Source organism: Melanerpes formicivorus, unplaced genomic scaffold (assembly GCF_026170545.1).
Source record: "Melanerpes formicivorus ecotype bairdi unplaced genomic scaffold, bMelFor1.0.p_v2 SCAF_7, whole genome shotgun sequence".
Lineage (NCBI taxonomy): Eukaryota > Metazoa > Chordata > Aves > Piciformes > Picidae > Melanerpes > Melanerpes formicivorus.
The window spans coordinates 17247003-17368570 of record NW_027142359.1 but is presented as its reverse complement, the minus strand read 5'-3'; the positions used below and the strand labels follow the sequence as shown (position 1 = coordinate 17368570).

The 121568-nt window shown below is 43.5% G+C and overlaps 3 protein-coding genes across 8 annotated transcripts; 1 reads left to right on the top strand and 2 right to left on the bottom strand.

The window, feature by feature from the left end:
* Nucleotides 1-11554: 11554 nt before the first annotated feature.
* On the bottom strand, nucleotides 11555-62741 carry LRRC8D (leucine rich repeat containing 8 VRAC subunit D). 3 transcript variants are annotated; one of them, XM_068141219.1, is made up of 3 exons: nucleotides 62558-62741; nucleotides 50518-50655; nucleotides 11555-16765 (listed from the first exon to the last, which is right to left on the bottom strand). In XM_068141219.1, the coding sequence occupies exon 3, from the start codon at nucleotides 16761-16763 to the stop codon at nucleotides 14193-14195; it is 2571 nt and encodes an 856-aa protein (XP_067997320.1). In that variant the 5' UTR covers nucleotides 16764-16765; nucleotides 50518-50655; nucleotides 62558-62741; the 3' UTR covers nucleotides 11555-14192. The 3 variants fall into 3 exon arrangements, with proteins under 3 accessions (XP_067997320.1, XP_067997321.1, XP_067997322.1); XM_068141220.1 differs by lacking the exon at nucleotides 62558-62741 and adding an exon at nucleotides 58314-58427; XM_068141221.1 differs by lacking the exons at nucleotides 50518-50655; nucleotides 62558-62741 and adding an exon at nucleotides 18400-18420.
* Nucleotides 61666-84788, top strand: LOC137442449 (uncharacterized). Of its 4 annotated transcripts, XR_010987686.1 has the most exons (3): nucleotides 61666-62465; nucleotides 71480-71594; nucleotides 83891-83902. XR_010987686.1 is itself a non-coding variant. In XM_068141223.1 (2 exons), exons 1-2 carry the CDS (start codon nucleotides 62108-62110, stop codon nucleotides 84139-84141), a joined length of 609 nt encoding a protein of 202 aa, XP_067997324.1. In that variant the 5' UTR covers nucleotides 61666-62107; the 3' UTR covers nucleotides 84142-84788. The 4 variants fall into 4 exon arrangements, 1 of the variants encoding a protein (XP_067997324.1); XM_068141223.1 differs by lacking the exon at nucleotides 71480-71594 and having other exon boundaries at nucleotides 83891-84788; XR_010987687.1 differs by lacking the exons at nucleotides 71480-71594; nucleotides 83891-83902 and adding an exon at nucleotides 65186-67016 and having other exon boundaries at nucleotides 62453-62465.
* Nucleotides 84789-93908: 9120 nt separating this feature from the next.
* On the bottom strand, nucleotides 93909-118792 carry LRRC8C (leucine rich repeat containing 8 VRAC subunit C). The gene is made up of 3 exons (XM_068141222.1): nucleotides 118640-118792; nucleotides 102549-102690; nucleotides 93909-100092 (listed from the first exon to the last, which is right to left on the bottom strand). Exons 2-3 carry the CDS (start codon nucleotides 102684-102686, stop codon nucleotides 97822-97824), a joined length of 2409 nt encoding a protein of 802 aa, XP_067997323.1. The 5' UTR covers nucleotides 102687-102690; nucleotides 118640-118792; the 3' UTR covers nucleotides 93909-97821.
* Between the last annotated feature and the right edge of the window lie 2776 nt (nucleotides 118793-121568).

Genomic DNA, 121568 nt, shown 5'->3' with positions numbered 1-121568 from the left:
TCCTTGTGGTTCAGAGCTCCAGGGACTCATGCAGGCTAGACCAGCTTTAGCTTTCTCCTTGTATTATGTATAAGAAATTTTGCCTGTGTTGTGTTTGTTCAGTGGAATTTTGATGCAGAGCCAAGACTGCTCCACAACCACCTCAGAAAAGTGTGATTCATCAGATGGCATTTGCAAGGGGCCACCCCAGTGTCTGTTCCCTGAAAAAAACCTAGCTACACCAGTGGAATGCTAGTGGCAGTGTTTGTAGAGGTGGGTGTCCCACACAGGTAGGTGTTCCTAGCAGGCGCTGATACAATTTTAATTTATTCATCTAGAACAGGCTTTTAGTAGTACAGGAAATAGAAAGGGTTTCCATGTTATTTCTGAAAGCTTATATGATTTCTTTTCACTTTTTCCTTTCCTCTGGGCAATGCACCCCCTTTGCATAATTTCATTAAGATGTAGAAGGTGGAGTAGAATAGAATAGAATAGAATAGAATAGAATAGAATAGAATAGAATAGAATAGAATAGAATAGAATAGAATAGAATAGAATAGAATAGAATAGAATAGAATAGAATAGAACGGAAAAGAGCTTTGAGATCATCAAGTCCAACCTATCACCCAACACTATCTAATCAACTAAACATGGCACTAAATGCATCATCCAGTCTCTTCCTAAACACCTCCAGTGATGGTGACTCCACCACCCCGCTGGGCAGCCCATTCCAATGGCCAAACACTCCTTCTGTGAAGAATTTCTTCCTAACATCCAGCCTAAACCTCCCCTGGCTCAGCTTGAGACTGTGTCCTCTTGTTCTGTTGGTGGTTACCTGAGAGAAGAGACCAACCTCCCTTCAGGTAGTTGTAGACAGCAATAAGGTCTCTCCTGAGCCTCCCCCAGGCAAGAGGTCTCCAAGATAGATACCAGGGGAAGAAAAGCAAAAGCAGCAGTCAAAGGGGAAAACAAACAAACACACACCACACCAAAACCAAACCAAAACCACCAACCAAACAAAAAACCCACCACCAACCAAAACCAAACACACACACCCCAAACAAACAAAAAACTCCAAACAAACACAGAATAGTACTTTCTGTCCACATTACACCAAAAAAGAGCAAAATTCCTTGGCACCAGAAGCATAGGAAATCAAAGCCACCTACCTGCAGGTGAAGGTGGGGCTCCTGTATGAGTAGTCAGGGTCATGCCAGCAACATTTAGAACAGTGTTTTCTGCATACATTTGATATATAATTTCAACATCCCTTGCTGACATCCATGCCACTGCTAGTCACATCAGCCAAAATAAAGGCAGCACTAGAACATGATGCTGCACTATGATCACACCCTCCCTTGGCATATTTGTTTACCTCCAGTGAAAAGGTCAGAGATCCCCATGTATTTATTTAAAACACAGAAACTAGATTGCTATTAAATGTGGGACAGGGTCACCTGGAATGTAAGCTGTAGAATGTGGGAGTTTGAATCAGAGCTTCACATCTCCTCAGGTTATGTTCACCTGAGGATCCGAGTAAGGACAAAGAAAATGACAGTTGTTTATGAAGTTCTATAGCCCTGTCAGGCCCGATTCCTTCTGCAAGTTAAAGAAATTTATCAGCTGACCACAGCAATCAAAGTAATGTCCCATCTGCCCAGGGTGCATCCAGCCTAGCAAGGGCTGTGCCAGAGCTACTGTCTCTCCGTGGACCTTCTCCGTTTCTCTCCTCAAAGAAAACACACAAGTCATCTATTTAATGCCACATACCAAACACTCTAAGTCACAAGAAAAGGGGAGCTATATATCAGCAACTGTGGATATGGCTTTGTCAATTCTAGGTCTCAGATTAAAGCAATACTCTCATCACCTAATCAATGCATAGAAAATGAAAATGAATTTACAGTCTTGGATCTTTTCCAAGCAGGCTGGTGTCTATTTAACAGCATCACAAATATCACCAGCTGGCCCTCCTCTTCAGGCTTCAGAGTGACATGCAGAGCAGATAGAAGGAACAACCTCCCTTTTCAGTCTTAAACCTCCTCCCTGCCTAGTTCTGGATCCAGGCACAACAGCAGGACTGACTGGTCAGGAGTTTACTACTATTTCCCTGGCTGAATGACATCACCCAAGATAGGGACAACAAAGCTTGGAAAATTTTTGGCCACAAGCACATTTTTTTTGCCTGTTACTTATGTCCTTGTAAATATTTATCCCGGAATATAATTTGAAGATCCACATTCTGTATTGTATTTGTATTTGCTCTTGGCATGCTTTGAACAGTAAAAATCAATAAAGGTAGTTTCACCTGCAGGAGCTTGAAATCCTGGTATTTGTCCAGTAAACATCCCATACACACAGTCCTTCATTGCTTAAAAGAATTGCACCAAAGACAGACTATTGAAGTTACTTCTCTGATCTTAGAGTTTGTAAAAGGATATTCTTACAGAAGCTGAAGGGCTGGATTGTGCAACCCTTACAGCACTGAACATTTACCTGCACAAGCAGCCCATTGAGAAGGTCTGGCACAGAAATGTTCCCCACAAGTATGTGGTTTCAGTAAACCAGCAAATCAGTTAATGAAGGACAGCAGCATCTCCAAAATGACTGAGGTCTCTGCTCTATAAATTTTAGAGGGTGCCTTTTTCTGTTAAAGCCAACATAAAGGTACAATAAAATCCTTTCAGGAAGAGAAGTGCCCCTACATACTGTTAGGGTGCTGCTGCAGTACAATTCCTTTGAACAAGTGCAAGTTTTGCACCAGATTTTATTAGGGAGGAAGGATTTAGCCAGACTTTTTACTGTTTCAAATTGGCAGCAAAAAAAGAAGAAAGCAGCATCCACCCAAATGATTCACTTCAGTAGCTCCAGGACAGCCTGTAGTTTCTTACAGGGAAATAATTAGGATTCAGAAACATACAAAAGACCACTCCAAATACCACATGTCTTTTAATCCAGCAAAAATGTTGTAGGCCACTGTCAGCCTGACTGTGACAAAGAAATTTCTGCCAGAAAAAACAATCAAACAAACAAACAAAACCCAAAACCCACACCACACTCACAACCCAAATAAAACTCAAGCCACAGAGAAGAGAAAATAGAGACTGCAGAGATTGTTGTCAAACTTTTTTTAGGTTGAAATCAAAGCTGCCATGCACAATGGCTTGAGTGTGTAGTTTTCAAAAGAGGTATCTGGAAAAAAAGCAAGCTTTGAATCGTTTTGAATGTGATGGCTGGGAACAGAAAGAAGTCTACTAAGAGTGGTCAGGGCAGAAGGAGTGCACCTTTACCCCAGTTAGTGATCAAGCTCTGAGTAGCACCCCAGGTTTTTTAGAGGATGATTTCACTGCAGTTCATTTAACCCTACCCTTTATATGAGAGAGTTCTGGATGTTGAGAGATGAAAAGGCAGAACAGCCCTGCACACAGTCAGCACACTGAACTGCAGGATTTGTTTGCTTTTTGTGATGTGTTCAGACCAATTCCAAATTCCTTACAATCACCACGTTAAGTGCACCAGCTATGCCTGACTTCAGCTTCACAACACTAGAAACAAATTTCCACCATCCTGGCCCTTGACAGCCACTTAGCTTCTGCCTTTGTGGAAGAACTCATAAAAGTAAACGAGTTGCATCTCCAAATGTGACAACTACTTCAGGAGACTACTACCGTGCAAGGCTGGAAATACCTTTGCATTTGAAAGTCAGCTTCAAAGAGCTCCAAAATGCTTCGTTCATGCTGCTCCAAAATGCAGCAGGAACCCCATCACGTAGGTGAGGTGGGGGAGCCCCACCTGGGTCATTTTGTGCACAGTGCACTGGAGACACAAAATCAGCAAAAGCCAAACACCAGCCATTTGTGCCTCCCTCTCCTCTGGGTATCTTTGGCACAAGTCAGGGAGGACAAAGGCAGTGCCTCAAGGCCCTGTGCAAGCAGGTGTGGGACTCAAGTAACTTCTGCCAGCAGTGCCTGAAACTCCTTTCTTGTCTTCTGTACAGGAACCCAGCCTGTAGCTAGCCTCTGAAGGGCTGTACAAGCTCAGACTGCTCAGGAACTAGCAAATGATGTGGCACTTTGCAGGAGGCAGAAAAGAGAGAGGCTGCTGCCACCCCTCAGCAGATGGGGTACACACTGCAGTCTGGGCCTATTTGTGACACAACCAGAGAAGTATCTGTCAAAAGCTGTAGCTTTACACAAGGACTAATATCTCTTCTTTTCAAGGAGATGTTCCATCCATCTCCAAACACCACCACAGGCAGGTCTAGAAAAAGCCAAGTGACTATGTGCTATGGAAGACAGACAAAAGTCAAGCAGAGATGTAGAGGAAAATTAGTTTTTCTACCACAGAAAGCTATCCCAAGCAGGCCACAATAAAGCTGTCATGATGGAGGAACTGAAACCATTGCCACGATTAGCAGTCACACTGCCATGCTCTGGGGACTGAGCATATACCATAGGTGAGGTGCATCTCAAGGGCAGGAAGGAGAATTGCACAGCAGCCATTTACTCTCCACCAAAGTACTATGTCTGAGAGCTGCTCATTCTGACAGCAGCCAAAAGAGGTGTTGCAGATAATAGGAAAATTAGGGCAAAAGCCAGGGCCATGCCGTGGCAGAGGTGGTTTCCATGTATTCACTAACCCTCCTTGGAGCTCTCTCCCATGAACTTCCTTCATATTCTCTTGAGACTGTGAAAACTCATAGCATCCCTAATATCCTGTAGCAAGGAGTTTCTCAGCTACAAACCTCAAAAACAGCACCACACCAAAATACTTTTGTACCAAACAAGTATTTAGGGTTGTTTTTCTTTTCCAAGATCTTTAATTCACAGCTATTGACAGGAACAGAGCCAGCCCTGGAGGCAGTGGGGCTGCTGAGGGCCAATGGCCTTGGGCTTCAGGGCATTTTTATGCCAAGTCCTTGTAAACCTGCCCAGCCCTGCTGAACATGCCAGCACAGAGAATCTGTCCCAGTTGCCCCAGCCTGCTCCACTCTTATACAGCAAAGAGCAGTAATTCACACAGAGGCCCAGTAGCTGCTAAGAACTGGAAGTGCAGTGGCCAGCACTATTACAAGTGAGCCAGCATCTGCACACCTTTTTTCACGTTGCAGAAGACTGACATAGTTTTATAACCAAGTGCCTAAGTCCAGTCTGTGTTTGTCTGTTCAACCTTTAAACTCCTTCGAACTCAAGCCTTCCACAGAGCTAATAGCACTGCCAACATTTTACTAATAATAGCAGCAACCCTTCAGGCTTTCAAGGAGCACTGATTACAGCCTAACAAAACTGCAGCAATGCTGGATCTGAGGTCTCCTCAAAACCAACCCTTTCTCAGTCTGGTGGGGAGAAAGCAGCAGATTGTAAAGCTAAAACACACATTTTGGGACCCTCTGAGTCCCACCAAGGCTGTTCACCCGTGTTTCACACTGTCTGCTGCTGAGCTGCTCTGAGGGAGTCAGCAATTAGCAGCCCCATAATGAATGTTTAAAGCATTTAATTAAACTAATATATTCAGAGTTAAACATGTTGCTAAGGCTGATCAATGAAAGCACAAAGATAAACAAAGCCCCACAGGCACAAGGAACTTGTCTAGGTGGGATGGTAACCTGGAATACCTTCCTCTTAAGCTGCATTTACCTGGCACTGTGCGTGTAATTTTTCAGTGGGGTGACTCCTGCAGCAACACCCCAATTGGGAGTGTACCTTCCTCTCTTTTGCTGGGGAAGAGATAGCCAAGAGTAGCTTGGCTGCTTGGCAGGGAGAAGAAAAGCAGGTTTCAAACTGTGGTGCAGCACTGCTGTCTACACAATCATTTTGCAGTCTTTTAATTACTTCAGAAAAAACACTTAATTAAGGTCTCTCGGTACAATTCTAGTTCAAAACTGCAGCCCATCAGCTTTACCGGTCCCAAACCGAAAGAGAAGATATACTAAGGCTTCTTATGCAATGCCTATTTGGACTCCTGGAGTTGACCTCTCTGTAGCAGAGATGGCACTGGATCACTGTGGTTTCAGAAGACCAGGACCTGAGGAAAACACCATGCTCTGTGTGAAGGCTGAAACTTGCAGTGAGAGGGACATACACTCAGACATAAACAGCTTTGAAGATTTGGGGAACTTTCCCAGGGAATAAGTGTGCGAATTCTTCACCCACACTACTGCTGGCTTGCAGGGACAGTGCCACTTCACACCTAATACACTCGGTTTTTAATACAAGTATGTCTAGAAACATCTCTCATTCTCCTGGGTCAGACCATGCTAGCTGGCTCTGGCTTTCTGCAGAGCCAGTTGCTCAGGAGAAGCAAGCACGAGGTTTGAGCAACTCAGATGCATAGTACAGCACTTGCTCCTGGGGAATCTCATTCTGGCTGCTTGTCCCCAGGGTCAGCAGCTCTACACTGATTTCATCCCAGGGCACACATCCCATTACAGACACCATTAAATTTATTGGACTTGATAAACTGAGAGGACTGAGAGAGGAACAGGAGTTACAAAACAAACACACAGAAGCAATGCACAAAGAAGTGCTGATGGAAGAGGTTTAATCTGAGGCAGAGAAGAAAAAAAAAGGGTAACAAAGAAGCAGAGGGAGCTGCAACAATTGTCAGGTGTTCACTGCATCCTTTAGTAACAGGGTAAGAAACGCACAACCTTATTTCCAACAAAGATGGGAGAAGCCATCAGGACATACAACAGCAGGAACTGTGGAGATGTCCATCAAAATCACGACTTAAGCATGTTATGAAAATCCTTTCCTTGGAGAGCTGCAGGAAGCACGCAGTTCTCTCAGGCTGTGTGTGAGCTGGAGGTAGACAGGACCTCTCCAGCCTCAGCATGCATCACCTGCTATGCAGCACTTTCATGCAGCAAACCTGGAGCTAGGAGGGCTCTACGCAACTTGGGTATTGCCTGCCAGCTGAAGGGAGAATCCCTTCATGAGATGAAGCTGCAGCTCCAAGATTAGACTCTGGCTCATGATAGTACCAGGGCTTTCCCTGCAGAGCACTCCGAGCATGCGGCCAGGACAGGACAGCCTGGGTATGGTCACACTCGGATAAGCGTTAACGATTATGCAGGGACCAGCTTATCACAGATGTTTGCTTGGGAGCAGGAGGGGAGGGACAGAGCACAAGCAGCAGCTGCTCAGGTATCCTAAGGCCTTGTCTGAGATAGAGGGGACAGAAGTAAAGAATCAGCGGGGAGGCAGAGCCTTAGGGTGCCCTGAAAGTTTGAGCTTGGCTCTAGGCAGGAGCAGCTGTAATTTTCACTCCAGATTCTACACTGGCTTTCTAAAGCTTCTGAAGTTTCAAGCTGGAGGTGGTGGCTCTACTGCCTCTCAGGACTACCTATTCTGGGGTTTTTTTGCCTTTATTCTGCATTTCCTCTTACTATCATGATCACCATCCTGCAAGCATATTGTTTGGCTCTGGGTCACATGCAATAGCATTCCCTTTATTTTGTAGTTAAGGACAATCTCACATGGCATCTCCCATAGATGTTGCTTTATAGAATCATAGAATGGTTTGGGTTGGAAGGCACCTCCAAAGGTCATATAGTCCAAACCCCTCTACAGTAAACAGGAGCATCAACTAGATCAGGTTGACCCGAGTCTTGTCAAGCCTCACTCTGAACATCCATTTCAACACCCAGCCTGACAGGGTGCTGGGCCGTTCCATTTAAACTATACTCTTACCCTGAAAGGTTGGACTAGATGATCCTCAAGTTCCCTTCCAACCTGGTATTCTATGATTCTCCTGGGATGGGACCACAACTACCTCCCTGGGCAACCTGTTCCAGTGTTCCACTACCCTCATGGTAAAGAACTTTTTCCTAACATCCAATCAAAGTCTACTCTTCCCTAGTTTGAAACCATTGCCTCTTGTTCTATCACTACAGGCTTTTGTAAACTGTCTCCATCCTTCCACTACCTGAAAGGGGACTACATGAAGATCATTACTAGGTCTCTCCAGAGCCTTCTCTTCCCCAGGCTGAACCCCAGCTGCCTCAGCCTGTCTTCATAGAAGAGATGTTCCAACTTCCTCATAATTTTCATGGCCCTCCTCTGGACCCGCTCCATCCATGCTTTAGGAAAGACAAGATAAATCCAACCGCCCCAGAGAGAAGCCTGCACAAGGTGCTGGCAGCAGCTGCAATACTCAGGCCTTCTCTTACCTTAATCCTGCCAGGACAGCTCCAGCAACACCCTCCAGGGCAAGCCAGTGTGCTCCAGCCCAGCAACATTGGCTCGAGACACTGCAAGACTGTGTGAGGGAAAAGGTCTTAAAATCCACTTTTACAAACTGCCTGAAGCATCAGAACTACCCAGAACTGGTTAGCAGAACAGCAGCGTGTTCATGAATTTATTTCCAGTGGCCTATGCAACCAAGTCCCAACTCAAGATTTTATTGTTTATGGGCACAACATGTTCATTTTATGGGAACAGACCTGCTCTGTGCTGAAGGACTTCCTGCAAGCAACTGTGGTGTTAATTTAGAAGATGGCATTCTTCCCAAACAGTCATTATTAAACCAATAACCCCACATTACCTCCAGCATCAAGGGGCAATGTGGCTGGAGTAACTGCAAAAGAGCTTAGGGGCTGTTCTCTTCAGGGAGGGGAGAGAGATGCAGCCTGGCCAAAATCCAGTGCATGTGGTTTTAAAGATCCTCACTTGAGTTGTATTGTGTTGATGAGCATTAAAGAGCTGCCACTTCTGCACCCATGCCTGGCTGAACTACAGGAACTATTTTCAGCATCTCTCTGCAAGAAATGGTATCTCTCATGACTTTTATCGTGGAATGGGTTCATGTTTGTAATCAGTTTGGAAAATGTGTTTCTGAGCTTAGTTCTAAAGCCTCATCTTCACTACAGAAACAACTGCACTCAATAACATAGCTTTCCCTCCCTTTAGTAGCATGAGGAATAATTTGCTGCCCTGGGTAATTCGTCACAGCATAAGCCTGCAGGGCTTTGTAACATCAATGTTTGATGCTTTGGGTTTAAGTGCTGAACACACTGTACAAGCACAAGTAGACAGCCTGAATCAGAAGCTCTTATGTAGTGCCGCAATTGCCAATCATTTAGAGAAACCCTACATGCCAACCAGTAGTTTGCACAGCAATTTTATCAATTCAGCAGGAGACAAGGGGTTAATGCCAAGGTTAAGAACACTATAGAACTTGTCTTAATTCTTTTAATTTTTAAGGATTGCCTTGCAGGTTTTAAAGCAACATTTTATTTAAATGCCTTCACAAAATGTCTTTCTGAACAGACCACACTGGCTTTGCAAGGGTAAGGATGCTATCCAGGAGCTTAAGATGAGGCACTGCACCATGGTTGTGGAGAGCCTTGCCCTCACTGGAGGATGCCACTTTTTGCACTGTATCTGTACCCAAACCAATGGTAGCCGTTTGGGATGCAGTGTGTCCATGCAGAAATCAATCTGTACTTCTTCAAGCAAAGAGATGAACACATTTCTTAATCATTTGGCTTGGCCTAAATGGTGCATCAGCAGTTGCTGTCTGGCAAAGGTTCCAGTTGTGTTTCTTCAGAGAGAAGATGATTAAAGAAACAGCTTGCTTAAAGAGGCTGGAATCTCCCATCACTGTGTAGCCCATTCCTACATCTTGCCAAACATCTGGCAAGAATGAATTAGAACCTTTTTTGGTGCATGAGGCAGGGTGGCAGACTTAAAGACATCTTGAAACACATTCTAGCCCCAGCTGTGAGTTTGCTCTGATAGGTTGCAGTTTCATTTTTTTCTGGAGGAATCACACATTAGAAACGCATTGATAGGGCTCTGCCATGCAGCAAATGATGAGACTGCCTGTGCCTCTTGAATCTTTCTACATGACCTCATTTCCACAGCATTTGTGTTTTTCATAAATCATTAATGTATTTTATCTCCATTAAAGAATCCCCAACTGACAGGCAAGATATCATAGTATCAGTCAGGGTTGGAAGGGACCACAAGGATCATCTAGTTCCAACCCCCCTGCCATGGGCAGGGACACCCCACACTAGATCAGGCTGGCCAGAGCCTCATCCAGCCTGGGCTTAAACACCTCCAGGGATGGGGCCTCAACCACCTCCCTGGACAACCCATTCCAGGGCTTCACCACTTTCATGGTGAAGAACCTCCTCCTCACATCCAGCCTGAATCTCCCCACCTCCAGCTTCATTCCATTCCCCCTAGTCCTATCATTACCTGAGATCCTGAAAAGTCCCTCCCCAGCCTTCCTGTAGGCCCCCTTCAGATACTGGAAGGCCACAATTAGGTCACCTCAGAGCCTTCTCTTCTCCAGACTGAACAGCCCCAACTCCTTCAGTCTGTCCTCATAGGAGAAGTGCTCCAGCCCTCTGATCATCCTCATGGCCCTTCTCTGGACACATCCCAGCACATCCATATCCCTCTTGTATCTTTTCAATGTCCTTTTTCCTAGGTGTAAAGGTTGTGCCAAAACCAAAGTAGCCTCAAATTACAGATTTTAGCCTCCCTCCTTGCTTTGACATGAAGAGCAGTGCTGTGCTCCATGTTAGGTTCATGGCTAGTTGCACAGGCAATGATCCCATCACATGGGACAAAAACAGCCCAGACAGGCCACCCTCAGGCCACTGCCACTGTGCACTCTGGCTCTGCTATCAACACTGGGGTGCTGCAGCACATTCGAGGCTTTCACTCTAATCTTTAGCACCCTCACAGGTTCACATCCCACAGGCTTGACAGAAGCATCATTTTTTTTTTTTTATGTTCACAAGTTGTAGAGAAGAGTTCCACCCAGGACTGTCAGGTTGCTGCATAGTAACCTGTCTTGAGAACATAGAAGCCTGAAGGCTAAAATCTGCTCCCACAATAAATCAAAATGACAGTCAACACAGGAGCACCTCAATTGTTTATCTTGACTAAGTAAAGGAATCACGGTCTAGCCCATTGCCTTTACATAACTGCACACCACTATTTCTGTGACCATCCATAGAAACAATGTAAAAAACCCCAAGCTATTTCTGTAAGATTTTATTTTTATTTAAAAGAAAAGCTCATGACTTAGTGTCCAAGGTTCCCTGCTTGCTACCAGAGAGGGCAACTCAGGACTGCAAAGCCATTTATTCAGTAGCAGAGAGCATTTCGCACATGTCAGCATGCTCCCTTACACCCAGAGGCCTGATTCCAGCTTTGGACATCCATAGCTCTGTTTGCATCACAGGAAGCATCTTCCAAAAGCCTATTAAGAAACTGAAGGATCTTCATAGTGTTACAGTGGAAGGGGAAATCTCCTACTTCTTTTAATTTGAATGAACACACTGTTTTTTTTCTTTAAGGGCCATACATATATTCTGTGAAACTCCATCAGCCAAACAAAAGCAGTCATAGGTCATTTAGATTATGTATATGAAAAAACCAAAACACCACCATCCTGAGGTACTGTATTCTAATTAGAAACCATATTTATAGGATGTAGTAGGAGCAGCAACTCATACCTCCTCTGAGATTACAGATTTAACAAGTTTAGAGTAAATTACTCAAAATCACTATGCAAACACACATTTACCCCATAAAAAAAAAAGATTAGAGGAAGATATAAACAACTTATTTATTAAATCAAATAGAAATGCAAAATATATTTCACATGCCTTACACAGAAGAGATGAACTTTGAAGAAATTAAAGCAAGACTGTGTCAGCTGACACAGGAAATAGGAACATTATGAACAGTCACAAAGAAAAGGAAGGACTAGGGGGAGGTGACATGGGGCTGATGGGCAGTTCCACCCCACTGTAAGAAAGCTCTTCTAAAAACAATCAAGTTTATGCTGAGCAAGCATCACAAGCCTGAAATTAACTTTAACACATACTTATTTTGGAGAAGTTGTCTAAAGAAGTACAACTGGCTAATAAACAGTCAAAACAGTGGTCTAAATTATGTATACCATACTCACATGAAGTGGACATGGGTTTATTCTTAAACATCAGTAGGGACAGTAGCAGAAACACCAAAAAAAATAATAAAAGCCTTTAAAAGATGGATCAATCCATGGTAGCCTTTTGTGTGACTCTGCTATTAAACTAAGACAAAAAGATGAAACCCCCCCTAATTTTCTAGATACTTTAATTACTTTGTCATCCTCCACTCTTCTCCTCCCTCCTACACACAACTTCTTGGAAGTTGAAATGACACTCAACAGCAAATACAAAGCATACATCAATAGTATATTCCACAGTTCTTCTGAAGAGTCAATAGTCCAGCAATTGTAAAGTGATCTATGTGCAAATAACAAACACATGAAACAGTTTCTTAAAAAAAAGGTAATCCACTGCAGCCTCAACTGCTACTTAAAAAATTTTCTGAGGATTAGCACTACATTTCCCAGTGGAGGACACATCAGTAACTGCAAGTATTCTCCCAAACCTGTGATTTGCTCTTGCAGGACTGTCAACATCCCAAGTTTACTACCTGCTGGCAAGTAGAAAACACCGTGTCCTCAACAGAAGGGGGAAACCCACTGTTCATAAACTGGCCTTCTGATAAACTTACCACACAGGTATGTGTTCAGAGACTGCTACCTACAGCTGAGAACAGTCCTCCCAGCATGACTAACAGTAAATGATTAACAATATAATGCGCAAGATTCGGAAGAGCAGTATTTGAATTGTTCCCGACTGCTCAATGCCCCTAGGCTTAAACTATCCCATCATGAATAGTGGTATAAGTCAGGGCAGCTCTGGTGAAGTTACAGTAGAAATCACTGTGCATGAGGATTTCTGTGTGAGAACAACAGTCCCTTGAACTACAGACTAGTTCAGTCCTGACTGCACTACAATAGGGAATTGTGTTCAAACCATGAGTAATCATGTAATCATCTCCCAGCATAGTACTTCTTTTCTGCACACATGGAATGTAAATGGCCAAGATTTACAACTGATGATACTGCAGATTTAATGGATTATATTTCTTTAATAGTTCTGGCAATGCAAACACAGTTAAAAAGAAATACCAGCAGGAAAAAAAAAAAAGGTAAAAAAAAACCCCAAACAACCACCCCCCCCATACCCCCATGCTTACTGCTCTCTGCTTTCTTCTTTATTTGTTTGATAACTTCTCTGGCACACAGTTAGGGTTCTCTAACAGTGCATAAGTATTCAAAACCATCAAACTACTTGGGCTGGGGTGGGGGAAGCAGAGTGGTTCTGTGGTTTAAGACCAGGTGTGGAAGCCACATTGCAATAGGTGATAAAGCCAAATCCTGTTTGGGTAAATCGTACCTCTTATGTCTCTGTGATTAGTCCAGTAAATGGAGCAGATGCACCAGTTCTTAAGCAAGGGCTGTGAAATAATACAATCACCAACTCATAAAATGCCTTAAGATTTACCAGATGAAAACTCAGAAGAGGGGCAAAACATGAGCAGCAAAGTCACTTGGTGTTTAATGGCTTTCAAAGTCACCTTGAAAACAGTTCAAAACTATCCCCAACTAGAAAGCCAAGTGCCAGTATTCTCCCTTTTACCACCCACTGCTGTGTGGGACAGAGGGACATTACAGAAGCTGAAGGGAAGACCAGCTGCAGAAGTGAGACCAGTCTTTGCAGGTGTGAAGGAATAGCACACTAAACCACAGAAGGAATCTCATCCAACAACATGAGGCCTTGAGAATGAGGAATGAAGGCAAACACACTGGGCCTGATGCAAACCACATACCTTAATGCAGGAAAACCGTTGATCTGGTGCAGTTCAAGAGCACAGCCAAACTGGTTTCATTTGCTGAGAATGGCTAAACGCTAACAACACACGTTATCATGTGTTCCAAGTGCTGTTAGAACCATACCACATACAACATTTGTCCTTGTTTCCCCCCCCCATAATGCACTAAAGTAAATCCAGACCTTAAGGAATAACTTGCATAGTAAGAAAAGGTCAATTTAATCATTTACTTTAAGCAGGCAAGCAAATTTGTAAACATTCAAAAGCGGCAGCATCCAAGTTACAAACAATTTAAGGAAAAAATAATTGAGATTATTAAGGTTCTTTATCCTTTCAAAAATTTTGGAAAGAATCTTTTAAAACACTGCAAACATTGAACACTCGGTTACACCTCTTCTAATTCTGCTAGTAGCCCTGCCTCCCAAGGAATTTTGCTTTCTAAAATGCATGGTCTCAACAACTGCCATGCTTCTCAGCATTTGCCATTTGGAAGTCTGCTACCAAGCGTTTCACCTCAGCCTAAATCCCATTAGCAAAAGGAATGCTTGTGTCTTGATTCAACATCTCTTTAACTTTTGAGGGCAAAGTGTCAAAAAGGTGATCTTCCACCACGAGCCCGCTTTTCCTGAGAAGCTGACACTGCCCCAGAGTGGCTGGCAGATACTCCAAGCAGTTTCCCTTCAGTTCCAGATGAGTCAGCTGCAACAGTTGACTAACTTTATCTGGGATTGAGGTAATACAGTTTTGTCCCAGACACAAAGTCCTCAATTTAACACATTTAAACAACTGTTTTGGCAAAGTGTCGATTTTATTTCCCGTGATGTAGAAATGCTGCAGATTTTGAAGCAAACCTATTTCCGCCGGAATCAACGCGATTGAGTTGTAGCTTACATCTAAACACCTAAGTTTCTGTAAACTGAACACTGCAGCTGGTAAGGATTCGAGTTTGTTATTGGAGAGATAGAGAGACTCTAAATTCCTTATGTGAGTAATGGAGGAAGGAATGTTAACTATTTTATTGTGCCACAGCTTTAAACAAGTCAATCTTTTTAAGTGCTGGAAACTAATGATTTCTTCAATTGTGCGTATGCTATTTGACTTTAAATCCAGTTCCTGTAAGTTAGAGAGGCTGAAGATGGCATGGGGGATTCTCTCCAGTTCACAGTTCTGCAGTTCCAACTCCGCAACATTAGTCATCTTCTTAAGGCTATTGAGTACCACGAGCTTAGTGCCGTCATTCAGAATGACTAGCTTGGTCAGATGCGGTGCCACATCTGTGATATTTGGGGGAATTTTGGTCAAATTGCTCTTCACATAGAGAATTTTAAGGTGTCTCAATTCTCTGAGAGATTCAAGCCCTATCATTTTGTTGTTTTCAGAGTTCAAGTTGCCTATCAAGTACAATTCACGGAGGTTTTTGAGCAAGTACACCCACGCGGGAATTTCTGCAACATCTGTGAATTTCACATGAAGGCATCTCAAGTGGTCCCGGAGGAAGCTGAAAGCAGTCTGCTCGACCTTCGCAGGGCAGTGGCACAGATGAAGCTCTTGAAGATTTGTCATCTGAGAAATTTTTGCTGGTATCTTTGCTTCAGGAATCAGCTCGAGCTTCAAAACATCCAGGTCCGTCAGGTCGAACACTGCATCGGGGACCCCCGACAGCATGAAGAGATGCAGCTCCTGCTTGTCTTGGGCGTTGCGGGAAACGTGCTGCCGCAGCTTTTCAAAAGTCCATTCGTGGTTTAAACTGATTTCCCGGAGCTTGTTCTCACTCACCTCTGACAAAAAGACACCGAATCGCTTAGAATACAGCTGGTCGTACTGATCTACCATATGCAAGAGAAACGCAAAGTCATTTTTGACGTCGGGAATATCACTGAAGCTACTCTCTTCTCTGACCTTTTCAAAGGAGTATTCTTTCAGAGGTATTCGGAACAGCCAGAAGAGCGTGTAGAGACAGATAAAACCATACACACAAATGAGGGAAATATAGCTGATAAGCAACTTCTTCAACATGTAAGCCATGTTGTGCGTACATTCAAACTGTGTGTAGCCAATCAAGTGCTCCACTTTTGGGTTGCATATGTGTTCAAAGCTAATAGTGTTGACAAAGTTTGCAGTATAGCAGAGAATAAATATGAACTTGACAGTCTTGATGATGGTCTGGCCAACATAGAGCTTGTAGATCAGATCGCTGTCTTCCACGTGAGCACGGAACTTGCGGACTTTCTCAAACAGCGCTTTGGCTTGCTCTCCATCTTTCTTATCTAAAATAGTGACACTGGGAACCTCAATCATTGGCTTGTCTGCTGAAAATTTGAAGCCAGACTTTGTAATCATGGGAGTGTTGGCACTTGGGCTTCCTTCATCGCTGCTAGTGGAGACGTACTTGGGCAGGGACTGGGCACCAGTTAACCTCTGTTTGTTCTCCTCCGAGTCTTCACATGCTGTTTCAGACAATGCTTTTGTAGTCCATGGGGACTCAAAACACTTCCCTAATATAGACACAAAATGCTCAATTTTTGAGCAAGTCTTGGGATACTTGAACCAAAAATTGCTACTGACTATTAAAATGATAGTATGGATGAGAACCAGATAGGGAAAGTACTTCGAATACCACGGAAGAGCCAAATGGTAGCACATCTGATTAATAAATACGTATTGCTGAAAATCCAAATTTGTTTTACGGCCTGAAGAATCTTTCTGCTCCTTCTTCAGCTGCTGGCCCGACTCAGGGGGTTGAAACTGATCTGAGGCAGGTCTGCTCAGATGTACACTAGGTGTTACCGTAGATGCACTTTCAAAGGAAACCGTTCTCATTGACATGTCTTCTCCTTGACCAGTGGTTGTTTCAACAGTGGTAAAGTCAGCCTTCCCTGACATGCCAGGTTGTGCTTTTGAATTTACAGTAGACTGCAAAACAGGCAAGCAGACCACCTGGTCTTTGGTCAGCTGCATGGTTCCAGCAAAAATGGCAACCATTAACATAACGACTGCTAGATAATCCATAAACACATCCCACCATGGTTTCAAGATACGATAGGTTGGCTGGATGTCATTGAGCGATGCAACTTCTGCAAGGGTGAACATTCCTACAAGAGAACAAAGACAAAATCAGTATTGTTGATCAGTAAGCAGGGTATTCTATTTAATATCAATCACACCATAACATACAGATCCTCAGAAGGTTCCAGCTTCCATTGTGTTGGTGCCTGTTACAGACTGTCCATCATTCCATTCATCACTTTTTGCTCAAAGGACATGTACTTAAATGATGCATTACTTCAGCAAGAAAATAAAAGTCTTCTCATTTCAGGACACATGATATTTACAAATACTTGTCACTTCATGATACAAGCACTAAAGGCTTGGTCTGGACAACTGAAATACCTGAAAGATAAAGTGCTGTTGCTGATATGTATTAATAATAGGAATAACAACTGATCACACAAAATAAATTCAGTCACAATGACTGCTTGAGTCTGAATGTGTGAAATCCATTATTTTGTGTTTAAATAAAACAGCATTTTTTTAACATGCTTTGCACCATGCTCCTACCTAGCACAGCACATTTCAGATCTCTTATTGCATTATGAGTAAGGTCTCTCATTTGTTTTCATCTAACAACAACAGTCAATATCTCCCACTCCTTGCTACTGAGCATCCACATTGCTTACCAGATTGATTGGGTCCTTTCCCTCAAGTAGCACTGCACGAGTTAAAGTCTTGCAGTTACAATGTGAACATTTGCCACAATATTTTTAAATATGCCTGGATGCTTTACAGTGATAAACAGTTGTCACTTACTCTTTGGACCAAATTGTACTGTACACACTTTTTAAATTAAGAAATAATCCTCTCTCAGAAAAATCCAACCCAGATAATAAAGGAAAAACTCTTATAACTCTCTTAGTATAATGAGGAAAATTATTATTATATTTTTCTTGACTCTCATCACAGGTTGGGAGTGTAAGAAGCTGTTTTTTTCTGGGCCAGGAGAAGGTTGAAAGCCTTTCATTTTAAATTAAACATACGCACTGTGAGACAAAGTAGCAAAGTGATGATGTGAGACTATAAACCTCTTTGGAGCTTTAAATAGCTTGCTTTGCTTTTTGTTTTGACAAAATCGAGGACTCAACTTATCATCATTTTTAAAAATAAGCTTCCTGCGCAAGGAGGATGTGGTAAAATCATCATTTTAACTGCTGAACTTGTGACCCAAATTTGCCATTTCTGAAGTAAAATATGCAGCTTGTGTGCACACAGAGTAGGGAGGCAGGCAGGATATACATTATCACAGTCTGGCTCCCCTTGGTTCAGAGAAGAAAGGCTTAGCAGAGCACAAGGAGATCAAAACAGATGGTATAAAGATGCATGAGATTTATTAACTTGTAACATATCAGTTAGTATAGACCTGCACCTTACAGACTGTAAGGGACAATGAACACATAACATGATAATTATTTCTAGCCTACACAACAGAGATGTTTTAGCAGAACTCAAGTATCAGCCACTGTTTACATGGTCAAAGACATGTATTAGCCCCTCTCCTTCCCCACACCAGCCCAAGCAACTCCCATGACCTTAGTCTCTGGGAAAAGCCAGTGGTCACTGTTACCAAGGTCAGCACGGAGCTGATGAAAGTGCCTCCTCCACCACAAGGAGGAATACAGCCCCTGGCCTCCCACACACCCTATTCCCAGGAGCTTTTACCAGTTCTGCATACCTAGACAGCATTTGATGAAGGCAGCCAGACAGGAGAGGGTTTTATCTCACTGCAGCACTCCTCTCAGTAGCTGCTCTTGGCACAGCTGCCAAAATACAAAAATTTACAGCTCAGCTTCTCTGAGAATGGACATAAAGAACTTCCATCTCTATTTTCCAGTGGACAAATGAATTTCAAATACTCATCTCTTATTAGTAACACAAGTTTGTCGGGGTGTTAGATTTCTCCTAGCTCCACAAGAGCTTCGTTCTAGCAGCACGGTTCCTGAGCTTCACCCCAGGTACCTTCCCAGGGCTGTAGTTGCTACAAGGAAATGCCGAAGGATACAGACCAGTAACACACCCCACAGCTATCAAAGCCTCACAGTGCTCGACTTAAAGTTAGCTACCAACTCCCCTTTTCTTTAATGTCTCCCAGTGCTTACCTAGATTGAGTCACAGCATGACTGCTTGCCCTAGAATTGCTACCTTTGACATTTAAATAACAATCGTGTGCAAAACAATAGCATTAGTCATGTGTACTCATGAGAGTAGATAGATTTAAAAGAACCCTCCTTAATCCCAAGGCACAACTACCACCTGCACAGGACAAGAGAACCACAAAACAGCAACAGAGGTGTCAGGATTTTTTCCTGCATGGACTTTCCTTTCTTGGAAGCTGTTTGGATGGGATGCTCTTGCAGATCTCTAGACAATCTTCACTGTGGTCTTGATTACCTTGGCAGCCACAAGAACTTCTCAGTCACGAAGTAGTGCAATAGTTCAGCAGAAAAGCACAGCCAAATGCTTAGCAAGGACAAATGGTCCACAACTAGTAAAGCCATGCCTTTGCACATATTGCTGGGCACCGTGCAAAGAGGAGGCAAGCAGGTAGGAGGAATGAGATGACTGCTGTAAGAACATGGATAGCTGCTACTGCTTGTGCCTCTGGGGCTAGTCTTTCCCTCCACTCTGTACTAACTAATCACATGGGAAGTTACTTCATTGTGGTTTGGGGCACAACACGGAGAATTCCTTGCACAGAAAGAAGGTGATTTTTTTTCCCCCTTTTAATTACTTGTTCTTACAGAACACATGAGTAACACACTGAAACCCTGCACTGCAGATGGGGCTGCTCTAAGGAACTGAAATAATGGGAAAGAAATGAGAGCACAAAGTGGTTCAGACAGACACTTAGAAAGAACGATAATAAAAGCCAAAGCTAAAAATCACTTCTACCAGACCTCTGTCTTGCCCACATGCCAAATGATTTCAAAAAAGGTTAGGAGACACAACAGAGCCTGTGTAATCATCTTTGTGAGGCTGTAGGCAGCATAGTGTAATAGGAGCTTTACAGCGAGAAGCACCACATTCAACGCTCTGAACATGTCTTTTCTTTCAAGTTACTGATACTCACAGAGAGCTGCTGTTTTCACAGAGATTAGCAGTTATAAAACAAAAAATCCCTCTGTGGCATTGCTGTCTAATGCTGCCTCTCATGGAAAAACAAAAGAGGCAGACCATTTTCTAGGTAGTAAAAAATCAATTTCAGGAGCTGAAAATCTGTCATTGCAGTTATTTAACTGCTTTAAACAACAACAAAGTGAAAAGTATAAAACCTATATGCAGTGTAAGACAAATTCTGACTGACAACGCAAATAAATTTGATATTTTGTCTCTTAAGTGCATCATTATATGTGATGGTGTTTGATTAAACTGAAGTTGACATTTCTGCAGATACAAGGAAATCAAACTATTAAGAGGTACTCCAAACAAGTCTCCTACAGTATTGTAATGTTTTGGGGTTTTCTTTATTCCACAGTTAAATATAAACTATTCAAAGCCTTTAAAACCTATTTTACAACCTACTATCCAGACCATTCCCTGGGAGCAGGTAGACAGCATTTCACCACTAATTTTCACCTTCTTGTAAAGGTGCTGGATTAGGGACAGGGGTTCACAAGCAACAGTGATGAGACAGACCAAAGGAACCCACCAGTCTGTGTCTGGCAGGCACAGCCTGCAACTCCCTGCCATAGGTACCCTCCACTCAAGACCCATACAGATGTAAGCAAAAAGTCTGTAAGCAGGTAGCTGGAGATGGAGAGCAAAGTACTTTGCAGCTGAAAAGCCAAACTGTAGAAAACTGGCTCGTGAAGAATTTTTAATTCCCAATACAGAATTTCAAGACAGTCTCCTTTATAAAATACCATATTTCAGTTTAGTTTTAATAAGCACAGATTTTAACTCTGTAACACTGCAGTATGATCTTTAGGGCTAGACAGCTACACAAAACAAGGAAGATCCTTAATTTTACAAATAATCCTTTTCATCCCACACCCATTGTCTCCAGTTATGTAACTTGGATGACACTTTGCTATGACATTGACCTCTTCCAGCTCCATCTATGACCTCTAGCTATCTACTGGGTGCATTCTCTCTCCTGGAGGGAAAAGAGAACAGTTGCATTTGTTTAAGCTGAAGAATTTCCTAAAGCACAACTCTTTCTTGCTACTGTCTAATGAAAAACTTGGTAAGTTCTGAAAGCATAGTACTGCCTCCCTTTTCACTGTTAATGTGATTTGGAACTCTAGAACTAAACCCACTTTGTTTTGCAGAGAAAATAGAATATAAAAAGAAAAAAAAAGGAGTGACAATAGAGTTGTTCTAGGTTACAGGCCCATATTAAATCATCAAGGGTAGCAACTAACTTAATAAATCATAATTCCTACCCAGTTATAATCCTTTCATTGAAGAAAAGCTGTAACAGAAAAAGCTCAGAATGTGATTAACCTGCTGACTTTTTTTCTGACATATTTCAGACTGTAAGTGCTGAAATACAAAGTAGATATACTGTTGGTTTATTTTTTCCTAAGAAACTGTTCTAGCTTAAATACAGAAGTTTGAGGAACAGGAAGAAGCGGATTGCTATGTCACTAATGTTTATTTTCATCCTACTTCTTCCTGTACTTCATGATAAAAACGTCATCCATCTGCCCCCTATAATTCACTGACCCTCCTGTTTTAAAAGCATATTCAAACTTAAAGCAAATCCAAAGTTAGAACAAACAAATAGCATTGTAACACATGAACCCCTCATTTTGCTTTCAGGTTCCCAAGACTCTGAACAAGCCCACTTTGTTTCAGGAAACAAAAAGAGTCTTGAATTAACCTTGTACCACAACTGGTCAAGAATTTCCTAAAGAAAAAAAACAACCATTTCTAGTTGAAAAGAAAAAGTGCTACCATGAACAAAACTGTTTTCTCCCTTCCCACAGGAAATCAGGGAGAAGAGACGTTTTCCCATAACTAAAAGGCTTTGCTAGTTTGCTTTTGATCAGGAGACCATAAGTTTAAATTTATTTCCGCTGTATATTTTACTCTCTCTTTCCACCAACTATTTCTACTTCCTTTGTTTTTCTATTGCCATAATATCCTATTAAGACAGACAATTAGACCTTAATGTGATAAGAATGGATTATGAGATTCCTCTTAGCCAGGAGCTGAGAATATCAATTGTTTCACAGAAAATCTGCAAAGATCATTTTCTTTTCCCCCCCCCCCCCGTTTCTTTCCCCACAGAACAAAGCAGCAGCCCATTTGAAAGAGAGAAATGAACTATCTGCTGCTTTATTCTACAGAGAATTATTGTGCTTTGCTCAGACCCAACTGAAGTTACAAAACCAGTTTTAGGTACAACTGTGACTGCAGCTTCTCCTCTCAAGCATTGTGCAAATCAAATCCCCAGATTCAGCTAAGCATAGATTTTGATGTTGAGTGCCTCTATTGCCTCAAAAACCCAGGAAACATTCCACAATAAAATACATCATAGGTAATTTTATAGTGTTTCTTTATATGTTTTGCTACTACTTCAGCAACAGAAGTTATCAGCAGAACATTAACACCAAATACTTTCTGATTAGTGCTTTTGTTTGGGGAAGACTAGAAACAGATTTAACCTAAAACAACCTGCATGGAAACAGATTTCTGTTTTTCTTTCCCCGCCAAATTAGAATGAGAAGTTCCCGCTTGCTATTTCTTCCCTTAACATCCAATAGTAACCAAATCTACCTTGTTTAGATCAATCTGCAAGATCTGGGTTCATTCAGTTTTGTTTGGCTACCTCTTGACCAAACAAATAGTTATTTGTTTGGCCTATCTGATGTTCCAGCCTAAAGGCAAAATTCTGTGGGATAGGATATTTAACTGCATGGTTTGACTTTCTTAAAATCAATTGCCTATCATCCTTAGAGATGGTGTACCACAAGATGTGAATGAAATGGATAACTGAATAAGGAGAAAGAAAAACACAAAGCTGAAAGGTTTCCTAAAGAGAAAACCACTCCAAATAACTAAATTTCATTACATGAATATATATGAGAAAACACAATGCTGTTATTTGATAACATACTTATGATTAAGGAGGGTTAATTAGCACCAGTCATGCACTCGTAACTTGAGACGCAAACAAAACCCAAACCCTGTAACTAGCCCATATTCCCAACTCCCCCATCCCACAACCCAAATTTTGGAATTTCCCTGAAAGGGAAAACAATCTCTGATATAGAATGTAAATAAATTCCCCAACTAAGGTATCATCTTTATGAACAACAGTAACCTGACTCCGAGTAATTTAGTAATCAAAAACTCATCAAAATCTAATTTCTCTCAGACTGCAGATGTGTTAGGCTTCAGTACACCAGTGACAAAAATAAGATTCTTGCTTTATATAACCAATGTAAAATTAGTGCTCATTTACAAAAATTAAATCTACAACACCCTTTCTTTGTTTTCTAAAAATCTTAATTCTGCCCTTCAAAACTGGGCTTTTCCAGCCTGTGTAACACCATAACCTACTTTCAGATACAGCTATTTCAGTGTTTACACTGAATTTTCCTTGTTTACCAGCTCTTTGAAGGTCTACAACTATACACCACTCCCACACAAATGGTTTTGTAAATCAATGTGATATTTAAAAAGCAGTATTAATTTGTCTAACAATAAACTCTTGACTCATACTTCATTCTTGCCTTGCTGTAAATGACTGGAGAGGTCTGTTTTAGGATGACTTTTGCAACAGAAGCCAAATGTACTTCTTACTAGCTCTCCATAGCACCCTAAGATTATTAACACAATTAACTCTCCATTGACCACATGTGAGGTGTGTTCAGAACTCAGAAAATCGGTAACTTCCCATTTTTGCCTGCTGCAGTCCTCACACGCTTACAAAATGGCTGCTTTGACCAAAAGTGTAAACTTCAGTTTTTATTCACATTTATCCCCAGGCTTCAGATTTCAGTGCAGGAGGGTCAGTATCTTTCAGAATATGACTTTTCAGTTTGTGACCTCGAAAAGCTTGGAGAGATCTGAACATTCAGGAAAACTGCTCCATCCTTACTTTGCACAGGTAGCATCAGAGACCATAATGGGCATGAGATGGGAGAAGGAAAGTGTGGAGTGCAGCCCTTGAGCATCCCTCTGCATGGGTCTCTGCAGCTGACAGTGCTCAGCATTGTCATTATCTGTGTTACAGTTCAAGTCAGTTAACCACATGTTATTTTAGTTATAAAGCAAGCTACCAAGCAAGGCAACATCCAAGAAATTGAGAGATGACTAATGAGGTTAGATCCCAGCAAGGGTAAATACTGAACTTAAGTTTTCATATCTGTAACAGTCCATGAGTGCACTGACATTTGACAGGCAATTTCTCTTGGGAAGAACATGAATCTTGCGTAGTTCAACTGCCTAAATCCTACAGCAGAGCAACAAGAAGTTTGCAGACAAAGGCAAAGTACGTAGTTTGGTGTAGCTCAGAAGGTGCACACCAAACCTTACATTGCTGTTACAACTATCATTATTTACAACAACAGCATTTCACCCATCTTTTATCTGAGGCAGCACATCACCACTGATCGTGAAGGCTGAGCAATCCATATTTCCAACAGCATTTTCTGTTTTACCTCGCCAAGCTAGGGCAAAAACAATGAGCCAACAGCCTGTATCTCATTTCACAATTTCCTAAGCATGTCAAAGATTAACCAGCCCAACTTGTGTGTGCAAAACCCTCAGTTTAACACCAAGTGCTTATATTCAAGTACAAACACAGCTGAAAGTTACTGCAGTTGATTTAACTTGTGCCTACATGGAGGAACACACAATGCAATTAAAAGTTACACCATCCAGCAAAAGCCTAACAGCTGCTTGCACTCAAGTGTTAAACATTTAATCCTTTTGCCATTTCAAAAATCTGCTGTTCCCCTATCTTTTAGCTAGTGATGTTTCTTCACTGTTTCCATGTCTGCTATCAGAAGTACAGAACACATAGTAAACATCTGGCACTTCTACTGACCAGAGTACTTTGGGAATTTAATCAAGATGCAGAAGCAAGCTGCACCAAAATAAAAGCACATCTGGTAACCGTAGTCCCTAGAGGCTGCCTTTTATCTCTAATAAAGCCTAAAACACAGTGATATGATTTTTTAAAAAAAAAGTAATTGTAAGGACTGGAAGAGGAAAAGGAAGAAACTTGTAATAAAATTGTATTTCCTTTTTTGTTCTGAAATCTGAAAACAGAACACTTAATGGCTTAGACCCTAAGATGTCATTTAAATTTGCTGTTATATAAATAAGTCCACATGGCTATAAAGTTTGTTACATGCAATAGTTTGATCTCAGGTAGAGATGGCATTGAGCAACTCATGCAATTACTCCGAAAATTACTCATTTCTCATCTACAGCCACAGGCTGTCTCATCTTGTTCTGGATTCAACTTGGAACTGGAGCAACTTCAAAAACAGTAAGAAATTGAACTGAGCTGCTAGTTTGATGATTTTAAGCCACAGAATACAAAGATACAAATCTCACTACAGAATGTATTACTACCTTTACCTACACATCCTAAGCATACCTAAACAATAAGAAGGAGAGTCTACCAAACAGAAATGTGTTGCTGAAGTTCACATTGTTGTAGGCTTTAATAGCCCCTCTTAAGAGCAAAATGACCTTTCCACATTAAGTCATGGTACTAAAGTGTAGGTGTACTTAATTTCTAGACTGTATTCCCATCAGAACGGTAGCAGGTTTACTGAGTAACTAAAGTTATTTTCAGTCAACAGTTTCTTTTTAATAGACATGAGAGCAACCTTACACTGGAGCATTTACAGAATCCTGATGGAGATCCACAGACAAAAGTAGAAAAAAAAGAGTTCCTTTAAAGAACAGGCTCAGTTGTTCCCTGCCTGAGCTGGTTCATCTCTTCAGACAAAACAGCAAATATAGTGAGTGACTCTCACTAGGTTACATATATATGAAACTTCTGTTTAGTAAGATTTACACACATATAAGCTACTGTATTTTAAAGTAGCTGCAGTGACACTTTCATTACAACCATTCAGTAAGTGATCTAGGACAGATCACACTTAAATTTTATAAAATAAAACAACAAAGGCAAATTAAACACATTCAACACCCCACATCACCAAAAAGCACCCAGCAGCACAAGCTACAAGTAAACACTAGCCTCCTACTTGCACATCAGAGTTCATCTCTTTCTGCTAACATCTTTCGTGCGGCAAAATGCAGCAGAGAATCTGGATATGAAAAAGCAGACTAATTCCTGCTTTGGTTTACTCACTATGCCAACATAGTGGCTTGACTGGGGGGAAAAAAAGGGGCAACTTTACAACTCAACAAATTGGCTGCACCCTTGGTTTTCAAATACACAGTCTCTTCAACTCTTTAAGGGACAATAGTCAAAACTGCGCTCCTACTTAAGTGTCATACACCTTATTTTCTTCCCAGGGAGATGGGAAGATTTCCTCATTCAAGCCAAGGTCTAGCTGTAAAGCCATGTCACAGAAACCGCTCAAGGTTAACTGCTATGCTGCCTCCAACACCGCCTCCAACACCACCTCTCCCCACCATCCTGTCTCCCCCCACCCTGGGTAGTCTCCACACAATGAAGAGCTTGCTCCCAACCCTACCTGCTCTTTATCAAGTGAAGAGGTCTTCTATGCTTTGAATATCCTGACAGAAGGATAACAATGAAGACTTCTCATAAGACTCTGATCAACAGAAGATGAAGGATGACTTATTAATGTTACTGCATTCCTGCTAAGTTTCAAAATAGCTGAATCTCCAGTGGTTTCATGCCAGGAAAAATGCCTGCAGCTGAAGCATTTATCCTCAAAGGGATTTAAGTTTACTATATTTCTTTTTCCTCCTCTAAAGTTAAGCTGCTTTCTGTAAGAGGTAAGCTATTTATGTAGTCCATCTAGGCCCCTAATTGTTTTTTTCAGGGTGTGTACTTCAATCTCAGTACTTAAGCATAAAAAGAAATTATGCTACAACACATATTTTAGAGGCTGTAATTCTGAAATTTTGCTGACAAGTTCATACCACCTCCTTGCTTTTTATGCTTTATTTTCTCAAAACCCCCATTCAAAATCTTGCCTTAAGAACAGCAAGTTCCAAAAGGCTTGCTGTCTTCCCTGACACTGCAGCTACCAAACAAGCTTCTAGCTCTGCAAAAAGGTTCATTAAGGCTCAGTTGTGTTACTTGCTGCCATTCACCAGCACAAACAGATCCATACAGCCCCCAATTTAAATATTTACTATTGCTAATTTTATATTATGATTTGATCTAGATGCTCCAGCTGGAATTGTAACCTCTGCACTGAGGCCTCTCCAGCAGGGAGTGGGCAGACAACCCTTGCCCCTGCAGGCTTATAATCTAGCAGTGATTATTTGTTAGGCAATGACAAGCATGTCTGTGGTTGTAAAATTCAAAGCAAAAAACCAAACCCCATCAGGCTTCCAGAAAAGCATAGGAAATGTGGGATAGCAGCATGATTAGAAGCATAATCAAACTTAACATTTTTTAATGTACTGCTATCTTTGAAAAAGCTTATCATGTCCAAATAAATCTATTTACAGTTAGAGCATTGCAATATACTTAGCCATACTCCTTCCCACTTGCTTGAGGATGATGCTGTTTCAGAAATAAGGCACCAAACATACCAGCTTTTGAAAACTACCTCTCCAGTAAAATAGACAATGAAGTTTTCATTCCAGTCAAATCTGGTTTAAAGCACACAACGAAGCTTTCCAAGTATACTCTTCAACTCCAATAAACAAAATAAAAATATAGAAAGAAGATGTTTTACTCAAATCCCACTTATAGACAGATGCCACTCCTGCTCCAGCACTTACCACCTTTTCTAAATTACTACAGCCTTCCCTAAGCACTAGCAATAACGTCTTTGGCATCCACCTTCACAGACATGCAGTCATGTACCATGTCACTGTCTGCCTAACTTTCACAGCCAACTTGCTTTCTGCTGGGATGGTCAAATGGGGCAATCGGTTCAGAAGCAGCTTTTCTTGTTCTGCAGGCAGTTTCCCCTTACCCCAGGTGCTCAGCATCCAAACTAGTTTTGGCAGGTTACTGATCACTTAGAGCAGCACAATAGCCCCTTTCCAGCTGCCTCAAGAAGAAAAGGAGAATTGCCCTGTAACTGGAGGAAAACAAAAGAGGTTTTGTTGTCGCCCTTGTTTCAAAACACATCCAAACTAGTAATTTTCACATCCTCCAGCAGCCCTAGTCAGGTTCCCAGGAGTTTTTGTGCAAGCATGAGTAACCACCAAGGCAAGTTTAAGACACAGCACTAGGTATCACACTGACTTGGGAGAAGGGTCCTCTCCTTCTAATTCGTCTGACCCTTTCACCAGCATATCCAGATTTCAAAAATACTTTGAGAAACTGAAAGCCTGAGCTTGTGCAAGTACATCACCACAGATTTCAGTGTCCTGGCTTTCACTGTGCCTTTTACCAAGCACAACGCAAGGCCTTCTGAAAGAGTTGCAGTCCAGCCCTCTTGCTGCCTCACTGTCCTGTGCAGAACAGCAGAGACTCAGGAATTATCCCAGAGCAAATATTGGGGCTTTTTTAAAACATTATTTCCAGCAGTATTTCTATAGGCATGTATGATGGACAGGGCACCACTTACTCACATAAATGAAGTAGGAACATTTGGAGCAAATCTTAATTTATCTTGTAACAGCACTGGAAAACATCAGTTCCAGTGCAGTGATGGCAGTGGAAGACAAGACCACTACAGTGCCTCTCTCCCATAGGCATGCAGAGGGCTCCTCTCACTCCTGCATGATCAGGTGGCACAGATCTATGGGCCTGCAAAGACCCCTCTCTTGGAACAGGCTGGCCTGAAGGCAACCTGCAACTATCAAGGGACAGCAGGGATTACTTGAGCTCTCGGTTTGCATTTCAAAACAGCCACAAATTGCCCACACAGTGGTCTTACATACACCAGAGCTATTTGTAAAGTCTGACTGGCACTAAGTTAATAAGGATCTACTCAAGAATGTTAGGACAACTAGCCAACCACTTTATTTATGAGTTCCTGTTATCTCAACCGCACACTTGGATTACTGCCTGTGCATGTGGGTGTACAGCAATAATATACATATGACTACATTCCCATAAACCATCAGTTAAGAGTCTAGGATTTGTCATGGCCAAACCAAAACATGAACAAAACTGTCCATCTAATTTATCATCAAGTTTTGTAGTAGCCTGTTCCTGACAAGAATTTGACTGTCAAATTATGCTTCAAGGATGTGTTTTTTAATAAGAAAAACGTTATCAAGGCCCAGAGCTCCATGATAGATTTTGTTTCCCGTTGGCTAGACAGCAACTTTAATCTCCAAGTTCCTCAAAGGCTAACGATAAAATCGCTTTCTCTTAGATATAAAACCATCGAGTGACTTTGGATTAACAAAACCTAATTATATAACAGCTTTAAGCCTTCACTTGTTTTAGTGTCCCAAGAACTGACTTGCTTGAGGAAGCCAAAATGAGGCATCGTCCTCTATCCCTGTCACCAGCCGGAGACATCCATACACACCATCAACTCACTGTGCAGCACAGTCTGGAAGTGATGACTTTAAAAAGGCAGGTGATGTATTACTTAAGCTGTATATTCTCGTACGTGGATACGACCACACCCATCTTCATAGGGAAGCAACCCTAGACCACAAGGCTTTTGCAGAAATATTGAAGTTGGATCCTTGCTCACCACTCATAAGCAGATGTGAGATTAATGTTATTTTGGGTTTTAAGCCATGAAAAGGAAAAACTGCCTGGCAGTCTGACAGACATTGTCTTTACACTTGATATTTCTATCTTTATAGCCTTGCCACAAAATACGGCTAATAGCTTATTGTATTGCCTGCTCTGTTACAAGCGGCAGAGCAACTCTTGGGTTAAAGCATTCTTTGTAAGACAGACCATTATAGCAATATTGCTAATGACTCATCAGGGGTGTCCTCTCTGCCTCATCCTGCCACGCATCAGATACCACTACCATTCACAATACCTGCATTGTGTGCTCTGTGTTCCTTGTCTAGTGCCGGACCTTGGTCAGAGTCCCTTCATATTCAAACAAAAAAAATATTGTGATTTTTGGACTAAGAGCTAGACTCTGCTAGCACTTGGTATTTACACTGTAGGAAAGGTTTAGTTTGTTACTCTGTATCAAAGCCTTACTGCATTATGCATTGTGTAATCCTGTCTCAAAAAGATTACAGCCCAGAAATTCCATTGAATTGCATCAGACTTCATACTGTATAACATGGCAGAGTGTCTGAGGAAGGCAAAGTTTCGAGTGTGATTAGTCATAGACAGAAGAACCTTCAAGTTTATGCTGTGGGCTAGAAACAGGAATAAACACCCTTTTATCTTTTACAGTAGCAACACTTAGACCACATAAAAAAAAAACCAAAACACAAAGTAAAGGCACCAGAAAAGAGCTTTGCCAGTATTAGCAGAGTGTTGCAATTATTCCTTAATATGTGACTCTCCTTAATATTCCTTAACATGTGATTTAACAAGGAAATCATTGAAAGACAGAAGATAGCAGGAAATTTTGCTATTTCCATGGGGGTGTAAAATTCATAAGTAGAACTATTTCTCCCCAGTTCATTGAACTCTTCCTCAGGGACTGTAACTGAGGTTTACACAATTAATCTGAGAATAGCACTTCTTAGTGCTCTGCATAGACTTACTTGCTGAAGCTGGCCCTATTAATTGATATTTGCTTTGTCAAATTAAGAGAAAATGAATTGTAATAAAGCTTTACTTCCACCCCTGAAGGGAGAAGACACAATTCACTGTATTTGTGTAAGAAACAAAAGAAGTAATCATGAAGTAGCTTTAAAACAAAACCAATCTCCTATAAAAAAAATAAAGCATTCATGGAGGTAAAGGCCAACAAGCTTAGACAAGATCTCAATTTATAAAAGAGAAATTACACTACTGTGACTCATTTATTAGGGAATCTTTACTGCCTTCAATTAACAACAACAAAAAAGTAAGTTGTGTGATGATAGCATGCTTGAAACCATAGTTACATGAATGATTTATTATTTCTGAGCTCCTGTTTGTGAATAGCTGCAATTTGAACAGAGATCTGAATAAAGACCTTTATACCCTCTCAAACAGAAAATGTATTAGTAATGAACAAAAGCATAAGCACATTAACAGAAAACATTCAAACTTCACAGGCTCGACTTGCCTTTAAACTTTTTGATTAGGAGCTCAACACCTGTATAGTCCAAGGAATAGGTCAGCAAGGAACAATCTATTAGGTTACATCACAGCCAACTACTCTACCCTCCCCTTTGAGATAGCGATCACAACCAACTACAGGTCTAATCCTCCAATTCTTAGACAGGGACCTCCTGACAACTCTAACACCATCTCACCAACCACCACAGGACTATTTCTTATTCCAGTTTAAGTCACTGCAAACCCACATGGTATAAAACTAAAAATTACCACAACTATACCAAAACCCAGTATGTCCAAAACATATCAGCAAAGTGGTTTTTCCTTTAGACAAAATCCCAAATGGCAGCATGTTCCTTGGCAGAAGCCCAAAGACCACTTAATAAATCAAAAAAAGAGTCTCAATTTTCAAGATGTCTTAGACTACAAAACTTACTTCACTACTTTCCCCCCCTCAAAGGATGAAAGCAGCTTCCATTTCCTCTGTAATCCTGTCTGACCCTTGGAACTCCTGCAGGCAGACAAGAACACCAAGAGATATGAATATAGCTCATATTGGGCATTAACTGAGTGTTTTTAATTCAAGATTTACACCTACACTACAAAAAAAGCACATTATACAAATGTGTCAAGCCCTCTTTCCACAGTTACCAAATGATGCAGACATATTCAGTCATCACAGTCCAGATCAGACCAGTGACACTATAAGACATCACACAGGCAATACAACATGTTCTGAAAACTCATTTAACAAAATCCATTAAAAAAAAATAAAATCCCATGGGAGTCTTTTGCCTCAGTGTATCACCTGCTTCAGATTCAGCATTCCAAATATTTAAGCTTTTTCTACAACAAAAAAATTAACTTTCGTTGGAATGACTGCATGCAAGGAAAAATGGAATTCATACCAGAGCCAAAAAATATCACACTTACTACCTGTACTTCTTGATGCAGCTCTTAAGACCCAATTCATAGCAGATATGGCTTTCACAATGTATTTTCCTCTGTTCAAAGGACTAGTATCCTTACTTGATGCTTTGCCAGATTAGTGCTATAATCAAGCCAGACTATCCAGGGAGGTAGAACGGAGCTCTTTCTTTAAAGCTCTCTCTAAGTCCCCTCACTGCCCGCCCTTGAACCATGAACAGGATGACCATAAAATAACCATACCCACCTACAAGAACAAGAGATGCTAACATGCTTCACTTTTTGCATTTGCTCAAGTTTTAAAACTTTGATTGCATTAACATTCTTCTGATCTCATTTTAAGACTTCCTTCCTGCTCCTTGCAATTCTGCAGCTTTCTTTCCACCAAGACACCTTAGAGAGTGCAAAGACGTTGGTCACAAGACACATTCAGAAGCTAACTGGTTTTCTTTGGGCATTCTGTATGGACAAACAGGGAAGAGCTCCCTGCTCTTTAAGTGACATCTCAGGAGCATACCAAAATAGACAACGACACAAGGATGAACTGTGCTTGGAGACCATGAAAGGGAAGAAGCAATGAAGCAATCCTCAAGTCATTATGCCTGTACTTACACCTTCCTGTGAAAAATTTCTACCCATTAGGACTTACCAGATGCAGCTGTCTTACACACACACACAAAAGAAAAAAAGAAAGATGTGAGTATGCCTGTGTGTGTCTGCACAGAACTTTGTATCACATTACGGTTAAGATCCCAAAGTCTGACTGTTTCAGAGTCCAGGACACTTACTGGACCTATTTGATAAATTTAACATTTGCCTCTCCTTTTCCACTGCCCCAAAAAAGGCTTGGACTTATGCAGGTTCAGAAAGTTAAAGTAATAAAAATGTTTAATTTATTAAATATAAACATAGCAAAAGTTAAGCCATACAGTGGACATGCAGTTCTTAACTTCTTGTCTAGGGGTCTGGCTGCTCTCCTACTGAGAAGCATCACAGAGCCAGGCTTTTCCTCACTAGTCAGATTGAAAACTGAAATGTCTAAATTTCCAGTGAAACAAAAAAATGGAGGAATTCTTTGAGGAAACTGAGAAGTGAACTTGTCAGGTCCACTTCCATGACGTGGCACTTGGTGCCATGGTTTAGTCAGGAGGTCTGTGGTGACGGGTTGGACCTGATGATCTTTGAGGTCTCTTCAACCTTGGTGATTCTGTGAAATTAACAAGAAAGGGTTCCTGTTACCCTAACCCCAGGTGTCTCTACCTTCTAGGTGACATTAAGTATGATTTGGGTGGAGAGTTGAGTAATATAGTAATATATATTCATCATGTACTCAGTTTGGCTCATCATACTGAGGGGTGTCAACCTGGTATTAAAATTGCAGTTAATTAGGCAAAGGTCTTCACTTGGTTACAAAATTAATTTCTCAGGCTCTCCTTGTGATACCTGAACATCACCCAGCCTTCAAGTATCTCCTGACTTTTCCAAACTCACTTTTCAACAGGGTACTCACGACCCCCAAATCATACACAACTCACTTTCTCCCACCTGTTGTCCCTCCTATATATACATCCAAACAGATACACATTTGCTGCCCTGCAAGAAGGCAGTAATTTCCAGTTGGTTACTTACTGTACCCTCAAGCAGTCTCTTCCCCTCAAGATATTATTATGTCTCTACATTGAAGTGCAACACCTGAAGGCTCCATGATCGTGCATCAAACTCCATCAAAACGTGCTTTTGATTCATATAGCTCATTAGGATACTCAGATTACTCTGCAGAAGCTTCCCTGTCCTTGCTCCTTACTCCACTGCCTCGCATGATGCCCTACCATTTAAATCAGTACAGATCCTGTCTTGTCTGTGTTCTTGATGAAAAGGTTCAGTGCAATCTGGCCTTACTTCAATCCTTAAAACAGATTTCTAAAAGCATTTCCATTTGATAATGATTCACCACCATTGACTAACTTTTGAACATCAGTTAGTTCTTAATTCATTTACTTTTGCAATAGCACTGACATGTCAGGACAGGAGTCCCAAAGAGGTATGTGTCAAAGTCCTGACTACCTTTGCTGTTGCTGAGAGAGCGCTATAGGTTCCGCTTGGCTGGAGCTAGGGAGTATAGGGGACTGCAAGGGTTGCACTGTCTCACTGCTCCTACATCAGGTGCCTCTTGAAGACACAGCTTTACTAACATCTCATGCAGGTGTGTCTCAAGCAAAACTCAAGTTCCCAGCAAGTCACCATATTTGCTAAGACACATTTTCCAAGGTGATGGAGACTGATATTCTGGATAATGTTTTATCAACTGAATTTTGCAATAACTTTTCCAATATTTGGATGAGCTTCAATGTCAAGCTATTTGGAATATGGTTAAATTGATCACCCACCCCTCCCTTGTCTTCTCTGGCCCAGTTAATTTTAAGACACTCAATACCAAGCTAAAACAATCAAGTCATAATGTTGCTGATTTTAAATACATCTATTTGTAGAAGGCAATAAATCTGAATAAATCTGTTGGAATGTCTGTCATTCATGCTATCACATTCTGCACCTTCCTAAATACAGAACAGTACTAACAATATTTCTACTTTTCTTGCATTCTTCTTTTTCTTTCTTCCTAATGTACTTCAGCTGTAGAAAATATGCAGATTTAATTCTCTAGCTTACTTTGTAACTTCTAATGTGCACTAATTCTCATGTATGCATTTTCCCCTAATCACTGTACTTTGTGTTTAAATGTCTAGATGTGTTCTGAAGCCACAGGGCTGTTAGGGGAGTTGTTGTCTTTTTTTTCTTTAAACCAAAATTCCATTTTTTTGGGCTATTTAGTATCTTCCATAGAGATCTCTGTTTCTAGACACATTTTGTTTCTTCCTGCAATAACATCAAATTCTCTATGATGACAAATATGCTCTTTCAATTCAACAAGTATAATTTCTTTGGGTCTGCTCTCTGTTTGCCCATCCTGCACATAATTGAGTCCCATGGAAACCATCAGCTTCCAGTTGTGTGATACCAAAGTCCACAGTAGCTCTCCGCTGAAGAGCTGAAACGAGCTGGCCTGCAATTGTCCAAGTTTCCAAGGCACTGAACATGCTTCCATATTGCAAATAGCACACTCAGCACCTCAAGCAACAAAACAAGAGTGCGTAAAGAGAAACAAACCTGTATGTTTACTGATTAGTCAATTTGGACACCTCCAAAACCCATTAAGCAAAAATAAAACCTGTGTTATTTCTTCCTCTTCCTTGACTGCAAAGGTAAGGCATTTAGCAAGTCACCAATTTGTGAGTCATACTGGACTACAAACACGTTCAGACTCCTCCTTCTCAGCTTGACCCTCACCCAGGTTAATACCTTCTGCATATTACCAGCCATCTGCTGCTTGTTTACTGAACAAGGGAAAACAAACTGACCTCAATTCTACCCGAGGATGGCACAGAAACTGCAGTGCTCCTCAGCAGTCTAAGCAAAGAAAAGCAGTGCAAAGCACACACTCTGAGTGTAGGCACAACAAACCTTAGTTGCCCAAGGTAGAAGCACCTATGTTCTACCTGGATTTGCATATGCAGTCAATTGACTTTAGTACAGAACCAGTGTTTAGCCTCTAGGATCAAATCTTTCACAGGGCAATAAAACTTCAAATATGCAAGTGAGAAAACCACAACATCTGGTTTTGTGATAGCCACAACAGTAAGAAAAGCATTCAGAACCTCCCAGTTCCACAACTTTATTTAAATAAATGCAAATTATTCACATCTCTGAAGTCTCTTAAGCATGGTGATAGCAGTCTACAGATTTATTTCTGCATTTAACATACATGGTAGACTTTTCCACAGAATCAGGAGTCCCACATGGCTCTTGAAACACACACATTGCAAGCATTTAGTTAGATTAGAAATTCTTTACAATACTTAACAAATAGCTGAAAAGGAAATAACCTGGGTTCTTGCTGTACATGAGGCAGTGCAACATTCTGCACAACCAATAATGACTTAAGGAAAAATACGTACAGTAGTTCAGTCATTTCCCTTCTTATTAAAACAGCAAAATGGAAAGGAAAGTGAAGGAGGGGGGATAAGACTCTAGCAGCACACTAAAAAGCAAAATCGAGAGCCTCACCCATACTTTCCACAACAAATTCCCCCTAAATTAAGCAGCAAGTATTCAAAACCACCAGTCTGCACAGACAATTCAGTCTGAAGTCTACACTCCCTGTGCTGGATTCCTCTGTCCCCTCCTCTCAGGCCTAAGGTAAGGGTAGCTATGTGGGCTGCCCAAAGCCTGCCCATTCAGCCTCTCTCTTCTGTTCAGATTTTGATAAAGTTCTCTGTTTCATACACTTATCTAAAAAATGGCTTTGTATGTGATGGGAAGAATAGAAGTTGAAGATGTGCTGGCAGGGCTTGTACTCCTTAACTTCCTTCATGCTCCTCCCCATCAGCTTAGAAAAATCTCACAAGAAATGAGTAGTTTTACCCACTTAAGTAGCTGGTTTTATTCACTATAAAATATTAAATATGTGAACTAGATGTTTCTGCTGAAACTCTCAGTCACCAGAGTTAAGGACAATTTTAACAACCATAACAGTGTTTCAAAGGTCTATCACAATGACTAAAATCAGTTCACATTCCTCTCATAATTTCTGATTAAGGTTAGCAGAGTCTGAAGGAGTTGTCTGAATATTAAATTCAGATGACAGCACAGAGAGACTTTAAAATACAAGTGCTATTGCTGACTAGTAACACAGATGCATTCACATAAACCCTCCCAAATCCTTATGACCAGCCTTCCTATACTATAATCCACTATGAATTACATCTTAAGAGACAAAAACCCATGCAAATTAAAAAGTTGATTGATTAAACTGCTTGAGACTCTTCAGATACCCTTATCTAGAATCAGAGTGACTCTCAATTTTTCTGCTTGATATGTAGGGCAGTTGAAGCACTTCACTTTAAATTTACACCTTCAGCTGACTCAATTTCTCAATGGCATGTGAAGACAAGTCCTTAGCTCCAGAACCACACAGAGGATTTGCTCAGGGTAACTGTTTGAAGTATCTTCCTCAGGAGACAGACAGACAACACAAGACATCAGAATGTTGGTTCAACACCAAATCAAGAATGCAGGAAACCACACAATCAGGAAAGCCTGAGTTCTGGTAAATAAATGTGTAACTATTTACCAGGTTTGCTTTAGTGAAGCACTTCCCTCAGACACCTAGCCTTAGTTTGAAAAGCCTCTTATTCTGACACAAATTTTCAAGGCTCCTCTCTATTCCTTCCCTCCCTCCCTGTCCCTACCCTTCCTCCCCAAGCTGCACCCCCCAGCTGCTCTTTCCCAACCTCAGCCTGTAGCTCTGACAGCTGACAACACACAGGGCACAATCTAACATTAAAACACAACAGTCTCTTGTTTTAAGATTTCAAGCATCACCTGAATCCAACTCAATGCAGCCTGGAAAAGGAATTGAAGGTTCAGATCCAGCAGAGAGGTGCCTTGAATTCGGATGCTCCCTCCCCCGCAGCTAGGCTCACATTGTTTTTTTTTCCCGGGGATACATTTTCAGATCAGAGGCACAGCCTGCTGCAGATACAGATCAGCTTTGCTCATCCCACAGTTCTCTGTCGCTGACAAAAAATAGCTCTGGAGGGAGAGGAGGAGGTTTTCAGCTGTTTCCTTCTCCAGTCCTCTCTAGCTCTTTCCTCTTTGTCCTGTCCTTACAGCTTTTATACCTTGCAATAAGGGAGAAGCCACTTTCTCATACTCATGGTTTGATGTCAGAGTAACTGATTGCTTACTTTGTGGAGCCACTACATTCCCAAATGTGCCTTTAAAATGAGTTTAATAGTAGCCACAACGTTCCAGCAGCACCCTCAACAACACGATCACCAGGATTTTCATAGAAGAGCTGAAAAAGCTGTCACTTTGTTTTCTTATCAGAGGCAGCCTAGACAACCAGCTGGAGGCAAACAGAAGTGGTCCAGACACATGCTTCTACTAGGCATCACTGAAACTCTACTGGGCTCAGAAGAATCACAGAAGAGGGACATTTTCCTAAACAGGACCAAAAATAGATGGCTTTAAGATAGCTAGAAAGCATGTAATTGACTAATAGTATATTTTCCTCATAAGCAGTAGCTTTATTCTTCCTGAAACATTGATTGACATTTGGTCCTGTTATGAACAATTCCAAGGCCTCCCCCACAGAGCATCTAAGCTGCATCACATTAAAGCTGTTCCTTTCTCCTTGCCTCCAGCATATTCCTAACATGTAAACAACTCTGCTCTGCACAGAAGCAAAAGCACAGCTAGCTAGTGAAAGCTGCAGCACTAAGGGCACTATTGGAACCCATGCAACCCTAATAACCCATTATTTCCACAGGGCACTATATTTATTAACTAGAAGGCAACTGCTATTAGTGCAAATGTACATGTGAAAAATTATTCCATTAGAACTATTTTTCAGATAGTAATGGGCTTTGTAACAGCCACCCCCCACCTGCATCATCCAAATGCACAAGAGAAGTCAATCTGAATGATGGAAGAATTGTGATGGAAGGCTAGGAGAAAGGCAAGTGTCAGGAAATCCAAGCAGGCTTACTGTCTGAGGATTTCTTGGTTGATGTATCACCGCAATGACAAGTAACGTTCTCATGGCCAATCCTGAAAACCTATAGGGACTATTTCCAGTTCAGCTTAAAATAAAAAGAAAGACTGTTTGGATTTTTTCCCCTCACCTATTCAGCAGTGATCAGCAGGAGAGACACTAACAGAAAAGCCACAGAAGTTTAATGCAAAACTATTGTCTAGCCACACAATTTGTGCATGTTAACTCTTGCTTCACAGGCTTTGGATCAAACATACAAGGTGAGCTGCTCTGGTAAACTGTGCTACTTTGGGCAAGTTTCAACAGCCAGCTTGACCTACTCTGCCACAGAATGCCCTTACAGCACCACTGCTCAACCCACAAATCGCTCTCTGCGTGCAAGTCTGCAAGTACGAAAAACTACGGTCTGGAGGAAACGGAGGTCATCTCTGACCTCTATCTCATCCGTCCAGGAGTTCTGCAGTGATCCCACAGGAAAAGCAAATGTGACTGCAACTACTTCTGTTTGGAGCCTTCTCTGCATCAGGTTTCCAACGACAGGAATCCAGAATGATGCAACTCTGGAGTTCTGAACTGCATACAGCTGCACTGCCAGGCTCAAATACCAGGATCTAGAGCAGGCCAGGGTGCCTTGGGACATTTCCTCCTGACCAGCACAGCTGCACAATCTTTTGCCTCTCATGTTAAAACATAGCCCAGTGATTTCTGGCTGTCCTTCTGTCCATACTTACTCTGCAAACTGGGAGGAAATCAGTCATGTCCCAACACCCACTAGCTTCCTTTGGCTTACTTTACATGTTCAAAAACGTCAGACTACAAATTCCAGACCCTGCTTCCTCCTTCCATGATGCAAAGCATCACCCTAGTCACACATCCTTCTCCCCTCTGACTTCTTGTCAAATTCCACTGCTCCTAATGCCACCAGATAAAGTCTTATTTAACTGAAGCCATGAAATCAAGTACTTGTGCCCAACACCTATCAAAGGCAAACTGCTTCCCTGTCTTACTCTCTCTACAACCCAGCAGGTGAATACCCAACCCAATCTTGCACGTGTCCTTTATCCAAGCAAGTTCCACTGGAATAAAATAAGCATTCAAGGAGGTCTAGTTTTATAAACAAAATTACCTCTCCTTATCCACAGCTAAAATTTCTTCCTGAACTCCACATTTCCCATTTTCCATCCTTTTAACAAAAATTAAATAGAAACCCCCCCTTGTCCTTCCACAAATGATTTATTACAAAGGCCAAGCAACCTCTTCTTACAAAACCAACTGTAGTCTAACTTTGATGCTCTCCTTGCAAAGCAGTCCTGCACACATTTTTCCCTGCTCTAAGATTCCTACTCATGATAATGCTGCTTCACACAATTGATTTTATAAAGAATTTATACAGCAGTGCAACTAAATCTTAACTTCAGACTAAAGCAAATTAAAAGTTCATGGTCAAAGTAGGCCAAAGTGTATCACTATCTGAAAGATGGAAAATGTAGACAACTCTTCACAGATTCAGGCCTTGAGAAGTGCAAGGTTCAGCTGCTGCACCCTACATATCTGATAAAATATCATGTCACAAACGCCAACGCCAGAAGATTGTAGCTATCTCTCAGTGCCAAATACCTGACGGCCATCTCCTTTTTTAGAGGATACTGATCAGACAACTGCAGCCGAGCCATAAATCAGGATTTAATGGCTAAGGGGACCACTGAACTGAAAACATGAAGCTTTTCAAGTTCAAATTATGAATGATAGTGACAGTTCAAGTTAAAATCATTACACATTTTCATTTGCCTTTCACACTTACAAAATAAAAATGAAATGAAGGTTGGAGAGTGGCTTTTTGTACACTGTCACCTAACAAATACCTTGGATGTGTACTCACCAGGCCTTCACCGTTCAAAATTCAGTACCAAAAGTGCTCAGGACTGTACATAGCATGTTTTTAATTAAAAATGCAAAAGCCATTTTATTACCCCTTCTAAGATCAGAGACTAACCTTGTATCAAAGATCTTCCCTGGATGGGAGCACTCAGAGGGTATCGATTTACATCTTCAAGGATTTCAAAAGGTTGCTGAAGCTTCCACATCTTTCATGAACTGTTTTTTATTGACCCCCTGCCTTTGGCCTACTGTAGCTGAAAAACTCCTCAAGTAAAGATGATTTATCTTAATTTACCTGAATTCAAAGTGCCAGTTTTGAGTCATCCTTTCAAGGTCACACTGCCAACTGCAGCACTCTCCACTTTTACCACAAAATGATAAAGGCAAAAAGGCACAATAGCCCTAGGGCTTTCTGTTAGACACACAGAACAAAAAACCCCTGTATAAATAGAAGGTCCTGACTGACAAATGCCTGTTGAGGAAAAGCTGATGAACCTGTATGCAAGAGCATGTAAACACTGAAGTACCAGAATGCCTTTATCCATGAAGTACCCAGTATGCCAGTGCAATTCAAAAAGATTATGAAGCAAGTATAATTAATCCTAACACTCACAGCAAAAAGAGAACATTTGGCTTTTTCAATGTGCTGTAACCTCATGAAAAAGTTTTAACAAAATTTAACATGTCTATCTCTTATAAGTAACATATAAGGCAAAGTAAAGAAAAAGCAAATTTGCATTCAGGAAAAGACATTGAAACAAACACATCTATAGATAGCAAACATGTCACATGCTAAACTGTATGTGGGAATCTGATGGATCTTTCAAATGGCTGAAAGCTGGGACACAGGAAAGGGCCTCTTGTTTTCAAATTAATTATTAATCAATCTTTTGGGCCGTCAAACCCTGTAATGATTCATCCATTTTCTTTACCAAAGTCTAAATGGTTACGAGAAGACTGCAGCTCTACTGGTACATTACCCTCCTGAGTGCAGTACTTAACCCTGCATGAGAGAAAGGATTTTAGAAGGTTCATTCCTCTCTCACACACAAAAAAAAAATTAAAAAAACCAAAATAAATCAATGAACCTGAAAGGGGGGGGAAGTCACAAATACTTCCATAAAGACAAAACAGTATCTAGAACTTTTACAACGAATGGAACAAGAGAAGGCAAAGTCCAGCTCAGTTACACAGAAAACCCAGTACTCTTGCAGTACCAGCATGCACTGCAAGCAATGACAGAATTCACATAATCAGAAATCCTCATCCCAATACTTTAACATGCATACAAACACTTCCTCCTGTCTGTAAAGAAACTGAGCTTTATGGAGATATGGCTTGACAGGAATTGCTTTTTAAGCTTACAAAATTAAGAACTTGATCCTATATCCCACATCCACATAAACCTCTTTTCAGAGTTAACAGCCCTATTAAATAAACTAAGCTGCAAGACTAGAGCTCAGTTGATGATACCTATGTACAGAGCTTGCTCTCTTCCTGTGCTAAAATTATATCAAAACATTAAAAGGTATTTCCATATCTCCCACATATGCAATTTTTTGCCAGCAGTAACAAGAGGATGACATCAAGGCTTAGAAAACATACCAGACACAGACAGAACAAGAGGGTGGAGTTTCCTGCAGCAACACCCAGACTTAAATCCAGCAGCTCCCAGGGAAGGTGTTGCCTTTCTACCAGCCCAATGCCTTCGGAGCAGGCTCCCACTTATCAGTGTCAAATGTGAAACTCCATCCAGGAAACAAAAAGCTTCCTATTGTTTCTCCCTCCTCCACAGCCCCCTGGCTACTATCTATCCAAGCCACTATCTCTCAACCCTTTTTCCATGAAAACAGTTTCAATTTTTGACTTTTGCTATGCTCAACCTTGGAGCTACACTAGAAAAAAAGGAACAGTAAAAAGAAGCATCTGCTGATTTATCCCCCACTAGTCTCTATCGCATGGTTTTGCTATGACTATTTCTTGTAGCAGTCCACATAGCTGCCCTTGAATTTAATCACGCAGAAGTAACTCGAAATTCACATGACGCTTGTCAGTTTTCCAACTACACCAGTTTTGCAAAAATGTCAATTAAAACAATCAGACCTTCCAACATTACCTCTGCAAAGCTATTAAAAAAAATAAATCACAGGTAGCAGACCTCTTGAAAGAGTTTGATTTACACATTGCTGCAGCACAGTTACTTCCAGAAAAGCTTTTAGTTCAAACATAAAAATGACAACAGTGCTGAAGATTGCTGGGTCCTTGCCTTCTCCTAAGCTGCCCATAAATAAATAAATAAAGTAATGTTAACTGATCCAAGTAAAAGAAGTAATAAAAAGTTATGCTCAGAGGAAAATACCTGACCCGCCATGAATGAAGTGTTACTAAGGTGTGAGGTAAATTCAAGTGATTTTGAAAGTCAGTAGTGGAATCCAGTGCTGCCAATTCAATATGTGCTACATACTAGAAATTGTAACTAGAATGCTTATGTTGTACAAGCCTTCCCTCTTTATAGGGGCCCATTTTTCCCAGTCCCAGCCTACCATGGCATCCCATTAGCAAAGCTCAGCTAAAATACAAGTAGAAGCTGCCAATTAGTCTGAAACTCAGAAAAGTCTCAAATATTGTGCGGGAAACATGGCAAACAAGCCCACACAACTGAGGCAGTATAACAATAAGACTAAATTGGATACCCTCACAAATGATGAATAATAGTTTTATTAGTGATCATGCTAGCTGCAGGGAAAGTGTCTTCATACACTAATTTGATGGAAGACCCAACTAGAAAGAAATCAAATAATTAAAAAAAATGAATTGCATTTGCCAGTATCTAATCAGCCTGCACACACATCATGCACATGGGGCTGAGACACTACTCTAGGAAGCAGGCTTTCTAACACCAGAACACTTTATATCTATATTACCACGGGCTAGGGAATGGAAAAATGTAAAACCACATTCAAGAAAGGCAAACTCTACTTACAAAACAGCAGTGACTCAGCTCCTGAAAACCAGTCTATGACTGGTCTGAAAACAAGATGTGCATTCCTTATGTGCCCTCTGGTTGTACAGAATGAGAACAAGTCCATCTTGTAAATACACTTTTAGTATGATAGATGATATTCCAGAAAAGGTGTTGAGAAACATCTGCAGCATTGTTTAACCCATTCAAACTTCAGAAAACATTTTCAACCAGTGCTGATCCATACCACCTTTTAACTCTGTACACATCTATCAATGTTTGATGTATTCAATAAGCAAGAAACACTCATAACCCTGGCCTCAGATCAATCGGAAACAGCTTATCTTGGGGACCCCTCCAACCCTAAGAGGTCATTCAGTTATTTTTAAGAGAATCTTTCTCAAATGCCATGACCCTTAAACTGCTGAGTTCCATCATCTTTGACTACCCAGCAAGCAAAGAAGCAGCTCCAAGGTCTTTTGTGACAAGCTATGAAGCTCAGCCATTTAGTATTGTAACAAACACTTGGTAACATGGCTACTCAAAGCATTTATTTGAAGAACCAACTACATCTGTCCTCTTTCAAAAATTAAAGATAACTGTCAAGTTTTCATAACACATCTCTCCCTTAGCAAGAAACTTTGGCTGCATGCAGCTCTCTCCTTGACTGCTTTATAGCTCATTATATTGTTGTTTAGGGTCTAGGGGAGGGCTTCCAGGTCTTCTGCTCTTTTTTGTTGTTTTCCGGTGTTAATGGTGACTAGGGCTCTTCCTGGTACATTGATTATTTGGGGGAAAAAACAAACAAGCAAAACAAAAACCACAAGCAAACAAAAACAATAAAACCCCAAAATACATTTACTAAAAGAATTACTGCAGCACACTTGCAGGGGGAAAAAAGCAACTAAATCACGTCTCAATATTACTTTGCTGACAAGCATTAAAAACAATGTGCTGGCTCCTGAGTATCACTTCAGTATACACTGAGTGAAAACACTCTCTCCAGCCTCTCCCAAAAGAACAGAAACCTTGAAACTGGCTCATTCCAGGGAAAAGATTAAAGGTTGCTTTTTCAGGTGTTGTTCATGCACACTGAATCTCTGTGCCAGACAGTGCCATTTAGCATTGCTAAACAGTTATACTGCAGAAGTACCTAGCGTGCTCAAATAGGTCAGGGCCTCAGCATACAAGGTACAGAGTATATGCATAATACTTGACACCCCTTGCCTTATCATATTTTTCTATTTCAAGTGTTTGTCTTGCCACTAACACAGTTATGTGAGCAATCCACACAAACAAAAGAAACTCAATGACACCGAGGCGGGGGGAAAAACCACCAGACCACAAAAAACCAACACATCCAAGTCCTACCAATGATGATGTATGTACTATCCAACATACAAGGAAAACAAAAGTAACTCTACCCCTCATATTGCATACAAGGGTGTAGCTAAATGTCAAAATAAAGCAGGTTTGTGGCTTTTAGGTTGGTATAACTCTAGTTGTTACAACAAAGACAGAAGTGGCTGTTGAACTAAGTTTTGGTAAATGTCTACCGATGACAGTTCTCATTTTCCCATTCCCTTACAATCTAGAGGTGAAAGTTTCTCAGTTGTTGCTTTCAGACTGAACCCTGGTTGAGGTAAATCAAGGGTGCAAAGCCAAAATCAAAAAGTTTGACAAGAGCTGTAGAGAGAGAAACTAGAACCAGAGTGCTAAAAAACACATTTGCATATCTTTAACATTGACAAATATGCCATTGCCATAAATTTGAAATGATGCTTAAAAAGATAAAGCTCTTGGCAACCTGATTATTTTACCAAGCTGACAGCCAGACTGTCTCAGTCTAAATGCACATACCAGGACAGCACAATCCAGAGGAGAAATGAGTCAATACATTCCCATAATTTCACCAAGGTTTTTGCTCCACAGTGCTGTCCCTTCCAATAGCTTCCTGCTCCACCACTACCCGCCTCTGCCTTCTCAAATACTCATCCATATCATGCAGAGCTTCCCTGCAGTTCCTCTGTCACAGTCCCTGCAGGGTCTTTGGGTTCCTTTTGGCACACAGCAGGACCCCTGTATTGGTTGTGGAGGCAGCTGGAACTGGCAATGACTGGCACAAGGCAGCCTTGCCCTCCTCCCTCAGCCCACGCCACACCAACCACTGATGTAATTAGATATGTGAACAGAGAGACCTGCAAAGAGCTCCCACAACATGGTGGAAACATATCTCAGTGTTAAAGTAGCCACTAATCTATAGGCTTAAATATCTAGGGAAGTCTGCCATTTACAGCACTTCTGGAACTGCACACCCTCCCCCAGAGGCTGGGGAATGCTTCAAAACACACAGCTCTTCAGGACATCCACCTTTTGTCTGCCCTTTCGTAGCCATTGTCCAAAATTGACTTCACTTTCACAAGCAAGCTAGTTCCAGGCTCAACCTCCACCTCTGCCCCAAACTCACATGGCTGGAACACACGAAACACTAAGGACCATCTGCACTCACTCCATGAGCAGACCAGAGCAAGCTAACAGGCTGCCTCCTAACATTAAGTTTGTCATCAATATATTCTTTACAATTAACTAAATGAAAGCGCTGAGGTTTAGCAAGCAAATCCATCAGATTTGCCTACCTCTGGAGAAAGAGCACTGTCGTAGACCACACGAAGGAGCTGCATGCTGAAACGCCAGTAAAGTGGGACAAGAGAAATTAAAAATAACCAAAGCAAACCCACTCTTCCCTGGGTTCCTTCATTCTGTGAACAGCAGAGGAGGCACCACGTGCCAGCCCTCTTGTCTCCCTGCCAGTACCTGGTACAGCAAGGGGACTGGAGAGCAAAGACTGTTCCTCTCAGTGTTTCAATACCAGAAGCAGTAATTATTACTTTATGAATTGACAAATAAATTAAATTGACTGAAATTCTCCCCCAAAGCAATAAAGTAGTTTCTACTTGCAGCAATGTTATTGACAAGGCTGCCTCAAGGCAGAAGTAAGTTTTTCCTTAGGTGTATATATATAGATGTAATTTTGACTTAAGCTCCACCAAAGAGGTTTCCTGACAAATATATTTTATATATACATACATACTTCATTACAGCAACTGAATATAGAACACTTGCACTGGAAAGCCCCTAGCCACATTCTAACATTTTGCTGATTTAGCTGTATCAGCCAAAACTTTTTCTTTTTTTAACTTGCTTCTCAACTATGCCAGCAAAAAACCTTACTGCAGAAGCCTTTCTAGTGGCTGTGAAATCTTCCTGCCTGCATAAACTCCCCCTGTCATAGTACACATATGACGCAGCACCAGCCACCAGCGGAAGAAATCCTCTAGTAGCCATAGCAGCACCTCAGGAGGAAGTGGTAAAATTGGGTAATGAAAGCATACACACAGGAGGGGTGAAGGCAAAGGAGAGCATTGAATCAGTCAACATAAGGGTGGAAATGGTAACTGCCTTCACACCAGATTTTTTTTTTTTTTTTTCATAAACCGTGCCTATAATAATAATAAACCAGGCTGGAAGAGACCTTCCAGATCATCGCCTCCAACCCATCAACCAATCCAACCCACCTAAACAACTAACCCATGGCACCAAGCACACCATCAAGTCCTCCTGAACACCTCCAATGACGGTGACTCCACCACCTCCCCAGGCAGCCCATTCCAATGGGCAATCACTCTTTCTGTATAGAACTTCTTCCTAACATCCAACTTAAACCTCCCCTGGCGCAGCCTGAGACTGCGTCCTCTTGTTCTGGTACTGGCTGCCTGGCAGAAGAGACCAAGATCTGCCTGTCCACAACCTCCCTTCAGGTAGTTGGAGAGCAATGAGGTCACCCCTGAGTCTCCTCTTCTCCAGGTTAAGCAGCCCCAGCTCCCTCAGCCTCTCCTCACAGGGCTTATGTTCCAAACCCCTCACCAACTTTGTTGCCCTTCCCTGGACTCGTTCCAGCAAGTCAACATCCTTCCTAAACTGAGGGGCCCAGAACTGGACACAGTACTCGAGGTGTGGCCTAACCAGTGCAGTGTACAGGGGCAGAATGACCTCCCTGCTCCTGCTGGCCACACTGTTCTTGATGCAGGCCAGGATGCCATTGGCCCTCTTGGCTGCCTGGGCACACTGCAGGCTCATGTTCAGCCTACCATTGACCAGTACCCCCAGGTCCCTCTCTACCTGGCCGCTCTCCAGCCACTCTGACCCCAGCCTGTAGCACTGCATGGGGTTGTTGTGGCCGATGTGCAGAACCCGGCACTTGGATGTGTTAAATCTCATGCCGTTGGACTCTGCCCATCTGTCCAGCCTGCCGAGGTCCCTCTGCAAAACCTCTCTACCCTCCAGCAGATCAACTCTTGCCCCCAGCTTGGTGTCATCAGCAAATTTACTGATAATGGACTCAATGCCCTCATCCAGATCATCAATAAAGATGTTAAAGAGCACAGGGCCCAGCACTGATCCTTGGGGCACACCACTAGTGACTGGCCGCCAGCTGGATGTGGCACCATTCACCACCACTCTCTGGGCTCGGCCCTCCAGCCAGTTCCTAACCCATCGCAGTGTGCTCCCGTCCAAGCCATGGGCTGACAGCTTGGCCAGAAGTTTGCTATGGGGGATGGTGTCAAAGGCCTTGCTGAGGTCCAGGCAGACTACATCCACAGGCCTCCCCATATCCACCAGATGGGTTACCTGATCAGAAACTAAACTGTAGTCACAATCCTCCTACAAGAAGTTAACAGCAGTAAATTCTGCACACAGGTTGGTACTGACCAACTTTACTTGGACATACACGGTGTTTCATCTTCTATTCGCATTTTTGTGTCACGTTTTGTGTGCAATCTATAACCTTGAGAAACAGATGCAAGACATTCCATTTATGTCACATAGATACTAATCTTATTCCCCCCCATCAAGACATGATTGTCAGCTGGGACAATTATTTCCCCACCAAGAAAATATATATTTTATACATTATCTCTCAAGAGATGCATTATTTCTAAGGAAAGGCTGAGACACCTGGGTCTGTTTAGCTTGGAGAAGACTGAGAAGAGATTTTATCAATATTTATATATATCTAAGGGCAAAAGTCACGAGGACAGGGCCAGACCCTTCAGCAGTGCCCAGCAACAGGACAAGGAGGATCGAGCATAAACCGGAATACAGGAAGTTCCATCTGAACGTAAGGAAATGTTTTGGAGGTGACAGAGCATCAACACAGGCTGCCCAGAGAGGCTGCTGAGTCTTCTCTAGAGATAATCAAAACCCACCTGGGCAAGTTGCTCTAGGTGAACCTGCTTTAGCAGAAGAGTTGAACTAAAGCTCCAGAGGTCCCTTCCAAACCCCACCACTCTGTGATACCACCATTTCTTTACTAAAGCTTACCTCACAACTTCAAACCACCTATAAAAACCTATTACGAATAAAACCACCCATCCTGGAGTAAATCTCTCCACTCTTCCTAATGAGTGTCCTTACAATACAAATGCATCCTGACTGTATGAAAAGCACACAATGTAAAAAAACATAGACAAGTATGGCTTAGAAAATGAAACTTAAGATAGATTGAGTAGTTATAAAGACTGCCTTGTCTGTGTTTTTACTCAAATATAAGTATTTTCTGTCCTCTTGTTTTTTCTTAAAAACCCAGACCTGCTGCAGGTTATCCAGCCTGCCGTATCACATCATCACAGAAGCCAGTAAGGCCTGGCTGCAGAATTTAGGTCAGCTTGTCTGTGGTCATAAGGTCTTGTATACATAAGGTCTTGTATACAGCCATGAACTTCCTAGTAATGCTTCAGTAATCCCTCTTCATCCTGCCATGCAGCTATTTTACTAGTAGCTGCTAGCTTTTTTCTAACTCCCCAACAAAGCCTCTCCACAGGAGGGATGTTTGCAGGCAAAGGAGCCGCTATCTCTTCCTTGGGAAGCAGGAAGCTGGATGTTAAATCAAATAAATGCTGAGTCTTATTTCTCAAGACAAAAATAAAAGAAGGCAAAGGATTCCCAATGCACACTATAAAAGGTCTTCCTTTTAACCACATAAGGAAAATATAATTGGACAGGCCTAGAAATTATCCCTAGAATATTAGGAACAATTTTCTTGAGATCATCTATACAAATACCTAGCTTACACATGGGTCAATTAAAAACAAAGAAACAAACAACCCAAACAAACAAACCAACCCCCTCAAAAAAACACCCAACAACACACACATCAACATGTGACTAAAATTCAGACAGCCTAAGGGACAGATGTTGGTGTTTCTGGAGAGGAAGTATCTCTTAAAGTGAAAAAACCCACGCCTCTTCAAATAATGCTTTCCTCTAAAAGTGAGCTGCAGGCCACTGCCATGCCAAGCACTGAATGACTACACAGGTAGTAGCCCTGTTCTCTAAAGGTGCATATAAATATGCAATGCTTTTGGTTGTAAGGCTTGTGTTCTGAAGAGTTCTACATGAACTGCAAAGTATAATTATGTAAGAAAAAAAATATTCAAATGCAATAAACCAAAGCCTTCAACTTCTGTCTTTGTATAACCAAATGAACCTAATTGCATCTTTTGAGTATGACAATCTGAAAGATGTAAATGCAAATATAAATAACAGTTTCTAGGAACAGGTCACTGGAATCTCAGAAAATAAAAACACAGCTAACGAGCTTGTCAGTTGGTTTGGTCTTAAAACTCATCACTCTGCAACTTTTCTGTGCTCCATGGTTGTCACTTAATATTGTCTTCAAAGTTAGCATTTATCTCCCTATTAGGATAGATAATAAAGCTGAGGAAAAACTCTTTCCTCAGAACATCAAATTGTGCTTCAACATTCAGACATTTGTTAAAAGCATTCCTGACCTTTTCTTTTCAACTCAAAAGGAGTCTGGATACAGGTTCTTGCAAATACACTGATATGCACTGCACATGAGATATGTAAATTAAATACCCTAGGAAAAGTAAGATTGCAGTAGTTTATTTCAGATCTGTTACAGAAATCAAGCATGTAACACGTACCCATACCAGGCACACAAATGATGTGGTTGTCATTACTGGGACACCATTGTATCACACACATTAACAAGACTTTTTAACAAACAAAACTCTATTTTTATAATGATCATCCACAACTTCACTTCAACTTGACATCAGGCAACTGGCAACTTTTCCCATTCCTGGCTCACTACCTGATCAGGCTGTGCTCCTCCTTCCTCCTCTGGCTTCAGCTGGGCTAAGCACTGGCTCCAGGAGGCTCTGCTGACAGGAATACCAAGCCAAGTGCTGATGGTCACTTTCTCATTTTGACAAGAGCCACCGAACTCCTCCTGTACAAAAACAAACTATTGTGAATCAAAGTGGCCAAATAAAGGGTTCACCTTAGTGGAGTGTCAAAGAAATGCCAAAACTCTGTCACACAGAATCAGAACATTACTCAACCTTTTGCCACCAGTGCCCAACATCTGGGGAAGACTATTAAAATAAGACTCATGCTCAATTTCAGAAATACTCAAGAGTTGCCACATTCCTGAAAAGCAGAAATCCCTCAAACTAACAATTTGCCATTTCCCACATTTTCTTCAATATATTGGCTCATCCAAATCTAACTAAGAGCATTGCTACTTCTATGCCACCATTTCCACACACCACCGTAAGAGCTAGACTTGACTCCAATGATGAGGTAGTTGCACGCTGCATGCACTCCACACCACCACTTTGCTCACATTTGAACTGCTGCAGTACAGAAGTATGCCAGGCAAGTAGCCCACCTTGAGTCAATAAGCTGCCTGGAAAAACTTAGGAAGACACCTCTATTCCTGGGATGAACAAAATGGATGAAGAAAGATTCTTGTCCTTCCTCCTTTAGCCAACATTTCCACCAGCCAAGAACCCAGCACAGCTGTGTTACCACAAGCTACTCAGAGACTCCAGGGCTGAACAGAGCTCACAGATGGAAACCAACAACACAGCAAAATGAACAGCCAGCCTCCAGCAGGTAATTCACAAGTATTTATTTTACTTTGCTGCTTATTAAGTATGCCTCATTATAAATCAAGTATTTTACAGTAATTGCCTCCAATCAACAAACACTGAGAGAGCTGCTAAGTAGACCAATGCTTCTCCATAACTGAAAAAAATCCCCTAGCAACAGGAATGACCCTGCAAGACTCTCCATGCACAGCAGGCTGGCTACCACCGCTGCGTCACTGCCCTTCTCATGCCTCTTCTGCCCTGGCTGTGCCAAGCTGCAGTGCTGTGTGTGTGAACCCTTGCCCAGCACCACCAGCCACCACACACTGCGGCCAGAGTGCAAATGCCAGCACAAAAAGGTGCTCACTGCAAGGCTGGCAAGCCCCAGCTGGCAGCAGCACCTTGCCACAAATGGGGACAGCCCCCTAAAATGAGGAACAGGGCTCACAGGGAGGGACAACTGGCTGCATGCCCTGTCCCTGCCACATTGGTTGCAGCTGCAGTGGAAAGCTGCTCCGCTGTTAACGGACTATGCCCAGTGCCAAGAACAGTGCACTCACTCACCCGAGCTGCCCCCTGGCCACTGCAGTCAAAGAAACACCCCAAATCAACACACACACACTTCCCTCTTCATTTATTTTTCAAGGCCTTTTCAGGGTTGGCACCTGCTGGCGCTCAGAAGTCCACAGCAACAAGCCCTGTGTCATGCTTTCCACAGAGAGCACTTTAAAGGTCAACAGGAACCTGCTGTTCCTGGTTTCTTCTTAGCAGTAGGGATGCAGGATAAGGAGACAGGAGAGATACTGCCAAATACACAAATAAAATATTTATCTTGAAACATTTATTCCTTCAAAAGGGTGGGGGGTAGTCAAGCAGTCTCTAGAGGACTAAATCCCTTTTACCAGCATACCCCGCTGGAGTTTTCAGAGACTGTTGGGTTTTTTTAAATACACAGGAGTGAAAACGCTCTGATTAGATACTTTACAAAGGTTTCAGAACAGACCCTCGGATTGTACTTAAGTTCTGACAGAAAATGCTGTCACAGCCACAGGACCCATCACAGTATCACAATATCATCAAGGTTGGAAGAGACCTCGAAGATCGAGTCCAACGTCATGACTAGACCCTGGCACCAAGTGCCACATCCAGGCCCCTCTTGAACACCTCCAGGGATGGTGACGACTCCACCACCTCCCTGGGCAGCCCATTCCAATGGCAGATGACTCTCTCAGTGTAAAACTTTCTCCTCACCTCGAGCCTAAACTTCCCCTGGTGCAGCTTGAGACTGTGTCCTCTTGTTCTGGTGCTGGTTGCTAGAGAGAAGAGACCAACGCCTTCCTGGCTACAACCACCTTTCAGGTAGTTGTAGAGAGCAATGAGGTCTCCCCTGAGCCTCCTCTTCTCCAGGCAAAACAACACCTCAGCTGTTTCTGTAACTTTTTGACAAGGTGAAAGACCCAACTAAGAAGGGCCTAAGCAGAGCCCAGCCCCTCCTCAGCAGCCACCTCAAAGACAACAGTTTTTGAAAACAGAAGGCAAAGCTAGGCCCCACCTCTAAAGCAGGGAGGCTATGTTGTTTGAAAATGCATCAGCTTTTAAGGAAGGGTGTCAGGAGAGGCCAAACAGCAGCACCACCACACTTGGTAAGGCATGGAAAGACAGCATAGCTTGTCTTCAAGAGCTGTATTACAATATGAAAGACTGCTGAAGCCCATCACCACCACCCTCCCCTTCCCAGAAGGGACTGAGCACATGAGATGGAACATACCTGCAGAGAGGTGGATGGAAACAAATGACAAAACACAGTCATAAGTTTTTAAAACAAAATTCAAAGCAAACAAACAAAACAATCCCACACCAAAATGCAACCTAAAGCAGAAATTCTCATGAAAACCATATCAGTGCACAAGCAGATATTTGGGCAGAGACAAGACCGGCCAAGGAATCTTTCCCACAGTTTTTGCCACAGAAATCCCTGTTGATTTTGTTCCAAGTCCTACTTGAAGGATTCTCTTTACACTTCTTCCTTTAGCTCCCCCTTCCATTTTTGAAGTGACAACCACAATTTATTAAAACAAAGCAATGCCTTACTTAAAGAAACATCTGCTCTAAGAACACACATCTACTGTTAGAGTAAGTATGTGGGACAGTGGGTACCGAGAAGATTAAAGGAAATGAAAGAGGGCCAGAGGGGACTAGATTATAAGAAGTGGTACATGTGCTCCTTATTTAATACTTCTTTCAGACCTCTTCAGCATAAGGAAAGACTTAGACTCCACTTACATGGGAGTGCTGGCAATATCCAGTGTCAATTTAGTCTCAAAGCACAGCGAGACATTTGGCACTTCAGGCAGAACACGTGAAACCTGCAAATGCCACATCCTATATACGTGGCTGCCTTCATAAATGCAGTCACTTAGACATATTTTCCACTAAGGAAAACATTACTTCTGTTGCACTTAACATGGAAGAAAAAAAAAAAAGATCAATCTTTGCTAATAGTGAAAAGAATCAGACAATGTACTTCGAGAACAAATTGCTATGAATTTTGTAAAGAAAGCAGAAGGGGGGATAATCACACTATTTGGGGGGGAACCACCTGCTAGTAAGTGAAGCATTTCCAGTCATTAGAGGTTTCATTTTGGCACAACCAAATAATTCTATTCTACACGTATCTCCAAGTATCCAGCCAAGAGCAGACATTTGACAATCACTTTGGTTAAAATGCCATCTTCCTTCTTTGTTGCTGCGTAAGAACAACAACAAACCACCACACAGGAACCCCAAACCAGCACAGAAACCTCCTGCAGAAGTATTGTCAAAAGCAGCATGTAACCTAAACAGATAAATACCACATTTTGCAGCTGAGTTGGGGTTTGTCATCAGCTTAAGGCAATTTGTGGTCATTCCACTGCTGAACACTCCCACTCTTTCCCCTGGTGTATGCCTGAGAGAAGCATCCTGCCCCACAGAGGCAGAGGTGGGTGGACAGGAAGGCAGATCTCCCCTTTGAACAGCAGTATGAACTCAAATTTGCTCCAGCTGGTCTTGAAACCACCCTTGTCCACACCTCCCTTTGGAAGGCACTTTATGCATTGGTCCTACTCCATGCGAGCCTGCAGGATCCCACTGCTGCTCCCTGCAGAGTTCATTGACCATACTAGGATCTTACTGTAGCTTTTCACATACCACCCAACACCTTCTTTATATTGGGAGCTGCCTGTAATTTTTTTCTTCTCTTTGCACCTACCCTGTCTTCCCCTCTGCATGAGCCAGCACTTTCTGCAACAGAAGAGAGGAAGCAAGAAGTTTTCAGAAGGCAGGAATATAACCACAACATTAATAAATTAAACGCTGATGAGCAAAGCAGGCAAAATTTCCCAGTGCCACATATTAAGCTGTTTGATTCACAGGCAGCAAGAGAGGGGGCTGCTGCTGGTAGCTCTAGCATGACATTCTTTAGCAGATAGCAAGGCAGATCTATGACCTTACAATTTCAGACAGCAAGCAGGAAAATAATCAGATACTGAAAAAGCTTAACATGGTTGGGCTGACAGAAAGCAGAAGCTATCAGAGCATAGAAGGCCACCATCCTCTCTTCATTCACAAAACAAACAGCAGAGGAGGAGCACTGACCAGCTGCGTACTAGTCATGATCAGGCTGCTCTGGACCTCTCTGCACATAGACTGCAATTTCACAACACAAACTAGGCAGGTGCAGAACTACTCAGCCAAACCCAGGCTTGTACTGCACCAATTCAAGCTGTAACATTACAGGTACCTGTTCAATCTAATGAATACGTATGTCCACACAGGGTTCTGCATTACTTGGCAACATGCGTTCAGGCTGATTGCAAACTGGCAGAGCCTGGCCATTCAGCTGCAAGCATGAAAGCCCTATTTCTGGAGACAAGACTCCCTCAAAAGAACAGATTTCATATACTTTAAGTGCCAAACTACATAAACATTCATCCTTTAAGATTTTCTTTTATATTTATTTACTCACATTTACCTCAACATTTTTGCTCTTCCTTTTCCTTTGTCACACTGCCACTATTTTCTTTTGCATTTTTACATGCCCCATTTTCTGGCTTTACTGCATGCTTTACTGTTTCTGTGCTCCTGTAACCCCAGCCCCTGCAGCTTCTTTCTTTAAAATACATTTCAGTTAAACTAATTGATGCTAATAAGGCCACTCTTAAATTCATCTTTCAACACAGGTACATCCCAAATCAAATTACACTAAAAACAAAGCACAGTGCAACCACAAATTTTAACCACTGCAAATACAGTCTTGTCCAAACCACTGCATTTTTCATTTTCCTGATTTATTATTAGTATACTTCTGTCAAATTCCCAGTCCACTTGTTTCCCAGGAATTACTCTTCTCCCATTATTCTCATTAGACATGCTTTCCATCAAGGCACTACCACTAACCGAACTCTCAATTTCTGCAGCACCAACAAGCATTTGTGCATCTACCCTCCTCCAACTCCTGATTTTAAGAGCCAATGCATTTGTTGTCAGAGGGGCAGGAGGAGAGGAGCACAACTATCAAGCCAGTTTTCCTTTTGTGCCTGCTAACAATGATGCCAATGAGGTAAAGCAGTGAAGAAATTTAGTATGGCTTATAAAACAGCAAATGTTACTTTAAAAAACTTGGGCATGAAAACTTTCATTTCCCCATTGTCTGCTCCTTTTCTAATCTAGATCATTTAGTCTTTATGTCTTAATTTAATTAGACGGAAGCAAGTACATCAAAGTTTGTGGATGGCAGCCATTGAGAGGAACCCTGTATGCAGACTTCTTGGTTTGTGTTTTGAAAGAGCAGTCAGATTAAGCATGAAGTCTGGTTCTTTCATGGATCTTTACGAAGGCAATTGCTAATGTACGTGGAAAGTGTTTGTAACCACAGTGGTGCCCGACAACAAAGCAAGCCATTGCACTACCTTTCACACTTCTCACTCAAGTTTTAATGCAGAGACTGCCAGGATAGAGCAATTCTTATCCTCCCCTTCCATGATCTCTATACAAAAAGCTATGTACAAATACACAAGATTTACTCTAATCATTCACTGACACATCAGTTTAGTGGACGAATTTATACTGAACAACCCAAAGGACATCAGCTTAACAACGTGTTCCTCCATGCTGGGCTGTAATGGTGACACAATGTCAATTACATAATACTTCTGTATAAAATATTGATATTCACAGAGAAAGCTTTTTAACTGAAAAGTTATTTTCAGTGATCAGCAAACCAGCATTGCATAAACAGCGTATTTGACACAGACCATGAGCTATATTTTTTGTTGACAAAATGATGAAATCAACTTTGCAGGGGCATACAACAAGGTGTATGAAAAATCTCCAACTTCTCTTTTGCCTTTAAGGTACTGCAAGATTACAGAACTGCATCAATCTCTAGCACATCAATCTCTTCAGCAAGTCTGCAATGGGGTTATTTCAGGTGTTCTTTATACAAGTTCTCACATCAACTGAAGTGTGCAAATTCACTTTTCTTCCCATCCTTGGATGGCTGATGAACAGATATTTAGACATCATATTCATATACACTTCCTACAAATTTGTTTTCTCCTATGGAGCCATTAGAGCTATAATCCCAGGCTTATAATCACTGCAGCAAGAATAAAGTACTCCAACTAAAGGCCACCCAACAAAACAGTGACGCTTTTAGTGAGCATGTTGGTACCTGCAGCATTGACCAGGCTTGAAAAGGCAGAAGGTGCATCAGCCATGGCTTCTGTAGAACCCAAGGGCACTCATGAACACCTTTTACTGGTAAGTTTATCTCAGTTCTGACTTGTAAAGAATGAAGTCCAAAGGAAACAAACAAACAAAACCCCAAAAGCCAAAACAACACACACACAAACCCACAACAAACACCACAACACCAAATCCTGCATCCTGTCTGTGGTATAGTAGCCATCAATTTCCATGGGGTGGGTAGGAGCCTGCCTTGCTGCTTCTCTGCTGGGCTGTAACAATCCTTTGTTTGGGTTTTTTTGGGGGTTGGTTTTGTTTTTTTTCCTTTCTGTATGCATTTTTACATCATCAGTTTAGGGAAAGGGTCCATACAACAGATGCTCCAGGACACCATCTGCTGTGAGTTTTACTGCATTTATTGGCTCCAATTGAATGTCATAGATGAGACATCTGTATTTAGGTGTCCCCATCCATAATCTCCACATACAAGGAAGACCATCAGGGGAAACAGCCTGGACAAAAAAAAAAGTCCTGAGAGTAAGTGACTAGAGAGAGATTTTAAAACCCCAGTCTGGAAAATGTGCCATTACTTTAAAAAATTTAAATGCACAGCAAACAGTTTGAAGAGATGTTTGATAGCAAAAAGAAGCAAAAGCGTTTCATTATCTCTTAAGCCCACCCTTTAGGTGTGAGAATTTTCATTGCACTTTCCTTCAAAGAGGAGATTCATAAGAAATAACACCTAAGATGCCTAACTCATAACAAAAAGACCATATAGAGAGAGCTCTTTTTTTTAAACACCAAGGCAGCTGACAAGAAACAAACCATTCCTTTTTCTGTTGATAACACAATACAAAATGCAGGACCATGGTAAACAGAGGCGATTACTAGCCTCATCCATTGCAGGCTACCACCCACATTCAGCTTGCTTATTATTTTCTGCTTCATCAGAGCTACCCTCACCAAGAAAAGGGTCTGTAAAAAGAAAAAAATCTGAGCAATAACTTTCCTCCTTCCCTAAGGGGAGAGTCTCTTTTACATTATGACTGTTTCTGAAGTCTTGAATATCACAACTCCTTCAATCTTAGAAGTGGTATTTTTGAGGAAAGAGCTCAAGTGGAAACAAGGAAAGTTATAGGTAGGCAACAGTTTTGAGACTACAGGAACATGTTTTCATACCCTGATTTATACTTGAAGAGAAGAAAGAAGAATGTTTTGTTGTTTTTTTAACAGTGCAAACAAACAGGTCCCTGGTGCAACCATACTGTCTTCCCATACTACTGCTCACCTCCAAGTGTTGGGCAGAAGTGGCATTTTGCTGGCTTGATTCCAAGAAAACAAGATTCCTCCTTCCAAGGATACTTCCCTGAACATTCTGGCAACTGCTACATGAAGGTCTTTGAGCTTCTCTTCCCGTCCTTTTCCTAAAGGGGGACAGGAAGCTGCTCTTTCAAGACTGGAAGAATACAGCTGAAGAGAACATAGAAACAAGCAAGAAGAGCTTCAATTCTTTTAATTAAAGAATTCTGCGGTGAAATGAATATTGAAGCAGCGTCAGTAAAAATCAATGATGTGGAAATGAGCATTACTGATGATATGAGACAGTGCCAGTTTGACTTGTGACGCACTTTCCTTTTCATCATGCCAAAACCCAGGATGATTCTCAAGAAGTTAAACACTAGGAATACTGGCTTTGCTCCTTCCTAAATTTGTTTGGAATCCCTGATGGGAAAAAACATTTGACAAGCAATCACTACCTATTCTTTGTCATACGGTCAAAAGAAAAACGCACTCAATTTGCTTAGACCAAAAGATGTTGAGCCAAACCCATCCCCAGAAGAAGCAAGTCAGATTTTGGTAAAACACGTCTCAAAGTGCTCTCAAGGTAAGAGGTACAGAATAGTTTAGAAACACTAATTACAATCACCTTTAAAAATATAATGCTGGTATCTGCTAGAAGACTGCATTTCACAAACCTTGATCTCTGCATTTCATTTCTTGTCTGGGAAATGCTTGAAAGTGTAGGCTCGCAGCACCTCAACATCACAGCCAATCATAAACACTTTCAACATCAAGCACTTTTACCATGACACCAGAGAGCCTTAATGAATACATGCGTGCTCATGAGACTCTGTGTGTGTGTGTGTAAAATTAATCACATGCACAATTCTTTACATAGCAAAGTCCTCAGACTCTTCACTGCTTGAGATATATATATTAAAAAAAAACACCCAAAAAACCCAACCCAACCAACCAACCCCCACCATATTAAAATATTACTTATGTGAAAACACAGACAAGACTTTATCTAAACGTAAAGCTTCTGAAGAAGATTATTTCCATTTTCTTTAATACATTGGCAGCATTTTTTTAATAGGATATAAACCTCCCACCTCCAAGAGACAAGAAATAAGCAAAATAAAACTAAAACAAAAGAAAAAACCCACAAAAAAAACCCAGAGAAGCACATAATCTAGCAAAAAAATGGAGAAAATGAAACAGCAGAAAATGAAACAACATGTTTCCCTCTTGTCGCTTTATACATATTTGAGTACAACACAAATACTGCTAAATGAGGTTTATAAAATTTAGGGATCTATAGCAATTTTACAAATTGACTGGAAGATGCAAATTATTTTAAAAAAATAATAAATTAAAAACCTTCAGAGTTCATTATTTGGTAAAACACTAACTCCCAAACTCTACTGCGTGCATCCAGTTGAGAAGCCGGCTTACTGGGCTCTCCCATCTCATCATTTGTGACTTGGGCTACTTCTGGATAAAACAGCCCTTACCAGCCCCACACTGATTAAACACTTTAAGCATTAGAACACTAATTCATCCTCAGTGGTCACCGTGTCCATGCATCTGTATCAAAACTTCTCTCTGGCTCTTTGTGGTGCAGATGAAAGCAAAGGGTGACTCTGAGCTGAGGTGCTGAGTCAGCACTCTGGCTGCAAGTCATCCCAAGCCAGCCCACTGGTGTGCAGCAAGAGGAACTAGCAAAGCAGCCAGTGCCATCAGAGCACAAGGAGGGAAAAGATATTCAGCCAGTGATACAGGACCAGATTAGAAATCCACTTATAGCCCTGCTGGCTTCAACAGACTTTCAATTGGGACCTCGACACACAGAAGGAACGGGAGGACCTGGAGAAATTAAAAGAACTTCAGGATGGGAAATTTCAGTACAGTGACTTCTTACAAAAATTGCAGCAAGCCACCACACACTCCATTACAAACGCTTCTGACCACAGGGATGTATGTATCCTTTTCTCTGCTAGTGTTCACTCTTACCCTCCTGTCACTGGCAGGACCTACTGCAAGCATATCGCCAACAGCATTAGCTTTTTTCTTACGGTCTCTGAGCATGCAGTCAAAAAAAAAGAACTGTCCACACACAAGATGCAGAGTATCTCCATCCCACCACCTACCTTCTGCTACAGAAGAAAGAGGCATCTCTGAGGTAACAGGAACACAGGACTAAGAGCTGGAATACAAGAACTGTATTTCATATTTGGCTGTGTTAGGGCAACACACACCAGTTAATCTTTCCTCAGTAAGCACCTAAACACTTTCACTCTCTTTGCATTGTTATTATACAGGTTTGTTCTATTAATAATTACCCTTCTGTGATCACAGCACACAAACTTTCTCTGCTGCCCATGCTGCTGCTTTAGAATTCTTCCTCCAGATCCAAACATGTTGGACAGGTTACTGTCCCCCCACGGATGTCAATGCTGATACAGAGATCTTATTGTGCATATCTGAATCTCAGAAAATAAATTACTGCTTAATGCTGCTCTTCCCCCTGTTACCTCAGGTAGCCTTTGCAAACTTTACTTTGATAAAGATACAATCTCGACTGCAAATGACAGTATCTGTTTAAATATTTCTTGCTTGCTATGTGCAAGAAAATGGAGCAGACGTAACACAACTGTTTTTCACACTAAGCAAGATACAGGCAAAGCACCAAATGAATTTACTTAATAAAGGCAATGCTTGCTCAGAAACATCAAGAATTTGGTGTACAGAATACATAGCCAGAGTAGCATATTCCTAGTTCAGGACCTCATAAATCAGTTTCAACTAACAATAAAAGGTTTATAGGGGATTTCTAAATCACAAAGAATGAATACCACCCTGGTCTCTCACCAAGACTTGGGGAATTAATTTAAGATAGCAATCAAGAGCAAAGAACACTAACCCAAAGTTTGAGAAAAGGGCAGAGGGGAGTTTACAAAAACCAAACCAAAAAGTGCTTTTTTGAAAACTCAGAGCAGTGGCATCAAAATCTGTTCTGTTGCTGCAAATTTCTGACATCCTAATGCACTCTCTCACACCCCACCTTGTTTTAGAGGCAGAAAAGATGAGTCTTTCCTATCACAGCTGACAGACATAATACTAAAAAATACAAAATGCTTCTGCCTTTTTCAAAAAAAACGACCCAAAGCTCCAACAATGCTTATGAGTAGCTAGCATCCCAGAACGATTACTTAAGATGTTTCATTCCAGCACCAGCAACTAAACCAAGTAAAACCTCACTTTCAGCACCACCACCATTACAGGAAGTACTGCTGAGACTTACTCCACCAAACAACAGGCTGGTTACCACTACCGTCCTCCATTTTCCAGTCTGAGTAACCTACCTCATGGTTTTCAGACACTGGGAACGTCCAGAAGAGAAACTGGCACGGACTGCAAATGCACAGCCTGCATCCCCCCACTGACCGCAGACCGACTTCCCTAAAGGATGCTGGGCAAGCCACAAGCTTTCTATGCTCGAATTGTGTTTAACAGCAGTGGCAGTACTGATAACGAGGACGGGGGGGGAAATGGAGGTTGCAAGACAGCGGAGCTGCTGTGCCAGGCTGAGATCCTCACGGAGTCGATATTGCCACGTATCGGAGAGCTGGGGGAAGGGAGGAGACATGCCTCGAAAAAACACGGACGATTCTCTGACATAAGCAGGTTTTGTCCTCGATATATGTTTTATTGACTGGCTTAGGCCTCTTTTATCTGCGTGTGGTGCAGCACCGAGAACAGTTGACCCCATACAAAAGACCCACAGCTGGCGGTCCGCACATGGATTTAACGCCACCGGTCTTAGAAGGGGGCTCGCTTATTTTTTTCAGCCGCATTTTGCGGACGCGGAGCCGGGGTTGGCCGTGCTATCGCCGCCGCCCGGCACAGCAGATCTCGGGCCCCACTCGCCCCCCGCACATGTGGGCACGTCCAGCGTGGATGCGCACCCCCGGCGAGACAGCGCGGCGAGCAACAGCGCTCCTCGGGATCCCACCGGCGGTTGCATCAACGGGCCGAGGAGCCCCAGAGGCACACCGGCGCCGGCAGCAACACCATCAAACCAATGCAGGCCGTTCTGAACGCAGAAAAAAAGAGGAGAGCAAGCACGACGGAAAGCGCCTGGAGGAAGAAGCGGCAGGTACGGTGCCGATGCCGCCCCCTCCTGCTTCTCCTCAGCAGCCCCTCTGACCTCTGCCCTACAGCCTCCCGCCAGCCCCACGCTCGCCTCACCTCAGGGACGACCCCACGGGCTGGGGGACCCGGAGAGCCGCCCGGCCGGGCCGGGCTGCGCGGTTCGTGCCGTGGGGACACAAACTGTCTCCGGGGCGGTCACTCCCGTAGAGCTGCCATGCGAGCGGCGGAGGCAGGCGCAGCGGCGTCGGGTTCGGCTCCTAGCAGCGCTCTGCAGCGCGCTCTCCGCATGCAACACGCACCAGCATGGGCCGGCGCACGGACAGCACCGGCGGCGGGGGCCGGCCTCGCACCCGAGAGCGCCGCCCGCGGCCCAGCGGCGGCCAATGGCTCCCGCGGCGCCGCGCATGTGAGAGCCTGGGCGGGCCTGCCTGCTCACCCCCCGCGCAGCTGCCGAGCTCAGGTGCCCGCGGGGCGTCGGAGTTCCAGGCGTATGACCACGGGGGAGGCGGAGGGTTGTGAGGCCCGAGCAAATCCTCGCGCGGGGCGCTGAGCCGGGGCGCGCCTAGGAGCGATAGCGGTGACAAGCGCAACGTCCAACGGCTTACAGAGTCACGTTATTCTCATTGTGCAAGTTAACGAGCTGTAGTACGTGAGGTAACTAGTGACAAGCTAAACTTATGTTTCAATTAATTCAATGTTATCTGGGGAAAAAAATCCATTATTTTCTTGCATCTATTTTGAGCCCCATAGGGAAGCGAAAAGTCAAAGGCAGCTTTAGCTTTGGGGGGAAGAGACGAGTGGCAGCTGTTTGGGTCGCAGGAACCAATTTCTCCACTGCAATCCTAGAGACTGAACCCTGCACACTGCAGAAGGAGTCGAACTGACCCCCCCAAAATCATTAGAAACTTCTTTCCTCGTTTAAATGAAATAGTACAATGTCCTGAAGTCATTGTTGAACACTAACTGACAAGTGACCAGACCTGGTGGGGATTTTAACTTGAAGTGGATGTAACCTACCACTTTTGAAATTATATTGAACTTCATCACAAGAAAATACTGACTAATCTTCTTCCAAAATTTTCTCCATTTTGGAGATGGAAAATGGTCCTAGGCGCTTGTCCAGAATAGTTTTTCAGCCTTTTAAAGATTGAGAATCTCCCCTTTATATTTTAGAGGAATTTTTAATGAGACCTTCTGGTCTAAATGACTCTAAAATGTATCTGGGGGTATAAATGAAAGCACTTTTTAGCAGCACTTCAACTTCTGAGAGCAGAGAAAATCAGGCCAGCTTGTCCTGCTCTCAGCTGTTCAGCACTATTTTCATACCAGCATTTTCATCTGGTGGAGAATTTTAGCAGAGTTCAGATTTAGTCTAATGAGCTGTCAATTATTTTAAGCTTTGATTTTTAATACCTTCATTTGGCCTTTAGTTATTCTCTTCCATGAGATCATCATCAACGCTTGCATTATTTTTGGCTAGCATTTTAGACCTTGCTGTTTCCTCCATGAGGTGAATTTATTACCTATTTATTTACTTTTTTGCTCGGAACCTGGTGCCCAAGCTGCATGTAGTGCAATACTGGAACTCCACAGTGATGTAGGGTTAACAGAGATAAAAGCAGTCCAATCTGGTAAACATCAAGGCAAGTGAAAACGGATAATAGCAAGAGCTGTTGGCTGGGAAATCCTGAGTCGCAGGCAGCTGGCAGAGAAAATCAAGCGGAAGAAAAAGGATTTTTTCAAATGCCAGAGCTGGTCAGAGCTAGCTGAATCCACATTCACTTGGCAATCAAGACACCAAGCTAAGCAGAGGCACACCAGCAAAAACAAGCAAATAGCTCTAGGGACCTGAGGCAGAAGACACCTGGAACTAGGTAGATCCAGATGCAATTAGGGTTCCTTTCTGATGGGGCAATCACAAGTGTGAAAGAATGTGTGCTGGGTTGCTTGGGGTTTTTTGGTTTGGTTTGTGGTTTTGGGGTTTTTTTCCCAATATGTATTTAAAGGTAACTCAAATTTTCTTTAATTTAAAACTCATGTTCCTTCATTTCAAGCTTCTCTAGCAAAGACCTCTCCCACTGTCTCAGGTTTGGTCTTTGGGCTCAGGCCTCAGTGCTTTTGGGCAGCTCTTTCCAGATTGCTTTTTCTGGCATTAGCTGCCTGGGACACGCTGAGGTAGGACAGAAGAGAGAGGAGGAGAGTTAAAATCCTGGAAGAGCTCTGTTTGGGGCAAATATATGTCCCAGCTGTTATCCTGCTATAGAGTTGTTTCAGCAGAAGTACAAATCAGCTCCACATTACTCCATGTGACAAGAGAGGTGCCAGAAAAACAGTGGAGGAAAAATGGCTTCTTTCCACTTGCACAGTTTTGATGTTGGCCCTTTACAATTAAAATAAAATCACATTGTTATTTTCATCTGTGGCTCAGAGGACTCAGTTAGTGATTGTATTAACAAGCAATAGTTAGGCAGCCAGATGCCTTACAGGATACATTTAGTTCTTTGTTTTTAAAGCTGCATTTTAACTTCAATTGTTCAAATGACCTAACCTTTGCTAGCCAGAAAATGCCAGATATTTCTACATTAGCATTATCCCCATTTTTTAATTATTAAACATGTTTAGTGCATATGGGTCCCCCAGTCAGTAGAGTTACTGTTTCAGTGATGTTGAAAAGCTAATCATTCACTCTGATACGTTTTCCAGTTCTTCCTTTCTTTCACTCAGACAGCCGTCCTGTGCATCTCAGCTCTGCCTACTTGACATTGTCTAGTGGGTGTCCAAGCTCAGTTCAAGCGAGCCAAGTGCAGGAGGGACACCAGCAGAAGGTGAACATAAGGAAGAAATGGTGCCAAAAATAATGATTGCCAGTGGTTCGTCCAAGAACAGTGAGGAAACTGAGGAATATTTCAGTCCTGGCTTTGAGTGGAATAACGTGTTTTTCTCCCAAGCAAATTTAAGATGAAGGGTAATACTAAAAGGTATTACTTGGGAAGAAATACAGATGGCAACACAGAAGGGAGATACAGGTAGGGGCTGGCTTTCCTCTCTCCAGAAACATAGCAAATCAGCTTCATGGAATGGGCAAAACTTGAAGGGGAAGACTCCAGTTTAAATAAGGAGTGTATGAGTCACATCACTTGGATACTGGTCATCTGTGCCAAGAAAAATGGTTTCTAAGTGCTGAACAATTCAGCCCATGGTGCTCATCTCAGTCACATGGGCAGGAAGATGGGGCTGGGCATGCAGCTGTGTTTATCAGCCCTGATCTGCCACTTGCCACCCAGGCAGCCATTAGTGCCACCTCCGTGCCCCATGCCCTCCCACAGCAGCAGTGCAGCTAATTTCCCAGGCAAAACTAAGCAATGTGTTGGCAGCCTTTTTATTGCCCTGAGGTCAGGTGGTGTTGGCAAAGGTCTATGCTGAAAAAAGGAGGATCCTCCCTGTCTTAAAACATTAGAACAACTGTTTTAGATAAAAAGCAGTTTCTTCTTCCTTCTAATTACATCCAGGACTCCACATTGTGCTCACCAGTTCTTCTATGTCATTTGCAATAATACAAAGCCACAGAATCACAGAATAGTTGGGTTTGAAAGGGACCTCAAGACCATCGAGCCCAACCATGCTGCTAGAGCAGGATCACTTAGAGTAAGTCACCCAGGAACACATCCAGGCAGGTTATGAATGCTTCCAGAGACTCCACAACCATTTTGGGCAGCCTGTTCCAGTGCTCTGCCACCCTCAAAGTGAAAGGAGGTTAGTCTGTGACTGAGTCCATTTCACCTGTGTAGCTCTTCCTATTTTCTTAATTTTGCACTTTGCTACTTCTACAATCTCTACCTCTTCTGCTTACTGTTTTCCACAAATACTAGATGCTAAGCATGGAGGCTGGATAGGAAATGAAAATTAAAAACCTGGGGTTAAACTGGTTTTGTTTAATCTGGAGAAGAAGAGGCTGAGGGGAGACCTTGTTGTTTACAACTATCTGAAATGAGGCAGTAGTGGCATGGTTGTTGGTCTCTTCTCCCAAGTAACAAGGGATAGGACAAGAGGAAGTAGCCTCAGGTTGCACCAGAGGAGATTTAGGATAGGTATAAGGAAAATTTTATTTACTGAAAGAGTGAGCAGGCATTGGAACAGGCTGCCCAGGTGTGAGATATGTTATATTTGGCTTTTGCAAGGGGAAGGTGGGTGCCAGTGGGTGCTGTTGTTGCTTGGGACCTCAGGGTTCGATCCCAAAGCTGATTGGTTGTAGTCTGTGTTGTGTAGGATGTGTATTGGGAGAGAAATGGAGGGAGGGTAAGGCATCAAGATGTCTGAGACTGGCCAAGTCAAGAGTGCAAACCTTTGTCCCAGCCCTGACTGCAGCCAGCAACAGGCAGGACTGGGAATGAGTGGTATGGGAGCATGCTTGGGAAATGTAAAGGGATTTGTGGAGATATGTGTGAATATGTTTGTTTGATGTCTATATAAGCTCAGCTCGTGTTGTTATGGTGCCTCTAGTGAATCTGCTATGCACCCAGCGCTGTTTTGCCTTTATTTTATAATAAACTGTATTTAAAATCTAGCAGTGAGCTTGTTTCTCACACAGGGAAGTTGTGGAGTCACTAGCTCTGTAGATGTTAAAAAAACACCATGTGGACATGGCACTTCAGGATGTGTTTTAGTGGGCATAGTGGTGTTGGGTTGACAGTTGGACTTTAATGATCTTAGAAGTCTTGTCCAGCTGAAATTATTCTATGATTCTATCATAACCATAATTAGCAGAGTAAGACCAAAAAAATTTACAGCTTTCAAAGCTTGTCCAGCCCAGCTCGCTGGAACAATTTACACACACGCCCCTCCCCTGTCCCCCCAGACATTTAGTCTATTTTTTTGTTTCTTCAAATCATGCCTAAAAATCCTTCTTTCTTCAGATCTTGATTGGCTTTCTCAGTGAAATGGCTGTGCCTAGCTGTACCTATACTAGCACTTAACCTGCCTAGTCCCACAGTTACAGTAGTTAAGCGCTTGCTGGCTTTGTTATTTCTTTAGTAGAAGTTTTCTTTAAAATAGCCTAGCTGCAAGGGTGTAATGAGGTACACAGCTGGGTACAGCTTTCTGAGCATCAGGAGGAAAGAGAAAGAACATAGTGGCACCAAAATGCTTAGTCCCTGCAAATGACTGATTCCAGATTAAGGACTCACTCAGCTGGACCATTAAAAGAAACAACAAAATAAAACCACATAAACCAAAACAGTTGAGAAGGAGCAGGGGGGGAGAGGGGGAGGTGATAAGGGAATAATATATAATTTCTTTTTTACAGGCTCCATCTTCTGTCTTCCTATTCTCCCATAGAGCAAAGAAACCACCAGTCATTCTGTAGAAGGAGAATAGAGAAAGCTTGTTTAAAAATGAGAATCCTTGAGCAGGGACTTGGAGCAGTTTTTCGACTCACCAACTGCAACAGGGCTGCTGTGTTTGTGCTTGGGAGCTTGCAGAACCCAGACTTGCCCCCATAGCACTAGGAAAAGCTAATTTTGCTTGAAATGGCGATAGTAATCTTTTTACTTCAACTGCAGCAGTTTCTGCTGGTTATATGTACATATTATAGATCAAACAAAATCAATTCTAGAGACTCTACCCAAGGGAAAACATAGCAACAGCATGACATAATTCCACCTCTGAAGTCCTCTTCCCAATACTTTTTCAAGTACAATGAGAACAAAACAAAGTATGCCAGTCCCTAAAACTTTTATGATCTTCGAGATCATTTCCAACTGAAACAATTCTATGGTTCTGCAATTAGACATCCACTCTCTCTTCAGCATCACACTATCCACTCTACTTCAAGATAAAACACCTTAAAGATTCCAAGCATTCACAGAATCATAGAATTGTCAGGGCTGGAAGAGACCTCAAGGATCATCTAGTTCCAACCCCCTTGCCATGGGCAGGGACACCCTCCGATAGACCAGGTTACCCAGAGCCACATCCAGCCTGGGCATAAGAACCTCCATGGATGAGGCTTCCACCACCTCCTTGGGCAACCTGTTCCAGTGTCTCACCACCTTCATGGTAAAGAACTTTTTCCTGATGTCTGATCTACTTCCACCCTCTTCTAGCTTGGATCTATTCCCCCCAGTCCTATTCACTACCTGAAACCCTAAAAAGTTCCTCACTAGCTTTCTTGTAGGCCCCCTTCAGGTATTGGAAGGCCACAGTAAGGTCTCCTCGGAGCCTTCTCTTCTCCAAACTGAACAATTCCAACTTTTTCAGCCTGTCCTCATAGCAGAGGTGTTCCAGCCCTCTGATCATCCTTGTGGCCCTTCTCTGGATATGTTCCAGCACGTCCATATCTTTCCTGCAATAGGGGTTCCAGAACTTCTCTTTACCTTGAATGTAAATTAATTTGAGACAGCACTGGTTTTTATGTGTTACACAGCAGTGAATTCACTGCCAACATTGTATAGCCACCATAAACCAACTAAACAAGTATCTCCCCTGCCCCCAAACACCTCCAACTCATTTTATCTCCACATGGGAAAAGGTAGTGGGATAAAGGTCTGATCATGCCTTAACCTAAAATAAGATTTTGCTTTGTCAGGCTAATTATACGTTCTGACATCAGAAACTGAGATTAGCAGGCGGTTTTCCCCTGAGTTGCCCAGGGACTGTAGGATGAATCATGTCTGCTCCTGCGCTATACCCAGAACCATGGGGAACAAGGGATGGAAAGACCAGGGTGTTTATTTTCCTCCTCAGGTCATGTTCTGGCTTTGTAGGTGCTGTGATGTGGCTGGTTGGTATTGCTGTCATGCCACGTGTGTCAGAAATGGCCGTCATCTTCCAATAGTTGCATTTACACAGCAACAAAGACATATTCACTGCTTTGCTTTGATCTGGTGTGAATTCTTGGTACCAGAGTTAGTTTCTCAAAATGCCACTGAAACTTTCTGAAATTTGACTTGAGAACAGTGCTCCACACAGAGCATTTCCCTTGGGGGTGAGGGGAATAGCCAGACCTTTTTAACATTTAAATACAGAGAAAACACTCCCTGAGTAACTAAGATACCCTCCTCGTGCTTTGAGCTATTTAGCACCAGACACTCTGAAGTTAGCCTAAGTCTTAAATCTTACAAGAGAAAGAGCACTGACACTTCTTTTGCTGGCCTCTTTCATATCTTTTTATAGCTAGAACTCTTCTGGCATTGCGTTTCCATGGTGGTTGCTTTTCAACCACTTCTCCCTGTCTCAGGCCCCTTTTCTTCACATCCCTTTACACTGTTTAAAACCTCCCTTACCTGGGTGCAGCAGAGCTGACCGCGGTTACCTCTGCCAAACGCCTGCCTCCCTCGCTCCTTTTTTGGGGCAGCTCCTTCCAGGCTTCGCCTGCTGTTCTTCCTCTCCCAGAGCTCCCTCTGCTGTTAGATGCCACCGCAGTGTGGAGTAACCTGTGTAAACCACGGGAACCCCAGACATGATTTTGGAAGGCTGATACAACTCACGCAGGATCAAGGCTACTCTGGGGTGATAGGGAGCAGCCTGGACAACATCGCCTGGCTGGGTTGGCCTCCTCCTACCAGCTGTGTCCTCTGCCAGGATGCCTCTTGAAGACAAATGGAGCAGCATCCTTGCCAAGCACCCATTAGGGATGTCATTCCTATTGGGAGTCAGTAGATTAGGAAACACTGCTCCTTTAGACAGAAAAAAATGGCCTTTGTGCTGTGCCTCCAGCTGTTTACTGTAGGGCATTAGCATAATGCTGTGGAGTAGCTGTACATCCAAAGTACTGCTTAATTACAGGAGATGCAATAGGAGAGGAAGGGAGAATTGTGCCAAAAAATACTGAGTGAAGAATAAGGGCCCAGCCTGTGAAATACATGTGCTATTTCTGCCTGCCTGTAAGGAGGCTGGCCCTGCACTGTGACAGCCTCTTTGCAAGGCACCGACTCACTGTAGGTGCCTGGTGGTATGTGACAGTGAAGCAGGCCTGGCTGAGCCAAGGCACGGCAGATTTAAGCCCCCAGCCCCATGGTGCATGGGCACGAGGGACCAGAAGGCATGCTCATTCTCCCATTGCCCACTCCAGAGGTCATGTGCTGCAGAGCTGCCTCCTCTCCATACCGTTGACCTTGCTGCTGACAAGATGCTCAGCAGCTCTTGTTCTGCTGGGCCTTGGGATGCATAGAGTTGAGGATAAAGAGAGCAAGAAATCCATTGCTCAGTAGTGTGGAGGCCTAGCCTCAAAATATGCCAGTAACTTGTGCTGGTTTTGACAGAGGCAGTATCCTGCAGCTATGGTACCCAGGAGTGGTGCATGGCTCTGCTCCCACCCTGAGGGGCACGACAGGAAAACACACCAAGCTATCCCCTGCTAACACATTTGCACACTTGTTGTATCTGCCTGCGTATGTTGCCATAGGAACTGCAGCCCCAGCATCTGCTGCTGCCTCTGAGCCCAGGTGGTTTTGGCCCACCACTGCTCCTCTGCCTGCCTGCTCTGCTGGCTTCATCATGTGCCCCCTGTGCTGCTCATGAATTACCTGCCTCATCCTCCTTTTTTGGGCATCAATCAGATAACTGCTGTAGCTGCTAATTACTGCATTAGGTATAATTTGCCTATTAATTTGTCTCTCTCCTTCCTCCTACCCTGGCATACTTCCATCTCTTCACCCTTTCCACCTTCACACTAGATCTGCTCTCTGACTCCCATCTCTTGCACTCTTACTCTTGCACTCCTCAAGCACACAAGTCTTGCACTGCTTGTTTCCTTCCTCTCCACCTTCCTATTACTCACAGCTTCTGTGGTCTTCCCAAGCATGTCTCCTCTGCCACTTCTCCCAGTCCTCCTCCAGTTTCCTTTCCTTTAGACAGCCTGCCCACCATCTCAGGCTACTCCTTCATACACTCCTCTTTATTCTAGCCCTGTGCAGGACACTGCCAGCTTCTCCCAGAAATGAGGCAGCTTTGCTTCTATCCTATACTCTCTCTGGATCTTACAGTGTCAACATTTCTCATTTGTTGCTCTTGTTTCTTCAGATACCCCAGAAACTACGTTTTCCACCTCCTAATAGCTTGTGCTTCAAGCCCGTCTCCATCCTTTACCTCTCCAAATCCTCACTTTCCTCCACTCTCCTTTACCAGCCTCTCCAAGGTAAGCATGTTATAATCTCTCACTATCCTCAAATCCCACTATGACCCACCTTTCTTCTTCCTCATTCTCTGAATGGGAAATTCCAGCCAGCACCACAGCCAGCTCTGCTCAGCCTAAGAGCCCTGATGTATACATTTATTGCAGGACTTGCACTATCATCTTTCCCAGCTTCTTACTCCTCTGTCCCCATACTCTTGACTTTTGGTGCCATTGACTGCAAATTCCCTTTGAAGTCATATTCCTGTAGAAGAGCTGTTTTCAGATAGCTTTGGAAGGTTATGGTTAGTCTTTGACTTAGAAAAGAATGTTAACATCTTGTGACTGAGGAGAGAAATTGGGCAGAATTTGGTTAGATGTGTTAAAATATTGTTTTGTTATTTTAGCCTATTGTATGCCTTAACTACATGCACACCGGTAGAAAATGGACAATTCAGATGTGACACATGTGCCTTCTGATAGGCTATATAACTTTGATGTATAAAGTAATAAACATCTTCGCCTGTTTACATCTTGTCCTGGAAGCTGTGCTCAGGGTGATTCAAACACCTATACAACAACCCTATATTACAACAAAAGCTGATCTCCGACAACAATGCTATGCAACGACATATTCCCTCCTGACTCACAGAATCACTTTTCCTCTTATCACCTCCTCCCTTTCCACACAGCCCCTTGGACCAATGTCTCCCCTCCATCCCCACCTGAGGCACATTATTCATCCTTCTTTGCTGCCATCTGTGCCCTGCTTTCTCCATCTGTGAGTCTCTGGAACTCCTGCCCTCTCCTTCCTCCCATGTAAAGGACGCAGATATCTCCTGGGGTGCCTTGTGAAGACCATCTCATCTGCCTAGAGCCTTTAGCTAGCATCTACAGTTCTGCTGACTCCCACTCTTGGTGGGTGTGTCTCCATCTTGCATCTCAGACAACTGCTACCTTCTCCTAGGTATACTTGAGTGCTGCTAATACCACCTTCCACTAGTCCTCTCATTTCCATGCAAGTCCTTCCATTTCTACACTCTGTTTTTCTACTGGGAACATTACTCTTTCTTGCTAGGTTTCTTCTGCTTTCAATTCTCCAGTCTCATCTCACCACCTCAAACCTTCTAGTGGTCATGAAATCATTACACTTAGACTGTTGCTGCAGGACATGCAGAAGATGTGCACATGAGAGAGAACATAGAGAAAGAATTTCCCACTTGTATTATATCTTCTTACATGCTTCAGACCATCTGTGGAAAGCTGTCAAATGACTAGTTGAAAACATATCATAAAATCTTGTTATTTTACTAAAAACATTAATTTAGCAGGCTTAGATCTGAGAACTCAGCAGAATGCTAGCAGTTTTCTCGTGCTTCCCAATTTTGCTTGTCTTTTTAAACCAAAGAGGTCTCCTGGTTTATTGTGTCCCAGAATCTTCCTGTACCCCCTGAAACTTTTGAGCCCCCATTTTGCTGCTGGCTTGGCATGTGTTATGCATTGCTGTAGTCCCAGGTCTGCATGTGCTTGTTAATAGAGCCTGGCGAAATTTTCGTGTGTGTTCTCAAGCCAGTAAAAGTGTAACAGCACTTCATTATTTGTAGTGACACCTCTGGGTCCTGAGATCAGTACATTATCATGTCACTTTTAAGCCTTTTTGCACTGTTCTTTTAGGTTTGTTGTGGTTTGGGGAGCAGATAGGTCCTTAGAAGCACAGGCCTTATCCATGAAATTTTCCCATGAAATTTTCTATCATGAGTCAAATATTTTTATGTGCAGTGGCCAGCCCTCTGCAGTAGCATCAGACATCAGGCAAATGTTTCCTCCTGCTGTCTTTGTATCTCCCAAAAGACCTTTGACTCAAGTGTCTTTGCCAACAAAAAAGAAGTAGCAAAATCAGTTAACAGATCGAGATCATTGATGATGGTAGGAGTGAGCTGACTGTGATGCTGTTGCTGTTTATTCTTCTGAACAAAGTACAACCAGTTTGCCCAGAGCAGTATTTTGCCAGTTACCTCTCCCAGTTACTATCCTTACCTCAAATTGTTCATGCTTCATTGGTTGTCCTGGCTATGTCCTCTCCCAAGATCTTGCCTACCTTCAGCCTACTGGTGAGGGGGGGAATATTAGAGGGCCAACCTTGCTGCTGTGCCAGCACTGTTCAGCAGTAACCAAAATACTGACGTGTTATCAACATCTCTCTAGCTACCAATACAAAGCACAGCCATTAGAAGGAAAATTGACTCCATCTCAGCCAGACCCAGTACATACAGCTAGATCACATAAGGAGCACTGAAGGGACATGTAGGCCTCCCTTTCTTCCCATCATTGTGTTTGGAATATGTTTCCAATTGCCCTAGTCACAAAGCAATAAACCAAACCAAACCAACAACAACAACAACAAAACCCACCAAACAAACCAAAATAAAAACCCAACCAAAAACCCCAACAAAACTTGTCTACAGTGGTAAATTGAAGATGTCCTATCAGACCACATTATAGAGAGCTACACACTATTACATTTTTAGTTACATCAGAAAAATCAACATCCACATGGCTTCAGGACACAATGTAGTTGATTTCCATATGCCCTGGCAGAAAAGAAAGAACAGATCTTGAAAGCAAATGAAATCTTTCTTGGGAAGATGCCCATTAACATGCTCTTCTACCCCCTGACATGCCTACGCAGAATCCAACCTTCCCTTGCAGGAGATGAAGAAGGAAGTTGGCTAACCCCTGCAAGGCAACAAGTTCATCCAGCCAGGGGTCCTCATTCCAGGCTCCCCAGCATTCTCTAGGCCCAGCACATCCTCCTCTCCATCCATCAGTTGTGTTGAGGGGCTGTTTTCAGGGTGGAAGAGTAAGCAAGTGCCTTGCTGCATGTCACATTTAACGTTCCCAGCCTTGTTCTACTAACCTGACACCATCTGCTGGTTCCAACAGCCCTGTGAAGTGAAATCAAAAGTGAAATTATCTAACAACTCAGCCACAGCTGTAGTACAATAGCTGGAATTTGCCACTGTCAGAGGGAGCAGGAATCCTAAGATGGTTCACAACCTACCGTGAATGGTGGGAGCCCTGATTATAAAAAACTCACTGGTTCCCTTTGTGCTGTGGTGCTCCATAATGAATCAGGAGATGACTGCAGCCTTTGACTGGTATCTTCCAGTAATTCTTATAAAATAGCCACTTTATCCTAGCTCTGTTTTCATGAGGCCACTCTAGCAGCACATAAACATAAACATTTTGCCTTTGCAGCTTTCACTTACTTTATTACTACAAAGATACTCAAAAGATGATCAGGCTTTGGAAATAAACTCTTCTCCAGCTACAACTGTTCTCTGATCTGGGTCAGGGCTCTGTGCAAATCGTACTGAGTGGTCATTGCATAGCTATCCCGGGAGCCTATGTGGGAAGGTATTTCTGCAGCCCTTTGCCGCTTAAATAGTGGATCAGATTCTCAGGCAGGCCAAACTCCCACTGAAACGAAGGAACGAGGTTCTCAATCCAGCCTAAATCCTACGGGCTGGGTCGAGTGAAATAAATTGTCCCTGGTGTCGGGCAAATGGACTGTCACAGCAGGGCTGCAGGGTGGCGGCGCTGCCGGGCCCCGACAGCAGGTGCCACTGCGGACCGTGGCTGGCCGTGCGACACCGGCACCCGCACCGCCCGGCCCGAAAGCCCATCGGGACTCGGCGTTGGGCGGGCGGTGCTGTAGCCGGGGCGGGGAGCTGGGACACCGCGGCCATCAGCTCCGGCGTGGGAATGGCCCCACGGAAGCCGTGGCTGAAGCGGGGCCTGAGCGGTCCGTCGGTAGGAGGCGCCCAGGCTTCATCGCGGGCTTTAGACCTTTAAAGGTCCAGGAGCATCGCTACTACTCCGAGGGTTCATGATAATGCTCTGGAAAAAGGCAACATTTTCCTGTTCCCATGACCAATAAGAGAGGCACCCATAGGACACTATGAATGAATTTCAGAGTGGCATCAGGTTTTTTAACTTCTCTTTTCTTTCCAATTGACTTTTGTGGTCAGGAAAGCATTGCACACCTAAATATTTAAAAGACACTGTCAGGGAGAGAAAAGAGAATGAAAGGGACAGGAAAAAATCCTACCCTGCATACAGTTAATGGATTTATTCTAGTGTTAGGGATGGAGGAAATTACAAAGACTTCTCATGGAAGTTTATATGGACAGATCCTCCAGAGGACCTATCCTGTTTAGACCCCTGCCCTCACTCACCTGGGAGGGCTAGATGATGAGAGGAAGTAAAGAATCATAGAACCATAAAACTGTTGAGGCTGGAAGAGACCTTTGAGATCAAGTGCAACCTCTTGCCTAGATCTTTCAATCCCACCACTGCTGCTGAGCCACTGCCACTAAAGCATATACCTAAACAGACACAGACACATTGTGCCCTTACCTGCCAATAATGAATATTGCTTGTGCTGGGCACCTGAATCCACAAACAAGTTAAATTACTTCTATGAACACACTTTGCTAGTTGATCATTTTTCTTCCAGCTCTTTCCTTTCAAGGAAAGGAAGGAGATCTGCTTTCAGTGTCACCAGTGAGATTTTGCAGGGCAGATTCCCAACATCATCAGCCTTCCCCACTTGCTTCACTGATGCAGTAAACATGACTTTAATGTGGACTCTGCCAGCAACCACAATTCTGCTGAAACACTTGAGACTTGAGATCACATACAGCTTCTTGATATGCCAGTGAAGCTTGGATGGAAGCCAGAGAAGAGGACAGGAAGAGTCCACAGGAAATGGAGGAGGGGCTGGCAGTATAGCTGCAGATAAACAGAACACAATTTGCCTGCCCACCACTTCAGAGAGCCCAAAATTTCTGAGACAAGTTTCTGCACAGAGCTGCAAGACATTTTTTAAACTCCTGAGACTGATCCATGCAGGAACAGTAGCTGGAGAGCAGAGAGGGCACCTAAGGAGGTATTTGAGACCTGCAGTCCTAAAGATGGGAGTGGAGCACGAGAGGTGGTTAATTCAGAGAGCCAGCAGAAAGGAGAGGAAAAAAGCCGGACCAAATGCTGTAGCAGGTCCTAGATCTTCTGTTTTCTCTCTTTAGGATCTCTCCATACTGATGCCTTCCAAGGCAACAGGTGAAAGCTGGGTGCTACTCTGTGCTATGAAAGCTAGGTTTGCTGTGACCAAACAGAGCAGCATTATCCCCTCAGGTGCTGCACGAGAGGTTGGAGACAACACTCATTTGCTTAGCAAGAGTGTTACATGATGGAGTGCTACATCTTTGGCTTATTACCTTTTTTTTTTTTTTTTGTAATAGCACTCTCTGCTGCTGGCCAGGTCTCCCCAAGTCCATTACTTTGCCTGTGCCAGTCACCCATCTCAGCTTTGTTTCTTGATGGAAGCTACTGGATCACTCAAGTACTTCTGGAGCTCTTCTGGGTTGTCCAGTTTCAGTGTCTACAGGTGCTTTCTATAAAGGGGACAGTATAAGCCACCTGCACTGGATATGCATAGCCAGGAGCCTCCTCAGCCCTGCTGTCTACTACTCTGGCACTCAGCCCAGAGAAATGAACCCCAGATCACCTCAAAGTCACATCAGCTTGTCAGCTGTGCGTAGGCAGGCATGGAAGGGATGATGCTGTGCAGGGATGGGGCAGAAGAGTATCTATCACACACAGCAGATTCTGAGCAGGCTCCAGTAGTGTAAAAGTACAACCTGTTCTGAGCACTGATGGGGTAACAGGAATCACCTCTCTGCAAGAAATGTGGGTGGTACAAAGAAGGCAGCTTGCAGGTTAACCCACCAAGGGACCAGTGGCAGCACAGCTATATCAAAGACTTTTGCCCTGAGCAGCACATCCTGTTAGCAGGAGAGGCAAGAAATCTGGCCTCAAGGTACTGCTTCAAACCAGCTGATGCTATTAATTGGATTTGACTTACTCTTTACATCCATGAAGACAGATTAAACAGGTGGAAGTCTCTCCAGACAATGCAGATTAATCCACATGAGGATTTGTACCAGTAAACTGTAGAGGTTTGAAGGTGTGCTGCACCATGAGCCTCTCCTGTGGACTTTCCACTCATTCAGATACCTTGTCTCAAGACCTTTCTGTATCATGGGCATATATGTTCACTCTCCAGAGCAGGAAGGTTTTTCAGATTTCCATGTTGTTGCTGCTAGAAATCCATACACCTCCCTGTATTAATGGCTTCATCTCACACTACTTCCTTTTTAGCAGCAGTGAAAATCAATAAAAGATAGCCACATGATACAATTACATGTAATAATGACACATGATTACTGAATGACCCAGTTTCCACTTACCGAGGCTGCACAGTCTTAGTGATGTGGGACTGTCCACAGAGTTAGGGCATGATTGTTTTGGCCCTTGCAATACCAGGACAGTGTAACTCTCTGCCTGTCTTGGCCATGTGTTGAGGTTTGCTTCCATAAACCTGAGAAACTTTCTGTTAGTTCAGCTAGATCCCTTTCCCAGTGCTTTGGGAAGCCCCTGTTGCTGTCTGTCTTGGCCTCAAAGCTGTTGTCTCAGAAAGTGCCATCCTTTTTCTGCTTCCAGGAAGCTTTGTTGCTGGGTGAAGGACTTCTGGGTTCTTATCAGGCTCTAATTTGACATTTTGCTGGGTTGTTTGGTTTTTGGTTGTTGGGTTTTTTTTTTCCTTTTTTCCCCTGGCTGCTCAATTAGACTCCAAGTCTTCCTGCAATTCAGTGATCTAAGAATCCAGGTCACCATATCCGCCAGAGCTGCTTCCTCCTCCACTTTTGCTGAGCTGCTCACAGATCTTCCTCCTTCCTGGGCAGACCTCTATGCTCCTCGGGCAGCACCTGCAGATGTGGTATCTCTCTCCTCCTCTGTACACAATGTCTCCAGCTCCCCTCACGGTTTTCCTCCTTGAATTAGAAACAGCAATCAGTTGAACAATTCCTGCCAGAAATGCCTGAAGTTTATGAGACTCAACACTCTTCAGGGGTCCCTAAAGTAACAGCAGCTGCTGGCAAGCTTTGTGCATGGATGTGAAAAGCCACCCAACACATCTCATTTGTTGACTTGCATTCCACACAACTTCCACCAGGACTTTATGTCCTCCCTCCTCATGTTTATGTCAAGGTTCATGGTGCACCCAGATACCTCTCTGACCCACTGGCATCCTCAAGACCTATATCCCTGCCCATGGCCCAGCAGCTCAATTTTGGGAGTTTGGCATGACTGCCCTTGTAGTTGAGGCTGCATCTAGGCTTGTCCCAAGCCAGTACTGGCTCACTGGCCTAGCTCAAGGATTGACTGCCCAGGATGGGCAGAGCCTACTGCTGCCACCAGCCCTGGGAACCATGATATTGCCAGCCTGGCTTCACCCTGCCAGCATTATGGCCTTCATGGTCCCACTTGCCTTTCTGCCTGCAAGTCCCATCTGCTCACAAGGCCCACATCTTTCAGCCCCATAGACTTCTCCAGCTCCACTACTGTAACAGCCTGTGCTGGTGCATCCTTCCCCCAGCTACCAGCAGTAGCCCAGGCATGTAGTATGGAAGAAGCACTGGAAGGGCTGCCTGCTCCCAAACCTGAAGCTTTCATTTGTATTGCCAGTCTCCAGCACTTTATTGTTCAGGGTCAGATGTACCTCATCCCATGATAGCTTCAAATATTTTCATCAGTTCTGCTTTCTGTGGTGCCCACAGGAGAGCCTTTCAAGGCACTGTTTCTGCCAGAATAGTAGCAGTGTCCCATCACAACATCTGTACTGCAACAGGACAGCTGCTAGCTGCTATAGATCTGCCTTCACGTTTCACCCCTCCCTATATTTCCATGGGAAACAAGAACCTTACCTCTTGAAATTCATCTATTGGCTGCTGCTTGATAAAAGCCAGCTCCTAAAGGAGTCTGCTCCACAAACCAACCCATGCTGAGATTCCCATTAATAATTACTCAGTCTGTCAGTCAGGTTCGAAGAGCAGGGGGGGTTCCTTACCTACAGATGTTTCTGTGTCTGTCTTACTTCCCTCTGGTTTTAACGTGATAGCACACACAGGCTGTGCTGTGAACAAGTGAAACTGCATGTTCCAACTTCGATAGAAGCCACTGACAGGCTCTATATTTGACGATTCAAAGGTATTTATAATTCAGCAGGAGGCTTTCAAAGTGCATACATATGTACATACATTCTTCTTTCCCTTTGATTTAATATTTTGCTGCTTTTCAGAGGAAGTAGCTACTCATCACATACCTGAATCATCATAATTTTTTTAAGAACTGGAAATATTTGAATGTCTGTTTCCTTTTTTCCCCTACTTGTCTGTTTTTCAAGTTGCATTCCAAGCAGTCTCTTTTAAATTCCTTTTTTTCTATTCTTTAAAGACTGCTAGACATATCTTCTTTGCTCCTGCTGTGTTATCTATAATCCTTTACTGCTGCCTGCAGTCCAAGCCTTTCTCTCTCTGGGTAGTCCAAAGTCACTGTAACACAGGTCTGACCTCTGTTCTTTGGTCACATTAAAGGCATCTGACCTTTTTTAATAGGTGCAGATAACTGCACAGTGCTGGCATCCCCTTTCCCTGTGCTTTGTGTACTGAAGATTTGCAGTAGTGCACCTGAAAAAGAACACTCTCCACAAGATCTTATTCCCTGGCACTTACAGGGAATTCCTATTACAGACAATTCCAATTCATTCCTTACAGACAATTCCTATTACCCTACCCTCTTTTTTCCCCTGTTACATAAGAATATGCTTCTGCCTCATCATTTTCTGCAGGGACAAGAAAAATTACCTTTTAGTATATTGGAAAATGTCATTATAAGGAGATTTCTGTGCTTGCTCTCCTTACATCTGCGTAACTTGATGGGTCTGAATAAACTAATTCTGAGAGACAATGTCCAACAGCAATAGGGCAAAGAGCAAGAGGGCAAAGGAAAAAAACAAAGGGCACACCCCCAACAAACCCACATTTGACATTCATAAAGCAAAACCAGCCTGTGAATGGAACAAATTACTGAAATACCTTGCTCTGGCTCCTGTCACCAAACCTGTTTTACTTTTGCTCTGAAGGAGTCCATCCCCTTGAGCCCGGTCATTCCTGACGATCTTTGCTTCCCCTCTGGGTGCCCAAAGCCCATGATGTCCTGTGGCTTTCTCATTCTGAAGGCTCCTTCCCAGAGCCTGGGGCCAGCCTGTTGCTGTCCTTTAGCAGCCCTAAGCCAACCCTGAAGCTATATCACCCAGCCACTGCAGGAATGTGGTTCTTGGGCACCCTTCACTGTACCATGAGCAAATCCAGTGTGCAGGGTGAAAGGGAGAGTGAAGATGGCAATGTAGGTTAAAAAAAGAAAAGTAATTCTGCAGCTTCCTTTATTCTGGTTCCTAGTGTGAGACAGCAGCTGATATCGGGCTGTCCTGGACTGCACTTAGAGCATGAGTATGCCCTACGGGCTCTGGAGTTGGTGACTTTATACTGCAGCTCAAGAGGCCAGCTGGTTTCCAGGAGCTGTAGTTCTCATGCCATGACAGCTTCCATGTCAGACTCCCATTTAAGTATGTTAAGAAAGACTTGCTCAAGAGGAAAGAAGTCTCCCCATGCTCAGCCCTCACTACTAAGCATGGCATGTAGTACTCAGCTTTGCCAGCTATGTTGAGCAAGTGCCCCAGGAAGAGGGACCAGAAAGAAGACAGAAGAGTTTGTGTTTTGTGGCCACAAACATCTACTTATCTCCCAAGGGCCTGCAGAGCACTGGTCCCTCTATTTTTCTTCTAAGAATAAAAGCAAACATGGCACAGCAAGAAAACCTTTGCTGTTGCTTTTATAATCAGCATGATGAAAACAACAGTTCCCAATGGCATTACAGTGCAGGGCTACTGTAAGAACTGCTGACCTAGAGCTACTTTCCAGACAAAGTATTTTGAAAGCCTCTTTACCTCATGCTGCCAGTGCTTTGTGCAGTGGTTCTGAGCAGTGTAACCATATTCTATTAGCCTGCAGGCACTTGGGGTTTCCATGTTGGCCAAACCTCAGGTGGAGAGAGCAGCATTTCTCCCAGCTGATCCCATTGTGTGCAGAACTGCAGCACAGAAACTCTAACTTTGAGCACCTTGATAAAGCTGTGGGATTTTTGTGTGCTGGCTGTTGTCACTCACACTGTGCCTGATATCCACCTCTCTGTGGGATGTCCCCAGTCTGTCCCCTGGCTTGAGAGCAGCCTAGGAGTAGCTGGTAGCACCAAGTCTGTGTAAGCATAAGCTCTTAGGAAGCTGCCCTAAGCACTTAGGTAAGAGTTGTTCGGTCTTAGATGTAGCTATGTGGCTCTCCAGTGCTAGGGAATAATTATGTCACTTGTCTCAAAAAACAAAAGGGGAAAAAAGAAGAAAAGTAGTGGGAACCAACACCCTGGTGCCCTGTTGCTGAGTGGACTCTTAAAAACTGTGGGAGGCATCACAGCCACCTCATAGGTCTTCCTGAGGAAGCAGCTGCAGTTTTAATCCTAACATCAACTACCCAAATCTGCAATTAGGCAAAATACTCTTTTGGAGTTGTCTCTATATCTGTAGTAAGTCTGCCCAAAGCATGCAATTACTTGGACCAAACTGCCCCTCTGAGGCCAAGCTGAGGATGGCCATGACAAGCTCCTCACAGCCATATCCCTGCTCTACAGCCCAGGCTGGGGAGTGCAGGCACCCGCGACTCAGCCCTGGGCACTCCCAGGGATCAGGGACATTGCTGGCACCATGCCCTTGGTCCTGGTGACAGTTTCCATACCACTAAGAATGAATCTTGACGTGTTTTGCCATTGCGTTTCTGAGTATTGCAACTGCTGTGTCTTCCTGCCAGTGTCTGCTCTGCAAGTTGCCTTACTCTGCTGAGTCTACCTGAGACAAACAAGGGAAATGCCACTTGACTGTCAGATATTTTTCTCCTGACTCCTTTCCAGCTTCTTGAATCCTCTCCCTGTTTTCAGACTCACATGTGCTGAAGTAATTCACAGTCATGTTTAGGTTTTGCATCGCCACTAACTCCATTACTTCATGGATTTCTTCTGCCATGAAGTTCCTGCATCTGCTGCTGTCTTGCCAGTTAATTTCTCATACATTTCCTTTCAAATCTGAATTGAATTAGCAAGCATACGTAATGAGCACAATAGAAAGAAAAAAAGGCAGATAAAAGCTGACACAGACCAGATGCCTCTTCCAGCCCCTACAACACCAAAAGAGAGTGTGGGTAAATGTCAGGTGAATGAGAGAAACCAGGACACAGACAAACAACTTACCAGAATTTGATCATTAGCTACTTCCACGGGGGCTTTGAAAATTCCCTGCCCTCAGGGCATGAACATTTCTCTGAGCTTCCCAAGTATTGTGCAGTTCAAGCAAGACATTGAAAAGGAGCTCATTTGCATTAGAAGAATGTTGAATAATGTGGAAACCTATGACTGAAGGAAGAGCAGCAGAAAAGACCATCCTTAGCAGCATGTGAACAACAATAACAGAAAACAACCCCAAAACCCCACACACTATCAGTCCCCCTTCACCATCTCAGTAGGATACTCTGCCCATCTTTGAGACTGATCATCTCAATTATATGAACCTTCATTAATTAGTGCCTACAGTACTGCAGCACACACACACAAAGCATTCAGTGCCCAGGAGATGTTAATTCTACTCATCAGCAGCACCACAAGCTTACAATTCTATACTCCATTTTCTGCTCTAGCTTTCTATGGAAAATCCAATAAAGGTCAAAGCCCTTCAATTCAAGGCAGCTGGTGGCAGGGAGCAAAGCAAGGCTGTGGGAAAGAGTCTGTGGTTGGGAGGTTGCATTCACAGATAGAGGTGTCCACCAGCAGGGATGTGGGACACCTTTCTCCAGAGCAAGATGGAGACCCAGAACTCATCCTAAGATCAAATCTACCTCCTCCACAAAAAAAAACACCCACCAGCACAAAGGATTCCATCTGCACAGACTGCACCGTACCACACAGCCCAGATTGCTTGGTCCCCAGCTACAGTGAAGCCATTTGAGCACAGCACTGATCCTAGGCCAATGCCCTACACCTGCCACTGGCTTTCTGATTTAACCTGCATCAATATAGCTGCTTTATAACTCCTTCCAGTGCAGAGAGAGCAACAGCACTGCCCTCAGCACCTTCAGTGCAAAGTCCTTCATTCTTCATAAACTGAGAAGAAAAATATGTACACAACTGAAGTGTGTGATAGAAACATAGCTTTTCAAACCCTTATCATCCTTTTTCTTGCTTCTAAGTCATGATGCTCTGCTTACATTTCAAATACATGTAAATATTCAAATAAATAAATACCTGTCTCTTTCTCCTAGGTCCCATTTTCCCTGACCTGTCTACTGCAGCAAATGCTCAGATGGACCCAGCTCCCTTAGTGCTGCTCTCCTGCTGCCCAGAGCAGGACCCAAGGCTGACAAAGGACCATCAAGTGGTGGCAGCTGCCCTGCTGCCTGCAAACCAAGGCTCTGTCCTTGGGGTCTTGTGCTGTCGTGCCACCAGCCCCATCAGACCTCTCAGATATGCTCAGCTGTGTTTTTACATTATTACAGAAGGCCTTGGAGAATAAATATCAGGACGAACACACTGCTTCCACCATTGTCTGCATCCTCTTCTTCCCAGCTTTGTTCAAAGATGCTCCGAAACAGTTTATAGGCTTCTGTGAATGTAGAAGTTCATTAAAAAATATTTCCTTCCCCAAGCAGAGTTTCAGCTTATTTCAAGGCTTCCTCACAAAAAACTCCATAGTGAATGGCTCTGCTGGCAGCAGCTCAGCTGACTGATGTTGAAGAGGATTGGCAGCTTTTAAAGACCTCTCCCTTTCTTTAAATATTTGTTAAAGTTATACAAAATCATCTTGGAAGTTCTGAGGATGATGCCTTTTAATAACAAGAAATAAGGCATGAAAGGTTTGTTCAGAGTTTTTGTTTGTCTGTTTATTTTACAACTCTTCAAATTTCCGGTCTCCCTTGATGATCTCCTGGGGTGAGCAGAGCCTACAGCTAAAAACTTGAAGTGACAACATAACCTCTTTAACATAAGCGTTTTTATCACTTCTGTTTGCCAGATATTTTAGTAAGTGTAAGAAAAATAAGCAAAGCCTTTTACTGGTTTTATTATCAATTGATCAGACACTTGAAGCACTCCAGTTATTTTTTGCAATTTGTTTCATGAAAAAATATGCTGCCTTTTCATTCTGATGTTCTTCCTGCATAATAAAGGATGAGGAAGGTACAATCCTTTAGCCTTGATTTGTGGTTTGCTTTTTAGATCCACCTTCTTCCTTCTACATGAGTCACTTCTGGCAGCTGATTGAGGTTTCCTCCTCCCTGTGCAAGAAGCAGGAGAGTTGCATGAGATGTTTCCAGTATCTTTTGGGGAAGAAGTCATCTTCACAGTTCACTGCTCCGCTGGCAAGCACCTATGTCCCTTGTCCCTCTGTTCATCGTTTTATCCCTGTGCTATGCCCAGCCTCATCTGAGCCAAGTTTCCTACAAGCACGGTATCCCGTGGGGTTTCCAGCTCAACAGCAGAGGAAAGATGAAGCTTTGAGTCCCCTTTGCCCGCAGGCTCTCTCACAGTCCCACAGGGAGGTAAAAGGAAATGACTGTTTATTAACAGAGGATGCAAATGTGAAAGAGCTGCAGAAAGCAGATCATGGGGAGGCACTTACCAATGGAGCCACTATAGTTCTGTCTGAAAAAATGGTTTTGCAGGAAAAAGAGGCTAAAAGCAGGGAAAATAACCATGTAGGCAAACACTAAGAAACAGAGAAATACCGTGTTTCCTCATCTGACCTGATAATTGCTGCTATTTATGTTGTCAGCCCACTAATTCAGCACACTCACTAAGGTGATGTGATATGGGGCTGCTTTTTGGGTACTCCACTTTGGTGAGCATTTGGAGTACTGCTCAGATGAGAATTTCCTTAAGCTACTTCCTTTGCTTTTTAACATGCAAAGATGTCCCTTTCCCCACTCCCAAAGGAAAGTACCTTGACTGGTTGAGGATGTAGCAAGGTCAGTGCACCATGGGAGGGAGGGTCCCAGCAAGCCCCCACTCTGTACCTTTTCAGTTTAGCCGGTGAACACATCCAAACCCAGAGGTGGGTGACAGAAGACACTAGGCAATGAAGGAGCCAGAAATAAAGTTAGGCAGAGGAAGTTCAAAAATAGCTGAGTTTTTCCTGTAAGTCTGGGTTATTTATTTAATGTGGTGGTGGTGGTTTTTTATTTTAGGGACCTCTTCCCCCCCCCCCCACTAGTGACAGGGGAACAAGGAATGGGAGAAGCTTTGGGAAACAGGCAAGAAAATAACCAAAAAAACTTTCATAACAAAGGGAGGAGAAAAAGAGAAATATTTAAGAGGAATTACATAAAGGATAATAACTACTCCTAGATATCCATCAAATTTTAATTATGAAGAAAGAACAGAAACTGAGAATGGGAAAACTTCCTTACTCTCCCACCCAGGCTTTCAGCAGTGACATTTGCAGATGGATCCTTGTAGCCCTCCCTGGCACACACCCCTAGGCTAGAGTTGCTCTGGTCCCTACAGCCAGCCAGGGACAACCTAAGGGGTGAGAGTCTGGCTTCCTGCCCCCAGAAAAATCACACAGCCTGGCCACCGTGAAGTCCATTCAATGTCCTGCTCTGCTTACCAGCTGCTTCCCTCCTACTCCATGAGACCTGGTCACAACCTCACAGCTCCATGAGGCAGTGCAGAACTGAGTAGAGTGAGCTGAGGCCTGAGCACAGCCAGGATTTCAACAGCACAAGCTGAAGGAAGAAGAAGTGAGCCCAAAAGTGAGCAAACCAAACCAGTATGTTGCTGACACAGGGTGCATCTATGCTGCCAAGGGCTCCTGTGGTGCTCTGCCACCTTCCGGCTTTACTCAGCCTCTGCCAGCTCCTTTCACAGCCCGGCTTCTCTGGGACTTTGCCCAGCTGCAGACCCCCTGGAGGGACTTAGTGGGTGAACCCAGCCCCTGCCCAGCCAGGGGAGCTGGTGCAGCCTATCTCACATGAGTGAGATGGGCTACCACAGTGCAGACACATCTAGGGATGCGTGCTGGTGGCAATGTGTAAAGCAGTAGAGAAGGATCAGAGATTATCTTTACACCACAGATAGAACTACATTTCCTGCCTTGGCACATCAGATTGCTTACTGCCTGGTGTATTGCATCTGTCACCTGGATCAAATCAGGGTCCATTACACATGGAAAGTGGAAGGACCCCCTTAAGGGCACTGCTGGCTGCATACACTTCTGCAGTACTGCACATGGAGTTGTGATTTTCAGGGAGGTCTGCTGAGGTGCAGTGAGTGAGAGGCTGGGTACCAGTTTCTGACTTCAATGTGTAGCTGAGCCCTCAAAGGGACTGTCCCAGGGATCATTCCTGGCATAGGTGTCTGATACATGGGACTAAACACAAGCCTTCTCCTGGGGTGATTGGCTGGAATCAGGTTTAGTGTGTGCCCTGTGAGTTAATTAGCAAGGAATCCAGAGAGGCTTCTCCAAGCCAGCCCCCGGCATCATCTTCAGTGAATTCTGCTTTTTTCACCCCAGAAATGGACATAATCCAGAAAGAGACCATCATCTGTCCCCTACCACATAAACCATCACTGTACAAAGGCTGAGGCCTCTTGGCTCCTGCTGTCTCCATCACCAGCACTGCTCAGCATGCTCCTCACCTCAGCCCCTGCCCTGTACCCTTAAGATGTTGCTTGGTGTCCTCCCAGTTTCTTCCCAGTCTCCATAATGTTTGCTGCTGATTGGTGACTCTGTGAAAGACACCCAACACCCCAAGGTCTTGCCTCTCTTTGCCACAGCTATGAAAGGGAAAGCAAAATATTTAAATTTGAATGTTTTGAAGTTTTGCGGAACAAACAAGCTTCTTCATGGGTACTGCAATGGGGGAAAAAATAATCAGAGAATCTCCATAAAGAGCAATAAATCTGGCTTCTGTTGCATTACCTGTGCACCTATGGCAAATAGCACATTAAACACCTGAAAACACAGTGCTCAGGGACACCAAGTTATTAAAATACTGAATCAGTCTCGCTGTCTTGGAAGGAAACCAAAACATCCAAGGTACAAGTGAAGATGGAATCAAAACCCAGTGAGAGAGCTGCAGGACTAGTAGAAACATGACATTAATGGAAGTCACTTTGAAGGCTCCTAAAACTGGAAACATTTCACATATAATGAGAGATGGCTTAATATGTGATGCCCTTGGAGGCCTGAAGCAACTGTCAGCATGTACTTATGGAGTGTTATGAGCCTTCCAAGCTGTAGAGGAAAAGGGTGTGAAAAATGGAAGTATGCTTGGGGTGGAGGCAGCTGTGGGTCATTTATTTGTACTCTCTCTGAATTCCTTGCTGGCCTTGTTTTTAAATCATCATTATCACAGATCCTCAACAGCTGAGTGCTCTCCAGTGGAAAACTGTCAAGGCAGGCAATGTGTAAGGAAAACACGCTCATACATTAGGCAGATCTCTCAGGCATAACTTCTTCTAAACAAGTACTGGATGAAATTACAGCTCAAATGGATGGATTCCAGTACAGTTTCCAGTCAGTTTAAAAAACTTTCTCGGAAAGCTGGTTAAATGAGATTTAGATAAAGCTAAGGCTTGACTGCACTGTAGTCAGGGGAAAGCATCCACACACACATTATTAATGACAGACCTGGGGGTAGATTGCTCACTTTTGTTTGGATACTGTCTCAGTTCATACCAAAATCCTGTCTGCAATTATTCAGCTAGCCCATGCTGTATAGAGGGTTACACCTAACCACTGGGATCAGGGACTTGTGAACACTCAGGGATAGTGGTACCTAACTGTAAGTCATTTGGGTAGGGATCTTCTCACCTCTTTTTGGCTACTTGAGATTGAGCATCACTTTGTTGTTACTGTTCACCTTGCACCTCCAGCCAAAGGGGCGATGAAGAAGGAGGAAGCATCCTATGCCAAATGAGTGGTGTGAGGCAGAGGGACCTAACGAACTCTTACCTGTCCTACACTGGGAGCCTACAGATTAGTTCAGTCAGCAATTACTCCTTATGCTCAAATCCCTGTTGAAAAGATGATGGGCCAAAGACTGACAAGACTGAGCACACCTACAGCAGTGGAGAGGAGAGGATGCTTGAAGCAACCTCAAGTTGTCTCACTTGCCTTTTGTCACACTCAGTTTTTAAGGCTTGTCTGCTCTGTTGAGATGATACACAGTGATTGAAAACTCCTCCAACTACTCTTGGACACCTATGCTCCAGCCTTGGAGTGTTGGAAGTATGAGGGGAAGACTGGCTTGGAAAAACTCACCACTTTAGTTGTCTATTGGCCCATTAATATTTCTTTGTTTAGTTAGTTTTAAAGAATAATTTGAAAGAGAAAAAACAAACAAACCTGGAATATAGAAACAATCAGGTCTGAAATCTGCAAGTTTTGGAAAGCCATATTTCTGATATTTAGGTGTAACTTCTCTCATGTGGTTTAACCCCTGGTACTCTTATGAATGAGGACTCTTAAAGCCTACCTAATGGATATCAATGCTGCAAAGATGGGGAAAAAATTAAGTAAACACAGGCTGCTGCTTTTTTTTTTAAATAAAACTCTCAATGTCCTAGTGACAAACCTCATAATGGGGTGTCTGTGGGAGTCCCATGCCACAATCTGGCTGTTGGTGTGGGTGCTGCAGTCACTTCATCCCACCTCCTTTCCCAGAGTGACTGCTGCCTGCCTCACTACCTGACATAGCTGGCCACGGACCTTCTCGGGCAGCTGAGGCAGTCTCCAATGCTGGCTGTCAGTGTGGGCTGAAAAGCCACAGAAAGGGAGGATTGTGCCAATGGCAGCTCCCTGCATTGCTATGGCAACACATCTGTTTCCTCCACTTCCCACTCCCTGCCAAGGGAGAGCTCCAGCCCCACCAGTGTCAACACAAGCCCAGGAGAAGTCCAATTCCCAACAAAACGTCTTTTCACCAGTCCCTTGCTCCCCAAGACACAGTCTTCTCTGCAATGACTGCAAAACCCCTTATTCTCCTACAAGGAATTTGTCTTGTTGCTGCTGCCCTGTTCATGAAAAAGCAACAGAAACCTGGAACACTCGGGTGTCCTTGCAGTATTGGGGTCAGCAGCACCTTTCCCAGCCATGGGTATCATCACACTGCACAGGACACAGCAACCTCCTACCTCATCCCTTCACATTTTTTCTGGGACTGCAAGCTTTTATTTGCCCTCCTCAGAGGCTTGATGATCAGAGTTTTCCTTTCAGATTTCCCATGAAAGATCTTTTGTTCTGGAAGAAATACGGCTTACAGGAGAGTGTGGATTATGGTCCTAAGAAAGGAGGAGCTCTGAAGAAGTTGTGAATGGCACAGCTCCTGTGGCAGTTAGACCATTAACCTCTGAGGTGCGTGAATGCCAGCACTGGCCAGGGTGAGCCCCTTGTGCAGCTGGTTTCTGACATCAGGCACAATCAGTAGTTTGGAAGCACTTCCTCTCTGCTGTCACAACTTCTGCAGAAATAATTGCTGGTAAAGGAAGAGTGTGTGCTTGGCAGTTCCTCCAGCACTTTACCAGGGCATCCATGCCAAGCTCCCAGGAAGGGCCACACAGGCCCCACTACCTGCTTAGCCAATCCAGCCCTGAATAGGTAGGACCGCTTCCACTGGGCAAGAGCCAGACTTTGCAAAGCCATTTCTACCAGCTCAGAAAGTTACTTTTCTATTCAGCTAATCCATGCCCTGATAAGCTGTCCAGCGTGAAATACCCTTGGCTTCATAGAAGCTTGGCAGCTCACTGAAGGAACAGGGGTAGAATCCCCCAAAAGTTAGGCTGCATTTTTAAGGAACATGTTGGTGGTACTTGTTTACCATGTCTTACCCCTTTCAGCATCCATATATGGGTTCTGACATGCTGCTGGCAATAGTGAGAAGGGTCAGGGTTCCCAAAATGCCACAGGTTGCACATTGGGACCTTACAACAAGCCTGTAGCAACAGATTTCTTATACTTAAATAATAAATTCTGTCCCTTTGAGCCTGGCAATCTTCTACACAGCACATCCAGTACAGAGATGCTGCAGTCAAGTGGGTGAAGAAATGGTCTCACAGGTAGCTCACCTTCAAAACATAGAAAAGAGGTGCAGCTCTGCTCATTCCAGCTGTCCTGTGTCCCACCACGATGAGCCTGCCCCTCTCACCCTCCACCCCTGAACTGCACAGCATTGTGTGTCTCGAGAGACATTAAAACAGGACAAACAAGATTGCAGATCTCATCAGCACTGATCCTGCCTGCATTCACTCTCGGAACTTCAGCTTCCTGAAGTTACTCTTTGCCAAGGGGATTTCTCTGCTCTGTGGTTTTGTTTGCAACTTGTTCTGGACTTGTAAAAATCTCATTTAGTTTCTAACTGTAGCCAGCAACTTGTCCCTAAGGGTAACCTTGTTACTTTACTGAAGTTCTGTGATTCTTTAACTACTTTCTAGTCTCAGCTCACAGTAAGGAAACAGGATGCCACAGCTTTGCCAAAATATTTTACTAAACAAGTAGAACTGCAGGCAGTCTCCACAAGCCAGTCTAACAGTGCCACATGACCCCAACTGGCAAGGAACCAGGGTTACATTTAAATTCAATTCCAATTCAGAAAAACATCAACACTTACTTACCACAGCCCATAAAATTCATGTGACAAAATACGTCCAACAGACAGCTTAGTAGCCCTCTTACTGTTGTGTAAAAGCACAACAAATCAAGTCAGCACATGCTCTCCAGTATCACACCAGTCTGGTAGCAACACATGCACTAGCAAGTGACTCCTCACTGAAAGCTCTGTGTGTTCAGGGCTTCTCAGAGCATTTGGCAGACCTAAATGCCCTAAATTCCCTTTCCACCTCTGTCTTGCTCCCAGGAAACCTTTAAATTGTCTGAAGTAGCTAAGGGTCCACACATCCCATTTGACCCATTGACATTGCTATTACTGCTCCCAGTGTTGATGCCATTGCCACCTTGCGCCATCAAGGATGCTGCTAGATGTGTTACCTAGAGCCTGCAGAACAGTTCAGTTGGCTTGCAGTGTAGGTGTTTTACTCCATGCCCTAGGATTGCACACCTTGCCAGTGCTGCCCATGGTAGTACCTGGGAATATGGCTCTGAGCAGACCAAACCCCACTGGTCATGGTGATTGCATTCCTTGAAGCTACTGTATTTGTTTTCTCATTGGAAGCTTAACCTCTGGGCACATTCTATCTCTCCTTGACACAGGACAGATGTAGGAAGCCCTGCTCTGAAAGCCATCTCCACTTCAGACTTGTCCACCTGCAGGCAGCCCATGTGTGAGGAGCCAGCATGGCCCTACCTACCACCATGATCAGACTCACAGTTTACTTAACAGCTATTAGCCACAGCCCAGTCACAGCACAGCCTATTTCACAAGAAGACAGTGATAAAAACACATTTCCTGCCAGCATAAGCTCCTTGAAATGTGTGCCTGGAGCCAGAGTGAGGTCCTTATCTTGGTCTAGCCTTCCCTAAGTAGAAGCTCAGGGCCATTGTCATCCATGCACATCTGCTAAACCTTACATTCCCCTGGGTCACACCAGTCCTCTCTGATACCAGTGCAGATGGGACAGGTCCAACCTAGATTTGTCCATCAAGTCCTCTGCACCCAGCACTACAAACAAGAGCAGGATGCATGACAGGAAATCAGGAGCTGAGCCTGGGGCATATGGGCATCCATGCATGGGTGGAGGTGGACCTGCAGAGACCTGCTGTGATGAGCCACCCCCTGCTGCCTGCCCAGCCCTGACCAGGCACAGCCCCTGTGAGGAGGCAGAGGGGCTCATCCTCACCATCCTGGTAGACCTGATCCTGCCTCTGAGCTCCTGCAGCAGCCCTGCCTTTGCCTGTGGCCATTGCTCCCACATACCCAATGCTCATGAGGAATGGAGGCAGCAGTGGGAAACGGAAATACCCCTAATGGCTGCAGCTAAGGCAATCACAGATGACAAAAAAGAAAACCAGAAACTGCTTCTTCATCTGAATCTTAAGGGCTTCATACATACCCCAAAGGAGAAGAAAGGACAAACATGCAGTTTTCTTACCAGAGGCCACACTATCAAATGCAATATATGCAGACCAGCAGACTGTCATGGGAATGGAAATTCCCAGCAGTTATTTCACATACAGTGAAGGACAAACTCGCCCTACTGTTGCTGCTTTCTGGCAAGCAGATGATGTAGTGGCTGGTGGGGTTATGCCCTGGAAGCCCCTGGGCTCTGAGGCAGGAGTTTCTTGAGGTATGGTATCTGTTCTAGTTCACTCCTGCTCCCTAGCACATGCGTTCAGAAAACTTGACAGAAGAGGTTTGTTTGGACTTACCTAGCTTGGGCCCTGAACTTCTCCTCCCACCAGCATACAATAAACAGGACAACCTCTGCTCAAGAATGATGTCAGTACCCCAGGTATCTCCAGGGTTGTTTCACCTGCATTGATGTTCCCATCCTGCTGGGTGTGGCCCCGAGATGGTATCTCCTGCAGAACCTGTGGGAAGGAGCAGGGCTGCGAGGAGCAGAGCAGGTTTCCCAGTCCTCTGCATCTTTGCAATGAGCAGTCCAGAGGTTAAGAGCAGGCACCATCAGCAAGGTTCCCTGTACTCCTCAGCAAGGCCAGCTCCATCCCAGGGGCAGCATGTCCCCTGGACAGCTCCATAAGGGCTTATCAAGGGGCAAAACTTGACTCAGTTTGCTGTGTTTACTGCTCCCCATCTCTTCCTGGGACCTGAGAGAGGCATTTTATGCTCCCTCTCAGCAGAACAAAGGTCTCAGTATAAAGAACCAAAACTGAAACATATTACTGCTTCCAACTTAAAGATACAAAGGAATGAGGAAAATGCCCCATGACAAACATGGGCAGCATGAGCCCATCAGGAGGTTTACATGGGTTATGTCAGACACAAGGGCTAACATCACCATTTCCCTGCTGGCACAGGCATTGACTAGGAGGAGGAAGGAGCCCTCATAGCCCCATCTGCACCTGGGCTGGTGCAGGTATTTGAGCTAGCAGAGCCCCCACCTGCCGGCAGCAGAGCACAGGGACCAGAGTCAGGGAGCTTTCCTGCAGGGGTGGCTTCTTTGCTGGCCATCGATCTGGCTGCCAGAGTGCAGGGATGGAAGCAAGACCATGCGGCTATAAATCCTGTCAAGTCTAATGATATTTTTTCAAGCATATTTTCCTGACTTTCCTCCCAAGGGATCAAACCCAAAAGAAAATTATATTTGATCTTCAACCCAGAAACAAAACGTTTCCCAGACAAATAATCACATTGCACTTTGACAATGTTCGTTATTACAAAAGAGCATTTTATTTCCTTTTCTTTATTTTTCTGGGTGTCCTATATAGCAAGGCAGCACTATGCAGGTCTGTTATTATATTAAGATTCTTGCTACACAGATTAGAAGTTTGTCCATTTGGTCAAATTTCAGTCTTTCCTTGGCATTCTTACAGGACTTGTCACCACTTAAGCACATGAATTATTGGGAGTGCTAAAAACGTGATATGAGACCTGGAGCAGGCGCTTTCCAATCAGAATTGGCAGAAAGTTGCTGGGCAGGCTAGATGCAAGAGGTCAGCACAAACAAATTGACAAACTGGGAGATGCACCTCTCCAGCTTTTAATCAGAAAGTAGATTTGTTTTTTGGGCTTGATATTCTATTAAGGTTGTCACCTTATTTTTTACTCACTTTCTCATCTCTGCTTCCATTATACAGAAGATTTGCATTATGTTTAAGCAATAATGTAAAAATGCCTTGCCAGAATTCTGAAATTGCTGTACTTGTGAGGCACCTGATTAATGCAAGTAGTTATATAAACTCTTTGTGTGTGTGTATATATATACATAAACCATGCCAAAAGTATTATCCACAAAATGTCCATTCAGTCTAAGTCAAATACTAGAGGTCACAGAAAAGCCTAGTATGCAATGCATGTGAATATACATATGAGCAGTACATGAATCACTGAGTAAATATGGCACTTTTACAGATTTTCCTGGATGTCACACAGAATTAGGAAACAATCTTCTCTTAGTCGACATGTTTCTAAAAATACTGTAATGGGGGTTTGGGAAATAAACCCCACAGACTCTACACAGTAAGAACTTTAGAAAAGTCAACAGTGCAGCTACCTGAGTTTGTTTCATTAAGTTTAATCAATGAACAGTAATGTGATATTTTATCGTTCACTGTGAGCCTGAGGGTTGCCTACTCACAAAAGCCATGCTGCCTAACCCTGCTACAGATAAAACAGCACAGCTCTCCAAGCATGTGGCTCGGCAAGATAAGGAACTGACGAAACAGCTCAGCACCTCCAAAGTGACTTGTCCCACCATCTCCTTGCCTGGGGCTGTGGCTGAAGAATCCTGTCCCCTTGCAACTCCCACCCTAATGTCTATCCAGTCCTTGAGAGAGCTAATCCAGCACAAAAATCAATCCCTTTTTTTTTTTTTTTTTTCACTGGCTTTTTAGCTGGTTTAACAAGTTGGTTTGTCCTGTGGAGGGATCAAACCAGCACCAGACCAGTACAGGTACAAGAGAAGCAGCTGGAACATGTTGACAGGAATAGGGAGCATGGGAGGAGAGAACTGCCCCTTTTTGGTGGCAGTGAGTTGTTTGACTGAGCTGTCTCAGGAGATCCAAACCCTTGGAGGAGATACAGTTATTAGTGCAAAAGTGCTTACACCAGTATAGTTTATTCCTATCAAAGTGAATAAAGATATGCCAGCAGAAGGCACTTTATGCTCATGTAACTGTGTCCACATGAGGGGTTGCACTGGTACAATTGGTAACAAACTACCCCCATCTCCTGCACATGATCCCCTAAGCGATATATTTACAAAAATGGCACAGAACAAGTCTCCAACCTTCAGTTACGAGGCGTGCATAACTTCCACTCAGAAAACAGACCAGAAACTCCACATGAAACAACATTAGACGCAAAATAAATTAGGGCTTTAAAATGCTACATGTAGGAATATAAAGATCTGTTTAAAAAAACCAACCCCAAACTTTAAATGTAATCCCATATTTCAAATCTAAGTAAGAGAACTGTACAGCTCCACCAATTACTTGGACATTTTAAACAGTTTACATTCATCAGGGACAACAGCACTTTGGTTTACATAATTAGGTTAATATGATCAATGAAGCATTTCTCTCCCTCACATTACATCAAAGTGAAATACATTTAGAGTATATGTACTGCCAAGCTGTTCCAGTAAGTGCATTCTACACACGAGTAAGAGCAGCTCTCACAATAGCTACATCAGTTACAACTCTTTTAACAGAAGTCACTAAAATCTCTTTTAAAAAGCTTGCTTTGATTCCTTCATGCCTGACCCATTTTTGATTATCACATGGATCTCCTCTGGAACACAGCCAAGCGCAAAAAAGAAGTCAGGCTCGGTAGTGTGGCAAGCCCACATACTAGATTGCATAGCACACCCTGGATTAACGAGGAAATTCTCATTTTAGTCTCCCCACCTTTATAAATCACTCTTAAAACAACAGTATGCTTTTGTACTAAGCTCAAGAACTGACTAACTGTAGCTCAAGACACACAATAGCAGTTAGAAAACATTTAAGACCAACCAGCCTGACAGTCATCAAACAATTATTTTACATGATTTTCAACAATCAGCAACTCAACCTCTGCAGTTTATGAACGGTGTTGGCCCCTAGAAAAAGAACTACTTTTTCCTAGACGTTCTTGCAAAGCACCTATCCTGTGCCTACATCTGAGTGTTGTTGGATAGGACAAAGAGTTCTCCTCCCATGAGAATATTTTACTATCATATGGTAGTATTTGATTAGCTTAAATTATCTTGTGAGCAGCATGTGAGTTATCTCTAAAAGAAAACTCTCTAAAAGAAAACAAATGGCTGGAGTAAATAAACAACTTCCCAACCCGATGCATAAACATTACAGATTACTACATTATTTAAAAAACAGACTTCCAATTGTATGATTTCTGATTTAATTACTAGCTGGGAGATGAAAACAGAGCCTTCATCACTGTCCTCTGGTAGGTTGAGACTTTTGAAAAGTTAACATACTCACTTACTCTCATTTTTGTAAATCTACAAATGTTCCTGTGCTGAGCTTGGTTGTATGAGACCCAAGTTCAATTAAGGAACATATTAGATGCTATTTCCTTGTCAGAGCTTTAGAAACTAACCATGATTGCACTTGTTCTGGATCCCATTCCTGCAATGTGTCAAGCATCCTGGTAGGGATGTGAACTGAGGGGGGCAGAGGGCACTTGCTCCCTCGCAGGATGGGGGGCTTAGTGGAGCATGGGGATTTTTCAAGACCGTGTTTCATCTTGCTGGATTGACATTTCCAGCACAGTGAATTCCATGCACCCCTTCTATTCAAGATAGCAGCCATGTCCCTTTGGAAAACCTTCAACATGAGTCACTTCAGTCTTGACTCCTCTGTGAACTGTGACCTTACTCTTCCTGCACCACAGAGGAGGCGGCAGTCAGTGCTTCCTGCTCAGCATGGTATGTGAATGCACAGCTCAGCTGAACTTGCCAAAAGGCCCTGAAGGAGCTCTGCATCCTCCCTCACACCCATTAAAATACATTTTAAAAAAATCTTTTTCACTTGCTTAGACCATCTGAGAAAACCATGTCATAAATAAAAAACCACGGTCAACCCAGATTTGATTTTTTAAGATGTTGAACACCTTCTACTGCCACTGAAGAAGAGAGGAAATAATGCATTCAATGCTGGCAGCACCACCCATTGAAGACCACGTCCTAAGGGGTTACCAATAACCAGGAAGACAATATAATCATCTGTTACAAATGATGCAACCCAAAGTATACAGCTTAAACACAGTTTCCCTGTTGGGATTAGGCAAAAGAGGAAAAAAAAATAACAATAATAATAATGATAAAAAGAAAAAAAGTCAGTAGATAAAACCATTTACCTTTACCTGTAAAAATTAACTTAGGGAGGCCCTTGTTCTCAGGGCAAAACAAACTTAAAAAATATCATAGAACAGTGAAAAAATACCAGAAACTTTTATTTAAAAAATATATGTACTCCTTAGTCCAAATTTGTTTACACAGAAAGGATTTGTCTGAAAAAGGGAAAGAAAATAATGACAAGCCTAAGTGCATACTCGGAGTATGCAGTTTCTACAGGCTATTTGGTAGAAGCGTTGTTTCTGTAAAACTCAGTGAGAAGTTATTCAGCTTTCATTTGTTCCCTGACGTCAGAAGGCAACGTTTCAAATAAGGTGTCCTCTACAGTGAAACCGGTCCGCTTCAGAGCTCTACATTCACCAAGCTCAGGAGGGAGGATTTCAAAGTGATTGCCTTTAATATCCAACTGGGAGAGGACTACCAAGTTACCAATCTTAGGTGAAAGAACCGACAGGTTGTTTTTCCCGATTTTCAGAGTCTTCAGTTTTTTGCAAAAGTATAGTTCATCTGGCACACTCTCCACTTTGTTGCAAGTAATGGAGAAGTATTGTAAACTCTGCAGGACTCCTATTTCAGGTGGGATAAAGCGAATGTCATTGTAAGACAAATCCAGATATCTGATTTTGTTGCATAGGAATAGGTGGGATGGAAGAACTTCAATCTTGTTATGGCTGAAGGAAAGTCGTTCAAGACTGGTGAGCTTCTTTATATGCTCTGGAATGTATGTGATACTGTTGTACCACAGCTTTAGGATTGTCAGTTTTCGCAGATGTTGAAAACTTACTATTTCTTCAATGGATTTGAGGTTGTTTTCCTTTAGATCCAATTCCTGAAGACTGAGGAGGCTGAAGACTGCATGAGGTATGCGCTCTAAATCACAATGAACTAATTCCAGCTGTGTCAGATTGACCATCTTCTTCAGGTTGTTGAGCATCACTAACTTCGTGCCATCATTATGGATGCACAATTTTTGCAGGTGACTTGAAACATCAACTGCAGATTGTGGGATTTTGGACAAATTACTTTTTATGTAAAGAACTTTAAGGCTTTTAAGTTCCCGAAAAGACTCCAGTGTAATGTTTTTGGAAATATCGTGACTCAGGGAGCCAATTAAATACAGCTCTTCCAAATTTCTGAGGCCATACATCCAGTGTGGAAGTTCTCTGATGTCATCGAACTTGACGCTCAAGATCTTGAGATTCTCCTTCAGAAATGCCAAGGCGGCACTGTGGATCTTCACAGAGCACTGGTGCAAAGAGAGCTCCTGGAGATTGTCCAGCTGTGCAATGGTTGCTGGTATCATTACGTTATTAATTATCTCAAGTTTCAATGACTGCAGCTCAGTAATTTCAAAAACTGTGTCTGGTAGTCCAGAGAGCATGAAAAGCTGCAGCTCCAAATGGCTATGGGAGTTCGTCTGCAGCCTCTGTCGCAGCTTGTCTGCAGTCCACTCGTTGTTTAGGTTCAGCTGTTTCAGTTTGTTTTCACTGACTTCAGACAGGAAGACAGCAAACCGCTTGGAATAGAGAGGATCATACTGATCGATCATGTGAAGCATAAAAGCAAAGTCATTCCTGACGTCAGGGATGTCATCGATTCCTGTCTCTTGCCGAACATATTCAAAAGAATATTCTTTCAGCGAGCGGTAGAACAGCCAATAGAGTGTATAAAGGCATGTGAGGCCGTAGATGCTGACAAAGCATAGGTAGCAGTAAGAAAGTTTAGAGAACAGATGTGCCATTGTGTGATTACAGCAAAAATTCTTATATCCTGTCATGTCTTCGATATCAACATTACAGACTACTGTAAAATTAACTTCTGAGACAAGTGCTGTGTTGTAGGCAATTATAATAAGGAATTTAATCACCTTAAGTACAGTCTGGCGAACGTACATGACGTAGAGTATATCACCTTCCTCAACGTGCAGCCTAAATTTCTTCACCTTTTCAAACAGTGCTTTGGCCTGTTCACCTTCTTTCTTATCTAATGCCCCAGGTGTTCCCTTATCCACAACTAACTTCTCCGGGATTGATTTTAAAGACTGTGTCTTGACCAAAGTTCCTTCAGCGCTTGGCTGACCAGTATTAGACTTGTTTATGTTGTTCTTCCTGTTATCCTTCTCTTCAGAGTCTTCCCCTGACACTTCAGATAAGGCTCTTGTTGTCCAGGGAGAATCAAAACATTTCCCAAGTATTGAAATGAAGTGTTCAATTTTGGAGCTTGATCCAGGGAATTTGAACCAAAAGTTACTACAGAGCATGAAGACCAGCGTGTGTATAAGGACGAGGTAAGGGAAGTACTTGGCATACCAGTGCAGAGCACGTTCATAGCAGACCTGATTTATAAAGCTGTATTGCTGAAGGTCCAAATCAGTCTTCAGTCCTTTCATTTCAACTGTAGCTGGAGGGGTGGATGGCTTGGGTGGAGGAATGGGGGTTGTGTCTGGGATTGTGTTAAACACATTTGAACTATTTGATTGGTTCTGGCAAGGCAGCACACGCTTTGGAAGGCATATTATCTTGTCTTGCATGACCTGAAACACACAAAAAGATATATTTTAAACTAATGTACAAACAATGCTGGCAGTACCAATGGGTAGCTGTCCTTGGAGTTCCTCCAGCTGCCAGGCATTCCTCCCCACAGCCTGGCACTTGGTCCCACTGTCTGTGCTATTAGTGTTCCCAACAAGACACTTGTTCTATATGCCACAACTAGGTCACCTCTTTTCATCTATGGTTAGTTTTCCGTAATTTGAATAAGAGGGCATTCAGATAATCTAGTAAAAGGAAAAGTGGGAGCAGTGCTTCCAGAAAAGACCAGAGATCTCCTGCATTGCTCTCTCCAGAGACAGACTGTTCTTCTCAGGTGTATTCACCTTGGCTACATGATGTTCAGCAATAGATTTGGCTTGAAAGTAGCATAACTGCATTCATGTGGCTGTATGCTCACACTGTGGTGTCTTATCACATCAAAAATGGCTGACAAAAAGCTGACATGGGCATATCTATCCTGGGACATTATTAATCTTCATTCTTAATACAGACAGAGAATTGATGGCAATTTTACTCAGTTCTTACACACATACACGGACACAGAGTCCTCATACCACGCACCCAGGGGAGAAAAAGGAGCTTTGGACTTCTGTCCTTAAATCTGTCTACAATACAAAAACTCAAAACCAAACAAAACAAAACCACCAAATCCCAACCAAACAAACAAACCCAACCAAACAAAAAAACCCAACACAAAAACTGGCCATCCATCTCACTAGACTGAGGTCAGAGTGCCTTTAGAGACCAATCACCTTTAAGCTGGGATAACAGTTTAAGCTCAATGCAAGGCTCCCCATATGTCTGAATTTAAAATGCTTCTCCATGTGATAAACCAAAGAGCTCTGCTCCTTACCCTGAATGACTAATCAGGATTCGCCCAAAGAAAGAATGCATGTGTAGTGTAGATGTGTTCTTTGAGATCATGGCTGTGGAAAGCACTAAATACAGGGTATGCAACAAGAGCTACCAACATCAGATGCACCTTGATGATCCACCCGGGTGCAGGGAGATGGTGAGATGAGACCACATATGTTTTGAGCACTATCAGTGCCATAACTGTTGACATGTCAAAAACTCTTGCTGGTGAATGCTATTCTAATACACACCCTTACTTACACTCTGAATTCATGCCTTTGGTAATAAGTTAGAATGAAAAAAACAACCTATATTTACAGTGTTTCCACATATTATTTTCCAAACAAGCAGGTGAAGTTAAAAATAATAGATGGTCCGTTCTGTGTGCTTAAGCAACCACTTAGCTACTAATGTAAAAATCAGCCTCATAAAAAGAGATTTTTAAACATGGACATCGTAATTTTAAATGGAGAATACATTTAAAACTACAAAACTCCAGATGATTTCACATGAAATTTGGAACACAGGATGTGAAAATCTTGGGCCACACAAGCGAGCAAGTTCCCCTGAAAGTTGTTGGGTCCCTTTAGCTCTATTTCTAAGTTATGCCAGGAAACTTAAGATTCATGTTTGAACTAGTACTCCAGCTTTCTATTTTTGTGGAGTCCATCCCAAACAGTACTTTACATTTCTTTTCAGCTTTTGGCTCTTTAGCTAAATGTAACTAAAGGCGATTGACAGCAATGTCAATTGTTTACATAGAAGCATCCTCAGAGATACTCTGGAATGGAAGAGGCATAAAATTAGTTGTGGGTGATGTTAATAAAATAAGCACATTCATTTAAAATCTCTTTGAAGCATAAGGGCAGCAAGAATATTAACATCATCTAAATAAAGAAAAAGAGATTAAAAAAAGTTGTATTTCAAACTTCTTAACAGAAAAGTGGTAACAAATAAGAACTTCAGCTGATTATGTGTTTTGTTATGCCAAATTGCGGTGAAAACAGGCATTGAGGCACAAACCAACAGCTCTTCTCTTAGCTGGCATCGCTCCATTGAGTCTTACATAACTGCTCATTTACAGCTGGTAAAGGTCTGACCTTAATCACAGAATCACCCAGGTTGGAAGAGATCTCCAAGATCATCATGTCCAACTGATCATCCAACCCTATCTAATCAACTAAACCATGGCACTAAGTGCCTCAAACAGTCTCTTCTTAAACAGCTCCAGGGACGCTGACCCCACCACGTCCCTAGGCAGCCCATTCCAATAGGCAATCACTCTTTCTGTGAAGAACTTCTTTCTAAGATCAAGCCTAAACTTCCCCCTGCACAGCTTTGGACTGTGTCCTCTTGTTCTGTTACTGGTTGCCTGGGAGAAAAGACCAACCCCCACCTGGCTACAACCGCCCTGATGTTGCTACCTAAACAGCTTTATTCCGGAGACCAGTAAATCTTGTCTTTGCTCATGATGAACCCAAGAGATGAAACGAGATGTAATGCCATCCTTGCAGCATCCTTCTTTGCGTTGTTCTTCCAGCACCCCCCAAGCACCCCCTTGCATCTGTCCCATCTGCTTTACCTGTAATGTGCACCCGAACACACCGATCATCAGCATGGCAACGGAGAGATAGTCCGTGAACACATCCCACCAGGGCTTCAGCACTCTGAATGCCGGCTGCTGCTCCGAGAACTGCCGGAACTCCGTCACGGGAATCATCTTCCTGCAAAACAGCAAGACCAGCTGCTCAGTCTCCTGCAGCCCATACCCGCTCTGTCTGTAAAAGCAAGTACTTCTGTGAGGTTTGAGAAAACTGTCTGGAAATGAAACTCCCAGGATGTGGCATAAAAGTTCCCATCTACCACCCAAGTGGTCCATCTGATGCCCTGCCTCAGAAGAAGGATGCTCATGCTGCCCCGCTGCAGCTCCTGTGAGGAAGGGAAAGTAGAACCTGGGTCCTGTCCATGCAAGTCGGCAAATCACTCTCTGCATTGCCTCCAGATGTATCTGATGGGTCAGTGAGGCCTTCTGAATCCCTGAAAATCATCCTATTCTGTAGAGAAAGTCATTCAGCTTTATACACATTAGTCTTGATCTCAAAGGTCTGCCTAAAACACTTGCCCTACATTCAAATTTCACAGGCCCTTTTAACTATCATGTTTCATTCACCCCATAGTGATTTCAGGGATGCTTTGGAATATTTGTGTGCGTAGTCACTGCAGTTTTAAAATCTACTATGTTTTAAGTGCAAGTTGCTTTACCTTCACCTCACATGTCTAAGCTTACATTATCACTTCCTCTGAAAAATCAGCTATCACATGAGCATGTACAGGCAAAGCAGCTGATTTTAATGCCTACAGCATACTGTGTACCTGGATCCATGAGATCAAACCATACTGAAACTCCCCAGTAAGATATGATGGAAAGATAAGCTCACACAGGAATGCAACAAAAATACTCCCCCAAACAATTTACAATATTTCTCTTTCAACTAACACCACAAATGCTCACTACGTTAACTTCATATCACACTAATACTGGAAGAGTTTATAATCTTGATCCAGCTGTACACTGGGACCCATTAGTGTGGGTTTGGTGCCATCCAGCTGTGCACAGGCTTGGTGAGAAACACACGCTTGCTGATACTCTTGTGTCTACAGACTTAAAGGATTCAGTTCACTCAGAGCAAGGAAGGATTCAGGCCCTAAATCCTGCAATCCATCACAAGCATACAGCCATCCCAAGAATTTATAACTGACTCACTACACTGGCCATACTTGTGTGGGAAGATGCTCACTTTGACACTTTCTCAGGGACTGCTGTGCCTCTGCTTGCCCAGCTCATCCTCAGGAGGTACCACTGTCCCCAAAGGCACAAGGTGACATCTGTAAATGAACTTGGGTTAGTAGCTTTGCAGCTTTCTAAGTGAGTAGCATAAAAACTCTTAAGACCCTGTTCCCTGCTCTGCTCTTGTGTTGAAACCTTTCTGTGTTGCTTTAAGCACTACTTGGCCAGGCAAAAGATTATTTCTCTTAGCCTCTTGTCCTTCTACAAGCTGTCCCCAGAATCACAGAATCATCAGGGTTGGAAGGTCTAGATCATTGAGTTTCAAGCCTCCTGCCATGGGCAGGGACACCTCACACTAGATCAGGTTGCTCAGAGATATATCCATCCTGGCCTTAAAAACCTCCAGGGATGAGGCTTCCACCACCTCCCTGGGCAACCTGTTCCAGGGTCTCACCACCTTCATGGTGAAGAACTTCTTCCTAACATCCAATCTGAATCTACCCATTTCTAGTTTTGTTCCATTCCCCCTAGTCCTTTCACTACCCAACAGCCTAAAAAAGTCCCTCACCAGCTTTCTTGTAGGCCTCCTTCTCATACTGGAAGGCCACAATAAGGTCTCCTCAGAGCCTTCTCTTCTCCAGACTGAACAGAACAGCCCCAACTCTCTCAGTCTGTTTCTGTAGAAAAGGTGCTCCAGCCTGCTGATCATCCTTGCGGCCCTTCTCTTGACACACTCCAGCACGTCCATCTCTTTCCCTTAATAGGGGCTCCAGAACTGGACACAGTACTGCAGGTTGGGTCTCACCAGAGTGGAGTAGAGGGGGAGAATCACCTCCCTCAACCTGCTGGCCACGCTTCTCTTGATGCAGCCCAGGATGTGAGTGGCTTTCTGGGCTGCAAGTGCCCACTGACAGCTCATGTTGAGCTTCTCATCCACCAGTACCCCTAAGTCCTTTTCTTCAGTGCTGCTCTCAAGCCAGTCACTGCCCAGCCTATATTGAGGCTTGGGAATTTTCCAACCAAGATGTAGGACCTTGCAGTGGGTCTTGCTAAACTTCATGATGTTGGCTTGGGATGCACACCACAATGCCAGATGAAACTGCACACACCTTTCACATGCCTGTCAGTCCCCAAGAGGAACACGGACTATCCTCTGAGCACTCGGAAATGAATAGGCTATCAATGAAAACAATGGCAATGTAAGCCTGACTTCACACAGCCAGGCTGGAGGCTCAGCAGCCTCCATGCAAACAGACCTGAATTGCTGCGGTGGCTGTGAAGGAATGCAGCATTCATTATGAGTGCATGCAGTCCGGAGCCACAGTTCTGATTTTTATGTGCCTGTCTTGCAAATGCTCAGTAGACATATTGGGGAAGATACATCTCTACAGCGGAGAGCAGCTAGGGTAGCTACTGGAACAAACCTTTGTTGCCTTTTCTTTTAGACACACTGGGAAAAGAAAATTGATCTCATAAATTAGAGGTGCCCCATGCACCTCTACATGCCCCACACTCCTTCAGCTGAACTCCAGGAGAGGAGACTCTCCACTGGCAGCTCCAAGCTGAAGAACATCATGCACCAATCACTCTTCCATACCCATATGTATTTCACTGCTACTGGCAAGGAATTGCCCTCCTGGTTTTTATTTCCTGGTGACTGGCAATGACTGTTGGCAAGCTTTAAAACATAATTTTTCTGTCAAGCATTGAAAACTAGAACATTCTTAAAGGAATACACTAATACAAATGTTAACTAATCAGTTGCCATGCAACAACCCTTCTGAAAGCTCTGTAACACATATACCACTGTCAGATCAGGCTTTGAGGCCAGTTAGCTGGCTGGAAAGCCATCAATAGGCCCAACAATACGTATCAACAGATTGCTTTTAAATCACAACTTTTTTTTTTTTGTTTCCCCCCCTTTAATAATGGCCTATGAGGGCCTTTCACATTCTGATGCCACAGCCTCTAGAGGTTTGTAAGGTTTTCCCAAAAGTATGGACAATTTGAGTGTCAAGTAAGGCAGAGTCATGTTCCCAGCAGTGGAGAGTCCTGAGAAAACAGGAGTGCTCACATGCACCAAAACATGCAGAGACCCAGTCCTCACTGGTTAGACATGTGAGGAGCTCTGTGTATCTGGGCCATGGTGCTATGAAAGCCAGCTGTACTGAAACAGGGGCAGAACCTGACAGCAGAAGCAACTAGAAACTATCCTGCAAATTACTGTGCAGGGACAGCTTTTAAGACCAAAAATTAATTTGGCTCTTGCAAATGATAGGTTTCACTCTGTATTTTTAGGGATCTTTGTTGAACTATGTATTTGCTTTATATCTTCTAAGTGTTGTGTTGTGTGGGGTATTTAGATGAAGGCAGATGGTTTCTGGCACTGCAAATACAAGCTCCCCTTCAGAGGCTGCTGATTGCATAGCGTGACTCCTCATTAGTAGAGTGCACATAATGTTACCCTGGTTAATGGGCCAAACAGAGGGAGATCCACATACAGCAAGCCTCTCTGATCTGTGCTAGAAAACCCACCTCTGAGGGTGGAGGGTTTGCAGTCCAACACTAGACATCAAAATCTACCTGCCACTTATGCTTTCCTTTAATTTGAAAAAAGAACATGACTGTTACTGAATGATGGCAGTACTAGTGCACAGAGCAATGGGAAATAACCCCAAAATGTCTAATGACAGGCAGTATTTTGTAACTTGAGGTAGAAAAGACATTCACAAGAAGACTGGACATGAAAAAGTAGGATAATGGTTTTCTAGCATCCTCTGGGGAACCTGTAATACTTCTCCCCTTGCTGCACTAGCAATAAAGAGAAAATGCTTGAAAGAAGTGTATAGTAGCCCAGGCTTACCAGTGCTGCTGGTATCTGCAGGTAGAACTGAATAACATGATATTGGGTTTTATTATCTCACTCTCCCCTCTAATTTCTTTCCCATTCTGGCTTGTCCAGTGACTGAAAGAACATCCATTAGTGGTGGCTCTGAGGTCTCAGAAAAGAAACAGCAGGTCCAGATGGCTCAGAGCAAACCTGAAAACCCCTTCCTGGCTGTGGCTAGGAGTCTGGCTCTTCCCAGTGCTACACTCAAAGCCACACCACTGCCACGCTCATTTACAACCACATGTAAACCAGGCATGCACTGAAGAAAGTGATTCAGTCAATCATGAATTGAAACAAATCAAAACAGGGATGCTAAAAAGTCACACTGCAGGTCAAATCACAGTAATTTCTGGGACAGCATATCATCTACTGTAGATTCAGATCTCTTCTTAGAACATGGAGATAGAGGAAAAGGAGTTCAACATTCCAAACAGTGAAAAATAAGACAGCATTAATAATTTCAATTCACTCATATTCAAAATGCTATTTAATAGCACAACACATCACAGCTGAGAAGTGGAGTCTGATTTATGTTAAATACTACTTTAACCTACTTTGGGAATTCTGAACTCTAAATATTGGATTTTTTCCAACTAAAATCAGAACTCATTCTCTTTTTTCTCTCTTGCATTTTGAATAATCTTCAGTCTCCAGAGGGAAAAACCCAAACAACTGTACATGAGATAAATAATCGAGTATTTAGCTACTAGAAGGAAATAAAAAGGAACGTGGACTAAAAAAAACTTGTACTGAATGCAAGCAGTGCTGCAGAAAAATGCTGAAGGTTTGCCAGATTAAATAAAACCCTAACAAACAAATAAAAACCCAAACCAAAACAAACCCAACAAAGACTGGGGAGAGAGAAATTACTAAATTTATTATTATTTTACAATTTCTAGGACATATAGAAAACTCAATGAGTGAAACTGAATACATAGTAAGATGAAATACTGAAATCCAGGTACAAGGAAGATGTGATATTTACCCCAGCAGAAAAACTAACTACAGGAATCAGCTAATGCATGGGCAATTTCAAGTGAGACAACAAGTCAATGTGACCTAAAAGAGTTATGGAGAATAAATAGATCCAAGCCAGAGAGAAAATATTGGAAACAAATTAGACTTAATAAATCAAAAGACTGAATCACATAATGGCTGTGAAATGGCCACACTGTGGAACAAACTAACTTCTCAGCAATTGACCTTCATCAGAGGGAATAAAGGAAAGTACTGGGGACTGTTAGGAAGCAATGACAGCTCTTGCCAGTGTGGCTAAAGAGAAAATTTGGAATGTTTTACAAACTGGGCAGCCCACATGATGTGCACTGCAGAACAGAAAAGAAATTAATTCACTAAGTTCCTGCTCACTGGCAGCTGAGAGGATGCTCAGGCAGGGAGCGTGTGGGATTTATGGGCCTTTGCAGCACTGGTGCCCCTGAGGCCAAGCAGTGCAGCCAGGGCTGCTGGGCAGCAGCCAAACCTAAGCCACCAGCACCATGTCTGCAGGGCCCCTATGTGAATGGGCACAGAGATGCTGACAAACAGAGTTTCCAGCTGTAGCTACCCTACCTCCACCAGTAACACCAACTTGACAGATCAGCTCTCCCCAGGCATGGCACCATGTGCTCAGGCTGCCATTGTTCCAGCAGTGCTAGCTGTCACAAAGTAGTCAGCAAAATCCTGGGCACTGCAAGCTACTCCCCACAGCCTCCTGACCACTAACTTCTGTGACCAGCCTCGCAGCAGCACATGAGGGGCCAGAGTCAGACAGTCCACCATGCCACATAGGCAGACACTTGGGGACATAGAAGTTTACACACTCGACCTGTCTGAGGTGCATGGTGCACCCTCTCATAAAGTTGTATTCATCTTGCACCTTAATAGATGCTTTACAAAGAAAAATTGTATTAATACTCATAGAAGTGCCCCTCTGCTTATAAAACTGCTTTTAGCTTCTAGCAGCTGCCAAGCCCAAAGCTTTTAGCTATTGCTAGGTGGTGGTTGCTATTTTTAAGCAGATTCTCACAGAATAACTTCATTCATTTTAGGGAGCACAAGTTCATGGATTGACACCAGCCCTCAGAAGAACTGGAGGGTAGGCTTTTGGAGGAAACTGTTACTGGTGAGAGCTGCCCCACTGCTCCCACTCTGCCCCACCCCAGCTTTTAAGGCACAGTTTGTAGAGATGCTGCAATTTCAAAAAAGCGCACCGAGCAAAAGGTAGAGAAATCACTGGGAAGTCCTGCCCTTATCTCACCAGTGGTGAGTCCACTGGTGTGCATTCCTCACCAAATCAGACTTCCAGCAGCTCCCACCACCATCCCAACCACAGCAAGATGGCTGCTAGGCTGCCTGTATCATGCTGTTGGGAAAGCTGCTTACTGGTCTGCATCCTTTCACAGGCAATGCTTGGTATTAACTGACACCAGCCAGCCTGTGCCCCAGCTATGGCCTCCTCACCCAGCAAAGCCCAGAGGCCTGTCCCTGTGATTTGCTGACCATCATGCGACAGAGAAGCGACATCACTGCTGCTTTGTGTGCTGTAGGCAGGAGACTGGCACTTGTCGGAGCTGTTTGCCAAGCCACAGGTGTAGGCAAACTTAACATTCCCATAGGAAAGGAGCTTTCCTTTTGGCATGAGGAGCCTTGGGCTGGTAACTGCAGGGTCCCAAGGGACAATTCAGACTGGGACTGCTTGTTCTTTCACATCAGAGATCTACTGAAAGGACCAAGCACTGGGCTAGGCAAAACCCGCCCCCCTGGCTGTTTTAAACATACTGTATGTGTTAGGATAAATTATGAAATGCCTTTTGGGAATAGTGCTGCAAGTAGGTCTCTGGGTTGGTTCCCACACATGATTTATTGCATATTCATCTTCATTAAAGGAACAGAAGACAACACATATTTAATATGCAATGAGCTTGTGATCTACTAGCGGGGACTTGGCAAGCCTGAGTGCTGTGGGCCAAATGTGCAGGGGCTACGGTCCAGTGGGTTTTGCTTTGCAGAGGACATGACACCGTGCACTGTGAACACCACAGCCTGCAGTCCTTGATTGTAAACACTTGCTACTCTGCATGAATACCAAAGTCAATTTTCAGGTGGTTCTGTGCTGTCTAGCCTCTGCAGCCTTGGGCCAGGAGCTGAAGTCAACCAAATTATGTTCTCAACACAAGGCCTGAGGCTGCACTGAAAAGCAGAATTTTGCATTCATTTGGTCCAATTGGGAACTGCACACCAAGACACTTAAATAAGGAGGGCAATACAGGAGTTTTACAGTCAGGTAATTCTTAAATGCCCAATTTGAACAAAAGCATTGGTCTAGGCAGAGCCCCAGGGCTTAGGGCCACAGTCTCCTCTAGCTGCATCTGATACGCACAGCCTGGCACAAAAATTGGTTTGGTACTACCACCAGCAGCAATATTTTTTGTTGATTATAACTTTGCCAAATCTGTACTTTCAGTACTAAAATTAAATTAACATACAGCAAACAATTATTCAAACCATTTCTAGAAACAAACTTAGGGAAGCAACTTGTGATTTTATTTTAAACTTTCCAGATCCCTCCATGCCTCCAAATTTGGCCTGTGTATCACGGATGCAGTTTTCACTGCATTGTGAACAGCTGCCCACAGCTGACTACTTTATAAACCCTTGGAAAATGTGGGTTTGCATGTGTCTTTTGATCTCAGCAGCTGAACAGTCCATCTTCAGCATGCCCCTCACAGATCCTGGCACTGCCCATGCTGGCACCACAGATCACAGATAACAAACCTGCTTCATTTCACCACCTAACCAGGAGAGGGCTAAAAGTGGATCCAGGGACAAGGCACCAAGTCTGGAAAACTGAGATTAGACTAAGGGGGAAATAAGATGATAAGGGCTGGAATTAGCAACTCCTAATTCCCAAGAGGTGGATGTTCCTTCCTTATCTGTGTATTCTCACACACATTGCATGCACACTGAAATACGTCTGAGGTATCCTAACATTTAGTTTGGGTGATTACCTTGCTATATGTTTGCACTGACCAAAATGTGCAGCATTCAGGTAAGTGTAGGTGCTTTGCCAGTCCCTGGGTAACATAGCACAGCATGAAACCTTCTACTAACTTCTCCCTGTATTTGAGGCATTTCAGCAGACCAGTTTCCCTGCTAAGGCTTTACAGTCTTTGCTGTTTCCTGTAATTTAAAAACAAAACAAAACCCACACAAAACCCTAATACAGAAACCTGTCAAAAGGTTTTGGTTGGAAAAACTACTTTGAATGCTGGCTATTTGGGAACAGAAGACAGAAGTATCACATGCTGCCACTTCTTCAAACATGATGGGTTACTTTCCATTCCACTGACCATAAGTGAGATTTTCATAGGATAAAATGCCATGATTCTGAAGTCAGAAATACAAATAAATGACGCTCTTTCCCAAACATAAATCCCACGTTAAGGAACTGGAAAGCCATTAAAAACAAACCATTGCATCTAAACAGTTATTTTAAAAAGTCCATGTGTTTACTGCATTTTAAAACAAATTCATCTTCTTTAGGCTGAGTCTGGTGAGGAAGTGTGGCCTGTAGGAACATCAGAGCATGAGTCAGGAGTCCCCACTGGGACCCGGTCACGGGGTCCCTATGCTCCTGCTTTGGGCACAGCACCTTGACTAACATGCTGCCAATTCTCCAGCTGCAAAACTGAAAGATATCTACTTTCTTTGCTACCTTTGGTGGGAAATATGAATGAGTAATACTACAAAACCTTATGGGTTTTTTTCCAGTTTTCTGCAGTGGTCCAGTCTAAATTGATAGATAGCACATAAAAACTTCCCTGCAAAGCCACTGGAGTTAATTTGATTTTATACTACACATGACCAAAATTAAGTGTCACAGCTGGTATTAGTTTGCAATCTAAGGAGCAGACAAAACGCAATCAGCCCACAGAAGACATTACTCCAGCACCCTCAACTACAAAAGGTGTGTGCAGCCTGTGTGATTTTCACAGAGGCTACACCTGTGCCAGTGCAGATGAAAGCACACTGGCCAAGAGTAGGCTGTCTTCTGCCTGATAGCCATTTAGAGTAGAAACAGGGTTTCATTTCCAGGTGCACCGAAAGGTGAAGGCTAGAATGTGCCACATGAACTCCATCATAGCCACAACCCAGCTACTGAAAAACTGCCCTCCATTATACCAACTGCTGTGACCAAGCTCCTCCAGTGCCCTGGCTCTGCAGGTGCGCAACCATGGGAAGACTTCAATGAATCACTGGGGAATTAGTTGCTTGAGAAAACTGAAAAGATTTCCAGAAACTTGCTGAACACCTCAACCTTTTCCATTCTTTTCCCCCAGAATTTCTGAGATCCATACTGCCAATTATCCAGCATACATTCGGGCTTTGGTTACCCCCCTGGCTGCCTAACACCCGGAAGGTAGTGTAGTGGAGTTAGAGGTGGTGGTGAATTCCTCCACTCTGCTGTGGCAACGGAAGCTCAAAGGCCTGAACTCAGAGGAGACATAAGGAGGAGACGTAAAGAGGAAGTAACTTAAATAAACTGCCTTTCAAAATACACGCTGCAATTTCCACCTACACATACAGTAAGTACGCTTTGGCAACACAGCCCAGAAAATAACCTTGCTGTGTGTTTCAGTTGAGTCATAGTATTTTTTCATGTATTACGTACCAAAAGAGACTTCCTATTGTCAGCAGTGGTTTGTCTTCAACTTGGTTGGACTGAAGACAAAAAAATGTTCAGGGCCAGATTCTGCCAGATAAAATCTCAATGAAATTGATAGAAGTTCTCCCTGTACCAAGCACATAGGTCTGTGTGGAGATTTGCTTTGCCGAGTCCAAATCTAAAGAAAAGTTACACTCTACACATCCCCATGTCAAAAACTACTTCAAAGGCAATACTTACCATTTTTCAGCTCTGGGAGTAACATTCTTAGTTTATCAAGGCTCAAGCTGCCAGCCCTCTTTCCAGAGCTGCAAAGCGTTCTTAATGGAAATGAAAACCTTTATCAGCAAATCAAAGCACTGAGCAAGAAACTATCCAGTAAGTGGTATTTTAGTACTCCTGAGATATATCTAAATGATTGAGAAAAGTAAACTCACATCATGTTTTAATCAAAGTTACACCAGGTTTTCCACAAACACTTATTTAACATACTCAGATAATGAAGACAGAAAGAATGACATAGAATACCACGGGGCAGACAATAATACACAAACCAGTGCCACTCATTGTTAAAGGAACAGTCAGAAATCTCAGGCTAATACAAGTGCTCATAATAAAAAAAGTGTTCAGCTGATATAATTAAAAATTTATTCCTAATTGGGACAGGAAGTACAAAGGGTCCATTTGGAGTCTTAAGCAGCTCAACCATCTGAAAAGTTAGTTAATTTTTCTTTCATTAATGCACTGATCGAGGCAAAAACATTAAAGAAATGCCTGCTTTCATGATTTGCGAGACTTCTTCATATAAAGGATCTTTTCTGCTCCTGCTTGCATGGTACACAAGAGAGCTTTCTAAACTTTACAGTAGTCTTGTAAACACAGATCCCAAAATTCCTGGACAAACATACAGATATTCTCAGCCTGAAACACAGTTGATTAATTTTCTTCCTTCCAAACCACCCTTTATGACAAAAATTCCCAACAATGAAGTTCATAGTCTCTTCCACATTCCGGAAAGAATAAGAAATACTAAGACAGATTCAGTTCAAGCATATAAAATGGATGTGATCTACACATACTTGAAGACAAACATGTACAGCTACAGAATCAGAATCACTACTCATGTAAGATGACTTCTAAAGATAATAAACTTCAGAGGTGTGGAACACCAGAGCAAACTGAGAGTTTGGGGTCTTCAGTCTGGAGAAGAGAACGCTCTGAGGAGACCTTATTGTGGCCTTTCAGTATCTGAAGGGGGCCTACAAGAAAGCTGGGGAGGGACTTTTTAGGGTGTGAGGTAATGATAGGACTAGGGGGAATGAGAAAAAAAACACCTAGAAATGGGTAGATTCAGATTGGATGTTAGGAAAAAGTTCTTCACCGTGAGGGTGGTGAGACACTGGAACAGGATGCCAAGGGAGGTGGTAGAAGCCTCATCCCTGAAGGTTTTTAAGGCCAGGCTGGATGTGTCTCTGAGCAACCTGATCCAGTGTGAGGTGTCCCTGCCCATGGCAGGGCGGTTGGAACTAGATGATCCTTGAGGTCCCTTCCAACCCTAACAATTCTATGATTCTATGATCTGCCTAAAATCTCTGTCGGAGTTTTCCAGCAGTGTCCAGACATAGCCTACCAAAGAGAGATTGGCTCTAGACCTGTTTAATTAAAAATTCCCTTACTGCATCATAAAACAAAAAGAAAGGCTGTTTCCATCAAGCCTAAATTTTGTGGAATGAAAGCAGTTCCTGGGGGGATGAGGGAGTAGTGGTTTTGATCACACTATTGCAAATCTACAAGTCCTTGAAATCATGTTGTCATGGGTAAACGATGGCAAAGCGCAAATACTCTAATCACAGTACACTTAACAATGGTCTTTTCAATTATACAGTCTATGAACATCTTGCTCTATAAGCCTACATGACAACTATCTACCCAAGACAGCTCATCAAGCATTCACACTGACTGGAAAATGAAATAAAAAATGATGCTTACTCAGAACACCAAACTTGCATTCTGACATCAACTTGCACTTCTGAGCTGTTGTGTTTTGCCGTAAATCACACGCACAGCAGGACCTTACACTGCCGCACTCAAGGAAGAGCTTGATCTGTGCTCTGCTCCAGAGCAAGCTCCCATCTTGCTTTCAGTGTGTGGTAGTTTTAGGCTGTACCTTTAAAATTTCCACAGATCTTGTACAGGAAGTAGTACAGGTAGTAATAAAAGGAGCAGGGAGGTCATTCTGCCCCTGTACACTTCACTGGTTAGGCCGCACCTCGAGTACTGTGTCCAGGTCTGGGCCCTTCAGTTTAGGAAGGATGTTGACTTGCTGGAATGAGTCCAGAGAAGGACAACGAAGTTGGTGAGGGGTTTGGAACAAAAGCCCTATGAGGAGAGGCTGAAGGAGCTGGTGTTACTTAGCCTGGAGAGGAGACTCAGGGGTGACCTTATTGCTCTCTACAACTACCTGAAGGGAAGTTGCAGATAGGTGGATGTTGGTCTCTTCTCCCAGGCAGCCAGTACCAGAACAAGAAGACACAGTTTCAGGCTGCGCCAGGGGAGGTTTAGGTTGGATGTTAGGAAGAAGTTCTACACAGAGACAGTGATTGCCCATTGGAACGGGCTGCCTGGGGAGGTGGTGGAGTCACCATCACTGGAAGTGTTCAGGAGGAGAGTTGATAGGGTGCTTGGTACTATGGTTTAGTTGTTTAGGTGGATTGGATTGGTTGATGGGTTGGACACGATGATCTTGAAGGTCTCTTCCAACCTGGTTTATTATTATTAAATAAAATTGGAAGTGTTCTCAGTACTTCAACAGTCATATTGCTGGTTTGTTGAATTTTGGATTCCCATTAATACAAAATCACTATGTGCTATTGCCACTGAAGGGGGATGTGCTAGCATCTCCATTTTCAGCAGATCATAGTATAGCCAAGGATTTGAAATTGGTATAAAAGGCTGGATGCTGCTCACCTAAAAGTCAGTGGAAAAGTTAAAGTTTACTTCAACAAAGAGAGAAATGCATTTTTAATGTGTCTACAGGATCAAATGTTTTCACATATGCTGTTTCATATTCAATGGAACTTCGTATGCTCACGGTGACTGAAGCATCAGACACGTTCCACAGAGAACAGTGCCATTCTGTGCTTCAGGGGAGGCCTTTAAGGCCAAGAAAAAATCATCCACTGCATCTTAATGCAGGATTCTCCCAATCAAATGAAAATGTACAAAGCACATACAATGCACTATCCCACCTTTTAAAATCTGACCTAATCAAACACTACATTGTAACAGAGTCCTTCATGGGAGATGGAAACAGAGTGGACACAACCTCCATACTGGAGAAAATACCTACAAAAGTCACCCTGGTCCAAGCCTATCACTCTGGTATGATACAGCTGTAAAATCTATGCTGTCTGATTTTCTGCTTGTGTCAGTGACTAAAATGTAAGTGACCAGGAAAGCTGATCTAGGGTCTGTCAGGTTTAAAGACATTTGCTTGCCTTGGGATAGGAAGACAGCAATGCCTGCCCTGTATTATGAACAAAAGCAATGGAGCAATGTCCACACGTGTCCAAGATGGTGAAGCAAACCTAGTATCTTCATAATGAGAAAGAGATCTTAGAAACACAAATGCCAACGAAACCCATTGCATTAAATCTTGAATTTGCATCAGTTTTGTTGCACACCATCCCTGGGCAAACAGCTAAAGGACGAAGAAGAGTAAAGTTTCTGTTATGTTGAGCATGTGAAATCCAACACTTGTTACATTCTTCTGACAAATAATTTTGGAAGGAGAATGGCTTCTTTGCTTTACTGCATAAGGCTTTAAAGGAAGTATTTTGAAGTTCTCTTGTGGTGGGGCTTTTTTTCTTTTCTTTTTTTTTTTTTCTTCCTCTTCCCTAAGTTAAATTGTCTCATTTTCAGGGTTTTCTTTACTATACAGCCTTTGCCCTGCCTTTCATAACTCGGTGACAATGAAGGCAGTATCTTTTCACTGCATTTTCTCAAGGAGAAAAAAAATCCTGTAAAATTAAACTCTAGCTCCTGTTATTGTGAATTGTTTGAACAGTAACTGGGTTTTTAAAAAATTTTTCCTACTTCCCACGGCATTCAAAAAGGCTTAGGCTGGGAAGTGCCTTTCTGGTGGTGAATACAGGCCACTTCTGCCAGTTGCAAGTGAGGTCAATGGACAATCAAGGGAACTGCTCCTCCCAGCACTCTCTGACCCAGTTCATTATTTCGGGTCTTACTGTATCCTCACTCCAGGGCTAAGGCCACCTGAATACTGTTAAAACCCTCTCTCCTGACCAGCCCGGATGCTGCCCCCACTCCCATCAAAGCCTCTTATTGTGAGCCTCAAAAATCAGATACAGAGGTGGGATGCAGCTGCCTCAGGAAACCAACTCAAAGTGGTACAGGAACTGATTGCAAGATAACCAAGCATTGAGGCAAGGAATTTGTGTGAAGAATTCATCAGTCTCCAATTTTGTTCTTCACCAACAACCAGCACTGGCCCTTTCCAATACTGGACACACAAAGTAACTAAAATGTTAGGCTTTCCATCAGAAAGTTTATTTTAAAAACTGATTACAAAAGTAAGTAATAACAAAACAAACAAGCAAAAAAACCAACCAAAGTTACATTACAATAAAACCTCCAGTGAAGGCCATTAGCATTCAGACTGGAGGAAAACAGCATCACGGCTGCCACATATTTAGCAAACTCAGAATGCAACTGGAAAAGGAAATGATTCAGAAACCGCAGGTGCTCAGCACTAGGCTGCTGTGCCTCGCTGGCAGCCCCTGGGCATGGGCACTTGTGAGACAGCAGGAATCCAAGGCCAGGTTAAAACTAGGGATCAGCTCTGAACTGAGCTCATACAAGCTCTCATTGCTGATCTGCACCAGAGGGGCAAACAGGCATTTCTAGGAGGAAAATGTGCCTAGGTGACTGAATGCTACACCCTCCTGACTGCTTTCATCACACCAAAAAGAATCATAAAAGCAGATCCAATATACGGGGAGGGACAGGAGGGGAGGGCAAAGTAGGTGTGTTTGATTGAACTGGGAATTACTATTTCCAACTCTGCCATCTTTTTCTTCACTGTCTTGTAAGGCACCTTACTACCTGTCCAGTTTCCCACACTATCATTCAAGCCTACAGTGCTTTATGGGAGCAAACATGTGCATGCCTCTGTCTCCCAACAGCGCTGCTCGTAATACTGAGTCTTTCCTCACAGAAAGTACACATTCCAAAAGTAAAACAACATTGTAAAAGACCCCCATGCTTATCTTTGTAATAGAATTCCTCACTTTTAAATGTTTCCATCCTAATGAAATTCCATCAGGATACATTCAGCAGTCTTTCATAAGCCTCTCATTTTGCTTGGTCAACTCTTTCCAGTGAACTGGACAAACTGCATTTCGTGAATAAGGAACAAATCCGCCCAGCATGCTGCGACAAGGCAGAGCTGTTCATAAACCGATTTAAAATCAGGACTGGGATTTTAAAAAATCTCTTAATAAAGAGAATCACGAACGCCAGAACCTCGCAGTGCCGCCAGGGACTGCGTTCCTCCGCACCCAGCAGCAGGGACCCGGCAGGGACCCGCCAAGACCCTTTGGGGGTCGGGAACTTCGCGCAGTCTCCAGGGAGAGACTACGTTCCCCGCATCCGCGCTGCACGGCGGCAGGCACGGTGCGAGCGCGGCCGAATCGCCGCCTCCCCGTCCTGCTCGCAGCCTCCCCGTAATGCGAGGCGCTTTGGGGATTTATTTTTTTTCGGGGAAAACACCGCCAAGGGCTTCTTCCCCCGAGCTGCCCGTCTCCACGGCGACTGCCTCACCAGCCCCCACCGACTCCGCTCCTGGGAAGCCCCGCTTGGCTCCGGGCCGCCGCCCTGCGGGACACCCTCGGAGCCGCCCGAGTGCCGCGGCCGGCAGCGGGGGGGCCCCGCCCGGCAGGGGATGCAGTGTGATGGCGGGGGAGTGTGGGGGGCTGGGAGGGTGGGCATCGCGACCACTTCCCCGCGTCCCTCCGCAGAGGAAGAGGTGACGGCCATCCCTTTGAAAGTTTAGATACCCTAGTGCTGCCCAGGGACGGGGGTGGCACAGCCGATGCCCCCAGCGGGCAGAGCAGCGCCCCGCAGCCTGGGCCGGGCCAGCCTCTGGTCCCCGCGGGGACGCAGTACCAGCCCTGTGGCGGCTCTGTCCCCGCACATCCCCCAGGGCTCCCCTCTCCACAGCGATACCCCGGCTCCAGGCTCGGCGCGGCTCCGCCTGGCGCGGGAAGCAGAGGGTGCGGGGAGAAGCAGGCGGGGCACGGCAGCGCCTACCTGGTCCGCGTCCGGGCGGGGGGCGTGGGGTCACGGGCGGCAGCAACCGGGTGCGATCATTCCGCGATGCGGTACGGTGCTAAGCGCGGCGGGCAAGGCAGGGCCGGGCGGGGCGGAGAGGCTGCCCGCAGCCGCGCTCCGCCCGCCGCCGCTCCGCCCCCCGCCGCCGCGGGGCCACGTCTCCGGTCTGACGCACGCGGCGGCGGCCGGGGGGCGCCGGGCCGGGACAGGCCCCACTGGCCGCAGCGCTCCGAGCGCGCCGAGTCCGGCGCGGCAGGCGGAACGGCTGCGCTTCTCCCGCCCACGCTTCTCCGAAGGCCGGGCGGGAAAGGGGCGTTAATGGTAACCGACAGACAAGGCCTCCGGGAGGGCCCGCGGCATCCCTGGCTGGAGCGGTCGTCAGCGGTGCCCTGAGGGAGCTGCCAGGTGGGGGCTGGCTGGACAGATGCGGCATACGCGTTTTCCACGAAGTGTATAGTTTGCGCCATGGAAAGTCATGAAGGGTGATGGGGAGCCGCAAGTGGCTGGCCCCGAGCTGGCAGGCGACTGGACCGTGGTTTGGAGGGTGACAACAAAAATTGTTATGGAAAGACCTTGAACTCCATGCACTAGGCCGTGGAAGGACTATGAAGAGGCCAGGCTGTAAAGTGCCTGGGATTGCATTAACAATAGAAAAGTACCTCAAAGACTGACAATTGAAAACACAAACATCCGGCCCAGCAATCCAAAAAGTACAAACTGAAAACTGCTGGTGAAAGAGACCACATATTTGGAGGGACTTTTGTCCAACATTTCCAGGAAAGTTTTACATCTCTGGTGGAACAAAGAGACAGGACACATTTTGCATCAGACAGAGGTGCTTGCCTTGTAATGATTTGCCTCTAACCTTAGGGACAGCGTCTGTATTCCCTCAGGGGCAGCACAAATATGTAAACAAAGAAACACAAATATATAAGCCCACTGGGGGGGAGTTAATGGAAACAAATGCAACTTGAAGCAGCACAGCTGCTTTGCTGCAAAATTATTAACTGGAAAGGGATGTGGACTGAAGGTCTGCTGTGTAGAGCTGTGGGCAATTCTGATTTCATGTGTTACTGCTTCATGGACTGCTGAGGGCAGAATTAGGTTCTTCATTTGGGAGTCACTCGTGATTTATAGCAGTGGGAGTTAAGCTCATCATTTGAGAGAAGCATTTGGTTAAGTGCTTTGCAGTGCAGAGCTGCTTTCCTCAGCTGAAGCCTTGAGGCTTTCTGAGGCACCTCAAGAAATGAGGTTCTGAACCTGTCCGGAGCTGGAAGATGTTGGCATAGTTCCCTTAGCCTAAAATACTTCAGCAGTATTGCACTATTACATAACTGTAAGCATTAGTCCCGTGCTTCAGGAGATATGGCTGAAGAATGAAACAGGACAAATGGGCAAGGTTTCCATATGGACAAAAGCACTGGGTTTCTTTTTTGAGTTAAAGAAACAGTTATGGTGACTGCTGCATTTTATTTTTTTTTTAATTGGTTTCTTTCCATTACTCTAACTCCTGGCAGCAACTTAGAGAATCCCTCCCTGTCCTGGATGGTTTCTTCTTTCAAACATTTGCAGCAGTTGTTCTGTTCACCCTTTCATCATCATTTAATCTTTTCTCGTAGGTCAGTCATTCCTGCTACCTAATGGTGCTACTTTCCCCTCAACTCCTGCTCGGTTGCTCGTTTGTTTTATGGTGACACAGTGGCCAGTAATCCTGCCATTGTTAACGCTTCCTGTTGTGGACTTTTGGGTTATTTTTGTTCAGAGTTGCTGCAGTACTTGGAGGACTGAACTAAGCTTCCCCTGTGAAGAATAATTACAGGCAAGGTCACTGATACTGCAATAGAAAACATGCCCCATGGATAATTATAGCTGACAGGTTTGGGGATAGAGGCTTAGTATAGTTCTGGTACACAACCTTCTGGTGGAAGAAGGCCCAATAATTCATCTTCCGTAGTAAACTCACAATTGGGACTCCATATACCTTTGCTCTGCTAGAAAGATTTTGCTGCCTGCAGAAAACTAATTTATTTATTAGTGAATTCCTGCATTTTTTTCTTTAAAACCACCTAGGCAGGTGAAGTCTCAAATAATTTGGGGGTATTCTTTTTTACTGAAAGTATTGTTTCTGCCAAAATGATAGGCAACAGAAACAGGATTCAACCAACTGTATGACTGCAAGTTTTTACATCCTTTTTGTTTTAAATTGACTCCAGTAAAACATGGGGCAGGTCACATAAATGCCATTACTGCAAAATTAGTGCATTTGCCTTGACTGACAACTGTCCTATTCTGTCACTTATCATTCACAAACTCCAGAAGTGTTAGTGCTGCTACTGAGTGCTACCTTGAGGTCTTAACACTGCAACAGAACCAAGGGGAGTTCTGGTTTGTGCTTGGGTTAAAACTGCCACAGGCAAATTTCCAAATCCAGTTGGACAGTGGGAGAGATTGCACCATTGGTGCTTAAGTGACAGTTACTCCCTGTTCATATATCTGATTAGAATAGAACAAACCAGGTTGGAAGAGACCTTCAAGATCATCGTGTCCAACCCATCATCCAACACCACCCAACCAACTAAACTGTGCAACTAAGCACCCTGTCAAGTCTCCTCCTGAACACCTCCAGTGATGGTGACTCCACCACCTCCTCGGGCAGCCCATTCCAATGATTCTTGAGTGTGATCCAGGTTCAGGATGCCAAATCCTGAAATTGTTGCACCAACATAGCACCTGCAAGGATATAGATTCCACCTTCTACAGGTCCTTACTCAGGGTTTTGTTGTTTGTTCTTTCTTTTTTTTTTTTCTTTTTTTTTCTCCTCAGCTCTTTACAGTCCCTTGATAATTTGAGGATGCACCTTGAAAAAACTCAAAGCCATCCCATACCCTAAAGTTTGGGGTTCCAAGAG

What these genes read in the sequence shown, in the direction of transcription:
- LRRC8D (XM_068141219.1), bottom strand. Translation starts at nt 16,763, where the DNA reads ATGTTCACCCTTGCAGAAGTTGCATCGCTCAATGACATCCAGCCAACC.
- LOC137442449 (XM_068141223.1), top strand. Translation starts at nt 62,108, where the DNA reads ATGGATTTAACGCCACCGGTCTTAGAAGGGGGCTCGCTTATTTTTTTC. An exon ending in CCTGGAGGAAGAAGCGGCAG is followed by an intron (nt 62,466 to 83,890) that starts GTACGGTGCCGA and finishes TCTTTCTCCTAG; the next exon opens with GTCCCATTTTCCCTGACCTG.
- LRRC8C (XM_068141222.1), bottom strand. Translation starts at nt 102,686, where the DNA reads ATGATTCCCGTGACGGAGTTCCGGCAGTTCTCGGAGCAGCAGCCGGCA. An exon ending in TGTTCGGGTGCACATTACAG is followed by an intron (nt 100,093 to 102,548) that starts GTAAAGCAGATG and finishes TGTGTGTTTCAG; the next exon opens with GTCATGCAAGACAAGATAAT.